We start from the raw sequence: 144,179 nt of genomic DNA on the forward strand, positions 1-144,179 counted from the left end.
AAAGATCGGAGAGAGGGAAGACACGTTGAGAGCACGTGGGAGGTCTATTGTGACTTCAGTAGTTTGTGTGGAAGCGTAGTGCCTGAAGGAACGCATGGATGAGGGTACAGGAAGTGTCGGAAGGACGGATCCGGAAGTGCCAGGAGAGCACGTAGTCAATGGTACCGGAAGTACCAAAAAGAGAAACAAGACGCGGGCAGATCAGTAACAGAGACCACACTGAAGGGAAACACTCTCATTTAAGATAGTATAATGAAACTGTAAGTGGCAACTGTGAATAGGTCATTGACTGTATTTGTTCGAAGAAATTGTGATTGAGAAATTTGACGATGAAATTGATGATTTGATATATTTTATTCAGTTCTTTTATCTTTCACCTTGAGTTATGTAGACCGTTGGCATTGCTGACTGGGGACTAGGAGCCATTGAAATTGTAATTGCCCACCTTCTCCGTTGTTAAAAATAAAACCAAAGAAGGCACGTGACAACTTGTGAATAACGCATAAATTGGTATATCATAACAGGGAAAATAGCAAAATCGTTTTCACTGGGTATGTGAACCTGCTGATTTATTATATCACTGAAAGCATTGATTTATCTAAGCTGATTAAAAATTACAATGAAGTTTGTCGGAGGCACTGATCACTGTTGCATGCGAAAGGGTAAACTGGTAACATCCGGGGTATGGTACTGCTTGCTACTGAGAGATCAAGGGGTACGCTTGAACAACCGACTGAGACGACTACATTTGTAGGCACTGTCCTTCTATAGTCATAAATTACATCACAGAGGAAATGAAAAGAGCTAATATTAAAAAATAAAGTTAATTCCAACAACATAAAGAAATAAACTTGAGCATAAATTACACTGAACAAGACTACAAGCTGGTCTACAAGATTTTGAACAAAATAAAAGTGACGAAGAACTATCAAGGTTGATGCGATCAAGAAGCCATTGGAACTGCTTTCAATGTCATTCAAAGACGGTTGGCAGCGCAAATCATACAAATACTGAATCAACTGTGAATAATACGTCCTAGACAATTTTTACAATAGGCTAATCCATAAAGTCTTTAGTCATCAATAAGTAGCTTAATATAATCCAAATTAAGTTGTTATGGGATTAATTGTACACCATTTAGATAAAGTGAAAAGCAGTATATCTTTCCTCCACCATTAATACTGGCCGCCATGTATAGCCTATTTTGTGCTGAAACATGGCGTTAAACACTACAACAACAAGTATATCTTTGATAGTGTACAATTATGAATACTCAGTTTTCACAGAACTATCATTTAATGTAAGCCACTGAAATAAATGATACAATCGTCTTTGTCTGAGACGTAAATTAAAGGAACAAGACTAATTCTGAAAAACTACAAATGTAGCAGAGAGAAATTGATATATAAAATCGAAAATGAAATACAAAATACCATGTTGTAAAAGAAACAAGATGCATGAAAAGTCAAATTCATATACAAATTATATTTGAATATTATTCGACACACCAGTTTCTTGACTTTAAATAATCGACTTTAGACTTTTATAAAAATCTAACCAGTACAACAACTCACCCAGTCTTGCAGATCAGTTTCATGGATACAGCTGCTTAATTTGCGATAATCTCTTTAACCCCTCAAACGAGCATTTTACGAGCTGGAACAATAGAAGGACAATGCATTATTGTCTGATATGAAAATAAGTTCCGCCAAAAATATTTTACTTGTCCCAATTAGCTTCTCTACGAAATAGTGTCCTCCAGACAAGCTTGGTAACAATGTTCTAAATCCACCAAACTATGTTGATCAGTTTGAATTTTTTTATTGTGGTTTAATAGGGTCCATAGCATGCAAATTTAAAATCTGTATAATTTATTAAACAATATTAGGTCATCCCAAACCTACCGTTTTCTTAAATCGCTAATATTTTAGTCATCAGATCACGGATACGATACAAATTGCGGTGCCTTACGAAAAGAAGGCGCAGGAGGTGGTTGGGTGAAAGGGGCTGACAAGTGAATTTAATCTTCTACGTTTTGATACAGGTTCGGTATATAAAAAAGGACACTACAATATATTTTAATTCGTGGTTTCGTCACTCATTAAAATATGACATTTTTCTGTACAACACTATGAAATATATATCCGGTATTGACATAGGGAAAGAAAATATCCTCTGTCTGTTCCTAAAACAAAGCTTTCATTACATGGATAATAATGAGCTAATTAATAGTGACTAACACCGATTCGCGACAGGTACATTATTTTGATCTTTTAAAAAAAAACCTCAGACATAGCTAGTGCTTTAAAGCCAATGTACTATCATAATCTACAGGAGTGGTTTAGCGGTTATGGTATTTTAGTTCACAACATAATATATTGACCCAATTATCATAATTATCAAAGTACGTGTACTAATTGACATGGCTAATTTGATGGATTCTTCTTATGGAAGGGGAAATGACAGACCAAAGACATGGGATCACTACAATGCCAGAAGCATCCGTAATGCTATAAAATATAGGGTGAAGTACTTGATTCCGTCAGACAAGGGCTACAAGATTAGGACTAAATCAAGAGCAAGAAACAAAACGTGTGTTTTAAGTATTTTAAACTGCATTCTGCCACACTGGTTCCTTGTACAAGAATGGTTGGAATCAAGGAAGGGTACAAAGAAAGATAACAGAAGAAATCAAAATTTAATAAATCTCAAAAACCCATTACCGTAAGAAGTGAACAGATTTGGACAATTTCTTCACATGTCATACACGCTCACCAGCACACCATGGTATGTCGATTTGGGGTGTTTTCTTCGCAATCTTTGTCGTCAACTGGCAGGATTCTGTGCTGACTGGAATCTATCTTGGTTAATGACAGAAATCTACCTTGGTTAATGGCTGAAATATGCCTTGGTTAATGACTGGTATCTATCTTGGTGATTGACTGGAATCTACTCTGGTTAATGACTGGAATCTATCTTGGTTAATGACTGGAATCTACCTTGGTTAATGAATGGAATCTACCTTGGTTAATGACTGGAATCTACCTTGGTGAATGACTGAAATCTACTTTGGTTAATGACTGGAATCTATCTTGGTTAATGACTGGAATCTATCTTGGTTAATGACTGCAATCTATTTTAGTTAATGACTGGAATCTACCTTGGTTAATGACTGCAATCTATCTTGGTTAATGACTGGAATCTATCTTGGTTAATGACTGGAATCTACCTTGGTTAATGACTGGAATCTACCTTGGTTAATGACTGGAATCTACCTTGGTTAATGACTGGAATCTATCTTGGTTAATGACTGGAATCTACCTCGGTTAATGACTGCAATCTATCTTGGTTAATGACTGAAATCTACCTTGGTTAATGACTGGAATCTACCTTGGTTAATGACTGGAATCTATCTTGGTTAATGACTGGAATCTACCAAAGTTAATGACTGGAATCTACCTTGGTTAATGACTGGAATCTACCTTGGTGAATGACTGAAATCTACTTTGGTTAATGACTGGAATCTATCTTGGTTAATGACTGGAATCTACCTTGGTTGATGACTGGAATCTACCTTGGTTAATGACTGGAATCTACCAAAGTTAATGACTGGAATCTACCTAGGTTAATGACTGGAATCTACCTAGGTTAATGACTGGGATCTGCCTTGGTTAAGATTTTCATAGTGTCTGAGGCTAAAGTAACATTTTTGAAAATGAAGTAAAGTCTAATCCTTTCTGTTCATAGAGGTTACTTTAAATACATTTACTCTCACCTGAATATCCAGTTTTATAACCGCTGTATAAAAAAAAACCTTGGCGAAAATGATAAATTCAAGACCATGTAATTTATCGAACCCTGTCAATATCTGTCTGTCTGTCTGTCATATACATCACTGAAATTAATAGACTTCGAAAAATATATAAAATGTTACCATTGCATTTTATTTACAGTGTACCAACTTATAATAGTTTCATGAAAGAATGGAAATTGAAATGTTGATGGTTCTGATTCGCTTTCTGTCGTGGTCGTAGGTCGAAAGAGAGGAGAAATAAAGGTGTCATTCTGACTTCCTACTCTGGCGATATAGGTGTTACATCGCTAATATGTGCGAAGAGGTACGGGATCGAACTGGAAAACAGGAATTCGTGGTCTAAGTGTACGGCAGCAAAATTTTTGTTATTTAAGCAAACTAAACTAGATATAAAAGACAAATTACACACAATCTATTTCAAATATATAAAAAAATGTTACATTTAATCAGAGCTAACCAATTTAACACAATTCTATAATTTCCGTATTTCAGAATTAAAAGCCAAATAAATTGCCAATGGTGCAAAAATACTCGAATAAAATATTACAGATCAATACCAAGGATATTTTCAATCAATGCATTTTTTAAAATCTCAATTCTAAACTAGAATTTTTTCCCCCTGTAATTTCGAAGGTATTTTATTTCTAAATAAATTATCTGTAGCATGAAGTTGATAGCAAACAATTTGTACAAAAACTAAGCTTAATATTCGAAATTAGCACAAATTCTAAATAAATTTAAACAGTCCAAGAAATACTATACTTAAAAATTCATATTGTATAGTAATAATACTATTAATAATAATAATAATAATAATATGTTACAAGCTTTCTAGAGGCGGATGAAATAATTTCTAAAGGTGTTTCATAGAAAGATCTTTAACAAAACTAATTACATTATTCTTACCTAGAAAGTAGGAAGTCGAGGTCTAAATGTACAGCAGCCGTGCAGACTTAGATTATATATAGTGATTTATATTCCGTGAGACGTCGGCTCTACCATAATAGGTCATGCCGTACAATCTCCAGCTTCACTTTACCCTTGGATCACGCATGACCCTCATGCTACAGTGATAACTGGCTTGGTCAGAGCCGTTCTATGTACACTCAGACCCTGGCTAGCTTTTGTTTACAATAATGTCTATGAGTTCGTAAAATGATAGCTTATAATGGATATAGTGTATTAGATACATCTATTGTCTTATAATATAGCTGGCGTAGAACCACAATATACAATGAATACACTTATTTTACAATACATAGCTGTAGTACTGATGGCTTTGTTTAACTCTCAATAAAAGAAACAGATAATACCAAAATTCTAACAATCATTTTCTTTCGTATATGAATTTAAAATACAATTCCAAAAATCATACTTTTATTAAAATTATATGAATTCAAATTACAACTAAAAAAATCATACATTCTAGAGATTTCTAAAATGACATCGTAACAATACTTACAGAAAGGAATATTTGAAGAGAAAAATGTCATCATCACTGCAGGTTACTGCTAACAGTAAAATTACTAATAGGCTATTAACATTTGATCTCTGTGGTGAGAAAGGATTTATTTCATGAATTTTGAAATGAACTAATGTTAACATACAAGAGTTAAACTGATTTGAACTAGATGAGACAAATGGAAAATGTGATTTAAACCGCCAGTTATGTTTTAAATGTTATCGTGTGTATCTTTCAGATGAACAATTACGAAGTATTGCCCCCAAAATATAGCGAATTGTTTATCAGTAATTGGGGTGCCCCAAGTGGCCTAAAGCACTCACCGTTCCGGATCACTGCCATCTCAGCTCTGTCTGCGTGGGTTCGAGTCCAAGGCTCGGCTAGCGTGGGTACGTGAGAAAGCCTGCCAGTAGCTTCTCGTGGGTCGGTGGTTCTTCCATGGGTTTTCCAGGGTTCTTCCTCCACCAGTTATACTGGCCGCCATCTATATAGCCTATCTTGTGCTGAAAAATGGCGTTAAACCCTAGAACAACAAGAACAACAGTAATTGGTGGTTTAATAGCTTGCTATTTCTGAGGCACGGTGCACTTCCGCGCTGACACACGTTGGGAGCTGGTGCCGTTGAACTCTCAGACGTTGAGTCGGACAACTTCACTGGAGGACACACGGTACTAAATGTATGGAAAAATGGGAACCAGTCTGGAAGTGGGTGATATAAAATAGAGTATATATGAGTTTGGCTGGCCAGGATTGGTTAATAATGTAAGTTATGTTTTAGGAAAAAGAATCTTTTGAGGGCTTATCCTCGTCGTAACTGAACAAAATAGAGACATTGTTTTATTGATGGAATTTCAGTCTTTCAACAGTCTTGAGTTTGGAACACTCATTACTTAAATTAGCACCTGACGCTTTGGTGCGGAACTGAAAGCACATGTTTCAAACACATGTCGGTCCAGATAATGCCACGGCCGATATATTTTTCTCTACACATAAATTGACATCCATGTTCGTTCATACTGATAAATATCGGTTTGAACATGAGCACTCAGAAATGTAAAGTTACTGAATTTTGAATATTTTGGTGTTTGCATAAGTTTACTATGTGAACTGAATTACTACCGTGGGTCCTGGAGCACCAACTTTACCGGAGTCAAGTAAAAAGAAACACAACTGTACAGCATAATACATCAACTAGGAAATACAGTGTGTTTTAGAACGAACACCACAATTCCTGTTATGCATGCATTTACAGGAAAAGACCCGAATAAACACTAAAACACGTCAACATTAAGAACAACTGTAAGGAATTATATGGCGACCAAGTCTATTAATTAATCTGTGAACAACAAAAATAATCAGACGTATTGTAAAAAGTTCGAATGCCTTTCCTCTTTTGCTATGTACAAGATTATACATTATTACAACACAGCTTGTCAACAAAGATAAAAACACATCTGTAATCCGGAACAGATAATAATCAATACGATAGACTTGTGTTACTTAAATATATCTGACCTAATGTATATTTATTATAATTTCTGAAACAGTTAACATAAACTACAATATTGATCACAAAAAATGCCTAAAATTAGTATATACCTGTACTGATGAAAGATAGATATCACGAAGAAGACAGTTTCCGGAAAAGCATCCATTTTGTGTAACTATGCAGACAATTTAGCACTCTTTATAAGCTACAGACGAAAAACGCGAGCGAACTGAATTCATACTGCCGATACACTGTTCACTCTGCATTCAGTCAGTCGACCAAGCGAGTCAAACCAACTCTGTCGCAATAGTTCGACAAAACCAAAACAAACATACGCCATGGGCAATTTTGAAAACATACACCATCGACAATTCTGTAAGATGTAAACATACACAGTGGGTTGTTCTGTAAACATACGCCATGAATAATTATGTAAGCTGTATAATTGAACCATGGGAAGTTCTGTAAGCGGAAAAGGGGACCATACTTTACTTACATTAAAATAAAACAATGGCAGTTTTGTGCAACAATTCCATGTATGTATGACTGACTGACTGACTGTATGTATGTATGCATGCATGCATGCATGTATGTATGTATGTATGTATCAAAGATCTTAAAATTGCATAGGATCTATAAATAGATGCATACGTACGTGTTGACAGTTACTAATAATTAAATTAATACCAAATATGTTGACGAGTTTCGGGCTTTTTTTCCACTGGACAGGTCGTTCAGGTGGTATGTTAGAAGAATTAAGTTGATTCACATTGGATGGGTTAATTCATGCGAGTCTTCTACGATGCCGGATATTTACGATTTGTCAAGTAGTATTAGCGACAATATGCGTGTTTTAGCCTTTTCGCATGTACATAAATTCCTCGGACTGGTCAGTTTTATTATTCTTATTTCTTGTTTTCTTGTTGTAACATCAAGTCTGCAAACGTATTTTATGTTGTATTTTGATAATATTTGACAGGAAAGATATTCGTATGGATTATTCAGTGGAAATAAAAAGTGCTCATTGGAAAAAAATATTTTTTTGGGACTATTTAGAATTATTCAAAGGAGTTCTGGACAACGCCATTTACACACGTTAGGACCTTTGCGGACCAGTATCTTCGTGGATCTAAAACTTATATGGAACGTTTCACTCTTTTGGACTTTAATATAACTTTTTCGGGATTATTTTGTATTCAGCTTATAATACTGTAAGTTCCTCTTAAATTTTCATTTTCTAACATTAACATTAATTGTTAAATTGTTTATTGAGTTTTACAAAACTCTATGCTTTTGCTTCTTTCTGTTGTTGTTGTTGTTGAGTTTAATTATAGTAGCGTTCGCACAATTGTGCATGTGCCACTTTTTTTCTGACTGCACCGCAGCCTGCTAGTTGTTCCTGGGGAAGGGGATGGTGCCACCTCCCCCAGGCTTTTATGGATTCAAGGAACCCTGATAGCTTGGCCTCAATCTGTGGGTCCATAAAGGTCCCTGCAGTTGAATGGTTGGCTGTCATTAGTGGGAAGGAGAGCTCGGGAACGGTCCTGCTTGCTTTACATCGCTGGTTTCTTGTTGCATTTGCCTGGTGTTTTATTTTTTTTTGGTTTTTTTTCGAGATTTTTTTTTTTGTTTTTTTTTTCTAGACTTTTTTTTTTCTTCAAAATGTTTTAAAAGGAGGGGGGATGTTCTATGCTGTTTATAGAGGTTTATAGTAGATATCATGTATGAAGAGAGATTTTCAAGGTTATTATGGTATTACTAGTCGAGGTGTTTAGGGTGTGTTTCCTACGTTATGTTATTTATAAGTTTTTAGATATTGCCTCTTTAAGTTATTTATTAATTGATGTTTTTAGAGATTGAATGTTATTTATACTTTATTTAGCAAGAGACCGGGGTCCTAGCCGATTACACGGTTCGTTAAGGACATCTAGGACAGGAATCCTAGCTGATTACTTGGTTCGTTAAGGACATCTAGGACATCCGATTTTGCGGTTTCCTTAGTTTTTTATAGGTGCTTCGTAAGTGAATTATTTATTAATACTTTTATAAAATTGAATGATTTGTTATGGTTTTTTATGTGGTGGCTTCTAAATTTATTTAGCTAGTTACTGGGTCTTTTGGTTTTGTAGGGATAGTAATTATATTTTGTTCCTAAGTCCTGCTGAGGCTATGAATTGATTTATATTTTTGTATGCTGATTGTTTATTTGTATTAGAGTCCATAAGTAACTCTGGGTATGTGTGTGGTAATCCAATCTCTTTTTGGTTTTTGATAAATATTTTCCGAGCGGGTTGATATTTTGGGCATATATTGAATACGTGGTGTAGATCTTCGGTGGTGTGGCAGTTAAAGCAGTTAATGGTTGCTGGTTTGGGTCCTATAAACCTTCCAAAACTGCTTGCTAGTTTATTTTTTTCCAGTTATTATCCTGTTTATGGTTTTCTGTTCTAAATAGGTACCCTTAGGTAGCTGTATGTTCCTATCTACGTTTTTTTGGGTTTCATGGTGATTTTTCCCTTTTGTGGAGGAGTTCCAAAAATCTTGCCATGTTTGGTCTATATATGTTTGTGCGAAGCTTATTGCTTCTGTAGAGCTATAGTTAAGCTTGATAGAGTTTTGATCTCCTAGTTTGGTTTGTGCAACTTTGTCTGCTGTTTCGTTGCCAGAGATTCCAATGTGCGACGGTATCCACATGAGCTCGACTAATTGATGTGCTGTGGTGATATCGTCGATTAATTGGCATGCTCTGTCGAGGAATTGTTCCCTAGAGTGTGTATTGCGATTTTGGATCGATTTGATAACGCTTAGGGAATCGCTTATGATGACTGCTTTAGGTATTTGGTTGTCTTTGATCCATTGTAGTGATTCAAGTATAGCCCAGAATTCAGTGGTGTAAATGGAGCAATAGTCCGGTAATCTGGATCCCGTTTGTATATTGAATTCAGGGATGACTATTGCTGCTGCTGTTCTTGGTGGGTTGTTTGTTTTTGATCCATCGGTATATATTTTAACATAGTCCGGATATTTTTGGTTGATTTCGTTTACCAGTACAGGTTTTAGTAAGTTTTCTTGTCCTTCTTTATTGCCTAATTTGGTAGCTTCAATGTTAATCCTTGGTGGTTTTTGTAACCATGGTGATTTGTTCTGGTCTGTATTGTTTGTTACCTGTTTTTTTAGTAGAGGTATCTTTTCTCTTAGTTCAAGGATTACTTTGCCACTTGGTGTGATAGGTATGATTTTGGGTTTGAAGACAACTTTACACTTATTTATAGCTATTTTGGTGGGATGGTTGTCTGGGTGGGTATCTAATCGAATTCTTTCTGTTAGTTAGTTTATGACCATAGAGTCGTAACATAAATTGGGGGCTCGTCAGGGATATGAATTTTAGACCATTTCAGAGAAATTAAATTTGTTTTGAAATTTAAATTCATTTTTATTTCGGACATTTCTTTGTCCCTGTTCTGTTTATTTTCTTAGTGAACACCAGCAAGCTTTCACAGTGTCGTCTAGAGTGAGAGTGTTGTTTCCATCAGACCCAGGAGGGGTTTGAATGTTTAAGGAAAGATGAGGTGCTGGAGCTTTCCAGCCTCTGTTCTCTTTCGGAATTAAAATCGTCTTTGTTAAAACAGGAAATTTAAAATATTTTGGTCAAGTACTTCGGTTGAAAAGGAAATCTTTTGATGCAAATGCTTTATGATTAATTAGCAGGACTCTATCTAGCTTTGAAATTAAATTTAAAATATCTAAATTGAAGCACCAGACGAAAGTAGAGCTAAGCAAACTTCAATTGCAAATGCAAAAAAAAAAAAAAAAAAGGGAGAAAGGGAAAGAGAAATTCAAATTAAGAAGGAAGAAAGAGTCAGGGAAGAGCGGCAAATGCAAACGCAGACACAAAAGGAAGAAAGAGAGATGTAAATTAACTTACAAATATAAAAAGAGGAAAAAGAGATGGAGATGCAATTAAAATTTTAAGAATTGGAACTGTCAAAAATGTTTTGGTGTTACAATAATATTAGATTAGCACACATTTTTAAAGAAAAGCTGTTAAGAAATATTTTTCTCATTTTGAGAAAAATAGCTGAGAATTTAAAATGGCCAAGGGAGTGCAAGATTTTGTTATTTTTAGAGTACTTGTGGTAAAGCTCGAGAAGTTTAAGCTTCATTGTCAGTAGAAGCAAGTGCTGATTATGGTTTGGTCAAGGAATTTATCTTGAAGGCTTGTGAGTTGGTACCTAAGGCATATCGACAGAGGTTTCGGAATTGCAAATAAGAAAATAGTCTAACCCATGTCAAATTTTCTTTGGAAAAAGAAAAACTATTTGATATTTGGTGTAGTCTAAAAAGATTGACAAAGATTATGACAAACTAGACAACTTATATTAAACGAAGAGTTCAATTAGTGCATGCATAGTGACGTCAAGACGTACCTTGATGAGTACCATGTAGACACATTGGAAAACACAGTTCGTAAAGCTGATGAATATTCCTTGACTTGCAGACCTTCATATATCATTAAGTTTTCCTCCCAGCAGGTTCTTAGTAAGAAACTGATTCAGTCTCAAGCGAGTACTTACAAATTTCAATCTGGCATAACTTATAAGAATCAAACGTTTGATAAGACTGATACGAAATCTTCATCCCTTCCTATTCACACTTATTGGAATAGGGCACATTACTTTTTATTGTATTTTGCCTTTGTCTGAGAGGTCTTCTTGTTCTGAAAGTAGTCTTGTTCAGGGAGTAGAGTACGGCTTTATTCAAAATTCCACTTCACACTGCTTGCTTTCAAAACCGCCTCGCGCAACATCTGAGTCTTATAGATGCTGCATAAATAACGTTGATATAACTCCTTGTGCAATACACACAGAATGAATACAGATTAGAATTTACAAATGTTAATACTTTTAGATCTAGTATCCTTCGATATCAAGCCAGGGCTACACCACGAGAGGGCAATAAAGAACATATTCCAAAAAAGTCCGTCATTTTGAAATCGGCATGCTAACATTAACAATTGTCTAGTTGGTGCACTAAGTTATACGCAGCATTATAAACGTACGCACGCATGCACTGACGAATAATCAGTAGGTTAAATAACATGATGATATGATTGCATCGCTAAAATCGCAAGATCTGACCTAGATTACATTATCGCACGCGCTACATTTGCATTTTTATTAGACATTGTATATTGTAATTGTACGTGAGCTAATATATAGGACATATACTTAGAGATGTAAATATGTAGTATAAGTACCTGTAGAAATAACTTCTACCGTCCGTAGACATACACAGTGTGGCAGTCTGCCTACCGAACAATACCCATTCTTAAAGAAGTCGGTGAAGAGAATTCAGACGTGGGACGTGAATTCTGTCATAAAATGGATGACATCAGGATAATGTGTTTCTTCTTCGTTTTAGTAACAGGTGAGTTAAAATTTAAACTTTCGCGTTACTTTTCTATACTCTGTTCTTTAGCCCCTTCCTCGCCCTTTATGGTGTGACAAATCAAAAATTAGATTGCTGGAGTCTATCCTATTTCCTTACTGACGCCCTATTTGGTGTGACAAATTAAATATTAGACTCCAAGAGTCTAAACTACTGAGAAAAATTAACAATATACTCCAGAAGTATATTCTGATGTAACAAATTATACATTAGACTCTTAGGGTCTACACTAATGGCGTCTTTATAAGTGTGACAGATTAGACTCCAAGAGTACACACCAAAGACCTAACTGTCCCAAGAGTTTTTGGTGCCCTAGTAGAACAATGACTATAGCGCCCGCTTCCTCTTTGAGCATGACTAATTCACTACCGTCTAATTTGGTGCGCATTGTAGCCATGCGCCCTTGGTGACCGCCAAGTTCACCTATATGGTCGGGTAGGCCCTGCTAATGACGAACGTTTAACACAAATAATATCAAAGGTCGTAGCCATCTAATTTGTTAAATTATTGTTTAAAACAGAAACTGCATCCAGGTGACCTTTTTGTATTGAAACAGAAATGAAGTATAAAAAAGACACCCCACCAAAAAAAAAAAAAAAAAATACCCACAAAAAACAACAACATAAAGCGTAAAACAAAACCAACAAAAGAATCAAACCTAACAACTTGAAATGACAAACAATAAAAGAATCAAACCGAACAACTTGAAACGATAAAAAAAATAAAAGAATCAAACCGAACAATTTGAAACGAAAAAAATAAAAGAATCAAACCGAACAACTTGAAACGACAAACAATAAAAGAATCAAACCGAACAACCGGCAACGAAAAACCAGTCATTCGTTATACTAATTTCTGATTCACTGAATAGAGAACAATAATGTCACTGTTTAAACGAACTTATTTTCTTCTGTGGTACTATTTCGACTTCAAAAGCGAATCTTAAATCATTCTTAAATGACGAGAGAGAGAGAGAGAGAGAGAGAGAGAGAACAAGTTTTGTCGGCGTGTCGTGGCCTCTAAAGTGATACTAAAAATCGTATGTGCTCTACCGTTATCTTAGGTTTGCTTCGTGATCGGAGAACATAGTTTACAAAATGTCAGATGTTTAATTCATTGTAATAGATTAGGTCATCTCAACCCTGCCTTTTTCTTAAACCGCTGATATTTTTAGATCAGCCGAACGATGCGATTAAAATTTAGGCGAACTTAAGAAAGAGGTGTGTGTGTGTGTGTGTGTGTGTGTGTGTGGAGGTGCTTAATAGTGAGTTAAAGAAGAGTGCTGAAGAGTTAATTTAATCTTCTAAGCTTCGATTCAGGAGCAAATCTGATCTAAAAATTCTATTCTTACGTAAATATCGGTAATATTTCGTCATCGCCATAAGTTATAATATTACGCAAGTACATTATTGTTACCACACGATGAAATATAGCGTGCATTATCGCAGGTAAATAAAATATCTCCCATTTCTAAAACAAAACTTTGACTATATATGATGAGGTAATTAGGCATGGCCACGTCTCTGGTGTGACTACAATTTTATGGCTAGTAATTTTAATTATTTACAGATTGCAACGTCTTTCAAGTTATTGACTATCACAAATTATTGGAATGGTTAGAAAATCATGGTGTGTTGTTCACAATATTATCTATTGACCCAAATATCTACAATAAACATGTACGTGCACAGATCTGGTTAACATAACTAAACCGACCAATATACTGGGGGTTACTGACAGTCTGATAAAGAATAACAACAAAAAGGCATTCCAAATTGTGAAAGACCTCACCAGACAGAAACAACCAAGAGTCAGTACCATTCAAGACAAAAATGGAAAATGCCTCACAGAAGCGAGTGACATTGCAGAAAGATGGACTGAATATTGCAAAGAACTCTACAACCATCAGTCGACAGGAGACCCAGAGGTGCTTGAAGTTCCAAACTTCTCAAATGATGATCACTTCCCCATTCTCAAAGAAGAGGTGGAGTCAGCAATAAGAGCACTGAAGAATGGGAAGGCAGCTGGAGTAGACAACATCTCAGCTGAACTTATCAAGAATGGGGGGGGGATCAGTGAAAGAGCTACTAACAAAAATCTACAACAAGATCTGGCAGACAGGTGAATGGCCAACACAATGGACCCAATCACTGATTATAACACTCCCCCATAAAGGCAATCTCCAGCTGTGGAAAAATTATAGAACTATCAGTTTGATCAGCCATGCTGGTAAGGTAATGCTGAAGATCATCTTGAACAGACTGAAACCACAAGCAGAAGAAATAATCGCTGAAGAACAGGCTGGGTTCCGGAGTGGAAGAAGCACAACAGAACAAATATTCATGGTTCTGTATGAAAAGTACTCGCAACACCAACAAGACATCTATCATGTGTTCATAGATTTCAAAAAAGCCTTTGACAGAGTGTGGCATGAGGCATTGTGGGCCACAATGAAGAAGCATAACATGGGTAAAAAGTTAACCAATACCATCAAGCAGCTGTACGCCAAGGCTACCAGTACAGTAATTACCCAAGGTTCTGTGGGGGACTAGTTCCAGACAATAGTGGGAGTTGGTCAAGGCTGTCTCCTGTCACCCACGCTTTTCAACATCTACTTAGAGTGCATCATGAGCGAAGCCCTGGAAAACCACTGTGGGACAGTCAGCATTGGAGGGCGTAACATCACCAACCTCCCCTTTGCAGACGACATTGATGGGCTGGCAGGCAGTGAAGACGAGCTTGCCACCTTAGTGAAGAACCTGGATGAAACATCTTCCAGATTTGACATGGAGATAAGCGCTGAGAAGACAAAGCTGATGACAAATAGTGGCAAACAAATCTCAACCAAGATTAAAGTCAGACGACATGAACTGGAAACAGTGAGCCAGTTCAAATATCTTGGTTTCATAATCACCGAAGAGGGATCAAGAGCAGAAATTTTGTCAAGAGCAGCACCAACAATGGCAGCTCTGTCAAAGCTAAGACCCATCTGGAGAGACAAGAATATCTGTCTGAAAACTAAAATCAGACTATTGCGAGCTCTAGTCATCTCAATTTTTTGTACTCATGTGAGGCCTGGACCCTCACAGCAGAATTACAACGAAGAATCCAGTCACTTGAAATGAGATGCTACAGAACCATCCTTGGCATCTTTTCCATGGACCACATCACAAATGAATAAGTGCGTATCACCATCAGGCGCAAAGTAGGCCAATATGATGACCTCCTCACCACCGTCAAAAAGAGAATGCTGAAATGGTATGGCCATGTCACTAGAGCCAACAGTCTATCCACAACAGTCCTGCAGGGCAGCGTCCAGGGTGGCAGAAGGAGAGGTAGACAGAGAAAAAAGTGGACTGACAACATCACAGAATGGACCAGGAAAAGTTTTGCGGAGACACAGGCTTTGGCACATGATAGAGACAAGTGGAGGGAACTGGTCAGATGTTCAGCAGCACAGTGCCTCGACGACCACACTCGGTCATGTGACTGATGATGATCATGATGACTGACAGACTAAACAACATTACCGTTCGTCTATTATTGATTGTCATTGGTCAACACAAGCCATTCCAGAAATATCCATAACGTGGTGCAATCTAGGTTTAAGTACGTTATTCAGTCAGGCTCTGTTGCGTAAACAACGACTAAAAGGCTGGTACAAAGAAACAAGAAAACAGTGAATTTTACAGTTTTCAGTGTGTATTACCCAAGCTGTGATTGAAAAAGAACAAGAAAGAAAAAAGCATGAAATACGGGAGAAAAGAAAAATAAAAGGAAATAATTTTATCAAGTCTCCTAACGGTCCAGGACAGTAGAATGTGGACATATTTATATGCCATAATATTATTATACGAGGAAAATGAGTTTATTAGAAGGTTACAAGATGAGTATGAAGCATCGTAATAATTGTTGGGACCAATGTAAATTCAGATTTAAAGGCACGGGGCTGATTGACTACGTCAGTCAATTCATGGAATGGTCACATATTACAGCGTCTTACTGCTTATTCGGACCAATGGCTGCAATGACTCGGGGCTGGCTGACTACAGCAGCAAAGTCACAGGAAACGTTCAAGCTGGTTGGAGATGTGTAACGAAAAACAGGTTTGTTTTGCAGACTTTCAAAATGTGATGGCTTGTCAACACTTTTTTGGGTGTTGTTTGTTCAAGACTGAACGTCATTTCATACCGTCAACATAAATTCTTCACATGCACATTTTATCATTACACAAGCAATGTTTAGTCCAAGATTGGTCCTAAATGTTTTTTTTCAAATATCTATTTGAAAAAGGTAATGAAAGAATACTAAATTTGTTTCTAACATTTCGGTTGATAGTTCCTCCTATCCCACCCCAACATGTGGATTTGGCATACGTTACTCTCAACATTTCTGTAAAACCTACGTGGCTGTGTTCTGACCGAAATCTATCTCGATTAAGGTTTCAAGTAATATACCTGACAATGGAGGGCTATATAATCCTCTTTTATAACTGAGTAACTAATATTTTCATCATATGTTGCGTATTGTAACCTGAGTGTAATAAAGAATTTGTCTTGTCTTGTCTTGTTTATAAATGGTTATCTAATCCTTTCTGTTTATAGTTGACTTTCTAATCCTTAAGATCTTTAGAGGGCTATTTAATCTGTTCTGTTTATAGCGGACTATATAATCCTTAACATTTTTAGAGGGCTATCTAATCATTTCTGTTTATAGCAGATTTTCTAATCCTTATTATTTTTAGAGGGCTATCCAAACCTCTCTGTTTGTAGCAGGTTTACTGAAATATACAGACACTGATATGAACCTCCGTAGTTTTATAATGGTTTATTTACAGTCTTTTGGCAGGATTTTATAATATGGCGAAGCCGTAAATTAATCACAGAAGTAAGACACATTGACTCCCGCTAAACACAGGGGCGTCAGCAATTTTTTTTTTTTTTTGGGGGGGGGGGGAGAAAGCTGGTTGCCAACATGCAGTGGTCAGCTAATAAGTTTTACAGATGAAGGCTAAAACAGGTTTAGAGGTAAAATCGAGGGTGTGTCTTACCCCTATGTGTGGGCCCTCATGGGTAGATAATAATTGGGTGTGGGTAAACGAAACTGCTGATAGCTCTTACGATTGGGGCAACTTCGGCTACTGACGCGATGTAATGTCTGTCTCTTCACTGGCCAGCAAAATTCACATATGGGCCTGGTGTCGACAAACCTTTGGCAGAGGCTACAGCACTAGCCCAGTGATGATGAATTGTGAAAAAAGAAAACAATGATTACAATAAAGACGACTTAAATGGTGATGACGATGATGACGGCAACAAAGATAATGATATAAATTCTTATCGTCCCAGAATGGACACTATGTTGGCAATGTATCATTTTAACACATCGACACTTTCCTGGCTGGCAATATGTCTATGCCACGAAAAAAAAAACCAATGTAATAACACATCTAGAGAGCTTCTAAATTACGACCCACGTGAAAAACCGACTGGTTCATTAGGTTGTATCAAGGTGCGAACTAAGACTTTAATTCAGGCCATCAGTACGTACGTACGTCTGTGTGGTGATGATAGCTATATTGATAGCTCAGCGGCAAGGCAGTCACCTTGTACCTTTGCAACCTCCGCTGGATACTCTTTCTTGACCGCCTATGTAAAAGTAGTGGCTTCCTCTAGGCATTCCCAGTCTCAAAACAACCTCTCATAACATTCGAGTCTTGAAGAGCAGACTGCATAGGTTGATGAGACTCCTTGTTTTATCGACAGAAAATAAATGCAGATCATGACATCAATTTAAACGTACGCACGCATGCACGTACATATACTCAGTAGGCTGTATAACACAAACTCATCTTTTCACTCTGACCTAGATAACACAACCGCACACGCTTCTTTTGCATTTTCATTGGATACTCTATGTCCTAATCGTACGCTGGCTTATACAGTTTATACTTACAGATACATAGATGTTGTACGATTATCTATCTGTACAGACAACTGTTTTGATTCATTTACATTACAAGGCGTGACTACCTTCTCACCAATAAACATTAGTCGGTGATGATGAACAGTATAGCGGTATACACCAAGAAGTGAATTCTGACGTGAGACTCGTATTCTGCTCTAGAATGGATAACGTGGATAGGATAGTATGTTTGTTCTGCTTCACTATAGTAACTGGTGAGTAAGATTCGAAATGTTCTCTCTCTCTCTCTCTCTCTCTCTCCGTCTTGTATGGCGTAACATATCAAACAATATAAGCCCCCCCCCCCCGTAGTCTACACTAATGACGAACATGTATCACAAATAATATGTAAGGTCCTGTCCATGAAATTTTGTTTAATTATTGTTTGTAACACAAGTTGCAAGTTGGAAACTTACAGACAATTAAACTGAAACGACGAAAAAAACAATAAAACAATTCAACTTAGCAACCAAAGCTGACAAACCAATCAGTCATTACATTAATCAATAATTGTTTCAATTTCAACAGCGCATTTTACACCAGTGTTAAAGAGAGAGAGAGAGAGAGAGAGAGAGAGAGAGGCTTTTAAATCATATACTCTTATTGTCTCATATAGAAGTCAGTAATGTTAACGAGAATCAAATTTTACTATTCCTCACATAAAATTGTGCAAAAGGAATAAAGCATCATTACATAAATAATTTGCTGAAAAATAGCTTGAGGCATCGAAAGATCCGTGTTTGTTGGTCGTTGAGGTCAAGTTCTTCCCTGTTGTGGATCTTTAAGAAATTACAGAATGAAACGTATCAAATGAATTATAGTTTAAATAATAATAATAATAATAATAATAATAATAACTACAAAAGCAACAGCAACAACAAAAATCTTTATTTAGCGAGGATAACACATTTGCTAATGAAAGACCCATTTGCCATGTAGTCCTCCATTTTTGTAAAAGGTTATGTTATAAATTTATTTAAAAAAGTAACTTGCACACACTGAAGTATGCTCGCATATGTATTCACGCAGATTAAAAATGTATCAATATATGTAACTATAGTAGTCAACAGATACACATATGAAAAATATATACTACACAGATGTGTGTATTTCAACATGTCAGATGTCATACATAAATGCGTGAAATAAAACACATATCATTTCCGAATATATACATGCATGTATGCACGCAAAGGTAAAATATAACAGCTCAGAAGAGCCAGCAATCTGTACACTAAAACCTCAGAACGTCTAGAAATGTACAGAAATTATGAGATGCTGTACGGTGTTTGGTATAAACAATCTGTACACCGTGCTAAAATTATGCTATGCTGTAAGGTTTTTAGTATACAAAATCTGAACACCGTGCTGAAATTATGCTATGCTGTAAGGTTTTTAGTATACAAAGTCTGAACACCGTGCAGAAATTATGCTATACTGTATGGTGTTTAGTATACACAATCTGTACACCGTGCTGAAATTATGCTATGCTGTAATGTGTTTAGTATACGCGATCTATACACCAACAACTCAGGACGTCTATAAAGTTATGAGTAGTAAGACCAATGCCAGTTTTGACGTTTGGAAATGTCGTGTGGTAATTTGGACATCACGTCTGTGTGCATTGTAAGATCTTCGTAAGAAGAAGTTAGAGTAACCGTTCATTACTTCATTTGCACTGGATTAGGTTGCAATACACAGTTTCGTATGATTGGTGATGTGGTTACATTTTTTTAAAAATGTTTTTACTCCATGTTTCTTTTTCTTCATTTACTAATACATTTCTTTTTCATTTTGTCGAGTTCAAGATTAAGTTTTGGACTAAAATGTGCATGAGCGGCAGCCCATTTATGTTTTCCTAGTTCTGTTTGTATTCGTTTATAGCAATTTTACTTCTATCTTCATTAAAGTTAAATCTGGGACGCAATCATTTTCAACATCTAATATATGAAAAATACCTCAGATTTTGTTAAGTATTAGTTTCTTATAGGGTTGAAAATAGCGAGTATAAACGTTTTTATTCTTTTTTGCGTTGCGGTGAAAGGGTTGGATGGTATGATTCTAAAAGGGTAATCAAAAAAGAACAGTTTTGCCTAACCAAACTTTTACTTATTAAGTTTCTCAATTCGCTTACGAGTTTGAAAATATATACATGTTGATGGTCATTGAAAGGCGAGTATATATTAGGACAGAATTTTTCAGTACAAGTAACAAGATTGGAAATTCCTCTAAATTGTGTTAAGAGTAAGTTTTGATTAAATTGTATTAGAAGTAAATTGATAAATCATACTGAAAGTAATCTTCTACTAAAATATATTGAGATTGAATCCATTTATTTCGGTATTGCAATTATATACTATTTAATACAGATTGCGCTCTTATGATCAAGTACGAACTGTCTATACATACATTTCCCTTGTATCCTAAAGTCGGCACACAAAGAAAAAAAAAAATACATGTAAGCACCGCATTGCGGAAACCTAGAAAAATCATAAGCTATTACTAATCGCGCTGACGTTGTAGAATTATCTGTCTAATGACATACATAGATCCAGACGATAGCCTGTAAGAGACTACGAAGCTTCACTTGAGGTTCTGGCCATGGCAAAGAGCTAGGAGCGCGCCATATTTGGCGTTGTCTTCAGAAACTGGTATAAAAACCCCAGCTGCGGGTCGACACCAGTTTTGCTGGTCAGAAGCTCAAATAGACTTTTGTCTTTACAGCTCGATCCCTAGTACCTTCAATTCCCCAAGAATGTAGTCACGTCTTCATCATCATCGAGTGACACTACATCAAATGACTTGAACTTCCTTCCTTTCTTCTCTCTCTCTCTCTCTCGGAATGAGAAACGGATTAACTTAGAAATTACGAAATAAAACTCTTCGTAAAAGCTGGTGGAGAAAGAACAAATTCATTCGTAAAATATACATCTTCGAACAGTTATTTTAAAAACTGCATAGTGTTACGTTATTGTTTTGCCAGAAGCCCTTCCGTCAAATATAAAGCAAGTTTAAGGGAAAGAAAAGTATTATGGTGTTTTACAATGTATTTAAGTTTATACATAAAAAATAATTTTTATTTTATTTCACGCGCATCTGGTTCAGTGATTTCCAGATATCGTTGTATTAATGATCAATGAGCAAACTTACTTTGACATTAAATACATCTATGCATTTTCACATCCTTTGCAACTTAAATGGCGTTTGTATCTTTAGAAGTTAAACCAAGAACAAGCACGATTCACGAAATATGTACCATAAACGAACCTCTGTTGTTCACTTCGAGCTCCCATTGGGGAACAATTACATTTTGCTGAGAAATATACTTTACTGCCCTGTATATGTAAGTTACCTGTGAAATGTACATCAAAAACCTTACAAGATGCTCTTGTTGCATAACTCTGAGACTAACAGTCATGTGTATACGCACTACCGGCATATTTTCATGCAAAGTTTAATGATTTATTCTTTCTTTATGTGGGAATAGAAACTTGCAATCTTTCCGTTTATAACAGTAAAAATATTGTTCTCAGAGCTGAAAGCTCGGTAATTTTTGCGTTATAAATAATGTTTAAACGGATCCTAAAGTTCATTCTTGAAGTTATGCCAACATTTTTACTTCGATATGCTCCGTAAAAATAAGTCTTGTATAACAGATAAAAAGCATACTTTAAAAAAAAAAGAAAGAAAATAAAAAATAAATCGTGCCCAGAAGGTAAGAACTGGTACGTGTGTGTGTCTGTGTGTGTGTGTGTGTGTGTGAGAGAGAGAGAGAGAGAGAGAGAGAGAGAGAGAGAGAAATAGGACAAAAAGAATACACTCTGAAGCCAGAGTCCTTCCACACTCTCCTTAACACGCGATATAATAATATTCTTTCTCCATATATGATTTCACTTCATATTATCAAACAACCTTCTGCAGGAACCCACGATAACAACTTCCGCACTCTGTGATGTATATTTGTACTGAGTAACTTCTATATGCACTGATCTGGATGACTGCATTTAAACGCCAGTTAATTAATGAGCACGTCTGCTGCTCACAAATAACTTTATCTGTAGGTAAGGTCTGCCCTCTTTTTGGCGCTAAATCGAGAGGGTACATGATCACCCACACATAGGGGCGCCCGTAAGTACAGTATGGGTCGAATTATAATCGCTGTAACCTGTATGATAACGTTCTTTCTTAATATTTAATTTCGCTAAATATTATCACGAATCCTATATATCACCATTCATTATAATTTAACAGGTCAGAGAGTTATAAATTCTTCTATGAATCGAAGCCAAGAAGCGAGTAACGACAGTTATAGTAATTATAGTCGTACTGTCATGACAGTGCCCTATCCCAAAAAGCCATGTGCTCATCCCTAGCGTGGGTTTGAGTGTGGCGTGGTTAGAATTAAAATTATCTCAGCTGTCAGATTATATTGGTGTCATTAATTCAAGATCATGTCATAGAACCAGGTTAACTAACTGGATGATTGGAAAGGCGCTTTCTACTGTATGTATGTATGTATGTGTGTATATATATATATATATATATATATATATATATATATATATATATATATATATATATATATATATATATATATATATATATATATATATATATATATTAGTTTAGAGGACATCCCTTTTATATTCAATTACATTCGCAGTCTATATTTTGTGATATTTTGTATATCTATGTTTAAAATAACTATAAAATATAGAATTTTCAATATTCTATTTTACTATTCGTTGTATTGTTGTATTAGTGCCTAATGTGATTTTCTTGTTTTTTTAACTAATGGACGATTAGATCACAAAGAGTTTATGCTCCTATTTAATTCAAGTCGCATAGATGAGAGAGAGAGAGAGAGAGAGAGAGAGAGAGAGAGAGAGAGAGAGAGAGAAAGAGTTATTATTATTATTATTATTACAAAAGCAATCCTCACTCACACACACAGAGCGAAAAACATATGATTGCCAATGATCTCGCTCAACAGCATCAGCATACGATTATGGTGTTGCAAAGTATAACAATTGAAAATAAGAACACTCTATGATTTTGCTGGAAATTGTATGGAAAAGATTTACAGCTGAATCTAATGGCGCTGTGTTTTACTGCGTTGGTCTTAATAAGGCTGCAACCATTCGAAGAACCGTTTTTTCCATCACGATTGACATGTGATAAGGAATTAATTTTCCTACACGCTTGAAGGAATGCCACGTGCCTTGCCTGTCAAATGTGCATTATCGTTACGGTATATGATGATTAATAAATATATAAAAAAGTAGTACTAATATTAGTAGCCTTACTCGTACCTCGTGGACAGGGTACTAACATGAGCATATACGTGTTAATGGAGCAAGCCGGGTGTGATTCACACCCGGCGCTCTTTGAGCCTAATAATGACACTTTAAACATATTCCTTGCATATAATCCAATAAATTGAGTAGTCCTCTTATTTAATACTGGAAGTATCGAAAATCATTGTAGAAATAGTTGTAAAATCTCGTTTACCTTTTTTAGCCGATATTTTCGTTTAGATCGTCCGCCATATTATTTCAAATAATGATTACTTCCGTTCTCAGCCTCGTTTGTTTGTGTGCCATATAAAGACATTGACGCCTTATTTGGAAATGTAAACAAATCGTAGTAAAAATTTGGCGCCGTTTGGGTCAGAAATTCTGCGCATTAAAAGTAAATACGGTTTATCGGCAACTTTGAAATTCACCAAGAAGCGATTATTCGCACTTGATTGATAATAATATAGCGTAGAATATCGAAAATATGGTCTGACAAGCCTTACGTAGAAAAGGGGTCACGGCGAGAGTCTCGCGTTATCTGTCATGGCGGACAGTATAAGGTTAGAATAACCATGCCAATTTATTTTATCGCATAAGGGCTTAATAAATTCAAAATAAGCCAAACTTCTTTCACAAGATGATTATACTTATGTAGTTGATTTCTGCACTGTTTGTTTTTCTGACTTTAGTGATGATATTTTTTGCTCCATTACATGATATGGGATCAGTTCGTAGTCTCAACCACAACAATATCAAGTTGAGGCTACGACATTGTAGCTAATAAAAAAGGTTGTCTCGCTTTGTTCCCTTGGAATACTGTTGAATGTCCGTTTCTAGTGTGAGAAATATTGTGTTACATAAACGGAACGTGGTATTCGTCTAATATCATTATAATAAAAAAGGCCTCGTGTATCATCTTCTTGTATACTTGAGATGCAGGGCCATACTACACGGGAGTAAGTCCCTTTGTACTATTATCTGGGTACGTCCCTCCCAGGTGAATCTTTATAAGCCTGGCGGTACATCACCCGTTATCTTGTAAATTAATTGGGGTACTTGTTGTGGACAATAGCTTTGTTTCTTAGTATATTAATAGATTTATAATTGGTGATGTCGTAGTTTTATTTCGAAGTACTATCAAGAATGGCATTCAAAATAACTCCAACAGAAAAAACAACAACAATAACCCCCCTCCCCCCACAAGCAACTCCCAAAACCTTCACTTATTAATTTTCTAGAATTAGTTGTCTACATTAAATCATTATTTAAACTGTCAGCCACTGAACTGCACGACCTCTTGCTGTATGTCACCAGCACGGTATTGTATACCTGTAATAATCAACACCAAACGGTACACATTTTGAAGATAGATACCAGTGACAAGTGTGTGTGTTGTGTGATAACGTCGTTTTTTCAGTCATATCGCTACGATGTCTGCAGTGTGTCAGTTTATAGTGATGTCTAGCACTGGGACATCATGCCTCAGACATGTAGCATGATGTCCCACCCAGTCACATTATCCTGACACCAAGCCGACCTGGCACGGCAAGGCAGCTGTTAGTACTATTTTTTAAAGTCTTTGGTATAACTCGACCGGGCTTTGAACCCACGACCTCCCGCTTCTGAGGCGGACGCTCAAACCACTAGGCCACCGGAGCGGTATTACCAGTGACAAAATAACTGTAATGCGAGTTAACATTGCTACTTTATTTTGTACCAGCGACAAAATAACGTAGCAATGTTAACTAGCAATTCAGTCGTATTTGAAAATGATTGATACGTGTAAATCGAGCGCAGACCAGTGTTGATTGCAACCAGAAATTAAGCGACAGTCGAAAAGTGGAAGCCGCGTCTGGTACCGAACTAGACTGCACGCTTGCCTAGGTCACATGCAAATTCCCGTTTGAAAACATAATAAAGAAAGAACATCCTTGCAAGTTAATTTACAATCATTAAAATCTTTTCTTTTTCTTTTAATGATGTTACTCTCTGAAATCTGTTAGAAATAACCACTTACCGATATTTCCACATTACCCCACCCCAGCAGTATCAATCCGTGCGTGAAATGTGTCAACAAAACTAAAATCATTATAAAGTGAAGGAACTTTTTTTTATCAACATACAATAAAAAGAAAATCCACGTTTCTGAGTTGATATACAAAATTATTTCACCCACGAATGAAAAACATTTCGTATTTTCACGAGTGGCGTGATCACTCTTGACACTCCGATGTTTTCACTTAACTTAAAAACGTAGATATCCTCTATATTTTCATATCGACTTAAAACCTTAGACATCACAAAATCCTTACAGCCGCTAAAAAACGTGGATATCTTCAATATATAATGAGGATATTCAGTGTTCTGCTTTATGGCGAAGTGATAGCTATCTTTTAATATACCGTACACGTTTCAGCCATTGGCTGCTTCATGACACGTGCATAATTTAACAATTGCCCTGGTCAGCAATAACAATTCATTGTAGCCTTAGCGACGGGAGATGGGGGCCTCGAGTGGCCGAGCGGTCTAAAGCGCTCTCCGTTACGGATCACTGCCATCTCACATCTGTCTGCGTGGGTTCGAGTCTCGGATTCGGCTAATGTGGGTATGTGAGAACGGGGCCGGCGCCAGACCCGGCCAGACTATCTGGCGTCCTAGGCAAGGTTAGATTCTGGCACCCCTCCCCCCCGAAAATATCAATTTCAAGATTTATAAACAATATATTTTTTTTAAAAAATGCACCCCCCTGAAATCAGCGCCCTAGGCGGCTGCCTAGTTTGCCTATATGGTAGCGCCGGCCGTGTGTGAGAAAGCTTGCCAGTAGCTTCTCGTGGGTCGGTGGTTCTTTCCGGGGTTTTTCCAGGTTCTGTAATGTACACATTGATTAAGATTTTGTGGGATTGTACGTCTACCCCAACCCCGCCCATGGATTCGGTTACTTCAAGGACTTAAAGAAAGGGGGAGAATGTCCAAATATAACCGCTTGGATATTGCTAGAAAGCATACCAAGAGGCGTTTTCCCTGATGAAAGGAATGTATATATGTGTTTTTCTAGCAACGCTAATATTTAAATACCCGTGACACCTTGTTTAGTGATAAAAAAAAAACAGAAAAAAAATACAAACTCTACAAGCTGTTACTAGCTAGGATCTGAGTCCTCCTGTTCATATTTACATTTCTACCTTCCAATTGCTTAAACAAGTTTTAGATTCAATTTTGCTAAATGTTAAACACCTGCCATTTTTAGCCTCAAATTCGATATGCTTCTAATCATATATGTGCATGAAATCCCTGTCTGGAAGTAGCTAACGTAACAGGATTAAGTAAGTGTATGCTTTATATTTTCTGAAAAGTCGCAAAATTAAAAAACAAAACTATCGGCCTCAACAACAATAGAACAAGATCTTGCAGAAAATTACCCACAATGACATGTAACGGAAGTTCCGAGTTATTCCTCATCTGATTTAATCATTCTTCTTCTAAACTAAATTTAAATTCACGAACCTGAGCAAAATAGGCAGGTTATCGCGTGATCAAACTGATGGTTTTAATATTTAATTTTTTTCTTTTCTTTTCTTCTTATCAACTTGAAGCATTTACCTCCTCGATCCTGTTGAACTTGAGTTTATCAGGCTAATATCGACAGTTTTTCATTGGTGTTTTCTTATTTATTGGCCACCGTTTTGAAAACAATCGATGATTTCTGATGATGTCATGATATACTCACTTGTTGCATTTCAATTTATTTCCCCAAAAGTTTTGTCTATTTTGAATCTAATATTTAACATATATACTGAGAAAACAAAGCATTAAAGAAATCCGTTTTCTGAGAATATGTTGTCTTATGGATGGGAAATTATTTCAGTTGGGATTAGAGGTGTCAGGAGTCGTAATTGCGAGTGTCAGTAAAATACTTTTTTAAAAATTTTTATATCAACGCTCAGACGGAACAAAGTTTTATCAAAGTGTCCTGATTCACTCAGCTTGAGATGAAACACTTTTATAGTTCATGTGACGGATATAAACGTAAATAATCACCAAAAAAAACCCCAAAACCCACAAACAAAACAAAACAAAACAAAAACAAACACATTTTTTTTAAAGAAATGGGTTTCGTGCCTTTGACTGGAGAAGGATACTAGAAACAAATCACATTTATTACAATACCGACTTTTATACAGGATATTCATTTTTCATTTTACAGGACCCAAGGATATGAATAGATATAATGTTGAAAAACGCATCCGTTTTATCTAATAATTTTCTTCTTTTGTTCACCACCTAATAGCATTTTTACTGACATGAAATTTTATCCCGTTTTTACCCCATTAGAAGCATGTCTACATTATGTCTGAAGAAGTTGCTCCGTACCTATATATTACTAACACTTGATGTTTATCATAAATAATCCGGTTCTTTGAAGACATGGATCAATAGCGGAGTGAAATACGGTCTCTTGATATCTTTGTGAAAAATATCCCTGAAGGATACAATAAATCAGTAAAATCCATTCTGTATATCAAAAGTTAGTTGTTCATGTCTTAACATGTGTCTTTATTAAGGCAGATTTGTTCGCTAGATAAAGCTTACCTCGAAACAAATTAAAAAATTTAAAATTTATTTTTAGCAAAAAATGCTTCCAGTCCAAGAATATCTACCAACTCCTTAATATATACAGACCAACTGCATACCAGTTGCAATATACGTCTATTACTACGCAGACCTATTACCTTCTATTATCAAATGTTCCCTTGATATCATTTTCGAAAGAAACGACAATGGCAATGAACCAGATGTTTTCATAGCTTATCGACCGTCTTTTCCCATGCAAGAATTTGCACATGCCTATAGGATGAATTTTGAGGCCTATTGCAAAACTTCATACAAAAGATATATATACGTGACAGGCAAATTAATATTGAAGGATAGGCACATATATACCTAGTTTTATTAGATATATTATACGATGACTAATGAATTGTATGGATCTTTCATTTATTTATGCATATATTTTATTTATTTACTTGTTTGCAAGCATTTATTTATTCATTGTAAGACTTATTTTCCCAAAAGATTCATTTTCTACGTCCTTCTGTTCGTCCGTTCATCAGTATATATTATGACTGAAGGTTTTTGTTTGCATTTTAAATAATTTGTTTCCAGTTTATAAAAGAATTCGGATGTACCGATATGATTTTTTTCTCTGTCCCTTGAGCTTCGTTATATCTGGAGTTTACTGTACTATTTCACCTATTCTGAGATGAAGATATCACGCACACCAAAACCTTGTAGATGTGACCTCATTTTCATATGTCTTTGAACACGGTATAACATTAATGAATGGATCTCATTTATTTATTCCTTTTCATCTATCGTTGCCAAACTCAGAATAATGACAATGTTCTGAAAGGGTAATTAAAACTGCGTAAATTGTGTGGGCGTGCACTAAGTTCTTTATCTTTTACCTATTACCAGTAAACTTGCACATATGATCATTTTTAGATGAAGATATATCTCGCATAGAAAATGGGTAGTCGCTACTTACTTTCCAGGGTTAAACGAACAAAGTTTAAAATACTAATACCACAAACGTTTTCCTCATTATGACTCTAGAGTATTTATTTATTCATTTATTTTGGTTTTCTCGTTTCAGCTCTCGCCGTTGAGATTCCAACACTGCGTGAGTATAAAACATGTAGTTTAGCAACTCATTGTTTATAGGACTGAACTAATAATTTCATAATGTCAACGTGTATCTACAACTATAATATTGTTGATGAATACATTGCTTTTCTGCGATCACTCTATGTAGTTCAGCCTCTTATTTATAACGATAATATTACAGTCTCTTGCATCGTTTATGGAATTTCTGTACGTATGAGGGACGTTTCGAAGAACTCGCAGACCGTTTCTTCATATCGATTCATGCTCAGCCTGTTTGATTGTTTAAATCTCAACAGTGATTGATAGGGTACGAGTCTGAATATAGTTGTTTATATATTTTATTGTTTATATATTTTATGATGTGTACTTTAAACAAGAATTGATGATTTCCCAGAAGAACCACACAACAAGGAAACAGGAGCTTAAACCAGCGCTTGTCACAAGTAAACTTTATGAATAGAGTTTACCTTTTTGTACAGTTGGGGATATGCTTAAAGATCTATAATTGGTTATCATAGCGTATCAATTATCTATTTAATGATCAGTTTTGGAATATTTGTATATCTGCGTAATGGACAATGTTTTTCATATACTTGGTAATAATAAATTTGTTTTTATCCTTTAAGATCGGACGGTTTACCGTCATATTTGCTACCTGCCATGTTTTTATGAATGAATCTCCTAAACAACAGTCGACTTTATTAACCTGAATATACTATTGACATGTTTGATTTTTCCTGAAATATTGCTCTCAAAACGTCAAACAGTGCAAAAGAAAGCGAAGACTTTAACTTTAATAGTTTCTAATCGATTAATGGAAATTATAATCGAACATTTGGTTTCTGACTTTTTCGACTAAACGTGGGTTATCTTGACTATAATATTCACACCGCTAATCTTTCTGCAAACCTTCGAGTTAAGTTTTTTAAAATTATTCAAATAGTTTTAATCATTTATTTTTAATAAGTTATCGGAGTCTATTTATTAGAGGTTATTCTGCAAACACGGACGTAAACTAGTTCTATAAAATTGCTGTGAAGTAAAATAGGACGCCATGACCATTACACGTTGCCTAATATGCCGTCATACCATAGCGAACTATTTTTATCAGTGTGTATACTGAAAATAAACCCCAACAGAAACTGAAATGATTTTATTAGCCTAATTTAGCGCGAATGATAAATTAGGTTGGGTGGGCATCCAATAAAAATGAACCATACATGTTACTACTTATTTTAAAAGATCGTCCAAACTCTCTCTCTCTCTCTCTCTCTCTCTCATGTTTGAAAGCAACGAGTAGAAATTGGATTTATTCTGCAACTGAATTTATTTACGAGGTTAATAAAAAATAAACGCTGATCTTTGAATATCTTAAAACTGTACTAATGTTACGACACTAAATGTATGTTTGCACCCCTTTTTTGTATTAGATGAACGGACAAAGAGATCGACGAGTTATAGCACCACACTGGAACCAGGGAACTGGGAAAGTTGCAAGGTAAGTTCATACATATAAACAAACGCTGGACCTGCAGCTGATCAGCCATATCTTGATTTTTGTCATCCTCATGTATATTTTACATAATTATACCAAACCACGTTGGTATGAAAAACTAAAAAGAATGTTGTTATGTGTCTGCAGGTTCTAGGGACGATATTAAATAATGTACCCAGAACAATTACAATTATGTCAACATCCAAACATTTAAGAGTATTTGATACACGTGACCAGGTTAAATCGGGAATAAGAGGATTAAAGGATTTTCATGTGTCTTATATTTCACTAAAGTACTATTTGCTTTGTTAAGCCATGCTGTGTTTAGAATGTTCACAAAATAGTATTCAACCTTGATGTCAATTTCTACATGACTTACATTATTTTATATATACTTAGAATCTCCGTGCGTTGGGCACTTGTACTCGTTATACTTAATAATCATGTATATCCTTACGTACCGTGGTCATGGTAATATTTGTTTTACGTGAACCTAATATGAGAGTTCTACGATATAATGTATCTGTCTGCCATAAATTAAACTTGAAGTGCGTGTGGCAAGCTTTATGACTTACAAAGTGTGATTACTTACCATAACACTCTGGCATGCAATGTCACTCTCATACCGTAAATTATCTGCTGAAGATGACACAAGTCAGTGAATTGCCGTGCAGAATGAATCACCGGTACATGTATGAACAAGGTTCAAGGGTCACCTTGTTAATATACAAACGAAACATAGAATAAATAGAGAAGATTCGGTTACAAGAAAAGAACATTATGGTGGAAGCTATTTTTCTGTGAAAATGACCAAGTGTGGCGTTCTCGCGAATTGGGGTGGGGTTCTCCCAATATAATTTAATTAAATTAAATTGAAAGTTCCACCCTGGCTCGTTAGGTTAGAAAGTTAAATTAGTGATGATGTAGATTTACAGCTCTGAGCCCCCAGTCAGCAATGCCGACGGTTAAATTATAGAGAACACGAAGATGAAATTCAATCAAATAACAATTTAATAAATGTGATAATTTAAAAACGATAACTTCCAAACACTCGTCTTTCCCTCGACCAAGTGACAGCCTAATTCATCCCGTGATTTACAGTGTGAGTTCGATTTTCCCCCTGTCCTTGCATCTACTCATCTATTCCCGCTGATTCTTCCTTCTTTCCGTTCCTCTAACTCCTCCTTTGTCTCTGTTTCCCTCTCTACTATCTCCTCCTCCAACTTCGCTCCCAGACTTCAACTTCTCCTTTCCCTCTCTATTATCTCCTCCTCCAATTCCGCTCCCAGACTTCAACTCCACCCTCTTCTCCTTCCTTTCCTCCGTCTCTCTATCCGAGACAACGGGACCAAACTTTAACTGGTCTGTCCCTCAAAGCTTCCTGTGAAAAACCACAAGGCGTTAACAAATGTTTTATCGAACTTCACCTCACACTATAACGACAATTAACCATCAGATAGCTGTCACTGTTTCGGCCACGCATGCATACACATCGAAATTCCCACACACTTCTTGCAGGGTAAACAATGGCGTAATAACACAGTATCAGCGAATTGTTATACAGACATCAATACATTGCGTCACGTCAGTATATACACATATATATTTAATCTCATCGTACTACAATCTGACAAAATCAGACGCATGTCTGTACATTACAAATGTTCAACAATGGCAAAATCTATAATCATATGAACATATGTTTTAGTCTACTATAAAATACCCACATAGTAAATTACAATATTAACTCTTACGACGGCTAGCAAGCTATATAATTCTTTACAAATATCAACTCATTTCTTCAAAATATGCAAACATATTAACAAAACAAAGTAATTCTTCGTACTACGATTCTAGTAATAATAAAGTATACATACGACCTACAATTAAAATGCAGTCGCGTTCCACAAAGACCGAACAAATATCTACTGACCTTTTGAAGCTTTCTGTACTTAGACCTTCCCGCTCTAAGATTTTCCCGCCAATAACGAATGGCTATTCGGAGTTACGCTAACCTCTTCTCTGGGTAATTTCTCTCAGCGAACTAACTTTTGCCGGAAAACGCAGGGATATCATTCTACCCAAATCAAGGTCTCCCCCCATCTCGATTCTGATTGGGTGGCGCTGTGCCCCTGTCCAATCGTCTTAGCGGCCAGTTCAACCTGTCTGTCTGTTTGCAGGGGAAAGAAGTTAGGACACTCCCACTTCTTCAGGCAATTTCTTTTGATCTTGGAAACATTTCGACACCTAGGTGATAATTGGCTGTCTGTGACTTTGCAACCCCAATGTCCGGTCCTTCGATTCTAGCCACAACAATCTTATGTAACGGATTAGTGCTAGCCTTCGGCAATGTTCGACATCAAACAATGACCCGTCAGAATTACCTTGATTATACATGTTTCAAACTGGGCTACTTTGGGTCGGGGTAAACATGACACCAAGGCCATGCACTTTTAAAGGTGAAAATTACTTAAGGCCAGACCCCCTTGAAGGTGCATTGCCTTATACTTATAGCCAGTCCTTCTTCAAGCTGTTAAGGCCAATCCCTCTTCAAAATGCTTTGCCTTATACTTAAGGCCAGTCCTTCTTCAAGGTGTTAAGGCCAATCCTTCTTCAAGGTGCTTTGGCTTATACTTAAGGCCAGTCCTTCTTCAAGGTGTTTTATCTTATACTTAAGGCAAGTCCTTCTTCAAGGTGCTTTGCCTTATACATAAGTCCAGTCCTTATTCGAGGTGCCTTATATCGTCAGTAGCATGCAATATTACAATACATAGTTATAACATTATTTATGTTTTGTCCGCATTTCACCCCACCCCCAATCCAACACACACTTAAAAACAGTCTGTAACCAAAAGTACCAATACTCTGAACGCAATAATTGTGAGTCTGAAAAATAATGCTCGAGAAGGGCGAATTTTATTACAAGATCACGAATTGCCAGTGCTGTTATTAAGGTTTACTTTCTTGCAAGGCCGTTAGATGTTCAAATCGTCACAAGTATGTATGCTTTATTTGTTCAAGACGTTGTAAAAATAACAAATGGTTGTGTTATTTAGGTAAATATACCACAATAATCCTTCTATATGTAACGTAACGGTGGGCTAGGTAGACTTCGATCTATCAGAGCATCATGGATGAGTATATCCGGGTGTACTCTGGGCTAGGTAGACTTCGATCTATCAGAACATTAGGAAAGAGTAGATCCGGGAGTACTCTGGGTCAGGTAGACTTCGATCTATCAGAGCATTATGAAAGAGTAGATCCGGGTGTACTCAAGACTACCTAGACTTCGATCTATCAGAACATTATGAAAGAGTAGATCCGGGTGTACTCTAGACTACCTAGACTTCGATCTATCAGAGCATTATGAAAGAGTAGATCCGGGTGCACGGTGGGCTAGGTAGACTTCGATCTATCAGAGCATTATGAAAGAGTAGATCCGGGTGTACTCTGGGCTAGGTAGACTTCGATCTATCAGAACATTATGAAAGAGTAGATCCGGGTGTACTCTGGGCTTGGTAGACTTCGATCTATCAGAACATTATGAAAGAGCAGATCGTTTTGTTGACAATGTTTATATTTTAATACTTTGTCATATATGATAAATCAGTTTCCCATACAAACAAAATCTAAAGAACACAACCTTTGGTTTTGATTGATCTCCACAGTCGTAAGTAAAAATCGACATGTAATCTAAATAAGACATTTTTTTTTATTATCGAGGAGGCTATTTTGTAAACTGAAAGATTTAACAGGTCTATGTTACGGAAGTGACCGCTCTCGTTTGACAAATGCTGATATTTATTTACTAGAAGATTTTAACCAATGAATGTTACTGAATTGACCGCTCCTTTGACCAGTACTGCCATTTACAGTCATACACAGGCCGAGTTATAGTGTTGTTGCTCCAAAGTTACCTCCATTTAAGAGAAATATTGCATTCATGGATGCAGAGGAAGTGAAAGAAATAAAGACGAAATAAAGAAAATGGTCATTAAATAACATTATCCTGGAATGACCTTAGATAACAGTTGGAAAAGTCTAGACCGGTTAATTCTACATATACCATGATTAAGATTTGATGAATAGACAGGCACATTATTATATCGTATCCTATCCCATAATGCTCTTTGTCACAGAATGGAACAACGCCGACGACGCGAGTGAATACGAGTGAGAGAGTACGAAGTCTGAGGAATCTATTTGCTGGGGAACAGATTCAAGCTTATATCATCCCATCGGAAGATGCGCATCAGGTGTGTACGAAATTCTTCCTTCTCTTTATAGTTCATTCCCTAATTGGTTTTTGAAATACTAGTCTAATTAATAAATTTTTTAAATATCAATTAGATAAATTACATGTTCAATTTAAAGTTAACCAGGTTAAGTCAGGGTAATCCAGGTTTCAAGGAAAAAAGCTAAATCTAGGACATTTCATTGCATTGGAAAGTGAGATAACAAATTAGTTGTATTTATACTTAAGCTTGCAAAGTTTGTGAACCTTATTCGAAATAAAAGGAGGAGTATTTTCAGCATCTGCCATATCTTATTGGCGAGGAATTAGGTTACGCATATTTGAACACCTCATGAATCATATATAGACATACCATAGAAAAATATGACGTCTTCGTAGCCAAATGACGTCATATGAATACATTTCTAACGTCGTAGCATTATGCATTGAAACTATTGCAGCTTTGTTAATATTCGTGATCGTTGCATGAATTAAATTGCATTATGTTTAGGAAGGATTGCTATTTTAAATACGCATTAATTAAAATGTGTCAACGTTGTGCCTGAAGTGATATTTCCTCGGGTGGGAGCTGATATAATTGAAAAATTTAAGATTGTTGAGAAATTTTAAAGATGATGAAGATGTGGCGGTCATAGCAAATGGTAGAGAAGATCGTGATTAATAACTTAGTCGCCGTTCGCTGCAAAGGGAATGAAATCCACCAAATCGGTACAACTGCATCTACAAAGGACAGAAATACGCATTTTGTGCAATTTACAGCTGATTACCATCGAATTAATCATTGGTCCGCTAACATGGAGTAGACTTGGGACACTCTTCACGTGCAACCGTAAAGTACCAAGGGAGAAACAAACCAAACAAAGTAAAGTACCAAGGGAGAAACAAACCAAACAAAGTAAAGTACCAAGAGAGAAACAAACCAAACAATTTCCATTGAGCTTAGGGTTCCGTAATCATGCATAATGTACGTTTATTTAACATTCCTATTGAGATTAATGAAGAATTTTTCATTTAAATTCAGAGCGAATATCCGTCCGATTACGATAAGAGGAGACAATACATATCTGGGTTTTCGGGATCGGCAGGTGAGTTGAAGCAGCAGCATGTATGCGTACCGGATGAGATTTGCTTATATATGGTTTTTAGTTGTCGTAAACTTCGTAGAGAGTTTACCTTTAAAGACGAAAGTTTAAAGTCTTTTAGGCCGATGTTTATTCATTTTTTTAAACCGCGTAATTTGATTAATCCTCAAATTCGAGATAGCTACACATTCCAATTAACACAACCTGTTTTTCTTTAATTAATAGATTTCTTGCAGAAATAGGCATTGCTTTATCAGAGAGTAGTTTTTATTTTATAATGAAAATGCTACAGAAACTGAGTGAAAGATTAGAACTGATCATTGATTCAAGGTGTGTATGTTATAAAGTGACATTGGCCAGGTGTCAAAATCACAGAATAAAAGCTTGAGAGTACGTACAGGCCGTCGGAATTTTGGAGCAAATGGTTATTGGCTGACAGCTGGTGGCAGGTGTAGGGTAGTGGAACTTAAATATTCGTTTGATTAAGAATATAAAGCTCATCCAAGATGGGGCGCCAAAAAATACTGTTCGTTAACCAAGCTAAAGCTTTAGTCCGATTAACTGGAGCAATATCTTCTATTGATGTAATAACAGTCCACGATCCCTAAGCATCTGTTATGTCTCAGTAGCTGATCATCATCCTATCCACTAGACGCCGATCACAGAACTCCTACATCATATTAGCTCATGGTCATGTACAGAAAGCGATGACCACAAGAACGAGTGACCATCAAATCCTCTTAATGCTTTTGGTATTCAAGACGAGATGTTTCTTGTTTTAAAAATTTATTTTTGTTTAATGCTGTGCAGAATATGCCACAGGACCACGTGAGACATAAGCTGGCATATTATTATGTGATACGGTAAGGTATATGCAAATAATCTGTGTAACATAAAACTGGCATATGATTATATGATACGGTAAATGATATGTAAACAACATCAATAACGGCATAAAATCATTCAAAGGTATACTTGGGTTAGTTCATTGTTTGAGCAAGTCTTCTTTTTGTAACAATAAGAAATTTAAGAAAGAGATCTGTTTATGCTAGTTAATTTTTAAAATATCACATCAAGATAAATTATACAGAACATTTTCGTAAAAGAGTTTAATTTGTATTAAAAGACTAAATATATATTTAAAAAAGTTTTTGACATAAGCATATATACCACATGGACATTTTAGGAAATGTGTATTATGGTATAAAGAAGCAAGCTTAAATAAGTGAATATTTGCTATTGTGTAATGGCCGAAAATGACTATAACACTATTTGTAATTTTGATGTCCAAAAATGATGATAAAATATAATAATTTAGTTATGTTGCTAGTTCATATTATTATCCAAGAAAATCATTTCTTCTGTTCATGTTGAAAATTTAAAATAATGAAACTGATTTGCAACGAGATATTAAAGTTTTGTTGTTTTTTTTTTTTGGGGGGGGGGCGTTGGGGGTTGGGAGGGGTGAAGTGGCGTGTGGATTTAAAAAAAATGTATTGAGTTTCCAACTTTATTTTATTTTTAGGCATGGCCATTGTTACAAACAATCTATCAGCTTTGTGGACCGACGGACGGTATTTCCTTCAGGCCGAAGCTGAGTTGGACTGTAATTGGATTCTTATGAGACAGGGTACGGTTAATGAATTTCTCCTTATTTTCCTTTTGTTTGCAAAACTTGACCTGATCTTGATTACCAGTATCTTTAAAAAAAGACAGAATTAACATAAATTCCTCCTTCTGTAACTATAAGGTTTCGTTGTCGAATGTTTGGTATGATTACTTGCATCCATCGTTGCTCTTGTTGTTATTCGTGTGTGTGTGTGTGTGTGTGTGTGTGTGTGTGTGTGTGTGTGTGTTGGAAGCCTCGTTTCACTACTATTTAAGAACTACTTTACAACCAACATTTAGACCGCTCCGGTGGCGTAGTGGTTAGAGCGTCCACCTCTGATGCGGGAGGTCGTGGGTTCGATCCCCGGCCGTGTCATACCAAAGAATTATGAAAATGGTGCCAGGATAATGTGGGATCTGATGCTACATATCTGCGGCATGATGCCCCAGTGCTAGACATCAATATAAACAGCCACATATGAAGCGATATGACTGAAAAATTGTTAACGCTACGTTAAAAATCGAAATCTCTCTCTCTCTCTCTTACACACACACACCATTTATTTCCGGAAAATAAAACATAAAAAGTAATGGATTCGAGAACAATTGCAACTACTGGCGAAGTATTACATTGCTTTTTGTTTGTTTTGTTTTAGCTATTTGAATCGATCCTGTTCTTTTATCCAATATTGACATCACAAAATGTATGCAATCATGTGAAGAGAATGCACCAGATGCTGATGATTTTAATCAGGTCAATTAATTATTCCGCCAAAAGTGCAATGGAGGAACTCGTGTCTAATATACTTACCTAAACTTTAGACTATACAATATAATAATTATTACATGTCATATACTACTACTGCTACTACTACTAGTACTACTACTACTAATAATAATAATGAGGACTTTGTATAGCGCCTAATCTTTAGAAGCTCTAAGCGCTTTACAACATTAGACAACACCTAAAAGATAAATATTCATATATAATAATATTATTACAAATAGCAAACACCATGAACTTAGAAAACATAAAAACCATGCTGAAAATATTTAAGGTAGGAAATATTATTAGGTCTTTAAGTTTGTTCTTGCAGTCGAAATAAGTGAGTTTTAAGAGCACTCTTGAATGGGATCACTGTCTTTGTGTCTAAATTCAGTGGGCAATTCATTCCACATTGCTGGGCCCTGGTATGCAAAATAATGTTGTCCATATGATTTCGTTTTCATAGTGGGAATAATGAGTATACAATTGTCAGAAGAGAAGCGTAAGTATCTTGCTGGTGTGTACACATGGGTGAGGTCAGATAGGTATGTTGGACTGGAATCCGTCAGTGAAACGTAGCACATAGAACAAATTTTGTGTTTGATTCTGGATCAAATGGATAGCCAGTGTAGGGCACAGAGCAGCGGTGTGTGTGTGTGTGTGTGTGTGTGTGTGTGTGTGTGTGTGTGTTCTGATCGTGGTAATCTAAGTATGATGCGTGCAGCTGTGTTTTGAACGTTTGGAAGGTTTTGAAGTAGATATTGAGATGAACCAGACATAATTGAGTTGCAATAGTCCAGTCTTGAAAGTACTAATGAACACACAAGTGTTTTTTTTAGTGACATCAACTGAAAGCTATTTGTAAATGGAGCTTATGCGTCTCAGCTCAAGATATGCAGCCTTACATATGTTCATGACATGTTGGTGCAATATGAAATTAATGTCCAGAGTGACACCTAGGTTTGGTACTGACTGTGCGAAATTAATGTTGGTGTTGCTGATATTTATTGTCTGAGGTAAAGGATGTGACTGAGAAAGTCTTTGTGTTATGATCGGTATGGCCTCAGTTTTATCATCATTCATCTGCAGCTTGTTACATGTCATTCATGATTTCACATCAGAAATGCACCTCTCTACACCTTGGATGGTAGCATCAAATTCAGTTGGGTGGCTATATTTTTATATTTGGGTGTCGTCAGCGTACAATTGGCGAGACACTGGATGATGATCTATGACACTTGAGAGCGGCTGAGTGTATAGAATGAAGAGAACAGGTCCAAGATCAGACCCCTGTGGACCACCACAAGATAGATTAACGGGGCTGGAGTGTATTCCATTTGCAGACACAATTTGCGTCCTGTTGACCAAGTAGGACTTGAACCACAGTAAGGCTGTATCATGAATGCCAAATACATGCTGAAGACGGTGAAGCAATATATCATGGTCTATTGTGTCAAATGCTGCAGACAAATCAAGGAGGGTGAGGACTGTAGTCTTTCCGCTATCCAAAGCAGAGATAATATCATTAACTACTTTTAGAAGAGTAGTTTCAGTACTGTGGCAAGGGCTATATGCAGATTATACATTGCTAAAAAGATAGAAACAACCTTTTCTAAGATTTTTATATGAATTGGAGATTAGAAATTGGGCGGTAGTTCTTTAAATCGTTATGGTAGAGTGTTGGTTTCTTCAGCAGAGGCTTTACAATGGCAGTTTTGAAAAATGATAGGAATTCCACGGATGAGAGAGAGGTATTAATAACATAAGCTAGTGAATGAAATACTGGATCTAAGCACTCAAGCAGCAGTGATGTTGGAGCTGGATCAAGTTCACATGACTTTGGTGCAAACTTCATCACGATTGTACGTACTAAATCCATAGAGATAGGTTCAAGTGCTGCTAATGGTTGCCGCTGAAATTCTGTATACCAAATGTATGGTGACGACGAGTCTATTGAAATTGCGTTGTCAAGCTTATCTCTAATGGTTTGTACTTTGTCACGGAAGAAATTTGCAAACATGTCCGGAAGGTCGACTGGAGAGAAGGTAGTTGGAAGTGGTGTAGATTTTTTCCGTGACATTAGCTTGTTAGTAATCTCGAAGAGCTCTTTGCAGCTGGAACTTTAAATGATCTTAGTAATGTAGTAGGCTGATTTCGCTGCATGGACTATGTTTGTGACGTTCTTCTTTAGCGGCTTCATAGATTTGTTTATGAATAGTGAGTCTGGTGGAAAGCCAAGCCAAAGCCTCTCAGCTTTACGGCGGTCTCTTTTAGCATTGCGAAGCTGGTCCCTAACACTGCTACATCATGGGGAACACTTTTGAATTGATACTCTGCGCTTGGTGGCTGGGGCATGTTTGTCGAGCAATGAACGCAGGCAGTTATCGAGTTGTTCTGCTGTAGGAGGTAAGTAAGTTGTTAGGTTTGTTTGGATGTAATGCATTAGTTTAGTTCTATTTATCATATGGAGGTTTCTCTTAGTAGCAAATAAAGGTGGAGGGTTAGGGACTGATACGTCAAGATGGCATATAATGCAGAAGTGATCTGATGCAAGTTCGTGAGATACCAGGGAGGACCGTAGAATATTATCATCAGGTCTATGAAGAATCCAGTCTAAAATGTGACCATGTGTATGGGTGGGATGGCTAACTGAATGTTTGAGGTTGAAAACATTAATGGAATCTATGAGTTTTGATGTGTTTGGGTTTCCGGGACAGTCAAACTGAAAGCTGAAATCTCGGAAACTGCTCCAAAAAGAGAGATTCAGTCAACTTGTTGTTTTTCTAGGAGGAGGGCGGTATAGGCAGAAAAAATGGACTGACCTTTGCTCCAGTGTGAGCGTGGTTTGGACTAGTTCAAACGATGTGTGGTAGAAATTGAAACTTGTGGTGTGTTTAAGACGTTTGATCATGGGGTTCTTTGTGATGACAGCAATTCCAACTCTGCGAGAGTGGCGGGGGAACGACTTGATAGAGTAACCGGTGGGTGTTAGATCCGCACACATGGGCTCATCGCCTGATGTTTTTAGCCATGTTTCTGTCAGGAAAAAGACATCGAATTTCTGATTGTTGATAAAATTAACTATTTCTGTGCGCTTTTCCGGTGGTCCTAGCGATTTGGCATTTTATAGGTATCTCTTCGATAGTTGACACAAAGGTTGACGATTTAATACTGATTTGAATTAGGTTATCTAAATTAACGGTCGAAGTTTTAAATTGTTGAGCCGGAAAAGGCATAAGGGAGATAACTGGAATTCCTCTTCCTGTTCTACGCCGGCCAGCTTTGAAACAACGTTTCTATTTCGCTTCTGTTTACATCTAAGTAATGATGAATGTAGTCCCAGTTCTTTTAGTCTAGAGCACAATGTAGTGTGGAGAGCCAAGGAGTGGTCATTTAAAGCAATTAATGAGGGTCCATCATAGCATAAACGGGTTGACTGGCGAGTATCACGTGATGGCGGTTTGATAAATAACAAAGGAAGTTGTAGCAGTGGAGCAAGACAGCTGAGAAAAAGCCTAATTATTCTCGTTTTCAAAAAGGGAGATGACGAAACATATACGAACTGAATAGCCAATGCATGATGAACACAATAACGTAGCCGAAGACAGACAACAAGCACATATAACATGAAAAACGGCACAAAAACGGAACAGCTGCTTTAAGCCGGTTAAGCGATTGCGGCCATCTTGACAAAATAATTTCAGAATACAGACATGTATGTATGTATGTATATATGTATGTATGTATGTATGTATGTATGTATGTATGTATGTATGTATGTATGTATGTATGTTTCTTGTGTATCGTATTTATTTTTTATGTGTGTTGTAGGTACGTATGATTTTGAGTATTGTATGTACTTATTTATGTAAGTATTCTATATGTATATTATTATATGTGTATTAATGTCTATATAAATCTTTGTTTTCAATATGTATTTATGTTGTGACTTGTATACCATTTTATGTGTATGATGTTCCAATGTATAAAATGATCTTAAACTGAATGACACCTATCTGTATATTCTGTAAAATCAGGGGACTTTTAGGGTACTCTGACTGACGTCAAATCAGGGGACTTTTAGGGTACTCTGACTGACGTCAAGGCCGACTTGGATAAGGAATGGAAATATAATCCTCTACCATGTCCTTCAATTTGAAGATGGTTTCGTTGTTTTAAAGATGGTCACGAATCCATGGAAGATAGCCTACATTGGTGTTGAAACCGCCAAACAGCCATTCCAAAATATTGAAAAGAGTGAAAAGGATACATTTGAATAAGATGTCTCAGGTTTTGATTCACGGTTTTATTTTCTGAACACGACTCGAGAGAAAACAATAAAGTCTCTATCTGAAAAAACGAGAGGAAACTACAAATCAATCAACATAGTTGTACTGTACAAATCAATCAACATAGTTGTACTGTACAAATCAATCAACATAGTTGTACTGTACAAATCAATCAACATAGCTGTACTGTACAATCAATCAACACAGCTGTACTGTACAGATCAATCAACATAGTTGTACTGTACAAATCAATCAACATAGTTGTACTGTACAAATCAATCAACATATTTGCACTGTACAAATCAGTCAACATTTTTATACTGTACAAATCAATCAACATATTTGTACTGCCAAGAGAGTTTTATGGGCATTATTTTCCGATGCAAAAGACACGGTCGTCTAGTTTGTACCAATAGAGTGTTGCAAGAAAGTCGTGGAACACTGCCAAAAAGGTGAATACGAAATGGAGTTTAATAATTGGATAATCTAAGAAAGTTCGTAGAGGTGCACGGGGAGTACTTGATGGGATGTACTGAGGTACTATTCACTATTAAAGAGCTTTGTTGTACCATACAGTGTATTCGCTAGGGGTGAGAGACTGAGAGTCGAACATCCCCCTGGTGTCAGTATTGGGGGTCAGACTGAGTAAAGAAACAAACTTTGATATAAAAACTGGGGGTCAAATAAAATATTTGGGGGTTCCTGAAGCACAAATAAGGTTAAAGGGAAACACAGCGCCATACACACACACATACACACACACAGACACACACACACATAGACATACATACATACATACATACATACATACATACGTACGTACATACATACATACATACATTAATTTAAAGATTTTGTTTCAATATCAATCCTGAGCTTTACTTTCAGACTCACTTTATAAATAATCCTGCTGTATTCCTATCATAATATGTCAATCGGTCGCCAACGAGCATTGACCAAAATACCCCAGTGAGATTTAATCGACATTCTAGCTCTTTAACAATGTCATTGCTGTATTTCATCAACATATTTTAATTTAAAGATGTAATTCATTATCTTAGGTGAGAATGGTGTGCCAACTACTACAGCGTGGCTGCGAACCGTTCTGCCTGCCAATTCCAAAGTGGGCGTCAGTCCTTTCCTCATTAGTAGTTGTAAGTAAACAACTACCACCACTATTGATACTACTACTACTACTACTATACCACCTCCACTGATAATACTACTATCACCAACACAACTACTTCAATTACTAATATTACAACCATTTCTATTACAATTGTCAGTACAACTACAACCATCACCACCACCATCTAAAGACGCCTCCTCCTTCTGATACTACACTACTACCACAACTACAACCATCACCACCACCACTAGCATCACTACCACCATTATTGATACATACCTATACAAGATACGTCCTGATCAGCCTTTAAGGAACACTATTTATTTCTATGAATATTTTCAAAGTATTTACAATGAAGAAGGAAAATCTCAAGGTTCATCAACAGGTTTCCAGATTTTCTTAGGTTTCTATACAGATGTTACAGCCACTGGCATAGACAAGGAAATTTTCTTTTATTTAATCCTCAAATGTATCGGCTAGTAAGAAGTACTGTATAACAGATTGACGTTATCGCGTGATGTCCGCGGTTTACCGTTTATGTTCGGCTGTGTTAATTGGTTATTCACATAGAACATATAAACAGTTACAAAATTCTCCTCAATTAAAAGTAACAAGAATACATTTGGTCTCTCTCTTTCGGATTTGAATTTGAGTCGTTTAGTTCCGGAAGTACTCATATTAGTCACTTGGCCACGTGACCATCCAGTAATAATTTCGTGGCTATTTTGTTATCAACGCGGTGGTTAGATTATTTCTCGTAATTCACTCCAATGAATTATCATAATTATTTTACTTGAAAACTGCAGTAATTCACGGCTTAGCGTAAAATAAAAGGAGTTAATACAGATTTATTTGTCAGTAGTAAAAAAATATATTCTAAATGCCTTTCTATTCATGTGTTGTTGCAATTAAAATTCTAGATAGTTGTCACAAGGCTGTTTTCACTTTAAAGCAAAAACATATTTGTTCAATCAAACTCTGTAACTTTAGACATTTGGTGCAGGCCACTGGAATGCATATTAGGTACGTGCATCAACATCATCCCGACTGTACCAATAATTACACAAAAAGAGTACAGTATATTAGTAGTTTAATCCAGTCTTCTTTCAATTCATCCGTCCCAAATGTACACATTTACATAAAAATTATCTCACCATTACGTTCCTAAAAGTTGTTTTATCATTATATATGTTACCTCACCATTACGTTCCTAAATGCTGTCTTGTCATTATATATATGTTACCTCACCAATACGTTATTAAAAGCTGTTTTGTCATTATATATGTTACCTCACCATTACGTTATTAAAAGCTGTGTTGTCATTATATATGTTACCTCACCATTACGTTCCTAAAAGCCGTCTTGTTATTATATATGTTACCTCACCATTACGTTCATAAAAGCTGTCTTGTCATTATATATGTTACCTCACCAATACATTATTAAAAGCTGTTTTGTTATTATATATGTTACCTCACCATTACGTTATTAAAAGCTGTTTTGTCATTAGATATGTTACCTCACCAATACGTTATTAAAAGCTGTTTTGTCATTATATATGTTACCTCACCAATACGTTATTAAAAGCTGTCTTGTCGTTATAGATAAGTTATCTCACCATTACGTTCCTAAAAGCTGCCTTTTCATTTATTAAGCCCAATGGAAATCCTACTCAGACGATATACAGAAATCCAACATCTCTCTTTCGAAGGTGAGTTCCGAGCTTATTGATCAGATCTGGACTACAGGGAGGTCTGCGATGCCCAGTACCGTTATTAATGCCTTGCCTATGCAGTTTGCAGGTATGTATGTATGTATGTATGTATGTATGTATGTATGTATGTATGTATGTATGTATGTATGTAAAGAACATACAATAATAAACATTTACTTAAAAAACACCCTTCCTTCAAAAATAAAATGCAAATTCTTAATTCTGTCCAAAAATCCACCATTAATTTTAAAATAAAAAAATACACAGTTGTAAGATATAATCTATGAATATTGTTAACAAGTCAGGGGTCTTTGCTTGACCGAGCGGTGTCAAACATCTGGCGCGATTCCCGCTAGAAGTCATAAGTTTACCCCAAATTTCCAAAGACTTCCATACAACTTCAGTTGTAAATTAGAAAGCCCGACGTGTCCGTTCTATGCATAAATTTTACTTTAATCAATGCAAGACATAGGATCTCACAACCTGCCAAATATATATCTATCGTACATCTGTATGGTTTCTCTTCGTTAAGTTTCCGTACCGATAACAGTTCATGCCGTAGAAACTATACAACTGTCCCATAACACAGTGAACTCTTTTAACTACGCCACCTTAGAAGAGCAAAACCATGGTTTCCAGGCACATTTCGCCAGTACAACTGCATCACATTTGCCACCATGGCGACATAAACGATATCTTCCGAGTCCCCTCGTATTGATTCCTTTGTGTAATTTACCGGTTTCCTACCGTAAATACTGCCACTGCAGTCACACAACCAATGTACACCACTAGATTTTAGTAGGGACTTTGTTTTTTCAGGGACACTCGTTCGGTTTTGACCTGAATTCACTACAGTGAACCATGGCATCATGGAAACTCACTAACACTTTACTCCGTGACTGTTGCTCCTAGTAACTGGCTAATTATTTCGGGCTAAGGAATATTTCCAATGCACCGAATTCCAATAATCAGACAAGTAAAAAAAATAATCTTAGAATTCCTTAAAACGGGGCGCTATAACCTAATGCGCTTACTCCAATTTTATTACAATATCAGTGCAAAGCAATATAAGAATGTTGCAATGAGCCGCCCCGAAGCTGAGGTCCGAAGAGGGCAGAGTCGTTGCATTCGGGTTAAACAATAATTCAAATAATCAACGTGCGAATAATAAAAACTCAAATAAAAACACACAAATGTATCAATATAGAACTGAAAAAATACAAAGGTATTTACATAAATTTATATTGATGAAAACGTTGAAATACATTAATATCTTAACAAAAATACACAATAAAGATAGAAACGAAAACAATCTGTATTAATGTATTAAAACGAAAATATACAAATGCAATAATTAACACATACACAAAGAAAAGTTATAAATATGAAGTGTCTAGTGTCGTTGTTCTAATCCAGCACCTGATATTCCAGATAAACACGCATAATTTATGAGCTTTAAATAAAATACAATTAGATTATATAATTTGTAAAGATCAATTTTCATACCATTTTCTTAATTTTTTAAAACTTTTTTGTAGTGAAGCAAACTAGGCCTGACTTACACAATTAGCATAAAAAATAAAACCTCTAAAATTAAGAGTGAAGAAGTTATTTTAAGATATACAGATATACTGCACATAAATAAGTCATTTTTCATAAAAGTTGTTGTGCATCTTTTTGGACAAATACGTTTTAAATTTGGCAATGCTGATTTAACTACATGCAGTGCACATTTATATGTTCAATTTTGACAATGTTGATTTATCTATACATGCAGTGCACATTCTTATATTAAACTTTGGCAATATAAAATAAGCTTGGCAGTGTGGATAACGTCAGGTGTGTAGAGAATAGCATATTGGTATTTGTCGGCAGACTGAGACCACTTACCAATAAATTATTCATTATGATGTTTTTTTATCTTAAAATTTTGACTCCATCCGATCCACGGTTAGCGAGATATTTAAGTTTAAATGTACATCTCAAATATTTGCCCAGGCCATATATATATTTAGCAGGTTACGTGATTCTTGAATCCGTGTGACGCCACAGTAGGAACCCACGTATAGCAAATCATTTCTGCACTGCCGTTGTCAAGTTTAAGGAGAGGGAACAATACAAATTTGTGTCAGGAACTATCAACTGATGGAGTTTGTGTCCGTGATGATGATTCCATCGCAAATGGCTTTGCTAGATACTATGAGGACATTCACACGCCGAATTTAAACCATAGTTTTGACGGAAACTTTTATGAATTTATAGAGAGAGAATTAAATCGGGGTCTACAGGACGAAGTAAGCCATATCGAGGCCTTACAGACCAGTATCAGTTTAAATGAAGTAAGAGAAATCATTAAAGGTCTAAAGAAATCAAAAGCATCGGGCCATGATCAAATTTGCAATGAACATTTGATCTATGGCAGCGACTACCTCATCGAGTGTATGACAATTTTATTTACTCGGATGATTGATCAATCTTACATACCTGTAGATTGCAAAAAAGGGTTAGTAATACCACTGTACAAAGGTAACAGAAAATCAAAGAACTCCCTCGAAAGTTACAGGCCTGTTACTTTACTGCCTGTTATCTACAAAACCTTTGAGAAAATTATTCATGAACGTTTGGTAACTTGGCTCAAAGATACTAATTCTAGTATACCCAGTTCACAACAACATGGTTACCAAAAAGGTTTAGGCTGCACAACAGCGAGTTTTGTGCTGTTGCAATCAGTACAATATAATGTAAACATGGGTTCACGGGTTTTTGCTGCTTTTCTTGATACAAAAAAGGCATTTGATACCGTGTGGCACGAAGGACTGCTTTTTAAATTATTCACGTTGGGAATTACGGGTAAATCCCTTTTGATATTTTTTAACATGTATACAAATTTACAGAGTAAAGTTCTTGTAAATGGGCAATTTTCAGATTGGTTCTCAATTGGCCAAGGAGTGAGACAAGGGGGTGTTTTGTCAACCTTGATGTACACAATATTTATAAATGACTTGCTGCTACAGTTAGAAAATAGTGGATTTGGAGCAAAGACTGGATCCTTAGCTGTGGGAAATCCAACCCTAGCTGATGATATTTCACTTTTGGCTATATATCCTAGCAATCTACAAAAGCTGTTAGATATAGCATACGACTACAGTAATAAGTGGCGATTCGAGCTTAGTGTTACAAAGTCATACATTATCATTTTCGGACCCCAATACAAGAATTTTATCAATATGAAATGGTATCTTGGCCCGTCATGTTTGCCGGTCACCGATTCGGCAACACACCTGGGTCACCGGATTAACTCAAAGCTGACGTCGCATGACGCAATACTCGATGCATGCAAGAAAGGGAAAAAATCTTTTCACGGTCTGTTTGGTATTGGCATTAAACCGAATGGTTTAAATCCTTTGGTTGCTGCAAATGTAATTAAAAAGGTAATTTTCCCTTCAATGTTTTATGGAAGTGAATTATGGTGTAACATTTCAAAAAGTGACCTCGCTTTATTGGATAAAACTCTGAGGTATTTTGCCAAACATTTACAAGGTTTTCCAATACATACAAGATCAGACATTGCCCTGGGAATGCTAGGATGGACATCAGCGCAGTCCGAAATTGATAGAAGAAAATTGATGTTTTTACACAGATTGTGTTTGATGCCTAACAATGTACATACTAAACGTGTGTTTAACGTTGCGTTATTTCACTTCATTCTGAGCGGATGCATGTCAAGCTGCGGGTTAATTTCAAATTTATATTATACCTCAAAGAAGTTTGACTTGCTCGGGTATCTAACTGATTATTTACATCATTCTGAAATTCCAGATAAACATAATTGGAAAGAAATTGTAAGGTCAAAAATTGTTGGTCTTGAAAATAGCCTCTGGAGAGTTCGTATGTCTAATCAAGCAGATTTTGATAGATTCTCTTCGATACACGAATACTTACGACCTGCCTCAGTGTGGCAGTCGGCTAAAACTAGACAACACACTAAGGTATTTACATATGTAGCTAAACTATGGGCTGCTGTTCCACAAACACAGCTTGATATGTGTATTAGATGTGGGAATGTTTATACAGACTTGATACTTCATTGTTGTGTTAGTTGTCCTTATATGTCGAACTTTCGAAATTCTTTCTGGGATTTCCTTACTGATAAATTTCCCCTGAGCCTGCACATTACGTTATTTAATGCAGAAGATGAGCTGCAACTACAATATCTTTTAGGTAAAAGGTTACCATCAGGAGTAATCGACAAAGAAAACTCCAAGCTATTCGTCCTGTATGCAGCATACTTTGTCATGCAGTGTGCAGCTATCTTCTGTAAATAAGGTACTGAAACTTGCAACTTATGAGTTGACGAACACTTTGTTGATTGATATTGTGTAAGAATTTGTATTCCAATATAGAATTTTTTTTTTTTTTTTTTTTTTTTTTTTTTTTTTTTTTTTATATTTATTGATTGTATTCAGATGATTTATTCTTATATCATGTAATCTTCCATGGAAGGAAATAAAGATGATGATGATGATGATGAAGTTTAACGTTTCTCTGGATTGTTTTTATCAGTTACTGCATTTGTATTGGAAAATGTAAATAAGTTGTTTCTGAGTACTACTGTACGACATTGGGAACGAAGTATTAGTCTTAAAAAAGCAAGCTCATATTTTCCCATGCAAATGCAGTAACGTTTTTATGATATACTCGTTTAATTTTCCCACCTAAGGCGTAATAATGAAGGAAGACACAAGTCGAAATAAAGAAATTGAATGTATGCTTTAATGTCAAAATAAATACACAACCGTAGATTCTTGAAGAATCAGTAACAATATTAATGCGCACGTAGCATCATTGAACGTTTTGTCGCGCGCTAGACATCAGTTTAAAAATAAAGTTCTCGTTTGAGTCTACTTAAAATTGAAATTTAGAGTCATATTTTGAATGAACGAGCATTGAAAAAAGAAACCTTTCCAGTTGGTCTGGAATGGATGGATTTTGTTTTGCTGTTCATCCAATTAAAGTCGGCTTTTCTGCTTATGACTTACTGGATTTATTGGGTCAGCTCAGTGCAGTAAGAATATCGTGATTTCGTTTGGAAATGTAGTCGAAATTACAGTACATTTTCGGTGTGTATAAGGTTTTCCATGATATGGATCATGTTATTCGGATTTGTAGAACTAAGAAAGTACATATTGAGGAAATTCAATATGCATCAATGTAAGTATATTTATTACCATTTTCATCAACGGCTCAAGAAGACATATGTTCATGCCCTGTCGCTTGCATGCTCTTGCAGTCTATTATTTCTATCGCTAGCCAAACATTGTATCAGAACAGTAAACGGGGAAAATTGCAAAGCAGCTGTTGTGTGACAGTCCATTTAACCAGCAGAAATAATACTTTTTCTCGTCTTCGCTTATTGGCTCTGAAACTCTTAGTATCCTACAAAAATCTTTAGTTGCATTTTTTCTCTAATTTAGTATGTTGATTCACTTGTAAAGTGGTACGTCCCCGATATATATATATATATATATATATATATATATATATATATATATATATATATATATATATATATGAGATAGCCCCTGGCCACAGTATGCTTTTGTATGCAATTGTTATAGACCCTAGAGAGCAATGTTCATAGTCTGAACCAATGTATTTGCAAAAAGTTACGAACATTTCTTCTAAATACTGTTTATATGATCAGGATTGTATTTTTAATTAATGTGTGTCTCACCTTTGTAGTTGATATTGCGAAAATCACGTCCATTTGTTTGCTTGTTTGAAAGTTAAATTTTTTGACTCACGGAACTAGTCCACATCGTTAACTTTATCATATTTACTTTCAAATGGATGAAAGCGCTTGCTTATTTCATCCATAAATAAATCTAATAATCCAAAAGCTGAAGCGTGTACTAAATGAGTGTACGTTGTAGTTCCTATTACACTATACTACTTTTAGATACACGTGTCGTGCAATAGGAAACTGTGTGGTATGGAACAATACTGTACGATTAAGACAATGAAAAGATAACGGGGAAAAATAAGCATATACTAATTCTGAATACCATTACCTGATGATCATGGTTTTACACCCACCCACCTCAGTAATATAGACTAAAATTAATTTAACATAATCCGTAGTAAATCTTATATTTCACCAAATCATGACTGGAAATATATTAATGGAAAAAATATCTTTTGAAGAACCTAGTCCGATAATCCAGCCTCCTAAACCCGTGTGGATAGCTATGGGCGATTTGAGGGTATTATGTCACCTATTAATATAATCGAGGAATATTTACAGGCAGATCTGTCCGCAGTTTACATTTTAGATATTTATCAACATTTTTCGCATCTTTTGAGCTACCGCCGGTTGAAGGATTGTTATGGCGATATGTACAGAATATTTTCGGATCAGATTTTGTTTTGGACGACTTCTTGGTGTTGGTATTGTAGGGTGTACTATACTATATATGGAGGTCAATATTAATAGTGGAGGAAGAACCTCGGAAATCACCGATCATCGAGTAGCTACTGGGAAGCTTTCTCACATAACCACATTGGCCGAATCCGAGACTCGAACCCACGCAGACAGAGGTGAGATGGCAATGATCCGTAACTGAGAGCGCTTTAGACCACTCGGCCACTCGGGACCCCTGGACGACTTGTAAATGCTCGTGAAATAGCATAACCCTATGCCCTGTGGCCGTTTTGAGTTTTATGGCAACACGTGGCTGTTATCAGATTTGTATTTTAGTTTCTCAAATACAAAATATGACATACATTATGTTCTTTCCGCTGCTTAAAACAGCGCAGAAAGTTGTTTGAAATATTAATTTAGGGTGAAAAAGGCTGTACCCCATGTGAACTTTACAATAAAATGTCAGTATGGGGATGAAAACCGGAAGCATTATTAGTACAACAATACTTTAAAAAGAACCCAGCAGGTTCATTGATCAAATAAAAGTATTACTATAAATACCCATGTGGGAAAACATTATATTATTAACACGGATACGAAATTTGCAAATATGTGTCAAAAGATAAACAAAGAAATTAAAAAATGTAGGTAGTATTTATATACACAAGAAAGACGAAAGCGAAGAGTCTCGTGATCACAACTTTTTTAAAAGACCTGATCGCGAGATAAATATACAGAGGTTTTTATTATGTCTGTGGTTTAATGGGTTGGCAAAATTTAATTTTTGAAATGGGCTACAACTATGATAACGTTATTGCTCTTTTGCTTTGTATTTTTCTTTGTGATGACAGATATAAACAAAATGTTAACATTAGTTTACTACTGCAAACAACAAGGTTATTAATACTGGAAGAAGCACAAGGATGTGACCAGCCAATACAGAAACAAATTATCCGCCTGATTTTTAAAGCCAGCTTACGCTTCAGATAACATCAGACAATGTTGTTGCTGCTGCTTTTTATATCTAATAAAGACAGGTGGCAATATTTTTAATTCCTTGTTTAACTTAATCAGCGAATGACTTCATGATACTGTCTGCTCTAACTCATCCTCCACTGGTTCCTTCGCCATCTACTTTTAAACTTTTACGGATTTCATACGACGTGATCACGATTTTTAAATATCATACATATAGATGTAAAGTTTTAGAATTTGCCACAGATTTCGGTTCGGCAATTTTAATTAATTGTAACTTTTCTTTTTCTAGAGGCTTGGTTCATTGACATTTTCTTTAAAGCTATTTTCAATTTATGCTCATTTACTTTTATTGGATTGGAATATATATTTCCAATGAGTTATTTTGGCTGCATCTGTTTCTTTTTTAATGTTTTTTGTCCCCTATTGTTGTCAAAGCATTCAACATCTAATTTCATTGATTCTGTTTGTTTTCACCATTTGAGGAGCATTATAATCCGCAATACGGTGGTAGATCTTTTCTGTAGGTATAATCTGCTATTTACTTAGCTTCTTTTAATCGCTGGTCAAATGTTTCGTTTGATGCAGCTGTTAACAATGTGATTTCAGCTTGAATCTGTAAGGACTGTCTGATTGTTCTAGTGGCTGTTGTAAATCTGTAGTTTTACTATTTGTTGGCTTTCAGTTCTATTAGTCTTTGTGCCGAACGTAAACATTAAAGGAAGATACTCTCAACTGTTTGTATAGGTGGAGAGTTAGGTCATGGCATAGTATTTTGTTATTCCTTGAAATAATTTTGTGTTATGTCTTTATTTCTTGGGACAATGATAATTCAGACTTAACTGTAATTGTTTTATCTTTGTGTAAATCTTGTTTGATATCACTTTTTGTAAGTATCTGTTAATTTTGTTTGGAGAGTATGTCGACGTTGGAGAGTTTCAAATTCATTATTTGATCAGTTATAAGAAGGAGGATGCACAGGGGTACACAATGAAGCAAAGGACTTCCAAACATTCTTATGTCAGAGACGTATAAAACACATGATAACACTTCTGTTATATATGTCTCTGCTTATACACAATGAATATACAATTAATCAACATTAAAAGCCTTACCGAACGGGTATACAATGAATCAACAGTTTACAGAAGCAAAGATATTTTTTTTTTCGAAGCCTAAGTACCAAAATTGACACTAGTATTATGAATAATTTGATACAGATCGCTATTACTTATGGTTAGATACAAGAAGAACACGTGATAATAGATCACATGGTACAGTACATATATTAGCTGATGTTCAACATTAAATACACATGAACATAAATAAGAAGACAAATGGAGGAAGCTCATAAAATCCATATTTATGTTGTGTCAGATGCTGATGTCAGTATTCAAAGCAGCCACATTAAATCTAAAATGGTTCCTAGCCAATAATTTAGATAAATAGATAAATCTCAAATATTAGGTATGACGCTTCGAAAGTGTGCCTGAAGTAACAAGAATGTTGCATTTTATCAAAAAGGTTGTGTTATATGTAGTTTTGAAATAGAGAAGAAAAAACCCTCATAAAGGAACAAATATTCAGAACTAATGAATTTACTGTTAAAATGTAATGCGACTGCTGCAAATTAAGCTATATTCTGATGAAATAATCAATTATTATTTGAACATTTTATAAGATATCTTTAACATATAACATCTGTATACCAGACACTGAACAAAACAATCTGAAATACAATGATTAGATATAAAGTTGGTTTTGTTGATGGAGGTATTTAGGTTATTTTTCAGTTATGTAGAAACGAAATACGATGAGCAGAATTATTAAATATTCATTAATAATCTTCACATTTATTGTACATCAAGAAAAATATTCGTCCATGTTTCAGAACGTAAGGATAGTTGTATTTAAATTTGTATGAGCATGACGCTGAAATTTCGATCTATGCTGTTGAGAGCGAAAACATGCTTCAAAAATCAAATGAATCTTACATTTAGTTTCTATCTAATATGAATATATTTCAGATTCATTTTTATGCTGTCGAACTACCCGAGCATCAAGACGTTTTAACCACCGCCCAACTTATAAATAGTGACTCAACATAAAAAAATGTTGACTTTTCAAACAATACAGTTAGAATTATAGTGCTGGAAACCAGTTTATTAAAATCAATGGGAGAAAAAGATTAATGTTCAATTTACAGGACACATTTTAATTTGCCTTTGAGAACTAAGAAAACAACGAAACGTTTTACGTGTGATTGGAATAACAGAAAGTCGTGTTGGCCTGCTGTTATCACCTCAAAACGAATTGTCAGAGACTAAATATTAACATATTTATCGCATGTATTATCTATGAATTAATTTATTTATTTCAGCCATTTTTATGAGCTTTGAAACTTTTACCTGAGACCTAAGGTTACGTCAGTTTTTAATTGATGTAGTCATAAACATCGCTGATTAATAACGTGACGGTATATTTTGGACCTCTAATTCTATTCTTTTGTTTTACCTTGAACCTTGTTCACCTGTTACTTCTTTTGTCTTAGACATTCAATGAAGCAAAAATAGCGACCCTGTGGTAGATGGATTAGAACGTACATTTTCATCATATTAATTATAGAACCTTAGTTCCTAAGATCTTCACAAAATCTTAAAAATAAGCTTTTGTTAGGTCAGTTAGACCTAGTAAATACATGAATGTTATAATTAAAATATAATTTCGCCATAAATTGATATAATTTAATCAACTCAATTAAAAATTGTAAGAAATTAGTTTTTATTATTATAATGCTATAAGCAGTGTCATTCGCTACAATTGCTCTGATCACTGCCTATGATAAACGTCCGTGTGCATAGTGAATTTATCTGGTTTCAGTGTCTGGTTCCCGGTTAACTTGTATTGGTTTAGTTAGCATAAGAGTTACTTCCTTACCTGTACAAATAACTGTCTTGTCGGCTCGTCTAACAATTCCGTATTTATTTTATATGCGCTCTTGAATGTTATAAATTTGAAAATATAAAATAATGGCTGGTAGACATTCATCTTTCGTGCTAGCATTTAGATCAGAACCTTGGACTTATTAGAATAAAAGAGCGACATGTCATATGAGTTAGGAGATACAGGTCGCATACTGTTTATTTATATCAACCAAGCGTGGACTTGTCCCGATACAGCTAGGTTGTTTGCTGGCATATCTTCTAACCATCACCACGGACGATGTTAAGATGAACATCTAAATAGTGATCAGACCCACGAAGATGTTACAGAGTGCGAACATCTCCAAATGGAGCTGTATTGTACATAAATGAGATCTTCTGCACACATTTTGTCTGTAACCCGTGTCTTCTGTTGATTTAAACTTAGGCTCAGTATGGTATAGTGCGGCATTATATCTGTGCAATGCTATAAAAAGCCATAAACATTATATTATCAGACAACAACAAAAGATATACTGCTACATTGCAAACATATATTTCCGTATTTAAGAAAATAATTATAAGTAATCAATATACAGAAATACCGAAACGTACAATGACTCAGCTTGATCTTGACCGGGTAATAAGGCAGTGTTAGGGACAAGCAATATTATCTTTACACGAGATTCGAACTTGAAACCTCTGGCATACATATCGAGCAAAGTTTACCGAGCAAACATGATTATATGGTTCGTTTTAGTAACAATATCTATGTCTATAAGCATTATCGGCTTGTAAGTCTTATTTTAAAAGCTGATGAAAAGAATATTTTAGTGAATAAAGTAGCCATAATATATAATTAAAATGACATCGTTTTGTTAAAAGAAATTTGGATCAGAATTTACACAGGTACTTCTTATCCCTCTAGGGTAATATTCTTTTTAACATTCAATTACAAAATAATACAAAATATCTTTGCAATTATTTTATTACTTGAAGAAAAAAAAACAGTACATTCATGTAGAAGCATTTTGAACCATTTTAGAGTTGATTTCTTCAAAATAGATAAAAACTATTTTGTCCTGTCGAAATTTAATTTTGTGGTTGACAGTATGAAAGAAAAAAAAATTGACATCGTCTTTTAAAATTAACAGTGCATACCTAATCCTGTTTTCTTTGTTTTCCATCATTACTCGTTCGATAATAGGACAAAAAATAAACATGAAATTACACCGAAGAATTCCAGCCAAAACGTTCTTTTACGGCAAATTCTTTTAGTTTCCATCTTTGCTAACCTTGTTACCTGTACCCATGACAGGACGAAGCTGGCAGGACAAAATCAACGACATGCACACAGAGATGGCAAAAAAAGACATAGACCTGATGGTTATTACAGGACTAGATGAAACTGCATGTAAATATTCGCAGCTTTTTTATACTTGTTTATTAGAAGTTTTATGAAACATATGAAAAAAGTTTTAATAATTATTTCCGCCAGTTCAGAGAAAGAAGGGCATGAATTATGTGATCCTGGATGCTCTAACGTGCATGAGTTTTATTGTCACACAATTCCTCTTATACAATTTTAAGATAGATACCTGAAACCTTCGGGTATGACAATATACGGTCTTTACAAAAACACAGCGTTTATTAACATCGATCAATCCCCTGGGGACAGAGTGTGAGTGTGTGGAAACTGAGTAAATCTATGTTGCAAAATACTACTTGTAGTTTCAAGGGCACACTGGTCAACATTTGCTCTTCATTGTTGGCGCATGTATTGACAATTCATCGCCTTGGAAGCGTAATCAGTATTGACGGTTTCTTTGTGGACAGTTAAATGAGAAGCATGCTAAAATTTAGATAATATTAGTTTGAAGTTGTTGGCGCCTGGTAAAGTGTATATTTCTTTGTCTCTTCATATTATAATTTCAAGTTTGAAATAATAATGTGTTTGTTTAGATCATAATTTCTTATTATTTTGTATTCCAATGTCACGAGTATTACAAATTACCCTTTTACCTTTGTTCAGGTAACGTAAAGCAAATTTAGCATTTCGTGAATATAAGTCAGATGTCTTTACTTTCTCTCATTTTATATTTTATTCTCAGCGTGTTTATACTTAAGTAAGTTCTGAAGCAAAGGAATTTATTAATTTTAATCTTTTTGCTTTTGTCTTCAAGCTTATCCAGAAATGGTGTTACTTATGTTTCCGTAAACGTTCATATTTGTATCACTTCATGTTTGTAAAGGCTCATATTTTCATCATCATGTTCGTAAACGTTCATAGTTTCTTCACTTCACGAGAATCACAAATGAATCAGTTGAATTAATTCTTATGATTTCAGGGTTATTCAACCTCAGGGCGTCTGACATAGCATATAATCCATTCTTTATGTCATATGCCATTCTTGACCGGACCTCAAAGATGACAAGGTAATATAGTCAGTCTTAAAACCAATATTCACGGTTAAAGCTGTACATGTCAAGGCCATTCATTAACTTACTACCAACGTTTATTGATGAAAACACTTGATATTGTTCTGTAATACAAACACTGATTCCTTACCAATCCAAGTCTAAAAACATACCATATATTCTTAATGTAACGACTGGGGAAAGGTGTGGTTTAGGCTGCTTGCAATTACGTCTCCATTTAAAAATCAATGAGATATTTGTGATTTGATTATAAAATGTTTTGTGTTGAGAAATGTTTCTCAAACTGAGTGATCTGTTAATCTCCAGGTATCTGTCGTGATACTATGTTATCATCATAGGATTCGACCATACCATATAACAATTGGAATAATTTAAGTGAGATAATTGTCTGTTGATCACTAGATCACCATTTTGGAAGATGTGTTGATCCCCGTGCCAAAGAGGCCCATGTTTGACAGAATGGGTTGCTTTGCGCTTAGTTGGATCTGGCAACAGCAAACAGTTGGTGTTATGAGAACACTGATAATGATTCACAAGTTCTTCAGCAAACATCAAGAGATAGCATTAAATACCGGAGAAAATAGGGCGTTGGAACGTAGCATTATGATCGACCTGTCAAGTGTACTGAAGTGATAACGGCTGAAAGCACATAGGTTAGATTACTAGACTTCTATGCAAGAATACCTGGCTAGATTCAAACACCAAGCCAGACAAATTCTTTTAAGCGGGTTTAGTCCAACCAAACAACATATATTATTGCATCTTATATGTAAATCTAAATAGCGTGCACATCTCTAAATAGCGTGTCAGGGCTGTGGGCGTGAAGACTCCAGTATAAATTTTTTATAAAGTGAATTACAGACTATACCAGTGAACATCCGGAGTGACATTGAATAACAGAGAAACACGTTTGGCATTTCGTTAAAGTGTTTGCTGGGTGAAATCAGAACGCATTCTCAGTGAATCATGATCACAGAGAGACATTTTGGGAGATAGATAATAATGACTTTCCCAGTATACTGTTAGAGGAAGCTCTTTAGATTGTTAATTTTGTTTCAGTAGCACTGGCTCACAGCCAGCTTTAAATCAGTCATTCCTTAGTGATGGTTAGGCTTGTGACATACCACGATTCTGGTCGACTCAGATGATGTCTGCATGCCATATGAATTACTCAAACCACCCAGCGAAGGTGTACTAATAGTTTGATTTCATATATATATATATATATATATATATATATATATATATATATATATATATATATATATATATATATATATTCATTAAGAGCGACCCTGTATTTTTCCACCATTTCATTGCGCTGCAGATGGTAGGGAAATTATATAGTTCATGAAAGACAACGCTTTCAAGTTGCCGGCCTTGGCCAAAAAAATAAAAAATAACTTGGAAGGTACACGAAATGTACAGATGGAATTCTCAAGCAATACTGATGCAACCGTGGTGACTTCATTTTTAGTCAAAAGCACCGATTCTATTCACCTAGTAAAATTATATCCAGTCAGGAAAATGCAGGGGTTTCTTTGTCCTATGATAGACCGCACCGGTGGCCTAGTGGCTAGACCGTCCGCCTCGGATGCGGGAGGTTGTGGGTTCGATTTCCGACCGCGTGACACCAAAGGCTTATAAAAATGGTACTAACGACTGCCTCGCTTAGCGCTGAGCGTTAAGAGGTTATTGTTAGGACTGGCCGGCCTGGTGTGAGGATAATGTGCCTGCTTGGGACATCGTGCTACATGTCTGCAGCATGATGCCCCAGTGCTAGACATCACTATAAACAGCCACACTGCATATATCGTTGCGATATGACTGAATTTTGTTATAAAGCTACGTTAAAAAACGAAAACACACACACACACACACACACACACACACACACACAATATTTGTTAAGACCCCAGCTGGTAACAATAATATCGATATAATTAATTTTATGTATTCAAATCATCTCAAACCCATGTTTCTTCTATTTTTTCTCCATTTTTATACATGACAAAATCTTTACATCCCCATATCCTCGAAAAGAAAAAAAAAAGGAACAAAATAAAATTGGCATCGTGATAAGTGGCTCGAAACAGAAGGGAACCAATATTGTCTAACAACACATTAATATATAATAATTAAAAGAGTTAAAATTCAAACTTATATTCATTTCTATGGAAACTTATATTTTGCAGTTTATATATTATTGATAAGGATACAAAACTGACGCAAAACCCGAACGACATGGCAACAAATATTACAGTTCATGCACATCTGAACACTGGTCCAAACGGAAGTTGTACAGGATCTACTGGAGTGTGTACTGAGGTTTGTAAATTATGTGTACTATTTAGTTTGGCATCATAGGTTTAAGGAATTTAAAAAAAAATGATATTTTCAGTGAATTGTTCATGAAAATGGAAGTCATGGTTGTCCTTATGTGGATTGCTTAGCCTCATACACGATTTATAATAAGCAAATGACCAATTAGGCACGTTTTAATTTCATATATATTGTAACTATAGCAGAAATATTTAAAGGCAATATATCAGTATAAATTCATCGTGTTACCTCATATGTTTAGAAGCAAATTTTGTACTTCCAGAAGTAGAACGTAATGTAAAACAAATGTTATTGACTCCTCAGGTGAAAGAGTACAACAACACTGGCATAGAGAACGACGTCAAGACAGCAGCAAATATAAGAAATAAGGTGTGGGTATCTCTAAGTTGCAACTACGCCATCTTCTCACTGATTCCAGAGGTACTGCATACATTTTCTGAATTCAGAAAGTTACAGCCAATTCATGCAGATTTAAAATATTATAAAATGATCAAACGGATATGTATCATGAAATGTGTAACTTTAAGTTTAGTTTCTAACACAGTGTAACGATAATAAAGCGATTAGGAGTCCTCAGAATGAGATTGCTGAAACGAAATCCACTCAAAACTTGTAACCTTATTTATTAAATAAATTTCTAAGATCTGCAGTAGGTAAAATAATGTTTTGTAACATTTTAGAATACCCCACTTTGGCCTAAAAGGTTGAATTTAAAGACTGCAAAATTTACCCACTAAACTGTCTTTCACAAACAAGAAATCTCTTTGATATGAGAAATTAACTTATGTGATATTGTTTTGATGGAAATGTATGCAAGAATTTTAGCACTTTATTATGCATGCAACAATATCTAGAAACGTTTTTTGGGGCGATAATTGCACACATTTATACGACCTGTAGAAAGAATTTGAAGTTATTATCTATACAAATATATACGTTTAATATCCACCAAAAATGAATTAACCAACAGTACAAATGTTTTTATTTTTGTTTAACAAAGCCTAAAACGGTTAATGTGGATTTGTATGATACGTAACATTCCTGACACATTATGCTTTTATGTTGATTAGACAAAAGTCTACCAGGCCAATACTCCTGCAGCTCTGATGAAAGCAAAGAAAAATAAATATGAAGTTGATGGAATGAAAAGAGCACATGTGAGTTTTTAAGTGGGATTTTTTTGCTGGCTTTTATGTGAACGAATGGATGACGAAATTTGTCTTTCACACCATTCTTGTGTTTACAGAAGATTATATATATTAAATTCATATTTCCCAATTTAGTTTTCTTAAAAAAGAAATAGGACCGTAAATTCGTTTATTAATGTTCTGTTTACGTGATAAAAATAACATGAAGACAATAGAGACTCTAATATTTGGATATATCTCTTTTGATAAATTAAAATCAGTACGTATACTATATGACATTTCACTTTTATGGTAATTCACTCTAAATCATTACAAAGGACAGTTAGTTTTCATTCTCTTTCCGATTATCGGAATTGTTTTGTCTTTTGTTGAACCGAATCTCGATCTGTCTATAATTAAAGTCACATTTTGTAATTCAGTTTACTTCTATTCCTCCCATACAACCCTTGTATGCCATCAATGAAACTACATGGCCATGTTTATCGTATTTATCTCGTTTATACTATTCTCACTGACCAATAACATTTTTGTAACTGAACAACATATTCTGATTTACCTTGCACATATTTTAACTGACCAAAAACTATTCTGACTGACCAACAACTATCGCGACTGACCAACAACTATTCTACCTAATCAACAAATATTTGTTTAACCAATACCTCTTCCAATTATTTTGCAAGACCAATATCTATTGTGCATGGCCAACGTCTATTGTGATTCACTAGTAATGTTCTGACTTATTTGACTGCATATTGCCAATTTATAACTTTCCAGTACTTATTCACTTTTGATTGACCAATACCTATTATGACTGACCAGCGCTTATTATTCATGGTCAATGCTTTTATGACTAACCAACACATACTCTATCTTTACTAACATACATTCTATCTGACCAACACCTATTTTGACTAACCAGTACCTGTTCAGACTGTCAAGCACTTTTTTTGATTGACCAACACCTTCTTATTACTTTACAGCAATGTAATTGGGATTTTGACATATAGAACATGAACGACTAGCATCTGAAAAAGTGCATAGTTATTTCCATGAACACTGTCAAATTGCGTTGGTCAGGCAAAATAGATGTTGACCAGTTTATATGCATGTTGGTAGCGTTAGTATTGGCTACTCACATCAGTCAAAATTGATATATTTCAGTCATAAGAGCTAATAGTCATGCGAAATAAGTGTTAGTAAAATATGTATTGCCCATTAAAAGGTACTGGTAACTCAGAACATATGTTAGTTACCTAAAATTAGCAGAATATGTGTCGACCAATTAGAATAGGTACTTGTGAGTTAAAGTAGGTGTTAAATTACAATTCGTATTTTTCACTCAAAACAGATATTTGTCAGTCACGGTCAGACCAGCTGTATTAGGCATGCTAGACTCACTGTTCAAACGGCCGTATTTCCTGTTAATTATAAACTATCGAATCCTCACAAGAATGCGTACATAAAGTCAATGAATCCTCGTGATACTAATTACATAAATCAACAAGTCCGCATGATACTAATTACATTAATCAATGAATCCGCATGAGACTGATTACATAATTTAAATGTTAAACATTGAATGCTAAAAATTGTTTATAGCTTCAAGAGCTCAGGAAGGTTATAAGAAAAACTTGGCATCATCTTTACTGATAAAACATTTTGAGGTTCGTTTAGGATACTGAAGTTTCCATTACCGAATGCTTTTGTTGTTTGGATTTAATTATCTTGTGCCATCCATGTAACATCGTTGTTCTGTACAAAACGATTCAGTTTATTTTACAGCTACGAGTCTCAAAACCGGCTAAGAATGAAATTATGAAGATATCACACCCATAATTAAACTAGATTGGTAACATGACAATATTAAGAAAATCTCTGGCAATATATTTATCGATATTTGGAAGATAGAGACAGGATTGTTAGCCGCTGATTAATTTATTTTTTTTTTCAGGTTCGGGATGCTGTAGCTTTGATTTCATTTTTGGCGAAGCTGGAGAAAGGGGTAATCGTACAAACATTAATATGCATATCACTGGGTCAACTTTTGATTCAGATTGTATTAAACAATTATATGACTGACAAAATGTCTGGCTTGTTAATTATAAAACATCCAAAACAGAGTGGATTCTTGTCACCAAATGGAAACTTGAATACATAACAGACGTTGCATTTTCAAGTGAAAACACCAAAACGTCCAATAGTTCTTGGAACATCCATCTCGATTCTATAATTCACTCTGTATCTATGCGTATAGGAAAACTGTAAAGTTTAAATAAATGCTATATAAATAACCCGAATAAAAAGTATTTCTCTGACATTCTCGTAATTGTTAGAATTAGCATGGGACATATGGTCTTCCTGTCTTGAATCAGATTCTGACAACCGTAAAAATTAAAGTTTGAAGCACTCATTATTGGCTTTGAACCTCTACCATGTTATCAGATGAACACTAGTTTGAAACGGGATTGCCTACTCTCATAGAAAGGCGAAATATACAAATCTCTGCAGCTTTTATAAAATTATCGACAATTAGTGTCCGAATTGCGCAACAATTTTACTTCATTTGACAAGTTCATTTAATATCGATCTAGAACCTCATACATGCCAACATTTACCGACTCATGGAACGATCTGCCACAATCCACGTGGAACTATTAAACTTTATTAAACTTTAAAAAGGAATTTACCGCACATACTATCTGCTCCCAGTTATTAAGCATTTGGAAATAGGCGAGTGCTTGTGCTATTAAACCGATTAAAATGTAAATGCAGTTCGCTCAATTATGACTTATTTAGACTTAATCTTTATCATTGATTCTACTCATTCTTACGGATTTCCAGTAGAATACCACCATCATTTTCATTTTCAATGCAGAGGACATAATTCAGCAGGACATGATATTGTTTTTTCAGTAATGAGTAATGACTGTAATTTTCTTTTATCTGGCAATGAACTTTAATACAGCAGAAGAAAGTGCTACAAATGGAAATTCAGAAATTTCTAATGAACATAAAACGACTCATGAACATATGATGACTATATATATATATATATATATATATATATATATATATATATATATATATATATATATATAAAGTCATCATATATACATAGTCATCACACACACACACACACACACACACACACATATATATATATATATATATATATATATATATATATATATATATATATATATATATATATATATATATATATATATATATACAGAACTCTTGCCTACATACTCATTAATTAATTAATTAATGGATTAATTCAGTTTTGGAATGTAGATATAACTTGAAAGTTTAAAACTGTATCATCCATCGTTTTGCCCTGTACACTTATCTGGGATCTTCTTGGTAACAAAATATATCGAAACTAAACTAATTTAGAATTAGAGTCGATACAGGTCTGGTGACTTTCCATGGTAAAATTAGTGCATATTATGGTTTACTGTAAGAGTGAAAATTTATGACATACGTGAGCAGAGGTTTATTTAATGGTAAAATGTATGAGTGAAAATTTAAGCAGACATTGGGGGGGGGGGGGGACTTTGTTTGCACACGTTTACAAGTACAGGTGTATAAAAAAGTACCGGTACAGTGTTACGACTCTAGGACTGAAAATAACAGAAATAAAAGTAAACCATCAACTTAAGTAAAATCAACAAGCAATTTATATCTCTAGAATACAAAATGAAAATTCTAGAGTCAGTTACATTATTGTAAAGTAAATACCCCCAAAAGCCTAAATGTCTTATCACAAATGAATTTTTTTAGAATCTTCTGGATTAATTCTAATAGTCTTGAATGTCTTGAGGTATCACAATAATGCAGTCTAGTATGTTTTTTAGTTTTAGTTCTTGAAAATTCCAAATTAATGTATTAATATACAGTCAATAAGCACTTACTAATTACAATGAGTAATTAAAATAAATAATTCGTCCCGAAATTGTATCTGAGCACAACTGTAAATTCTGATCAAAAGGAGTTCGAAGACTGACCTAAAAATGGAACCAATTATTTGTTTATCAAGTCCCTTTTTAAACAGATTTTTACTTGACCTTGATATGAGTCATTCCAATAGAAAATTCCAATAAAATTATAAACAAGTCTGTGTCGAGAATGTCCTAAACTCAAATACTATGTACACAACCTATTTATATCCTAAACTCACGGACAAAAAAGTATTAATTTACATTTCCTGTTTACATTATATTAGTTACAATCATTTATAAAGGTTAAGCATAAAAATTTAAACATACGTAACAATATGAGCGCAAATTTAAGCAGAGTTTGCGTTCTTTAATAAATAGGTGTTTCTATGCCTCCATGTCAGAAAAATTAATCGAACCCATTTTGATATGCCTGCTACTGGAGTTTATCGAATTCAAGTCGAGTTTTCGTCTTTCCTTTTTTACTATTTATACTCGGCAAACATTTATGAGTTAGATACTTGTAATTTGGCAATATATTCTTGAATATTTGCGTATTTTATATTTGATGTTAAGTTTTCATCTATTTATAGCAAAAGTAATTAAGATGAATGTTTATGCATATATCCTTTACCGTAATGCTTAAAGTCTTGTAACAATTGTACCGTAGGTGAAACAAGGTGAGTCTTGGACAGAGCTTTCAGCTGCTGAAGAACTGGAAAGATACAGAAGGTAAGCATGATTTTGCATCACCATTGCTGACCAAATTGAAGAAAATGCTTTGAAATCTGTGTCACACTGTCTTTAAAATGAAACAGAACTATGTCCGAAAAAAGGTATTTTCACAAATTAATTGGGTTCCTAAACATTATATACTACCTCAGACTACATATCTTCAAAACTTACATTTACATAATGGATTAATAATTCTACTATAGAATTCATCGGTACCATTAACCTGCCAGAAGCTGGCTTTTTCCTTTCTGTGATTTATTAAGTAGTCATGCCTGTAACCAAGAAACAACGGTTTCTTTTCTATTTGGTGTGGACATCGAGCTATGAAAAGCGTCATTATGTATTTTAAATAGTCCAGAAATAGTCATACTGAGGTATTAATACAGAAAACAAGATAAAGGCACCTTCGGCACTTCTGTTTTAAAAAAATACATTATGTTCAGTTGATGGATTTCAACTTACTATTGCCATACTACGACTAATGTGCCTGTGACACAAACACGAAAGTGTATTCGATATTGCTAAACTTGAGGAGGTGGTTGCTAATTGGTGACAAGTCGGCAAATCAAGCTCCAGTATTTCCAGCAGGAAATGACAGAGCATGATTCGCCGACTTGGCACCGCTCAGAAACCGCCAGTTCAAGTTCACCCTGTTGCTATTGTTAGCCACTTAGTACAAGTTTCAAAATCACCCCTGGAGAAACAGCACCCGCGTTAAGTACTCCAGAGGCATTTATAACAACAGAGCTCAAAATGGTGCTATGCAACATCAAATCAGCCAAAGCAGCAGGATATGACAATGTTCTGTCTGAGTTTCTGAAGCATCTTGGCCTGAAGGCCACTTTATACACCCAGGTTGTCAGGAAAAAGTGAATGCCGACTTTGTGGAACATGGCAAAGATTATTGCGATCCTAAAGTCTGGCAAAGATCCCCATAATGTAGCGAGCTATCGGCCCATCCCCTTGCTTTCTGTTTTATTTTTCAAGGTACTGGATCGCCTGATTCTCCAAAGAATCGGTCCGCACTTGGAGAACATCATAACACTTTGAGCAGGCAGGCTTCAGGTATGGCCGCAGCACTTGCGATCAAGTCCATACCATGACTACGTTACTTGAAAACGGTTGTCAGAGGAACCTTAAAACTGGAGTTGTTTTCCTTGATCCAACAGCGGCATATGACACGGTGTGGCATTCAGAGCTGTTGTTGAAAATTGTCAAAATAGTTTAGACTATCAAACAATTCCTTCGCGACAGGCACGTTACAATGCACATCCGAGAGAGTTGCAGCTCGTGGAGTCGTCAGACTAATGGACTCCACAGGGGTCTGTTCTTTCGCCGAGTTTGTTCAATGTTAATATCAATGATTTGCCTGAAACACAGTCGCGCAAGTTCATGTATGCAGACAAAATTGCTCTCGGGATCTAAAGCCGCTCGTTTACTGAGCTTGAGGTGGTACTGAACAAAGACCCGGAGAAAATGACAGACTTCTTCAAGTAATGGCGCATACAGCCAAGCACAATAAAGACAGCCTCTAGCGTCTTCCACCGTAATAATGTGAACAGTGAGTTTTGCATCCTCCTCAATGGCTGGCGTACAAAACACTACCCGACACCAACATTCCTTGGTGTGACTCTGAACAGATCACTGACTTTTTATAACCACCTAAAGAGAAAACTTCAGCAAACTAAGCACTCGAAACAACCTACTCCGCAAACTGGCTGGCTCAACCTGGGCCACTAGTACACAGACAATCAAGACAGCACTGGTACTCTGTTATTCAACAGCTGAGTATTGCGCTCCTGTGTGGGTGCGATCGTCCTATACCAAGCTAACTGACGTCTAGCTCAACAGAACAATGCGCATAATCCCTGGAACACTACGTTCTACTCCTTGACCATGGCTGCCGGTACTCAGCAACATTCCTCCTCCAGATCTCCGTCTCCAGGAAGCAACCACAAAACTGCTGGCTAAGGTTTATGCCAATGAGAAACTGCCACTGTACATGGACATCACCACACATCAAGCAGTCCGCTTGGCTTCGAGACATCCAAACTGGTTAGATCCGTTGCCGGAGGATTTGATAGCCATTTTCGGCATGGAGTGATGTGTGGTCTTCAAAGAATGTTGTAAACCACTTCCACGTAGCTGAGCCATCTGTCTGCCCTCCTGGCTTCAACTTTCCACGACATCTGTGGACCAAACTGAACCGTTTCCGGACAGGTCAGGATCAGTCAGCCTTAACCGATGGGGCCAGGTAACTGACTCTTCCTGTAGATTTGGTGCTCTACACACCACGTCACATACTTGTGAACAACTGTCCACTGACAAAATTCCACGGTAAACTGATAGTTTTACATCTTGCAGATAATGAAGATGTTAAATGGCTAGGAATGCACAGCATACGATAAATAAATAAATCTTGCCAAACTGTTCATACAGTGGCAGAGAGGCGAAGGTCTACTTTATTTTGTCAAACTATGTGCAATGTGCAATGTGGCACAGAAGATACATCCTGATTTATCTTGCCAAACTGTGCCTGCTGTGGCAGAGGACATTCTACTTATCTTGACAAACTGTGTAATGTGATAGAGGAAAAATTCTACTGTACCTTGCCAAACTATGTGTAATGTGAAAGAGAGGAGAAATTCTACTGTATCTTGTTAGACTCTGTGTAATGTGGCATAGGGGAGAAATCTATTTATGCTGCGAAACTCATGTTATGTGAGAGAGAGGAGAAAGTATACCGTATCTTGCAAAACTCTATATAATGAGGCAGAGTGGAAAAAGTCTACTGTATATTGCCAAACTGCAATGTGAGAGAGAGGAGAAAGTCCACTTTATCTTGCCAAACTATGCAATGAAAGAGAGGGGAGAAATACACTGTATCTTGCCAAACTCAGTATAACGTGGCAGAGTGGAAAACGTCTACTGTATCTTGCCAAACTTGGCCTATGGTGGCAGATGAAAGAAAAATTACTTTATTTTCCATTTTATGCATAATGTGGCAGAGTGGGGAAAGTCTACATTATGTCGCCAAACTCTGACCAACATCGCAGAGGGTCAAAACTTTATTTTATCTTGTCAGACTGTTATCAACGTTATCAACGGGATAGGGAGGAGAATCTAGTGATAACAGGTAAATCGATTTAACCCATGAACAAAAAAAAGAGATATGTGCAGGCTATATTGAGAAGAGGAAACTTTCAGCTATGATATAGACCAACTTTGTTTATCATTTTTTTTGTTGGTTTCATCCCATCGCCAGCAGCTTTAGTAATTTTCCAGACCTTTCTTGATCGGCTAAATTTCAGGCTCACGCTAAACAGTATCTGGTCTGGACGGTATAAAACTTCAAGATAGAATCTGAGATTGACTTTCCATTATATCAGAAAGAACTTTTCAAATGTAATATGAAGACATTAATATTCTTAAATTACTATGTAATTTTTCTTATAATGGTAAAATCTTATCAGATATATCAATTTATTATTATTATTATTATTATTATTATTATTATTATTTAATAGCTATGTACTTTTTCTGATAATTGTAAGATAAGTTTTAGAAACTGAATAAAATTCAGAATATAATTATTTTCGAAGATTTATGACCGAAAGTAGCTTATGAATTATGACACGAATAGAATGCACTTGGTACCAGTAGGTAATGATGTTTTGTTTTTAAAAAAAGTGTGCAGCAAAATCCATACGTTGAATTTGATTGCAGACAACAGGACAACAACCGTGGATTAAGTTTTGATTCTATATCTGGAAGTGGATCCAATGGGGCGATAATTCATTATTCAGTGACTAATGCAACAAACAAAGCAATCACAACCAAAGAAATGTACTTACTTGACTCTGGAGGCCAGTATTTGTAAGTTCAAGGAATAGTCATGTTTAAAAGTAGAAATTAGTTATAGATATAATGAACCTATACAAGTTCTAGAGGCCAAACAGGAAAACAATATTTTGCTGAGAACTTCACAGAAGCTCTTAAAAGCCGTGATTATTATTGTTAGATGAGCGTACTTTTTACTGACCTGGACGTTATCAGCCTGGTTTTTAAATGCAGCTAATTCTTTGCTATTGATTCAAATGAATACACGTTCCTAATTTCAACTACTGTTTTGCTGTTGATTCAAATGATTTCACATTTCTAAATTCAACTACTTCGTTGCTTTTGATTCAAATGAATTCACTTTCCTAAATTCAACTACATCTATGCTTTTGATTCAAATGAATACAAATCCCTAAATTCAACCACTTCGTTGCTATTGATTCAAATAAATACACTTTCCGAAATTCAGCTACTTTTTTGCTATTGGTTCAAATGAATACACAGTCCTAAATTCAACTACTTTTTGACCGCTCCGATGGCCTAGTGGTTAGAGCGTCTGCCTTTGATGCGGGAGGTCGTGGGTTCGATCCCCGACAGAGTCATACCAAAGACTCACAGAAATGGTACTTACAGCTGCCTCGCTTGACGCTCAGCATTTAGAGGTTAGTGTTAGGACTGGTCGGCCTGGTGTCAGGATAATGTGACTATGTGGGACATCATGCTACATGTCTGCGGCGTGATGCAATAATGCTTGACATCACTATAAACTGCCACACTGCAGACATCATAGCGATATGACTGAAAAAATGTTAAAGCTACGTTAAAAATCCAAATCACACACACACACACACACACACACACACACACACACAGAGACACAGACACAACTACTTGGCTGTTGATTCAAACGAATACACATTCCTAAACTAAACTACTTCTTTGCTATTGATTCGAATGAATACACGTGCTTAAATTTAACTACTTCTATGTTATTGATTCGAATGAATACACGTTCCTAAATTCCACTACTTCTTTGCTATTGATTCAAATTAACAGAACATCCTTAATGAACAGTGTCCAGAATTTAATGACTTCTTTGCTATTGATTCGAATAAATACATGTTCCTAAAATTTAATGACTTCTTTGCTATTGATTGGAATAAATACATGTTTAACTACTTCTTTGCTATTGATTCAAATGAACACAGCGTCCTCAATTTAATGAATTCGTTGCTATTGATTCGAATGAATACATTTTCCTAAGTTCAACTGCTTTCTTCATATTGATTCTAATGAGCACATCCTAAAATCAACGACTTCCTTGCCATTGATTCGAATGAATAAACTGTCCTAATGTTTTTGTTTTTATATAAAAGTTATTGTTTTACTTAGGTGCCCATAATTATCATTTAACAACAAACCAATTCTAATGAAGAACATTCAGTGGAAAATCAGGCTCATAAACATAGATTCAGCAAATATTATTGTTGAACAATTGAAGACAATATTATCAAAAGTTTCATAATATATATGCTCTTATTAAACTTATTAAATAATCTGATAATCTCTCAATTTACATGCATATCTGCTGACATTGCAAAATCTAACGGAATGCAAACAAAATATAGTTTTCTAAACTGGCTTCTGGAATTAGGTCTCTGAATCACGAAACTTGGGCTTTTATTCAAAAGATTTATTAAGTCATTTGATTCCTAGAATTCAGCAGCTTGTATTAAAAATAATATTTGAGACGACTTTGTGATGTGACGTAAGTTACGTGATTCTGGTATAATTTAATAGTATAAAATTTGCCTCTTAGGGTTTAGAGGTATATTCAGTATGGAAGTTCATTTAAATGCCATGAATTTTCAGACTACAGGACTACAATCGAGGTTTGAGTTTCGCAACTATTGCTGGAAGTGGACCGAACGGGGCAATAATTCATTACCGACCAAGTAGTGACACAGATAAACGAATAACCACTTCATCGATGTTTGTTTTAGATTCAGGAGGGCAGTATTTGTAAGTCTGGCTCCAGTTGTACTAAACACCTTTAATATTCTTCCTAAGTTGAGATTGAAAAATATCTTTCATATTGCTTATTGGAAAGAATTAGTTGCGGTTCGCTGAATTTTCAGCAGGGATTTAAAAAGTCCGCGCACCCCCAAATACAGTTAAAATATCTTGAATTATTATGGAAAAAGCCCTGTATTATATTTGAGAAAAAAATAATTCTATCAACTCTGAGCAATTTTTTCATATATTTTATGTACGATTTCTTAAGAGTGATTTTTCATTCTGGTATTCGATTTCAAATGCTGGCAAAAACTTTAATGTTTCCATAAGGACAATAATATCAAGATTTCAGCTTCAGGAAGAACATAAAGGAAAGTGTAACGGAAGCCTAAAAGCAGAATTACATGTTCCTCTTACGAGCTTTTCATGTGGGACCACGGTTGCTTCCATAACATTCTTGTATTTGCATGCGTCTGTATTCTGATTTTTTGGGATATATGGATACGTAATTCCTGAGCTGGCCTAACCTTTTTGTTTTGATAACATGGTACCATGTTGTTGCTCAACCCTTGGGAGAGAAAGAAAGAGGAGAGAAAACTATATATATATATATATATATATATATATATATATATATATATATATATATATATATATATATATATATATATATATATAAAGAGAGAGAGACTTAAGGGAGATTATATTTTTTGAGTAACCTTCTTTTAATAAAACTTTATTATTATTATTATTATTATTATTATTATTATTTCTACTAACAGCATGCTATATATCGTACGTTTTCCACTACAAAATAGCACCGTATAGTCTACGATCTTAAGTGTTTTATGAAAAGATACATTAACTCAATTACACCAACATGAATCTTATATAGAATCTATGTTGGGATTTGGACCGAGGCAAGGAAATCCCAATCAAGGGGTTACATTATTTGTTTCCTCATGAGGTTTGCCGAGTGGGAAGACATATAATGTAACCCCGAGACTGAGATTTTCCTGTCTCGGTCCAAACGCCAACGTAGATTACTTTTCTCACCCAATATTTTCCTTTAAAGTAAAAAGAACTCTTCACTAGTGTAACATAGTTCACGTCCAAATGTTTACATGTGGCTCATTAATACAACTATGTTAATGAGGGCTGTGGTGTGACCGTTGCATCCGAAGTACACAGCTTATACGTGTGAGAAAAGAAAAATAAAACATAAAACATCGCATAGTAATGAGGTATTATCACATTTAATAAATGGATGTTATATGAAATTAACAATAAATAATATTTATTACAAGAAAATGTTTCATTTCATCAGTTCCAATTCTAAAATGTTATATTGTAAATAATGAAACGATACTGAGTACACAACTCTACTGTAGTTATACTTAGTACAAGCTGTAACGAAGAGTAATATGTTGCATTAGATTATTTATGGGCAATTAGAGATCTGTGTCACTATTGTATTTAACATTCCTTTTCTTTGGAGGAGGTGAAAGTGTTTTGTGACATACTTGTGTTGCAATTAATATTGATTGCAAATTACCCGTGTGTATGAAAGACCATCCAAATACGGACCCTAGGAAATAACAATGTGATTATCTTTCAAGTTCACAGTTTCTTTGAAAATTACTTTTTCTGTTTTGGAAATATGGCAAGTGCTACCATGAAATTTGCTTACGGATTAACGTCTGTACGGATAAATGATTCCTTCTTGCTGGTAAGTGCATTATTTGTCATTAAAGATTGTAGGTATATGTTTGATTCCACTGGGACACAATTTCAGATGCTTAACAAAAAAGAAAGCATGTTTGGCTTAACACATTTCTGGCTGTTTCTAAGTTTTCTGTAGTTGTTGAGAGAGTTGAGATTGTTGTGGCCGGTAATATTTATAGCCTGTGTGTTCTTTGATTAATATAATAATCTTTGTTGGGATTTCGGACCAAGACAAGGAAATTCCAGTTTACGGGTTATATTATTTGTCTCTCCACGATGCTATAAAGTGTGTAGGCATAGCCTATGTGCATGGATCAGTGTTTTCTATCATAGTTCATTCCACACATCATTGAGAATTTTATCCTATCTGTAGCACAGTCAATTTTCAGGTCAGCATCATTAAATGTAGCTAACAGTATATAATTTGTTTCACACGAAGTATTTAAAACTAATTAGGTAACTTTAGCTACATTTACAGACGCTGACCTGAAAATGTACTGATTTACGCCTGCATATAGGATAAAATTGATCATGCTGTGTAAAACTAACTAGCAAAAATACCAAATAGCTCGACATAGTATGCGTGTGTGTCTCTCTCGAAAAATTTTGTATGGTGTTTTCTCAAAAATGGATTGACCTTAAGTTACTGTGTTTTTTGATAGATAGATCCTAGATTTAAATTCAAATCTTGATCTCAGAAACCTTAGATGTGAGTTACACTCACTTTGAATTACCCTCAAAAGGTTGTTATTACAAATTTAAAACTTTTGATCGACTCCACAATGACGGTCGCGTTAGCTCTAGTTTCAGGTTATTAAAAGCCAAGGTATTCTTAAATTTATTTCAGAAATACAGTGCTAAATGACAATGAAGATAGAAATACAATATTAAATTACCATGAAGATAGAAATACAGTACTAAATGACATTAGTACAGAAATACAGTGCTAAATGACCATGAAGACAGTAATATAATGCCAAATGACCATGAACAAAGAAATGCAGTGCTAAATGAACATTAAAACAGAAATACAGTGTTAAATGACCATGAAGACAGTAAAACAATGCTAAATGACTTTGAAGACAGAATTACAGTTCTAAATGACCTCAAGTACATAAATACAGTACTAAATGGCCATGAAGACAGTAATACCATGCTACATGACCATGATGAAGACATAAATACAGCGCTAAGTGACCACGAGGACAGAAATATGGTGCTAAATGACATCGAGCACAGAAATTCAGTGCTAAATGATCAGGGGTACAGAAATAGAGTGCTAAATGACCTCGAGTACAGAAGTAAAGTGCTAAATGACCATGATTACAGAAATACGGTGCTAAATTACCATGAAAACAGAGGTACATTGCTGACTGACCAGTACAAAAATACAGTGCTAAATGACCATTAAGACAGAAATATAATGCTAAATGACAATGAAGACAGTAACACAGGGAACTGACCATGATTACAGAAATACAGACCTAAATGAATATGAATACAGAAATTCAGTGCTAACTGACCATGATTACAGAAATACAGTGATAAATTACCATGAAAACAGAAGTATAGTGCTAACTGACCATGAGTACAGAAATACAGTGCTAAATGACGATAAAGACAGAAATGCAGCGTTAAATGACCATGAAGACAGTAATACAATGCTAAATGACCATTAAGAAAGAAATACAGATCTAAATGACCTCGAGTACAGAAATACAGTACTAAATGACCATGAAAACAGTAATACAATGCTAAATGATCATAAAGACAGAAATGCAGTGCTAAATTTCTATGAGTACAGAAATACAGATCTAAATGACTATATTTACAGAAATTCAGCGTTAAGTGACAATGAAGACAGAAATACAGTGCTAAACAACCATGAGTACAGAAATACAGTGCTAATTGACCATTGAGACAGAAATACAGTGCTAATTGACCATGAAGAGAGAAATACAGTGCTAAATGAGCATGAAGACAGAAATACAGTGTTAAATGACCATGAAGACAGAAATACAGTGCTAACTGACCATTGAGACAGAAATACAGTGCTAAAGGACCATGAAGACAGAAATACAGTGTTAAATGACCATGAAGACAGAAATACAGTGCTAACTGACCATTGAGACAGAAATACAGTGTTAACTGACCATGAGTACAGAATGTGCTAAGTGACCATGAAGAAAGGAATACAGTGCTAAATGACCATGAAGACAAATACAGTGCTAAATGACCATGAACAGTGATACAGTACTAACTGACCATTGAGATAGAAATACAGATCTAAATGACTATGAGTACAGAAATACAGTGCTAAATGACCATTAAGACAGAAATGCAGTGCTAAATGACCTCGAGTAAGAAATATATTACTTAAAGACAATGAAGACAAAAATACAGATCTAAATGACCATGAGTATAGAAGTACAGTACTAACTGACCATGAGTACAGAAATGTAGTGCTAAATGACCATTGAGACGGAAATGCAGTGTTAAATGACCATGAAGACAGTAATGTAGTGCTAACTGACCATTGAGACAGAAATACAGTGCTAAATGACCATTATTACAGAAATAAACAGTGTTAAATGACCATTAAGAAAGAAATAAAGTGTTAAATGACCATGTATATCGTTTAAGATCAATGGAAGATCAATATGTGCGCAACTTCAATAAGAGTCATGGAATATCTGCGTTTGAAATGGCAAACCTCGGTATGACCTCGGTATGACCATGTGACAAATCAATGGCAGGCAATTAATCTAAGAATATTTTGTTTTACAACTAATGAGTCGCCATTGTAAATATACTGGTAGTATGACATTAATCTATTAAGGCCGGACCAATGTTAGTCAACCCAAAGCCAAAAAAGACCCAGCAATGCTATTAAATGCCATTGCTTGACCAACGTGTGTATACTATCTGGAACTATTATCTTACAATTCTTAGATTTCAGGAGACATCAATAACTTACATTATAAGCAATCGTCGATGGAATTGATTGTAATTTACCTCTTATATTCAGCAATCGGTTACCTTTTCGGAGAGTTCTAAGGTGAAGTCGCTAATATTAAATCTGAATTTTGAAAGATCACAAGATTTGTAGACTGAGAAAATTTCCCAAATTGTTTTGTAAATAACTTAGGATATGAGACTCCGAATATACAGTTTATACTAAGGATGCAGAAATCGAATTTTCTGAGAATTTTCAGCCCTAATTCTCGAGTTTCAATTGGTCGTTTAGTTTTCAATGTTTTACACACTTAATCCTTTTTTGTATGTAATATATTATTAACTTACAAATCTAATTATATATTCATCTTTATTATTTTTTAAAGTGGGTTGATCTGTATTCCAATATACTGATATGTTCCTGATTTCATTTAGTTATTAAATCTTCTTGCTGGCATTGAACTGACAATTCCAGATTCCCCTTAATGAACATATATTTATAAAAAGACTGGCATTGCTATCCACAAATTGTCAAAATAATGTAATTTAGCAAAAATTCAACTACTGATCCCTTTCATGTGTCACTCGAAATGTAACATATCATTTTCTTATTTTGTCTTAGTCAAGAAACGGAGCTAATATCAATCTTTGCTGAAAAGATAGTTTAACAGTTTTCATAAATTTAATTAAACACTTTAATTGCAAATAAACGTACAAAATAATTATTATAATTTTTGTATTCTAATTCTCATTTGAATCTAACTTGAACAGTAACCATTAAAAATGAATGTGAACTAAATGTGTAAGAACTAAAGCAAAAACAGATCACAATATCTGCTAAATAAATTGCAATATTCTTTATTCAGAGATGGTACAACAGATGTAACAAGAACATTCCATTTTGGAACTCCAACGGAATATGAAAAGGTATCACGATAATCTCATCATCTGTTATTTTCATATTCAACACCTTAAGATATTTAATCTCTGTACAGTCTATGTGATAAAAAATTGGAAAGATTTGCTTTTTGTATAGACTATTTGACAACACTTACAAAGATTTCTTTTAGGTAAAGTTTATTTGATAACAACTGACATGACTTGCTGTCTGTATAGTCTATTTGATACAAATTGGAAAAATTTAATCTTCATATAGTCTACTTGATAACACTTAAAACATTTATAAATATTTATTGTATGGCACAACTGGCATGATTTACTGTCTGTACAGTCTATTTGATAACACTAGAAAGATTACATTCTAATAATTTCAATTGTTATGAATCGACCAAATTTTCTGCAATCTGATTGGATATAAATGGTCACTTGAAACTGATCATTGATTTTAAAAAAAATATATATCGGCAACTTCTACAGACTATTTTTAAGTCCCGGTTTCCATGTAATTTTATGTGATGCTTTATATATATCAACGTCTTACACGATAATAATAAAAACATACCCCACACGCCCACTTGCGTGATTTCCGGCCAAAATTTGCAACCTCGTGATTAAAATCGCCCATCAGATGATAAAACAATATAATCGTATATTCATTCCTGCACTCCAACACTCATCTCTTGTGCCAAAAAAGCATATGGCAGGCTTTACAAGCTCAGTCTTTAAAATTTATTGCATTTTGCTTCGACAATATATTCCACAAGCTGTTATTAAAGGTCAGGGCTATATGACGAGGAAGGAATCTCATTAAAAATTGACATGATTTTGACTTTGAAAGATCCAAGTGCGTAGAAAGCAAGAACAAGGTATGCTTAACAACACGTGCCACACGCAAGCGTAATGTTAAAAAAGGAATAGCCTTGTTTAAACAACAGCAGCTAATGCTTTTATTAAAAGAAAACGATAAACACAGGCTCCTTAGATCACTGGCATGACCCGTTCTAACACTCTGGTCTATATTGCTATATAATGAATTGACGATTTCTGGCCAGCGAAAATGGGGCTATGTCACAGTCATGAGGCCAATGAAAGAAAACTTCGAGCTAACTAAAAATAAATGCGTTGTTCATGAAATCTGCTGATATGATGACAGAAGGGAAGTAAATTGGAATTATTAGCATTAATTAATCATGGTTAGCATTTATCAATGTGTGACCTGTTACCTAATCCCTCACAAAGTTAACATAAAATCCTTCGGACTTTATTTACTTTGTAAGTGATTAAGTGTGTGTGTGTGTGTGTTTCTTTTGATTTTTACGTAGCTTTAACAATTTTGCAGTCATATCGCTACTGTCTCTGCAGTGTTGCAGTTTATAGTGATGTTTAGCACTGGGGCATCATGTTGCAGACATAAAGCATCATGTCCCACTCAGTCACATTGTTCTGACACCAGGCCGACCAGTCCTAATACTAACCTCTTAATGCTGAACGCCAAGTGAGAAAGCTGCAAAGCCAATTTTATGTCTTTGGTACGACTCAGCCAGGTTTCAAACCCGCGACCTCCTGCATCTAACCATTTAGGCCGCCGGAACTGTAAACTTTGCACATCGTTAAGGTCCCAACCATGATCATTTAATCCTATAATATAATCTATTTGATGACATTTGGATAAAAAATATAAAAATAATGTGTAATCTATTTGATAATCGTAGAGAAAGTTCTCTCTGCGGAATCTATTTGAATGTAGGTGTCAGTGTAGTGTCATTGTTGTTCTAATGGGCAGTATCATCAAATACTCATTTGGGTTAACTGCATGGTTTTGCTTCTGTCGGTAAGAAAATCCTCAACTAAGTCAATTTTGTATTTCTTGGACAAATGCTAATGTTGTTAGAACAGACTCCTTGCGCCCTCCACCATAAAAAATAAAAATAAAACGCAGAATAACAAAAGAAAACAACACTAGAAATATAATAAAGGTAAGGTACTTAATATAATAATGAGTCAACTGGAAGACATCTCTCTCTCTCTCTCTCTCTCTCTCTCTCTCTATATATATATATATATATATGAGTCTGATCCAGTTTTCCTTTACTATTTTCATGTGATCAAGGAATGCTACACGAGGGTTCTGATGGGTCACATTAATCTCTTCCTCGCCAAATGGCCGAAAGGACTATATGGTATTTGTTACGAAATAATAATAATAATAATAATAATAATAATAATGATCCTGATGCTGATGGTGATGGATGTGATGATGGTGTATTAGACATCCCCAACTAACTGGTAATTGACTTCTTTCTTATTTATATACTTTTAGAAGGGTTTCCGTCAGTACAAGTACTTGACTTCAATTGGTAATATTTGTTCCGTCCAAATTAGGTCACTGTTTAATATCATAGTAGTGAAGTTGGTGATCTATTTGCAAAATAATTTGCTTGTTTATCCGTAAATATTTTAACAAAATTAGGCATGTAAAGCTGGTTCAATGCGTTGTAAAAACATAATGTTATTTCTAAGAAAGAAAATGATTATTTGTACATATTTCGATAAAATAGTCATCCCATATTAGAATCAGATGGCTTTCCCATGTCTGATAAGTGTTCACAAATTCCATTGAATTATCGAGTACAGACTGCAATGCCTTTGCGACGCAAGTCACAGAACTTAATTGCTACTTGGAAAATATTAGGTCTTATTTGTTAAACATGACATAGATATATTGGTTACCAGTAAAGAGCACGACAAAAATTCAAAAAAAAAAATCTGATTTTTGTGCAGGACGAGAAATAGATGCATTTGCCAGAGGACCGCTTTGGGATGTTGGTTTGGTATACAGGCACGGAACCGGACATGGTATTGGAATGTATCTCAGCGTGCATGAAGGTCGGTATTAAAATACTGCCAACTGCGCTTATCGAGACATCGCTTGTAAAACTATATAAGATGCACATGACACATTACGTTTCGGTTCCACAAACAATGCTGTGTATGCATAATTTGTTTCAGTGCTATTTGCAAAAAGATGTAATGTTACGATTCCAACGGACATCATTATATTCGCAATTTATTATATGCTCATTTTTGTCTCCATTAACTTTACATCGTCAGAATCATGCTGTATTTGTAAACAAGCCACGTATACTCGTATGGAAGATGCTTTAGGTTTTGGTTGATTAAATTTGATTGTGATTGAACTAAAGCAGCTGAAACAGCAAATGAATGAACTTGATATTCTCAATGTCAACAACAAACTTGAGAGACGCTGCAATTGAAAATACCGTTCTGATCGTTGAAATGGTTATTTAGGAGAATATTCACATCTTTTTGCAAATAGAATGGTTACGACTATGACGAGTGTTATCATGGGTCTGAAAATATAGCACAAACAAGCAAACCGAGGCCAAGGAATATCGCATATATATCAGAAACGTACCATTTTACAAGTCTGTCAAAATACTAGATTCGAGAAAAAAATGCAACTGAAGGTTTTGGTATGAAACTAGGAGCCTCGGAGCCAATAATCAAAGATGACGAAAAATTATTATTTCCTTTGGTTAAATGGAGTGTCACACACCAGCTGCTTTTTAATTTTATGCATATAACTATTCTGATAAAATGTTAGGCTGGCGATAGACACACTGTATGATACAGATCATAGCTGGGTCCCTCCAACAACAAGATGCAAGTGACAGGGCATATGCATGTTTCTTTAACTGGTAATAAGAATGTTAATAAACATACTTACATTTATGTATCTTGAATTTCCTCATATTGTACTTACTTAGTTATTTCTTCAAATCCGACCGATATGTCTTGAAAAATGTGATACAAACAGAAGCTGTACTGGAATTTCGAGTTGCCTACATTTCCAGCTGCAAGCCATTCACCTTATTTCACTGAATTAACCCAATTATCCAGCCCCTCTTAATAAGAAAAGCAGAACTGAGTTGCATGAACATAGAAACAAAATCCATGCGCATTCATTCATAATATAACTCTAAATTTCGATTTTTATTAGACCAAAATGACAATTTTCTTTGAAACTGACGTAGAGCTTGTGGCGAAGTTAAAAGGTCGCTCGGTGGAGCTAAGTGCGCATGAATACTGTTATTGTGAATTGATGAATCTAAGGTTGTGAATTTATTTTGGAAAAAAAGCATAAATTCAATTACATTGTTTCTTGTAATGTCTTTTATTAATAAGCCTTAGTTAGTTAAACAAAATGAGCATATAATAAAAAGGTTGCTGCATTTGTATGGGAAATATGAACTCGTTTTTTCCCCTGCAAAATACTTCACTCCGCAAGGTCATGCAGTATTTTGCAGAAAAATCATTCATATTTACCCATATAAATGCAGTAACCTGTAATTAATGTTTCCTTCGTATCCTATATGGTTCAATTATGTTATACTCAATTTAAAAAATATTGTTATACCTTGAAATTTAGCATACAAAGAACAGTAAGTCAGAAAAGGAGTGAGTGGCAAATCGGTACATAAATAAATGAGTGACAGATGGGTACATACATTAGTGACAAATGGGTACATACACGATTGATTTAGTGAAAATGGGTACATAAATGAGTGAGTGACAGATGGATACTTAAATTGGTGAGTGACAGATGGGTACATACATGAGTGAGTGAGTAACAGATGGGTACATAAATGAGTGAGTGAGTGAAAGATGGGTACATAAATGAGTGAGTAAACGACAGATTGGTACATAATGAGTGAGTAACAGATGGGTACATAAATGAATGAGTGACAGATGGGTACATGATGAGTGAGTAACACAAATGGGTACATAAATGAGTACGACTTTAAACTTAATCCAAACTGTTTCTTTTTATCATATTGATAACAATAGTTCTGCAATCATTTGCAAGTTTTTGAGACATTCATATTGAAACACAATATAAAACATTGTAATTTTGTTAGCTCTTATATTACCTTTGATCTGTATTTTCCTTATCAAAATCCGATACATAGACGATATGACTCGAGTACCCAAATTCGAATAAAATTTATGAAACCTGTTGAATCTTGTTAGTTTTGCGAGCTTTGAGGAGGAGAAAACTGAGACTATTCAATGAGCGATTCATACTTTTCATTTTAAGTGAGTAAATACACCCCCATATATATATATTCAAGGGACAGCAATATCGTTATTATTAAAAAATTTGCATGAAAAGGTTACTAAAATGACATTGCAGTGTAATCGGTTTCCTCGAAGATTACACACTTATGTTAAGCGATGCCATGAGGTCATTTGCGACACGAAAGGATGTTTTAATTGTGCAACATGAAAAGAATACGATTATATGTATCACATAACAAAAATACTGATATATTTTGGTTAAATCACGCAAGAAGGTTACTGAAATGACTTTGAAGTGGATTCGGATGCCTTCTACACCACACATTATTTCACATAACACTGATATTCATTTGTGACACCAAAGGGTGTTTGCAAGTATGTACTTTAAAAAAATACAAGATGTGTTCATTAATTTAAATAATACGCAAGTCATTTGGAACATGTTTCTATAAAATATATGTTTCACACTTTCTCTTGCCTAAATGTAGGGATCATGTAAGTGCTCGGTCCTCGACAATCCTGGAGTCATCAAACTTAAAAGAAAAACTATGGTGATAAGTATCCACTGAAATATTTCAGGTCCAATGCGAATCTCTTTGTCGCACAGTGCATTCTCTGGCGATGAACCACTTGACGAATTCCAGTTTTTCTCTGATGGTAAGAATGGGGAGATTATTAAAAAAAAGTTAATCGATGTAGATATAAATGTGACATAATTCTGAATCGAAGTTTATAGCCCAGTATGTTTCACCCTATACCATTTCATATATTCGGTACTACATGGTGTGACATCACATCATAAGATTTAAAAAAAATGCAAAGAGTAAATTGGTGACGTTGGGATGTAATTCATGTTATACCACTGTAATGTATGAGAAATATATTGAACCATAGACGTTCATGTTAGATATCTCTCTGGCCGAACAGAAAAATGGCGTAATTTATCACATGAAGGACAGAACTGTACGTATTGCTCATCGCATTGCAATTTTTTAAAATTTATTTTTAAAAAAACAAACACTTTTTGAATTATTTCAATGTGTAGCCTTGCCGTGATGGACATATATGGTACATATGTGACTCTTCTAATAACATTCCCAGGAAATCATTGTCGCAAGCACACTGCCATCTCACCTCTGTCTGTGTGGGTTCGAGTCTCAGATTCGGCCTATGTGGGTATGTGAGAAAGCTTGCCAGTAGCTTCTCGTGGGTCGGTGGTTCTTTCCGGAGTTTTTCCTGGTTCTTCCTCCACCATTAATACTGGCTGCCATGTATAGCCTATCTTGTGCTGGAAAATGGCATTAAACCCAACAACAATAACAACATCAATTGTCGCAAGCCACAGGTGACAATCCAATATGCTCCATTATCACCAGTGGCTGCTTGTGCCGAGATTTCATCGTTCCTATGAATATGCATAAACCTGGTTAACCAGTCACTGTCACTGCTGGTAAATATTTCTCGCCATTGTGACCCACAACGGCTTTTCACGCTATGTCAATAAATCAAAGTTTCTCTTCCAAATATAGACACTTATTGGTTGAGAAAACGGACATTTTCATTGATGTGTAAGAAATTGTTGAATTGTGTTTTTGGTTACGTATTTTTTAAATTTATTTATGTGTTCTTAAGAACGAGGAAATCTGAGCATATGCAGTGATGGATGGTATGTAATGAGCATTCATGTAGTACCATAAATTGATGATATTATATTAAATGAGTTGCAAAGACAGACATGCCAAAATGTATACTTGTATCAAACGCCCCTCTCTCATTGTGATACGTCAGAAATATCCGTTCTAATGGACAAGTAAATGTTTCGTTTCCATTCTAGATCTTCCGCACTAAACTGAAACGTTCCTCTCACGGTTTTCTCATCAAAGAAATATTGTGATGCATGAGAGAAGTCGGTGGCCATGTAACGCGTAGTGTTCTTCTTCTTGAAAGATATAGCAGCATTAGAAAATTTTCAGTGGATAGCTACAATCTATTCCATCAATGATAGGCACTATAAAAGGTTACGATTACTTCGTTTTAAAATATTAAATCCAGGAGATAAAGATCAGATTTGATGCATATCAAGCACAGTGAGGATATTAAACACTGATCCACGCCAGGATGAACAGTCTACAATGTACAATTGTTGCAAAAATCCATAAACAGCTACAAACACACACAGATATATATATATATATATATATATATATATATATATATATATATATATATATATATGTAAGCTCTTATCACAGTTATTTATATAAAGCTAAATTCAAATATAGAGTATAGTCTGAATTTGTCTAATAACAATATAATTTTCAGTAAATAGAAAATAAAAAAATATTCGCTCTACTAACGTCCAAGAAGAAATCACGATTATCTTATTTCTCATCGAAGACACTGATTGTCCCCCCACCCGCTAAAACCCATCATTAAAGGTGATGCCGTCCATGAGATGGTTATAATTTATTATTATTATTATTATTATTATTGTTATTGTTATTATTATTATTATTATTATTAACTTCTACAACCTTTAATGGTATCTCAAGCTAATCATTTCTCCTAAATCTGGGTCTTTTTCCGTGGCCTTAGCTCTCATGAAACTTCCGCAGTATTTTGCTCTTCCAAGGAGTGAATTTATAAACGTCAGGCTTTTGATAATTAGGCTCACGCCTTCTACTTAAAAAATTAGGGGTGGGGATGGAGTCAAAGTAAGAAACTATCCATTGAGACCTGAGTGCTTCTTGATGTAGTATTGCCTCTTGTTTCCTAGGCAGATTATAGGAGCACCGTCATGCCGATGTCAATACCAGTTTTTGTTCAAGCGATTGCCTTAATTTTACTCCTCTGCCTTTTACTTCACATTTGTTGTTATCTATCTATCTATGTAAATAAATACATACAAATCTCTCTCTCTCTCTCTCTCTCTCTCTCTCTCTCTCTATATATATATATATATATATATATATATATATATATATATATATATATATGTGTGTGTGTGTGTGTGTGTGTGTGCAATAAGCTGACAACGAACAGTGCGAAACTAGTATCTCACTATATATATATATATAATTTTATTTGTTTTGATTGTAGAGCCTGGATATTATGAACCAAACAAGTTTGGAATTCGAATTGAAAATATAGTCATGGTGACGAGTGTAAACACTAAGGTGAGCAAAGATTGAATAGCATTTAGGCAATTTGTGCCCATTTATGTGTCTTGCTTGGATTCTTACTTTTGCCATAATTTTACTCGATTAAGGGGAGAATCGATATTGCATTTTATTTAATAATATTTTATTTATAATACATGAACAAGAACGTATATTTTTATTAGTATTTCTATGAGAGTAGTGAAAGGGGTCACTTTACGGACAATGGGAATTAGCATTACAGGGACCCCTGGGTCACTTTACGGACAATGGAAATTTAACATGGCGAAAAATCGTGGGTCACTTTACGGACAAGGGGAATTTAACATGGGAATAAATCGTGGGTCACTCTACGGACAAGGGGAATTTAACATGGGGAATAGAGTTTGGGCTTGTTTAGGGACAAAGGGAATGGAACATGGGATTTTTTTTTTTAAAAAAAAATTTTTTTAAAAAAGGGGTAGGCAATGGAAAGGCTATCTCTTTTCGAGAAATATGGCTGGCCCTGAAAAGGGCCTTTGGGTTTTCTTCTTCTTCTAATTTCTTCTTTTTCTCCACCAAGTTCTTATTTTATCTCCTACACTCTTCTTCCCTTTCTTTTTTTCTTCTCCTCCTCTTCTTTCTTCCTCTTCTCATTTTCTTCTTCTTTTTCAATTTTTTCGTTCCATTTTGTGACGATCGTGGATAAATACCTATGTATCTATAATCAGCTGAAATTCCTATGAAATCCCACTATCTATTTATAGCTCCAACTTGTGGGTTTTTCCTTTGGAAAATCCCACTATCTTTTTATAGCCTCAGCTTGAGTGACGTTCCTGTTTATGAATTCTAGTATATATGTATAGCTACAAAATGTGGAAATCCCCAAGTCGATATTTATAGTCTCGAAATTTCCAGCGTCAGTGACGTCACTGTACTGAACACTAGGGATAAATATCAACAGTGTTGCAAGTGGCTGACCTGAATACGCGCTACTGTAGGTAGGTAGGTAGAGTGTATCTGATAGGGATAAAGTGAGTTTTATACGGACAAACAGAGACCAATAGACACACACAACGTACGCGCGCAGACACACACACACACACACACACAAACACACAAACACACACACAACGTACGCGCGCCGACATACTCACACACACACACACACACACACACACATACTCACACACACACACACACAGAAACACACAACGTACGCGCGCAGACATACTCACACACACACACACATAAACACACACACTATAAAATAGATAAAATTAGTAACTACTTACAATATCAACTTCTGTGACGATCGTGGATAAATACCTATGTATCTATAATCAGCTGAAATTCCTATGAAATCCCACTATCTATTTATAGCTCCAACTTGTGGGTTTTTCCTTTGGAAAATCCCACTGTCTTTTTATAGCCTCAGCTTGAGTGACGTTCCTGTTTATGAATTCTAGTATATATGTATAGCTACAAAATGTGGAAATCCCCAAGTCGATATTTATAGTCTCGAAATTTCCAGCGTCAGTGACGTCACTGTACTGAACACTAGGGATAAATATCAACAGTGTTGCAAGTGGCTGACCTGAATGCGCGCTACTGTAGGTAGGTAGGTAGAGTGTATCTGATAGGGATAAAGTGAGTTTTATACGGACAAACAGAGACCAATACACACACCCACACAACGTACGCGCGCAGACATACGCACACACACACACACACACGCACACACACACATACACACATACACATACAGAGGGAAGAGGAAAAAACAAACCCCAAATATACTATCAACACAGAAGGGAGATGATACAAACCCCAAATAAACTATCCACACAAACGTACGCGAACGCATACAAACCCCAAATATACTATCAACACAGAAGGGAGATGATACAAACCCCAAATAAACTATCCACACAAACGTACGCGAACGCATACAAACTCCAAATATACTATCAACACAGAGTGAAGAAGTAAAAGTTTTTTGAAAGCACCTAAGCCCTCACCTGCAATGACCAACTCTGCCAAACACCTACACCCCACCCACCCCCACTCCCAACACTACAAAACCCATTGAACCCGTTATTTTATGGCATCAGTGTGTGATTTAGGAAACATCAAGACACAAAATAATGGAGGAATAGACTGACTATTGTTTACCGACTTGCATGCCTAAAGAGCGTGCGTGAAGGAAAACATCCTTCCATTTCAATTCTAACTAAAACATGATCCAGAGGGATAGAGATAGGTGAAAGGGCACAATTTCATAAAGTGTGAGTAGAAAACAAAACACGCCATCCTTATTATACAATGTCAAGACCAAGAGACACTTACGTGTTCTTTCTGGTCTATTCTCTTTTAGAAGGTAGTATGAAATTTCACATCAGGGCCAACGCATCGGCTCACATTGTCAATTTTTCCATTTCCATGTCTTTACTGGCACAAGTTCTTCATCATCTTCAATTTCTTCTTCTTCTGAATCCCTCTTCTCTGTTTCGTCTTGTTTTTGTTTATTCTCTTTTCTCGTAGGGCACTCTGAATTCCAGTGTCCTTTCTCCTGACAACGATATTAGGTATCTTGACTTTTGTCTCTCTTTCTTAGACGAAGCAGGTATTCTGGAGACAAATACCCATTTACCTTTACAGATATAGCAAACTTCATTAGCACTTACACACTTTCGTATGACTCTTATCAAATCAACGACCAAAAGAGTAAGTTTTGTTGCCACTTTCGCATGTGAATTATGTTTTCGTATGACTTTTAGCAAATATTTGACCAGCAGGTCGATCTGTGCTGACTCTTCCATCTTTGATCGTTTGAGAGCGAAATGAATACTCTGACGCTAAGACACTCTCCTTATATACAGAGACCTGCTGCGTATGAAACCTAGTCAAATGTAATTTTGCAATAAGATGAAACGATTTCATTGAGGAAGTAAAAGGCAATGATGTACCGTATCGCCTCACACAAAACCTGAAGTGTTAGTTCAAATCCGTGTCAGCGATTTCGAAGACGACATAACTGGGCTTTAATCAATGCTCTCCATTTCTGCCACAAAACCACGAGTCCTGATTCACGCCAAAAGAAATTTCGTTCGGTCCATAAAAAATAGTATCACATCCGAGAAACGCAAAAACGAACTTCCAGAAAACTGAGAACGACGGCTTACACCTACAACGTGAAATGTATGAGTTCAAGTAGTGCGTAAAACTTAGTCAAATTAAATTTTTATAGTCAAGACGAAACGATCTCTTTTCGAAGAAGAAAGCAGACACCAAGCGACAATGGCGATCCGTGTCACACAACACTTTTCAAAATGTATATGATCAGAGGTTTGTTCTAGCGATCTGCACGGTTAAATTAAATGTTGATGTATTTTGCAATAAGACGGACAATGGTCGCCCATGGAACCATTGTTCGTGCATTAGTTTAAATTTTTAAAATATTTTTTTTATATAAATCGCCTATAGGATAGACCCAGTAAAGCATGGCCATTCTCGTCACTGTGTGAATAGCTGCTCAAGTCAATTCGAAGTGAACGCGGTAAGAAAATAAGTATAGCCAATGAAATGGCTTACAACGGGTGATGCATTGTTTTGTTCTAGGACTGTGTGGCATAATAATCCCTATGTTCTTGCGTTGTTACCATTACAGTGCAGACAGACTGAAATGTGAACTTACAAGCCCTCTTTGTGTGTGTGTGTGTTGTACCATTTCTTCTTACCACATCAAAAGACTGAGCGTCACAGTATTGGTTCGCGTTTTCAAGCTGACCATTTTTTTAAAATCTCACTTAAACATTTTAACATAAACACTCACACTCACATCGGTAGAGTCAGAACAGACGTGTTACAGTACTGAGGGGCATGTTATCTTTTTTTTTCAAACTGATAAATTTGGGGTTTGTATGAAGTAAAGAACCGAAAGTACAGTGAAACTCAAGGATGATGACCCAATCTGTCTGTCTATTGATGCGTGTATTTACTTAAGAAGAAATATGACCTCTAAAACACAAAGAGATACGGCAAGCATGATTAGAATGAACATAACGATGTTTTCCTTCACGTCCGTGTAATTTAGAGTTTCAATCCTCTTTGAAAACAAACTTGGTCTCCTTTTGTAGGGCTTGAAATAATAAAAAACCTGAAAAAATCTTAAGCACTTTGCTATAGATAATTTCATCAACAGACTAAACAACATAAATGCCGTTACAACACTAGAAAGCCTTAAATCTTCTATCAAAAAGAAATGTATCAAAAAATTAAAGATTAACGATAACTAACCAATGAAACCGAATTTAACAAAGGCAGTGACATGTGAAGAAATGTCTCTCACTTTGGAAAGGTAGGCGAATGTACTCTGTCATGCACCATCAACTTGAAAAAAAATTATAAACAGAGAGAAACCTGAATTCAAAATTCAGTTGTTTTTTTTCTTCAAAATTGTTTCGTTTCTTTTTTCTTTTTTTGGAACAAATCTAAGCACTAATATAGAGTGGAAAAGGGAAAATGCACATACAAGCTTTGATATTTCTGAAAAAATGAGGGGATATTCCTAACGTTCATAACCACCTATGGACTTGGACTTGTCTGTGACTTATCCACAAAACAAGATGTACATATTTCTGGTCAAGCTGCAAGTGTGTGCGTGTTTTTGAAAATGGTAAAAATGCGATATACAATTTTCTCGTGATACTTATAAAGTGAAGAGTCTGTGCAAGTGTCAAAAGCCAAAGTCATATAAGTTTTGTATTTTGTACGGCTTGTAAAGATTTCCACTTTAGAAAATGTGAAGTATCACAAGTTATTATCACAAACAGAAGTGGAACATAGGGGCTTGCAAGAAAGAAAATAACCCAGACAGTTGGTGTCATCAAGAGTGCTAGAGACGGTACCCGAACTTGCTTGCTTGCTTACTTGAATTAAAGTGATTTTCGCCCTAATGGAGCATATATCACTGGTTTAATAACGCATCGCGTGATTTTTAATTACTCCTAGGGAAGGAAAGAGAGCCTCATCTCCCAGGCTTTTATGTACTCACAGACTACTTTTAAATTTAGCCACTCAGGTGTAGGACTAACTAGTCCTTAACAACCTGACTGAAAGGCTTTAAACATGAGTGGGAATAGTCTCACCACACACTCATATTTCTGTCCGAGCGTGGTAAAGGAGGAGAAAGGTGCTCAAAAAGACAGCCATGGGTGTTAAGTACTCAACAAAACGCTAGCCCGTACTTATTTCAAATCAAGTCGTGTCACCAAAAAAGACGACGTGTACGACATCAAAGGCATTGTCAAACGCAGAAACCGTAAAGTGGGCAAACGACGTGTCAAAGAAGTCAAAGTACGTTGGAAAGGATATCCACCCAGTTTTCATTCTTGCATCGACGCTTCGCACTATAAAAAGAAGTGACCGTCATGCCCTTTCACACAGATTCAGCTACTGCGATCACTCCTTCACCCAATTCTTCTCTGCAAGATTTACAAACACAACCCTTGTGGGTGTGGTATGGAAAACGTGTGCTTAAAACGCAAATCGTCTTTTTCTGCCAAACCTTCGTGGTGTATTGTGTCATCGGTGCAGCCATTGCCAATTTGAGTTTGCAACAAGGAGACAAACAATTGTGGACCATTTTATTGAGCAGTTGCATCGGTTACCTGCTTCCCAATCCCTCCCTGAAATTCTCCTCGAACGGGAACCACGGGAACCTTGTGTCCAGTGCCAGTGCCAGTCACCACTCCAACAACCACAACCAGAACCCCATTTTGGGCGGAGACACGCCTCTGACATCCAGTAATATCCCCTCAGACAGCCACAGAACTCTAGAATTATGAGCAATAAGAACCAATTTTACTTAACCTTACCCAGTGACAGTTCCATGGAGGTGTTTCCCAACAACACGTTGTGCTGTTACACGGCCAAATTACCTCAGACCATCCAGTTAGATCACGAAGCCCATTGGGAAGTGGCTTTAGTGGAAATCATTCACCCAACACAAATCAAAAACATCACCGAAAAGCAAGACACTTTCGAGGTGGAAATCCTGAATGCCCAATTGGAGGAAGAAATCAACAAAATAGGGTTTTTAGGGGACACAAGACCAGCCAGCAATCCAGCCTTCATTATCTACACCTTGAAAATTCCTTCAGGTTATTATTTTAGTGGTGAACATTTGGTGGACACTATTGCGGACAGGTTCAACTTAGCCTTTGGCAAAGCACTGAACAGAGCCAAAAAAAGTGTGGAGATTGAGTACAATAAAGTGGCTCATCGTCTCGTGATCAAATTTCAAGATACGGACACATTGTCCCTCAGGTTCAATGGTAGTTTGTTTGAAATTTTGGGCGGACATGCAGAAATGGTCGCAAACAATATGAGCCCCAAGATCAAAAGTAATATGGATTTTTACAGAGCTTTTGGAAACCCGGTAGAACTGAACCAAGGACTTAATTTGATCTTTGTGTATTCCGATGTGGTGGAGTACAACGTGGTGGGACACACCTCTGTTCCGTTACTGCGTGTCATTCCTTTCAAAGTGGATAGTACCACAAACAATGACCAGGAAGGTGCAAACACCTATCACGTACACCGTGAATTTGTACATCCTCACTATTTGCCCGTCAGTAAGTCGTATTTAGACACTGTCAACATTGCTATAAAAGAAGATCTGGGACAAAATATTCCATTTTCCAAAGGGAAAGTTACAGTGAAACTCCATTTTCGAAAACGGTTCTCTAACGAATTGTAAGTCAAGACAGCGAGGAGGGACATTTCCACCCTATAAAATCCGGCCAGATGCGTGTGGAATTTCAGTTTGCAGAAAATCTACGCGCAGATAATACGGTGAACGTCATCCTGTATGCTGAATTGGACAATACGATATAAACCAACAGTTTGAGAGAAGTCATTCTAGACTATTAGAAGTCATGGAGGATTTTTATCAATGTTTGTATAGTAGGGATTCTTTGGACATGGAATGTGAAGATCCCTGAGGAAGGAGAATCCCAAGACAAAGACGAAGAAGTCATCATGATGAAGTCTAGATGGCCAGAACAAGAACCACATTTAGTTTCCTGTTATGCTATAGTCTTGACAGAAAAAAATTAAGGAATTGATCAAGAAAAATTGTTATGGATGTCAAAACGATCATCCCAGTCAAATTCAACACGATAAATGCCTGATGTTAAGTCAAGAAGAAAAATTGGACGAGTATCTGGACGAAGCTTGGAGTCTTATCTCGAACAAAGACGTGTTGCACCAGTGGTATAAAGACTTGCGTGAACATTCTTGTCCACCATTAACCACACAAGAGATCCATCGCATCGAAGCTCTCCTGAATCAGAGTGAGGAAACAGAACGAATAACCGTTTATTCGTCAGACATTTTCAAACAAAAAGTCAGGATCGAATTGACCACTTATCATTACCTGAGAAGAAGAGAAAAAAAACAAAAAATGGATACCTGAGAACTTTATTACCTTTTGAACCACAGTTTGTACACTGCTTCTTGGAATCCTGTCGTCTGTGCTAAAGATGAACTCCCTCATTGCACACCTCAAAACCATCAAGCTTATGTGATCAACACGGACGACAGTCATCTCCCAGGAACCCACTGGGTAGCCGTCTACTTTCCTCAAGAAGGATGTGTGGAATACTTTGATTCCTATGGACTGCCCCCTTTGGAAGACGATATCATTGACTTTATGAGAAGAAATGCATAGACCACACGATTCAATAATGTGAAATAACAAGGCACATATTCCTTGGTGTGTGAACAGTACTGTGTGTGTTTTTTCTGCATGATTGCAGCCTGGGCTATTCTTTAGAACATTTAGTGACTCATTTTGATGCTCGTCATTCTTCTAGAAACGATGTGAAAGTACATCGATGGTTTTGTGACCAGTATGCTTATCTTTTGTCTCTAACTAGAAAACGTAGTGTTCATCAATGGCCTAATGACTTCCGACAGTGGAAATCACAATTTCATTCACAACGTTGTCAGCCCTGTTTAAAGTAGAGTGTGAATTGAAAAAAAATGTTTGGTATTTGAAAAAATGTTTGATGTTATAGTGTTGGATTATTGTTAAAAAAATGTTAGAGTTGTTTGTTAGTATGAATAAAAAATGTTGTGTTTTGAAGAAAAAAATGCCTTTGTGGTTTATTTGGCTATAGGAATCTTGATTCATGCTCTTTGACTTCTCTCTATCCCTCCCATAACACTATTTGAACGTTCCGGCTAGAAAACCGTGTAGTAATGTTTTCCTTCACGTCCGCGCTTTGACTTTAAGAACCGGGGAAGTTTCCAGTCTGCCCATCCATTGTTAACTCATCCTCCTACGAAGATGTGCTCCAAACTAGCTAAGCTAAACGAAGCCTACGTGAATTTACATAGGGTCAGACACAGTCTGATACCGAAGCCAGAAGAGATAGAAAATGTGAGAATGCTAAAAGTCACTGAAGACCTGAAAGAAGAGCTCTTCAAGGAGGAATTCAAGAAGGAGAAAGAAGAATGGATGGAGAAGTACAGACTTCATAAACAGCAGAGAGAGCAGCAACAGCAGCAGCATGAACCTAACAGAGGCTTTGTCAACAGTTGTATCGACACCAAAGAGTTCTTCTTCTCTTTTCCGAAGAAGCAGACCTTATCCTATGAGAAAGCCTCTCATCAGAGGAGGCCGCCATCTTATAACCTAAGCGATCGCCATAGCTTCAAGTTCCAAAAAAAAAATTTCAGGGCTACCCCATACTCTCGAAAAGAAATAACATTCCATTGCCTATGATATGTTAGTCAGTTAGAAGAAAAAATACAGAAGTGAGTCTATCAGCACATGATTTCTTTATCTTGGTTAGAAAGTGCGACTCTAAGTCCTTCGTTTCCGTCGCTTATCAAAATTTTAAAAATAGTAATGTTCTGTAAAAAAGTGAGTGAGTGTTTCTTTTAGGTTTGTGCGTTTTTGTTTTTTTTGTTGGTGATAATATGGATAATGTAAGTTCGGGTACAACGAAATTAAAAGAATTAGGCCCAGAACTCGGTGTGGAGGGAAGAAATATACGCAACAGTAGCGGGAGCAAGAAATGCAGACCTAGCCAGTTAGCACTCCACCCACCTCGAGAACACAAATAACGTCTAGTCAACAGCCGACTATACCTAACAAACAACCTGACCCGGAAAGAGTGGTGGCAAAACAAAGGGCCAATTATGTTAGACAAACGGTATGGCAAACGAAAATGTAATTATCGGAGGCACTACGTTCTTTTCTGGGGCCCAGAGTAGCCGAGTGGTCTAAAGCGCTCTCCGTTACGGATCACTGTCATCTCACCTTTGTCTGCGTGGGTTCGAGTCTCGGATTCGGCTAATGTGGGTATGTGAGAAAACTTGCCAGTAGCTTCTCGTGGGTCGGTGGTTCTTTCCGGGTTTTTCCCGGGTTCTTCCTCCACCATTAATGCTAGCCGCCATGTATAGCCTATCGCGTGCTGAAAAATGGCTTTAAACCCTACAACAACAACAACGTTCTTTTCTCACTCCGATACTACAGGCAATCTCAGCTGAAAGAACAACCACAACAACAATAACAGCGACAGACGCCATAGCAGCGGATTTAAAACTATCTACCTCAACTAAAGAATTAGTATCAGAACCAGAAGAGGAAATTGAGGCGGTTGAGGAGGAAGAGGGGGACGCTGACCCTCGTTGAGAAGTACACCGAAATGGGACTAGATCAAGCATTGTATGACGTCAACAAATCAGGGCAGTTTATTAGAGCCATACAATACGTTGCCGACAAATCTCTAGACACCTTTAAACCAAGACCTTCTCAATGGGGATTAGGGTCAGAGTTCTTCCCCAGTTCTACAGACAAACCTACACTGGATACCCCCTCAGTCAACTGGTAGAAGCCGCTGCTTACATTGCCGCCCATCATGGCTACGCATTTCCTGATATCAAGAATCATGAGACTAGGAGTGCAGGAAAGAACGTGAAAGCAAAAGAGAGACGTGTTACCTTCTAATAGAAAAAACAAACTTTTTTAGGGCTCCAAAAGATTGCTTTTTATTAAATAGGGAACCATATTTGGCTTGGTATCCCTCCTTGACTAAACTATTCTCGAAACAAACTTGACCCATTGGAACACCGCAACAAATTTAACTTTTTAAACCTAACAGTGACCAAACTGGTATATGTCTCTTAGACATAATAATTTAAATAAGATCAGTATGGCTATTTTTATGTACACTAAGTACTAATATTAGATAGATATGTTAGGAAGTAGGAAATTTAACAGACTCGTTAGATTTGAACTAATTGCACAAGTGGTTAACACATTATTGGTACTTTTTACTGTCCATTAGCAAAAACGGGACTTGATTTGAAATAAGTACGGGCTAGCGTTTTGTTGAGTACTTAACACCCATGGCTGTCTTTTTGAGCACCTTTTTCCTCCTTTACCACGCTCGGACAGAAATATGAGTGTGTGGTGAGACTATTCCCACTCATGTTTAAAGCCTTTCAGTCAGGTTGTTAAGGACTAGTTAGTCCTACACCTGAGTGGCTAAATTTAAAAGTAGTCTGTGAGTACATAAAAGCCTGGGAGATGAGGCTCTCTTTCCTTCCCTAGGAGTAATTAAAAATCACGCGGTGCGTTATTAAACCAGTGATATATGCTCCATTAGGGCGAAAATCACTTTAATTCAAGTAAGCAAGCAAGCAAGTTCGGGTACCGTCTCTAGCACTCTTGATGACACCAACTGTCTGGGTTATTTTCTTTCTTGCAAGCCCCTATGTTCCACTTCTGTTTGTGATAATAACTTGTGATACTTCACATTTTCTAAAGTGGAAATCTTTACAAGCCGTACAAAATACAAAACTTATATGACTTTGGCTTTTGACACTTGCACAGACTCTTCACTTTATAAGTATCACGAGAAAATTGTATATCGCATTTTTACCATTTTCAAAAACACGCACACACTTGCAGCTTGACCAGAAATATGTACATCTTGTTTTGTGGATAAGTCACAGACAAGTCCAAGTCCATAGGTGGTTATGAACGTTAGGAATATCCCCTCATTTTTTCAGAAATATCAAAGCTTGTATGTGCATTTTCCCTTTTCCACTCTATATTAGTGCTTAGATTTGTTCCAAAAAAAGAAAAAAGAAACGAAACAATTTTGAAGAAAAAAAACAACTGAATTTTGAATTCAGGTTTCTCTCTGTTTATAATTTTTTTTCAAGTTGATGGTGCATGACAGAGTACATTCGCCTACCTTTCCAAAGTGAGAGACATTTCTTCACATGTCACTGCCTTTGTTAAATTCGGTTTCACTGGTTAGTTATCGTTAATCTTTAATTTTTTGATACATTTCTTTTTGATAGAAGATTTAAGGCTTTCTAGTGTTGTAACGGCATTTATGTTGTTTAGTCTGTTGATGAAATTATCTATAGCAAAGTGCTTAAGATTTTTTCAGGTTTTTTATTATTTCAAGCCCTACAAAAGGAGACCAAGTTTGTTTTCAAAGAGGATTGAAACTCTAAATTACACGGACGTGAAGGAAAACATCGTTATGTTCATTCTAATCATGCTTGCCGTATCTCTTTGTGTTTTAGAGGTCATATTTCTTCTTAAGTAAATACACGCATCAATAGACAGACAGATTGGGTCATCATCCTTGAGTTTCACTGTACTTTCGGTTCTTTACTTCATACAAACCCCAAATTTATCAGTTTGAAAAAAAAAGATAACATGCCCCTCAGTACTGTAACACGTCTGTTCTGACTCTACCGATGTGAGTGTGAGTGTTTATGTTAAAATGTTTAAGTGAGATTTTAAAAAAATGGTCAGCTTGAAAACGCGAACCAATACTGTGACGCTCAGTCTTTTGATGTGGTAAGAAGAAATGGTACAACACACACACACACAAAGAGGGCTTGTAAGTTCACATTTCAGTCTGTCTGCACTGTAATGGTAACAACGCAAGAACATAGGGATTATTATGCCACACAGTCCTAGAACAAAACAATGCATCACCCGTTGTAAGCCATTTCATTGGCTATACTTATTTTCTTACCGCGTTCACTTCGAATTGACTTGAGCAGCTATTCACACAGTGACGAGAATGGCCATGCTTTACTGGGTCTATCCTATAGGCGATTTATATAAAAAAAATATTTTAAAAATTTAAACTAATGCACGAACAATGGTTCCATGGGCGACCATTGTCCGTCTTATTGCAAAATACATCAACATTTAATTTAACCGTGCAGATCGCTAGAACAAACCTCTGATCATATACATTTTGAAAAGTGTTGTGTGACACGGATCGCCATTGTCGCTTGGTGTCTGCTTTCTTCTTCGAAAAGAGATCGTTTCGTCTTGACTATAAAAATTTAATTTGACTAAGTTTTACGCACTACTTGAACTCATACATTTCACGTTGTAGGTGTAAGCCGTCGTTCTCAGTTTTCTGGAAGTTCGTTTTTGCGTTTCTCGGATGTGATACTATTTTTTATGGACCGAACGAAATTTCTTTTGGCGTGAATCAGGACTCGTGGTTTTGTGGCAGAAATGGAGAGCATTGATTAAAGCCCAGTTATGTCGTCTTCGAAATCGCTGACACGGATTTGAACTAACACTTCAGGTTTTGTGTGAGGCGATACGGTACATCATTGCCTTTTACTTCCTCAATGAAATCGTTTCATCTTATTGCAAAATTACATTTGACTAGGTTTCATACGCAGCAGGTCTCTGTATATAAGGAGAGTGTCTTAGCGTCAGAGTATTCATTTCGCTCTCAAACGATCAAAGATGGAAGAGTCAGCACAGATCGACCTGCTGGTCAAATATTTGCTAAAAGTCATACGAAAACATAATTCACATACGAAAGTGGCAACAAAACTTACTCTTTTGGTCGTTGATTTGATAAGAGTCATACGAAAGTGTGTAAGTGCTAATGAAGTTTGCTATATCTGTAAAGGTAAATGGGTATTTGTCTCCAGAATACCTGCTTCGTCTAAGAAAGAGAGACAAAAGTCAAGATACCTAATATCGTTGTCAGGAGAAAGGACACTGGAATTCAGAGTGCCCTACGAGAAAAGAGAATAAACAAAAACAAGACGAAACAGAGAAGAGGGATTCAGAAGAAGAAGAAATTGAAGATGATGAAGAACTTGTGCCAGTAAAGACATGGAAATGGAAAAATTGACAATGTGAGCCGATGCGTTGGCCCTGATGTGAAATTTCATACTACCTTCTAAAAGAGAATAGACCAGAAAGAACACGTAAGTGTCTCTTGGTCTTGACATTGTATAATAAGGATGGCGTGTTTTGTTTTCTACTCACACTTTATGAAATTGTGCCCTTTCACCTATCTCTATCCCTCTGGATCATGTTTTAGTTAGAATTGAAATGGAAGGATGTTTTCCTTCACGCACGCTCTTTAGGCATGCAAGTCGGTAAACAATAGTCAGTCTATTCCTCCATTATTTTGTGTCTTGATGTTTCCTAAATCACACACTGATGCCATAAAATAACGGGTTCAATGGGTTTTGTAGTGTTGGGAGTGGGGGTGGGTGGGGTGTAGGTGTTTGGCAGAGTTGGTCATTGCAGGTGAGGGCTTAGGTGCTTTCAAAAAACTTTTACTTCTTCACTCTGTGTTGATAGTATATTTGGAGTTTGTATGCGTTCGCGTACGTTTGTGTGGATAGTTTATTTGGGGTTTGTATCATCTCCCTTCTGTGTTGATAGTATATTTGGGGTTTGTATGCGTTCGCGTACGTTTGTGTGGATAGTTTATTTGGGGTTTGTATCATCTCCCTTCTGTGTTGATAGTATATTTGGGGTTTGTTTTTTCCTCTTCCCTCTGTATGTGTATGTGTGTATGTGTGTGTGTGCGTGTGTGTGTGTGTGTGTGCGTATGTCTGCGCGCGTACGTTGTGTGGGTGTGTGTATTGGTCTCTGTTTGTCCGTATAAAACTCACTTTATCCCTATCAGATACACTCTACCTACCTACCTACAGTAGCGCGCATTCAGGTCAGCCACTTGCAACACTGTTGATATTTATTACTAGTGTTCAGTACAGTGACGTCACTGACGCTGGAAATTTCGAGACTATAAATATCGACTTGGGGATTTCCACATTTTGTAGCTATACATATATACTAGAATTCATAAACAGGAACGTCACTCAAGCTGAGGCTATAAAAAGACAGTGGGATTTTCCAAAGGAAAAACCCACAAGTTGGAGCTATAAATAGATAGTGGGATTTCATAGGAATTTCAGCTGATTATAGATACATAGGTATTTATCCACGATCGTCACAGAAGTTGATATTGTAAGTAGTTACTAATTTTATCTATTTTATAGTGTGTGTGTTTATGTGTGTGTGTGTGTGAGTATGTCTGCGCGCGTACGTTGTGTGTTTCTGTGTGTGTGTGTGTGTGAGTATGTGTGTGTGTGTGTGTGTGTGTGAGTATGTCGGCGCGCGTACGTTGTGTGTGTGTTTGTGTGTTTGTGTGTGTGTGTGTGTGTGTCTGCGCGCGTACGTTGTGTGTGTCTATTGGTCTCTGTTTGTCCGTATAAAACTCACTTTATCCCTATCAGATACACTCTACCTACCTACCTACAGTAGCGCGTATTCAGGTCAGCCACTTGCAACACTGTTGATATTTATCCCTAGTGTTCAGTACAGTGACGTCACTGACGCTGGAAATTTCGAGACTATAAATATCGACTTGGGGATTTCCACATTTTGTAGCTATACATATATACTAGAATTCATAAACAGGAACGTCACTCAAGCTGAGGCTATAAAAAGATAGTGGGATTTTCCAAAGGAAAAACCCACAAGTTGGAGCTATAAATAGATAGTGGGATTTCATAGGAATTTCAGCTGATTATAGATACATAGGTATTTATCCACGATCGTCACAGAAGTTGATATTGTAAGTAGTTACTAATTTTATCTATTTTATAGTGTGTGTGTTTATGTGTGTGTGTGTGAGTATGTCTGCGCGCGTACGTTGTGTGTTTCTGTGTGTGTGTGTGTGTGAGTATGTGTGTGTGTGTGTGTGTATGTCGGCGCGCGTACGTTGTGTGTGTGTTTGTGTGTGTGTGTGTGTGTGTGTGTCTGCGCGCGTACGTTGTGTGTGTCTATTGGTCTCTGTTTGTCCGTATAAAACTCACTTTATCCCTATCAGATACACTCTACCTACCTACCTACAGTAGCGCGTATTCAGGTCAGCCACTTGCAACACTGTTGATATTTATCCCTAGTGTTCAGTACAGTGACGTCACTGACGCTGGAAATTTCGAGACTATAAATATCGACTTGGGGATTTCCACATTTTGTAGCTATACATATATACTAGAATTCATAAACAGGAACGTCACTCAAGCTGAGGCTATAAAAAGATAGTGGGATTTTCCAAAGGAAAAACCCACAAGTTGGAGCTATAAATAGATAGTGGGATTTCATAGGAATTTCAGCTGATTATAGATACATAGGTATTTATCCACGATCGTCACAGAAGTTGATATTGTAAGTAGTTACTAATTTTATCTATTTTATAGTGTGTGTGTTTATGTGTGTGTGTGTGTGAGTATGTCTGCGCGCGTACGTTGTGTGTTTCTCTGTGTGTGTGTGTGTGAGTATGTGTGTGTGTGTGTGTGAGTATGTCGGCGCGCGTACGTTGTGTGTGTGTGTTTGTGTGTGTGTGTGTGTGTGTGTGTGTGCGCGCGTACCTTGTGTGTGTCTATTGGTCTCTGTTTGTCCGTATAAAACTCACTTTATCCCTATCAGATACACTCTACCTACCTACCTACAGTAGCGCGTATTCAGGTCAGCCACTTGCAACACTGTTGATATTTATCCCTAGTGTTCAGTACAGTGACGTCACTGACGCTGGAAATTTCGAGACTATAAATATCGACTTGGGGATTTCCACATTTTGTAGCTATACATATATACTAGAATTCATAAACAGGAACGTCACTCAAGCTGAGGCTATAAAAAGATAGTGGGATTTTCCAAAGGAAAAACCCACAAGTTGGAGCTATAAATAGATAGTGGGATTTCATAGGAATTTCAGCTGATTATAGATACATAGGTATTTATCGACGATCGTCACAAAATGGAACGAAAAAATTGAAAAAGAAGAAGAAAATGAGAAGAGGAAGAAAGAAGAGGAGGAGAAGAAAAAAAGAAAGGGAAGAAGAGTGTAGGAGATAAAATAAGAACTTGGTGGAGAAAAAGAAGAAATTAGAAGAAGAAGAAAACCCAAAGGCCCTTTTCAGGGCCAGCCATATTTCTCGAAAAGAGATAGCCTTTCCATTGCCTACCCCTTTTTTAAAAAATTTTTTTTAAAAAAAAAAAAATCCCATGTTCCATTCCCTTTGTCCCTAAACAAGCCCAAACTCTATTCCCCATGTTAAATTCCCCTTGTCCGTAGAGTGACCCACGATTTATTCCCATGTTAAATTCCCCTTGTCCGTAAAGTGACCCACGATTTTTCGCCATGTTAAATTTCCATTGTCCGTAAAGTGACCCAGGGGTCCCTGTAATGCTAATTCCCATTGTCCGTAAAGTGACCCCTTTCACTACTTATGAGATACATGCTTACAAGTACCAATATAATTGTCAGCTGACATTACATACTGTTGTTTTTTTTTTAAATGGCTACCTGTACTATGCAGCCGACACTTGTGATTACAGTACTTTCATGCCGAACGATTTTGTTACCAGTTAGATGTTCCTGCAATCGAACCTACTCCTCTCATCGAGCTAAAGAGCATATTTCAATGGAATACTAGTATTACAGATGCATGTACAAATTTCAAATGGAATACTAGTATTACAGATATATGTACAAATTTCAATGGAATAGTAGTATTACAGATATATGTACACATTTCAAATGGAATACTTGTATTACAGATGCATGTACACATTTCAAATGGAATACTTGTATTACAGATGTATGGACAAATTTCAAATGGAATGCTAGTATTACAGATGTATGGACAAATTTCAAATGGAATCTAGTATTACAGCTATATGTACAAATTTCAACTGAGTAGTAGTATTACAGATATATGTACACATTTCAAATGGAATACTTGTATTACAGATGCATGTACACATTTCAAATGGAATACTTGTATTACAGATGTATGGACAAATTTCAAATGGAATGCTAGTATTACAGATGTATGTACAAATTTTAATGGAACAGTAGTATTACAGATGTATGTACAAATTTTAATGGAATAGTAGTATTATAAATGTAATTACACATTTCACTGGAATAGTAGTGTTACAGATTTATGTACAAAGTTCAAATAAATACTAGTATTACAGATGTATGTACAAATTTCTAATGGAATAGTAGTATTACATATGTATGTACAAAGTTCAATGGCATACTAGTATTACAGATGTATATACAAATTTGAAAAGAGGTAGCAGAGTTACAGATGTATGTACAAATTTCAAATGGAATACCATTATTACAGATGTATGTACAAAGTTCAGTGGCATACTAGTATTACAGATGTATGTACAAATTTCAAATGGAATACCATTATTACAGATGTATGTACAAAGTTCAGTGGCATACTAGTATTACAGATGTATGTACAAATTTCAATGGAGTAGTAGTATTACAGTTGTGTATACAAATTTCAAATGGAATACTAGTATTACAAATGCATGTACACATTTCAAATGGAATATTAGTATTACAGATGTATGTGCAAATTTCAAATTGAATACTAGTATTATAGATGTATGTACAGATTTCAGTGGAAATACTAGTATTACAGATGTATGTACAGATTTTAATGGAATAGTAGTATTATAGCTGTATGTACAAATTTTAAAGAAATAGTAATGTTACAGATGTATGTACAAAATTCAAATAAATACTAGTATTATAGATGTATGTACAAAGTTCAGTGGAATATTAGCATGACAGATGTATGCACATATTTCAATGGAATACCAGTATTACATATGTATGTGCATAATTGCAAATAGAATAGGAGTATTACATATGTATGTACAAATGTCAAATGGAATACTAGTATTACAGATGTATGTACAGATTTCAGTGGAAATACTAATATTACTGATGTATGTACAAATTTCAACTGGAATGCTAATATTATAAATATATGTACATATTTGAAATGGAATGCTAGTATTACAGATGTATGTACAAAGCTCAATGGAATACTAGTATTTCAGATGTATGTACAAAGTTCAGTGCATTACTAGTATTACAGATGTGTGTACGTATGTCAATGGAATACTAGTATTACAGCTGTATGGTCATATTTTAATGGAATACATGTATTAAAGCTGTATGTTCATACTTCAGTGGAATAGTAGTAAGACAGCTGTATGTTCATATTTCAATGGAATACTAGTAGTACAGCTGTATGTTCATATTTCAGTGGAATACTAGTAATACAGCTGTATGTTTATATTTGAATGGAATACTAGTATTATATATATATATATATATATATATATATATATATATATATATATATATATTTTTTTTTTTTTTCAAATGGAATAATAGTATTACAGATTTATGTACATATTTCAGTGGAATGCTAGTATTACAGATGTATGTACTATGTTCAATGCAGTAATAGTATTACAGATGTATGTACTATGTTCAATGCAGTACTAGTATTACATATGTATGTACATATTTCAATGGAATACTAATATTACAGTTGTATGGTTATATTTCAAACATCTTGACGAAAAAGTAAACAATGCAGAGTCTATTTGTCCATGAACTGTTTATTATTCTTTTAATTTTTCCACATACACGATTACCAAACATACACGTGTTCACACGAATTATGGTTTAACTTTTGTTTAAAAATAACATCAAGAAATAATTGAAAGCAAAACCATAAACAAAACCCAAAACAAATATGAGAAATGCATTAATGAACCTCTTCTCTTATTTTTAGTACAAAACGGATGGACAGACTTTTCTAGGGTTTGAACATATTACGTTGGTGCCTTATGAACCTAATCTGATTAAATTTTCCATGCTTTCAGACAAGCATGTAAGTATATGTTTTCTTATATTTCTCTGCTTATTTTATAACTGTCTTGAATACCTATTATTTCGAAAAAATAGAATGATGAATATGAAGTATCGTTCAACATGGGCGTTATGAATACACTAGTTACAGAAAGCGGAATATGCTGAATGGATCAACATGGGCGTTATGAATATAGTATTTATCATGTAAAGTCCACAGCAGATAAAAATATTTAGACGCCACCCGTGGCTTGCAGTGTACTAACTTTTCTGGGAGCATAAATAAAGGTTTTCAATTGCCATAGGGTACATAAGGCTATCGGTACAGTAACTTGATATAAATGCTTGAATCGCATCGTGTTTGATAGCTGGAGGACATCGGATCTTGCGCCCCAAAATGGGTTCGATCATCCTACACCAAGTTAATTGATGTCGAGCTCAACACAACAATACACATAATCTCTGGAACATTACATCCTACTCTTTTACCATGTCTGCCGGTGCTCAGCAACATTATTCTTACACATATGCGTCGCCAGGAAGCAACCACAAAAGTGTTGGCTAAGATCTATGCCAGTGAAAAACTTCCACTGGACGTGCCCATCACCGCACATCCAGCAGTGCGCTTGACGTCGAGAAGCACAATCTGGTAGGTTCGTTACCGGAAGATATGACAACTATTTCGGCATGGGGTGTCGAGTGGTCTTCAACAAATGTTGTAAATCACTTCCTCATAGCTGAGCCATCTGTCTGCCTTCCTGATTTCAACCTTTCACGTCATCTGTGGACCACGCTAAACTGCTTTTGGACAGGACAGGGTCATTATGCTGTCAACTTTGTCCGATGGGGCCAGGCCACTGACTCTTCCTGTTGCTGTGGAGCTCTACAGACCATGCTGCATATTGTGAACAACTGTCCACTGACAATGTTCCCCCGTGGACTGCAGGCTCTGGATCATTTTCATTTGGCTGCCAGGTCCCAGACACTGAGGTTTTCAGATGTGCAGGCATTCTTAGCCTCTACAATCTGCTAATGAAATCACAGTTAGGATGGATCGGCCATGTCATCAGGATGCCAGAAGAGAGACTACCAAAGAAAATCTTCTACGGCGACCTGAAGGAGAGAAAACGATATCAGATGGTCAGAAGAAATGCATCGAAACTTCCCTCAAGTAATCCCTGAAAAACTTTAACGACAACCGTGTGTTTGGGCTGATGCAGTTAGCTTTTCAATGTAGAGGCTTACAAAAGACAATAAAGTGTATAATAATCTGCCTTATCTCTTATAGGTTTATGAAGAAATTTTAATATTTATATTATCAATGGAAGGTTCTTCGATGATAAAAGGGGTCAGTCCACATGCATAACTCATAATGGTTGCAATGTAGCTGATTGTATGATATTTTTCTTCTGAACTATTTAGTTATGTCACCAACTAAGGAGTAGGGACTAACAATGAATCTACATATTTTCCTCTTAGACTGTGTCAGTGTGTGAGAAACGAAGGTAGAAAACAGTAAGTGTTAATGATTATCAAACTTTGTTTGGATGAAGAGAAAACTAGTATTGATAATTGTAACCTTACTAAATGACAATATTTTCGTCTTACTGAAGACAATATACGGTCATTTGTAAGAATGTTTAGCACAGACTATGAAGACACAAACAATGATCTTTCCAGATATCTTGAAATTGTTATTGACTTCTCCCTGTCACGTGTTTAGGCTCGAATGAACAGTAACACGAGAAAGAGTGAAAACAACAAGCTTTGAAAAATACAATAATTTATTTCCCTGGAAAAATTATGTAAAAATGAAAAAATATGAACTTACGGTTTTATAGAATCAAATCCAAAACTAATCCAAGAATAAAATTTTTGAAGTCCTAATAACAAAATGTTCTGCTGATTTCAATTTCGAATCCCGACGAAGAATGCAAGATGGAAGACGATGACGTGTGCTTTAATCTGTAGTATTGAATTCAACAGTTCTTTGTAGTAACAAGAATTATCATACCGGTTTTAGAAATTTGAATTAATTTGTATAAAAACTGTCCTTGTTCAACAATTTCACATGAGCACATGTATTTTCCAGAAAAATAACAGAATTAATCATTTTGAATCCAAATAATTTGAAATAACTCCCATCCAAGTAATCTGAAATAACTCCAAACAGCACGATATACAACTTCCAGTGTAACAGCCCAACTTCTACTGAGAAAATCTATCTAAAACAAAAGTTATATTGTCTTCTAAAACATAAAATGGGGGGTCACATGATCATGTTCTAAAAGCTCGAAGAAATTAGGTACTTGTTAAAGATCAAGTACACCCAGTGTGGCCCTGATAAAAACCAATCATTTTGCTCTAAGAAATAAAAAATAAAACAAATTGTTTACATCTTAAACACATAGATGTCCCATAATGATCTCGACAACAACCAATCATTTTAAAATGACCTCGACAACAACCAATCATTTTAAAATAAAAATAGAACTTATTTACGTGGTTGCTACTAATTTTGAATCAACGTCAGGATCTAGACCAATACCTGGTGTTTATAAAACGAACAGTCAAGGTCAAACTATTTTCTGGAAAACGTATCATCTCGAGTGGATAAATTTACATTACAACAGCATTTAATGAAATTTTGTTTTAAAAACTGATAAACAATTAAATTGAAATAAATATATGTTAAATCAGATATAATTAAATCAAATATACATTACATCCCTTAGAATATTAGCTCAATTATATCAGGATCGATTTTTCAGACGAGAGGCAAGGCACCTAATGTGATAACAGAACAATCACTTTGGTGGAATAAAGAATGCGATAAGGCAAATCATAATTAAAAAACCCTACTGTTTACGACACTTTAGATTCTCAGAGACTGAAACCGACCCTATGTTATATTGGGAGCATAAACCAGTTTTTAAATCAATAATCGCACTCAAGAGAAGATACAACAGAGTCCCAGATGAATATATTACCTCAAGTGAAGAGACATCATCGACAATCTTGGCATCGTTTGAAAGGGGAAACGCATTATTCTCAACATTAAGTGGAACGAATCTCATTTACAGGATGACGACTTAAATACTCCTATTACAAATGATGCGATTATGAGAAGGTTTACTTAAAACCAAAACCTTACACGTTTTTATCAGTGCACGAATGAAGCGATCTTACCATTCATTAACGCTCTATCTTCGAATCTGGCTGTTTTCTTAATCAGTGGGAGAAGAGCATTATCTGTCATATATATATATATATATATATATATATATATATATATATATATATATATATATATATATATATAAGTATCTCCCTTATTGGTACTCTGTGCAAAGCCTTAACATCTTTTCGTCCGTCCATCTACGGGAGACGATGATGTAGTTTCAGAGTAAGTTGTTGTTTCGCCTTCTTCCTGATTCTCTTTTCAGCATGCTTTTATGTTCCTGTCTCCCTCGGCTTTTTGAACGCCCTGTCTGACAGCTAGGCGCCAGGTGGAGCGGTCGTTAGTACAGCTCTCCCAGTCGTTGACGTTGATGTTGATCGTCTTCATGTCCTTCTTGCAGACGTTTTTGTAATGCAGACGTAGCCGTCCAGTCGGTCGTGTGCCTTCTGCAATCTCCCCGTATAGCAGGTCCTTGGGAATGCGGCTTGGGTCCATTCTCTTGACGTGGACGAGCCAGATAAGGCTCCTCTCGATGAGAATGGTGGGGAACATGCTGTTCATGTTGGCGCGTTCCAGAACCTTTGTGCTGCAGGTATCCCAGTTTGAAGCTGTTGAGTTTCCACTCGTGTCTCGCGTAGGTGGTATATGCCTCGCTGCTATAGAGGAGTGTGCTGAGCACACAGGCCTGATAGACGCGCAGTTTGGTCTTCTCAGTGAGGTTGGGGTTGTGTCAAACCCTCTGGTTTAGCCAGGCCATCACTGTTGATGCCTTGGCAATCCTGCCATTCATCTCAGAATCAATGGAGAGTGAGCTGGAGATGGTGGACCCAAGGTACGTGAAGTTCTCAACAACTTCCAAGTTGTACACATCGATGGTGATGGAGGGAGGGGAGTCTGCGTCCTGCACCTTGACCGTCGTATTTTTCAAACTGATGGCCAGTCCATACTCCTTACAGGCGTGAGAGAGGCAGCTGCTGCAGTCTATCTTCCGTGTGTGATGTCAAGGCTGCATTGTCGGCGAAGAGCAATTCACGGATGAGGATCTATGTGACTCTAGTCTTAGCACGGAGACGGGCAATATTGAACAGCTTGACATCAGCCCTGATATGGATGTACACTCCCTCGCTGAAGTCCTTGAAGGCATACTGGAGTAGCATGGAGAAGAAGATGGCGAAGAGCATCGGCGCAAGGACACAGCCTTGCTTCACTCCGCTGCTAACTGGTCTTATCTGATATATTGAATACTCGTATATACACGTGGGCGGAAGACAATGGTCTGATAGACGAAACACAAGCAGGATTTAGGAAAAATTACCCCGCATATGATAGCATGTGTGTTATTTAGACTTTAGCTCAAAATTATGTCGCAAAATGATAAGGTAGATTTTATTGGTTTTTGTGGTTGTTTTTAAAAGAGCTTCTAGTAAAGTACAGCATGATAAATTATGGTCGTCATTATTACGTAAATGTGTGAATGATAAAATAGTAAACAGTTTGAGAGATATGTACAGAAAAGCTGTGTCCCTATCATGTTTTCCCTTTCTATTGATGACGTGATTACACAGCTGAAGCTCGAATGCGATAGAGGTGTATTTATATCGGAAGATGTTGATAATATTTGTAATTCTTCATGCTGATGATACTGCGAATTGCGCAGATACGCAAACGCCTTAGTTAATAGTATGACTTATACATTATCAAAGTTCTTTCTCTCTCGCTAGTACCACATCAACAACCAGTTTCAGTTCAGTCCAATTTACATATTTCTATAAATCATATTTAGTTTGCTGTCTTTCTTCCTTTGTTTTTTTTATTTCTCGTTGCACCAGTCTTTCTATTCATTCACAGTTACTTTCATTTGGATGATATTTTTTCTTGAATGAGAACTACGCTAGATCTATTGTATATAAAAAAACATAATGAGACATCACCATTTTCAGAAAGTCAGTTCTCCGGTACTGTTGTCAGGTAGAAAAGTGTACTGTCCTTTGTACCCACTGGTGTGCGTCAGATTTATGAAAGATTAACGTGACGTTTCCGCGGTAACTTTCTATTTAGCCGTAACCAAGATTATTCTATCAAATGTGTGTACGTGTTCGCTGTATAGAGAAGTGGGGAATATGTTTTTACTTAAGAACTGTTAAGATCGCTGGATATTGACCTGTAGCAACAATGTTAAACTAATCTGACGGTTTATAAATTATATAATAACTTTAGTTATTGTGATATCACAGTTTTCTATCGCAACAATTACCTTGTGGATATAATTTTGTCATGTTGAAAGGAATTTAAAGAACTTTGATTTCATGTACTTTTATTGACTACAATGTAATTTAATTTTATGTTAATTAGATCGAGTATCTTAACAACTACCATAAGCTGATCCAGGAGCAAGTGGGTGCAGTGTTAAAGGAAAAATCGAAAGAGGCATATGATTGGATGATGCAGAAGACGGAGACCGTTAGTTCTTTTGTATCCTCTGGAAATCGACTGCCAGTCAACCATGCCATTATGATTCCTTTTTTGCTGCCTTTATTTTTCTTTTTTTAATTTTTTTTTAATAAAACATTGTTACTCATGATCTAAAGTGTGCCTCAATAGAAGGTTTTTTTAAAAAAATATGTAAGCTTGTAATTTTGATAAATACTTCTGTATGATAATTCACGTAGTTGACAATTAAGAAATAATGTTGTTTTTATATATTGCTATTAGCATTAATTACATAGTTTATTTCCAAGTCACTACCAATTTTACAGAACGGATATAAGAATCTAATCGATATGCTAAACTGGTCGATATGATCGTGTATTCTGTTGCTGCAACGTATTTGGTAGACTACCCTGTATGACGCCGATTGTTCACTTGTTCAATTCCATGCTGCAATTCTAGCAATCTGTGAGTAACATCTACTGTACACTGTGCTGTATGTCGGGTTGATATCCAAAGTACAATGGGCTGTACTATATGTTGAATCGATATTCACTGTAAACTGCGCAGCATTGTGCTGTACTGTATATTGAGTTGATATCCGATGCTCACTGTAGAGTAGGCTAAGCTGATATCTACCGTATACTGTATAATCTATTAAACTAATGATATTATCAACCGTTACAGCGATGACGGAATAATATTCTCGACTAATGTGTTACATATTATATATATATATATATATATATATATATATATATATATATATATATATATATATATATATATATATATATTCAAAAAATATTAATACAACAACCGTTCTGTCAGAGGAATGAAAGTAACCACATTTGATGGTACTCTACCATCTTGACAAAGATGCTCAAGAACGAAAAATTGTCGGTAGACTTGACAATCAACGCATAAGAATACACACACTGTATATACCGTTGTTATAATTTTTAGTGTCCAACAAATCTCACAATTTACACATTCCCTGTCATTTTACTTGTTAGTATCCTACAAATATCTTAATTTACACAATGCATATCATGATCATGTAATCATACTTGTCAGTGTCAAACAAACTGCACAATTGTTCTGACTTTGTTCTTAAAAAACAAAAAAGAGCGAAACCCATCAAATTTTGTAAAGTTGAATAATAATTTATTACCCTAATATACAAAGTGTACAAGTAAAATTAACTTACAGTAAGGTGAATGCAATGCTAAACATTCCTAAACAGTTATATCTATTTCAAAGTATCGAATAATCCAAATGAGTTCCAGTGGTATTCCGAGTGATATCTACTATTTTACTGGTACACCAATAGTAATGAATGAATCACATTGATATAATCCAAAATGTCTTTAAGCGAATTAACAGTTATTAAGTAATTCTTATACTTTCAAATAGTCTAAATATTTCGAGCACTTCTAACGCCAACGAATGACTGAAGTAAACAAACGAATCTTCTCAATTAGAAACAGCTGAATATTTTCTAAGTCTGGTGTTTACTTCGAAGAATTCCTAATTCCTCTAATTCATCTCTTATATAGAAAACTCTGACATGATTAAACTTAAAGACACATTCATTCCAGAATGATCTTAACTGATAAACAATGTCAGATGATTTACATTAGCTAAGCAGAAAGTAGGTTATCTTGGCCTTTCAAAAATACATGTCTCGATGTGAAGTCACATGATTTATACTTGTATAATATCATTACTCAGCCTTAGAACACATGAATTAATTTAATGCACTTATAAGAATGACTTCTTCCTTAGAGTGCAAATCTACGATCATATAAAAAATTAGTTTTTAACATATAATGAACTAATTGACCCTAAATAATTATTATAAAGAAATAATACACATAATATAGATATACATAACACAGTATGCACACTGTATATCATAACTTCATACTTTTCTGTGTCCAACAAAACTTTCAATATACACACTTTGTACGTTATATTATATATTTTCAATATTTAGCTATTTGATGCACAAATAATTATCCGGAACATTATTTGAATATCATATCAAGAGGTTCAATACAAGACTTGGTATGTCTTATTCACCCTTGGGTTTTAATATTTCTCTGCATTTTTTTTTATTGAAACGTATTTTTTTAAATATATGTTTACGGTGCATTTTGAATATCTACATTTTATGTGATTTATTGATTAAAATGATTTTCCAAGACTTTGTTTTGTTTCTAATTAAATAGTAATATTCAATTTAGGGGAAAAAACTAGATTACATCTGATAAGACTTTGAAATAACAATGAAAACTTATTGAGAATTTCTAATAGCTATTATGTGTAAATTAAGTGGAGGAAAGTATTACATATTAGCTCAAGCAATAGTTCTGTATCAGAAACGGCAGATGTGATGTCCGGGATTTAAGATATTCCTCTATCGATTAATTGGCACAGTTTTTTAATTTCTTTTCTATTTGAAAATAGAACTCCACTAATGGGCAGAAGACTCTAAGTATGTGGTAAAACCTTTCATGAAATAAGGCGAGAAATGTTAGAGTTATCAGGATTTAAAGTTGTACATATGATACGGTTCAGTTAGTGTATGTGGTCCACTAGGCTTGTGAACCAACTAACATCTGGAGATAAACTAATGAAAATGCAAACAAATCATTACATTGGTTGGGCGATCCCAAGAGCTCCATAGATATATAATTGTAGGTATAACAGACAAAATGGTTCATTAGAATAGTCAGGTCATCCAATGGGCTCCCGATCATCACTAGTGTAGAGAGAAAACATGTAGAAAAGCTCAAAGATGGGTGATGAGATTGGTCATGTGATCCAATGTGTCACTGGGCGACTGACCTTGTTCAGAAAAAAAAATGTTAGTAAAGCGCAATGATGGGCGATTAGATAGAGAACGTGATTCACTGGATTCCTGATGATCACCGGTGTGGAGACTCAACTGTTAAAAGTAGGCGAACATCATTGATTAAACTGGACAGGTGATTTCCAGAGCTCTGTCGAGACAAAACTGTTAGGTGTCACTAAAAAATGGGTGATTGATTGTTATGTGATTCACTGGGATCAATAGATCCACTGGGCTACCGATCATCTTGCGTTTGGGAGACCAAACGTTTAGGTAGAAGCGAAGATCGGTGATTAGATTGGTCATGTAATTCACTGTGCTTTCCACCAACTCGCATGCTTTTGACCATCTTGCGTATGGACACAATTCTGTTAGGATTAGATCGGTCATGTGATCCATTGTGTTCCCGATCGTCTCGCTGGTGGAGACCAACATTTTAGAGAAATGTATGGATGTGTGATAAGATTGGTCATGTGATCCACAGTGCCTTTGAGCAACTAGCGTGTGGAGACAAAATATTAGGGACCACTCCGGTGGCCTAGTGGTTAGAGCGTCCGCCTTGGATGCGGGAGGTCGCGGGTTCAAACCCCGACCAAGTCATACCAAAGACTTTGACAAATGGTACTACCATGTGCCTCGCTTGGCGCTCAGCATTAAAAGTTAGTGTTAGGATTGGTCGGCTTGGTGTCAGGACAATGTGACTGGGTGGGACATGATGCCACATGTCTGCAGCATAATGATCCAGTCCTAGGCATCACTATAAACTGCCACACTGTAGACATCGTAGCGATATGATTGAATTTATTTTAAGGCTACGTTAAAAATACACCCCCACACCACCACACCCCCCCCCCACACAAACACACACACACACACACTATTAGGTAAAGGCAATAATGTGCTATTCAGTGGAGAATGTGTTCCACTAGACTCCTGACCATCTCCCGTGTGGAAACAACTGTTAGGTAAAGGCAAAGCTGGATGATAAAAGTGGTCAGTGGTCTAATACAATCTTGGGACATGAAATAAATTCTAGACTTGCTCACCAAAGTACACCTAGTGCTGTTGAAGAGGAAGACGAAACGATGAGCCAGATAATAAATGCGAGGTCTTATTGTTGATAATTTAAAAAAAAACGAAGTAAAGTCTAACCCAGAAGATGAAAATATTTTATTGAAAGGAAAATGTAGAGTCTATTCATTTTCCGATGTTTCATGTAAACACTTTCAACAGATGCTGAGAAAATCTACAATAAATATAGTTCTATGTATATTACAAACCAAGGTACCTAACATTTTACTGGACATCAAATACAAATTGACATTAACAATGACAAACGAATTCAAAAACAATTTATTCTAGCAGAAAGAAGTGCACTAAAATGCTGGGGGCATTATGGGATATACGTATCTAGCATCCATAATATACTGTACTGTCTAAGATAACGGGTTATTTGGTGACAATAAAGCAATTTTCTGTCTGTATACGCATCAGTGTTGTTATTGTTGTTGTGGGGTTTAACGTCATTTTTCAGCATACGATAGGAGTAGTGAATGGGCCACCCTAGAGACAATGGGACTTTACCATGCAAAAACGGTCCATGCACTCTGGCGACAATGGGAATTTAACATGGGGACTTTTAACATGGATAGGACTGTACAGCGTAAAGGGGAATTGAACATGGATGGGCTTGTCTAGCGACAATGGGAATTTAACATGGATGGGCTTGTCTAGCGACAATGGGAATTGAACATGGATGGGCTTGTCTAACGACAATGGGAATTTAACATGGATAGGCCTGTATAGCGTCAAGGGAAATTGAACATGGGAGATGGATATAACACAGACAAGAGACAAGAGACAAATACTGATACAACATAAAGCAAAACTTTTTGAGGCAAAAAATTCATTTCTTTTTGAGACCAATGAGGGGCCCTGAAAAGGGCCTTTTGCTTATTCTTCTTCTATTTCCTCCACTTCTTCAGCCATCTCCTGACCTTGCCCACTATTCCTGTCGTTTTCTTCTTCGTTTGGGACTCTAGCATCCAGTCAGGGTGGCCCATGGCCTTAAACTTGTTCTGGACTTTGATGTACTTATGGTTCAGCCTCTCAAACTCTTCCTTTTTCTTTATATTTTCTCTTTCTTTTCTCTTCTTTCACCAACTTTCCTTGATCTTCTTCACGTCTACATCTATCACCTTTCTCATCTGTTCTTCCGCTTTCTTCAGTTGTTCTCGACCCCTTTTGACAAAGGGCCACTCTGACCATTGCTCTATCCCTTCCAAATAAAATCTTACTTCTATTACCTTATCCATAGCTTCTTTTATTGTCCCCACTCTGACATAGGGGGGATTAATTAATCCTCTCAACATCTTCACTTCTTCTATTATCCCCTCTATCATATCCCTGGCTAATTTCAGTTGGTTAACATAGTCAAGGCTCTTTGTTATCATCCATTCTTTTTCAATTCTTTGTACTGCATATTCACCATTCACCATCCAAAAGTAAATATTTCTTAAATCATTGAACAAAGCTGACACTGCCATCTTCTCAGCTTATTCCGTAGAATGGCGCGAACGACGAACGCTTTGAGCTTTTATATCTAAAGCACGGACGTGAAGGAAAACATCTCCTATTTTTCTCTTCTCATATAATTTACTATCTACACAGAGGTGAGGAGACAATAACTAACCACAATCTACTGTCCACACACGCGAAGAAGCCAGATCAAACCCCAAAATCTACCATCCACATCTGCCAAGAAGCTAAAAACATAACCACAATCTACTATCAACACACGAGAAGAAGAAAAATGAAACCCAAAATTTACTATCTACACACGAGAAGAAGCCGAAATCAAACTCAAAATCTACCATCCACACACGGGAGAAGCTAAAAACATAACCACAATCTACTATCCACACAAGGAGAAGCGGAAACATAACCATAATACGTTATCCACACATGGGAAGGTTAAAAAACCATGCTATATACACAAACGTACTTCAGCGCTTATAAAACCCAATAATCTACCATCCACACAAACGTACTTGAGTACTTGCAAACACATACACACACAAATACAATCACATCAGGAAAGGAGTAAGTGTTCATAATCACACTACTGACGTGTAGGAAAACATCCCCATCTACCCAAACTTACATTACCTATATGATTACCCCCCCCCCAAAAAAAAAACAAAAAAAAAAAACCACAAACGCGCAGACCTAAAAGAAACACTCATTCACTTTTTTCTACTTACTGACAATTAATTATTCAACATTTTTTGACTAGCGACGGAAACGAAGGACTTAGAGTCACGCTTTCTAACCAAGATAAAGAAATCATGTCCTTATAGACGCACTTCTATTTTTTCTAACTGACAAACATACCATTGGCAATGGAATGTCTATTTCTTTTCTAGAGAATGGGGTAGCCCTGAAAAGGACTGTTTTTTGTGTGAACGATGTGATGGCAATCTTTTAGGGTCTAAGATTGTGGCCTCGTCTGGTGACTGACTTTCTCACAGGACAAGGTCTGCTTCTTCGGAAAGAGAAGGAGAACTCTTTTGGTGTCGACACGGCAGTCGACAAAACCTCTGTTAGGTTCCTGTTGTTGCTGCTGTTGCTGCTGCTCTCTCCGTTCTCTCTGTTGTTTCTGAAGTCTGTACTTCTCCGTCCATTCTTCTTTCTCCCTGTTTATTTCCTCTCTGAAGAGCTCTTCTATCAGGTCTTCAGTGACTTTTAACATTCTGACATTCTCTATCTCTTCAGGCCTCCGTATCAGGCTTAGCCTGACACGATGCAAATTCACGTTGGCTTCGTTCAGCTTGGCTAATCTTAAGCACATCTTCGTAGGAGGATGAGTCGACAATGGATGGTCAGACTGGAGACTACCCCGTTTTTATGGTAAAAGCGAGGACACGAAGGAAAACATCCCTACATGGTTTCTAGTTGGAACGCTAAAATAGTTTGATGTGAGGGATAGAGAGAAGTCAAAGAGCATAGTTCGTGATACCCATAGCAAAACAAATAACTCACAACTAACAATTAACAAATTTTTAAAAATTAACCATTCAAACAACTAACAAATATGTTTTCAATAACTATCTATTCTGAACAAGGTTGACAACATTGTGAATGAAATTGAGATTTCCACTCTTGAAAGTCATTGGGTCATTGATGTACACGTTTCCTATCTAAAAGACAAAAGCTAACCATAATGACCTATGTAAAGAGGGATAACAGTCTTCCATGGTTTTTAATAGTCTAAAATGACTCCTCTCAAACTGTTGATTTCTAGGGTATTATCGAATTCGGCATATAGGAGGACGTTCGCCGTCTGGAGTAGAGGTTCTGCAAACTTAAGTTCCACACGCAGTTGACCAGATTTTATAGGGTAGATATGTTCCTCGTCACTGCCTTGGTCTGGAGTGAAATCAAAAGCCCACAAAGTATAGCCTCCTGCATACTCGTCGTACGAAATGCCGTGACTGGTGTTGGTCCCTAACTGTCCGGTGGCTTCGTACAGGGACAAGTACGATCTCAAGTAATTCTTGTCACCAAACTTAGGCTCAAAAGGTCGGGTACATAAGGCCTTGCCATCGCGACTGACTTCAATTTTGGAGACTCTGTAGTGCTTAAACTGGAATGGATTTTGATCGTGGACTCCGTTGAGTGCTGCATTGCTCACGATACCAAAGATTAAACGTTTGGGTAACTGTCCTTGGAACAGGTGATCTTCGATCTTGGATTGGAGTCCAGAGGCAATGGTGAAAGTTTTCAGTTCCACATGTCGTATCGGATACTTGGCGTTCGTTCTGCTCAAAGTGTGACTGATGTCGTTTCCCACTTTAGGTAACACTTCCACACGACGCACGTAGAGTCTGGCTTCTTGGATGATGGTTTTGTACTCGTTAGCATGGGCCATCAAATGGAATGCGGCACTGCTACGATTCTCAGGCGGATATCCACACCGTTCAGCAAATACTTCTCTTGCAACCACATGTCCAAATGCAAACGATCCATCAGTTCTAAACTTCGTCCTTGCATGATTTTCTTCCTATGGTCGTTAAAACCTACATTGTGAGGATCGTCATCTGCTGTCAGGGCTGTGTCTTTAAACGTGTTCTCCCCTGCTGTGTCAGCTTTCTATACCACGCAAGCATCCAGATTAGTGTTCTTACTCTCTTTTCCGTACGTCAAGATATTTTCCAGGTTCGCTCGGTAAGGGTAAGTATCCATGCTACTGCTGACCAGTTTGTTATTCAGATACTAATCCACTTCACTGAACAAGGAATGCATGAAATTGTTGACGGGAGCTACTCTAGCATCGGCTCCTGGAGCAGTGTCGTCCGTTTTGATCACTTTGACTTTCAGGTACAAGTAACTGCTATTCAGATTGATGTAATCTTCGGGTTGTCCTTTGATTTCAAACTCGATTGGAGCTGAATCCGTCAAAGAGGAAACAGCATGAAATTCGACCCATTGGTGTTCTTGCATCGTCATCATGGTGGGTGGCATTGACAAACAGATCCAGTTCCGACTTGGAACAGACGCAAGACTCTTGGTGCATCATTTCTGTTTCTAATAATCAAAAACGTATAAGTCTCGAACAGTTCTTATTTTCTTTGTCTTTCTATCTTTAGAAGTCTGAAGACTGGTGAAAGGGTGTTTTCTTCGTCGTCTCTTTCTGCCTTGTCCTTGCTGATTCGTCAGGGAAGCAGGAATGTCTGACTCGCTAGCGTTCAGGGTATTTATAGGAGTTTCTCGTCGGTCCAAAACCCGTTTGCAGCAAGACATTTTTGCCTGCCGTCAAGAATGCTTTTTTCGGGTTTTGTTTGTCAATGATGACATTTTGGAGAAATTATTTGCATTGTCTCAATGCCTCATCTTTCAAGGCATGCAATCCACGTGTTAACATCGGTTTCAACACCTGAGCCACTGAACGAAAGGCCGATTTTAACATAACTCCTAAACCATGTCCTCGCTGTCGAGCAACGCCTCGGTACACTGGATACATGACTTACAATTCGTTAGAGAATCGTTTCGAAAATGGAGTTTCACCGTGACTTTCCCTTTGGAGAATGGAATATTTTGTCCCAGATCTCCTTTTATAGCAATGTTGATAGTGTCAAAATGCGACTTACTGACGGGCAAATAGTGAGGATGTACAAATTCACGGTGTACGTGACATGTGTTTGCACCTTCCTGGTCGTTGGCCGTGGTACTATCCACTTTGAAGGAATGACACCCAGTAACGGCACGGAGGTGTGTCCCACAACGTTGTACTCCACCACATCGGAGTACACAAAGATCAAATTCAGTCCTTCGTTCAGTTCTACCGGGTTTCCAAAAGCCCTGTAAAAATCCATATTATTGTTGATCTTGGGGCTCAAATTGTTTGCGACCATTTGTGCATGCATGTCTACCCAAAGTTTCAAACAAACTACCATTAAACCTGACGGACAATGTGTCCGTATCCTGAAATTTGATCACGAGGCGATGAGCCACTTTATGGTACTCAATCTTCATGCTTCTTTTGGCTCTATAAAGGGCTTTGCCAGAGGCTAAGTCGAACCTGTCCACAATAGTGTCCACCAAATGTTCACCACTAAAATCAATGTGTAGATAATGAAGGATGGATTGCTGGCTGGTCTTGTGTCCCCTAAAAACCCGATTTTATTTATTTCTTCTTGCAACTGGGCATTCAGGATTTCCACCTGGAAAGTGTTTTGCTTCTCGGTGATGCTTTGGATTTGTGTCGGGTGAATGATTTCTACCAAATCACTTCCCAATGGGATTCGTGACCTACTTGGATGGCCTGAGGTAATTTGGCGGTGTAACAGCACAAAGTGTTGTTGGGAAACACCTCCATGGAACTGTCACTGGGTAAGGTTAAGTAAAATCGGTTGTTATTACTCATAATTCCAGAGTTCTGTGGCTGTCCGAGGTGTGACTGGAAGTCAGAGGCGTGTCGCCGCCAAAAATGGGGTTGGTATTGTTGTTGGAGTGGTGAATGACACTGGACGCAAGATTCCCGTTGTTACCGTTCGAGGAGAATTTCAGGGATGGATTGGGAAGCAGGTAACCGATGCAACTGCTCAATAAAATGGTCCACAATTGTTTGTCTCCTTGTTGCAAAGTCAAATTGACAATGACTGCACCTATGACACAATACACCGCAAAGATTTGGCAGAAAAGACGATTTGCGTTTTAGGCACACGTTCTCCACACCACACCTACAAGAATTGTTTCTGTAAATCTTGCAGAGAAGAACTGGGTGAAGAAGTGGTCGCTAAAGTGGTAGCGGTAACTGAGTCTGTGTGAAAGGGCATGATGGTCACTTCTTTTTATAGTCGATGACTTGCGAAGCGTTGATCCAATAATCAAAACTGCGTGGTTATCCTTTCCAACGTACTTTGACTTCTTTGACACGTCGTTTTCCCACTTGTCGGGTTCTGCGTTCGATAATGCTTTCGATGTCGTACACGTCGTCTTCTTTTTTGGTGACACGTTGTAACTCAGGCAAATAAAACGTTCCTTTTAACACTTCTACGTTCATGTCTTCCAATTTATAGACGACAGGATGCGACCATGCACTCGTCCAGTGACACGAAACAATTCGGTGGTCCACTTAGGTAAGTAACCTTTGTCGAAAGTGCGATTGGTTTTGCTAATGCGCACCCCATCTCCACAGCCAATACATCACCTTTCTTGGGGACAGCCACCGCCGGGGACGTACCAAACAGGCGATCAGAAACCAGCACTTCGTTGTCGGGAGTCACCTCTTGCAGGGAACGTCCAATGTTTCGATGTACTTGAGAGTGTGGTGATGCGCAAAATATTTCTTTCAAAGTGCGTTGAAAACGTTCCATGATGCTGGCTTTGGTTTCGGGATTCTCGGTGATGAAAAAATGAATGTCATGTTTCTTTAATTCTTTTTGGAAAGCTTGGGTCAGAAATTCGGTACCTTTGTCCGGTTGCCATCGAAGAGGGTGACGACCGCTTTGTTTCAACACCCGTTAAAGTGCTTGCACTACCTCGCTGATCGATTTGGAAGTCAATGGCACGACCCAGGCAAATTTGGAAAAGACGTAGATGACACAAAACAAATATTTGTGGCCCCGATTGTAGCTGGCCAAATGAGAGAAATAGGCTAAATCGGCTTGCCATTGATGATCGATGCCTTCCACTTGGGTGCGACTTCTGGAAAACTTGCGTCGAATGGGTTTGTGCAAAGTGTAGGTAGTTTATTCTTGTAACCATCGTTGCACTTGAGGTAAATTGAGACTTTTCAGTCGAGTTTTGGCAGCACGATACAATTTCTGAAATCCTCCGTAACCTGCAGGATGGGACGGGACGTAGTAAATGTTGGCTAACACCTTCTCCCTTTTTTTGTTTGTTAATAAGTCACCCACTCTTCGCTGATGCTACTGTGGACGGGGCCAAAGGGTGGCTTGGAAACGGATTTACGTGTCCGATGGGCCACGGGAGTAGAAGTCGAAGCTAGTGGTGGAGGTGGTAATGGAATGGTGTTGGGCTTCTTTTCTTTTTTTACTTCTGGTTTCCCTTCTTTCTGTCGAAGGAGGAGTGGACATCGTCTTTTTAACCCAGGCTTTCATTTCTTCTCTTTGGGGCGTGGGGAAGGGGTCAACAAGGACGCTTCAATCTTACTAGAAATGGGTAGAGCTGTTTCGTCTAAAGCTTTCTGGCGAAAGAGTTGCAGTAGTTGCAAGAGTTGACCGTACTTTTGTGATTTTTCTGTTTCGGAGAAATCGTTGAGATCCATCAACGACTGCAATTCGTGTTGTAACTGGCACATCTCGCTCAAATTGGGATTGGGAGGCAAATGCGGGGTTCGTTGCCGTTGCCAACGATGGTATTCCATCCATCGTTTGTAAGGCACTAAAGCTAGTTTTCGTCCTTCCATTCGATGTCAAGGGTCACGTCTGAGATCTTGGGACTCCAGAGGTTCTTTTTATCTTGCTCCCACGAGGACTCCCAACACTCCTTTCAGCAAAGGTCCGAACAATGGTGACGAAATTCCTCCACATTCGACCAACATCTTCTTCTTTTGGCGAATGGGGATTTTCTTTTGAACCATTTGGCGAAGAACGTGACGATGTTTGCCTAAGTATTGTTTCTGGTGTTTTGACAAAGGGATCGTGCCTTTTAAGACGTTCAAACAACATTCACACACGGTATGATGCCATACAAGGCACGAATCAGTTTGACGGGAAGATGAGACTGAAGGGACATCATGTTGATAATGTATGAGACAGACGAAAAGTGTCTGAGGTTTTTATAGATTTTTTTTTGGGTCAAGTCGAGGACGGAGACGTGTACAGGACAGGCCCTCCGTCTTGACACCAGTGGTGAAATAAATGGGCACGAAATCGCAAATATTCGGGGGTAGTGGGTTTCAATTCGATGAGTAAATATGCGTGTGGAGTTTGAGTGGCATCGTCGTACGCCTGAGTTAACCAAGGCGTTCCTAACTGTTGGGCTAAGACTTGCACTTGCGATTTATGTCGAGGGCTTTTAAACAAGACCACGTAATGAGCATTGAGACTGATGGTACGATGGGCTTTACTTTGTTGAAACAAATTTTGAGTGATGTAAATGACACTGGCATTTTACGATGATGCCCTTTGCGCGTAAACCACAGTTTAATTTCTTCTTCGTCTTCTCCTAGCATGTCGAAAATGACCAGATGGTTTTGACGGGGGTCAGATACGATTCCGTCGTCTTCGTTTGGAATGCCTTCCACAAACACGATGTAATCGCCTTGACTGTACTCCGATTGCCAGTCTTTGTAACACAACACGATTCGTTGAGGTGGACGATCGATCAAATGATGTTTATGCAAAATCAAACTTTTGACAAATTTGGTTTTGCCTGAACCGCTAGGTCCAACAATGAGCATGTTAAAGGGATGGCGAAGATACAAATCCTCTGAAGTGGCACGACCTAAGTGCTCATCGATGACTTTGAAAGTGGAGGAAGGGGGAGCAGAGACAGCAGAATTAGCCATAGTGTCAGGAATGTCACTTGTGACACGAAGACAAACAAGACAAGAGTTTATATACTTTTTCAGGACACGTTTATTGATGTTTCAAAAATAAACCACGAAACACTAAAATACATAAAAGCCAAATAGTTATGTACAACGATAAATGGACATCGAAACGATCAAAGTGGAATAGAAACAAGTCTCTGTACAACATGTGTTTGGTCACTAAGATGTCCTAGGGACAGGGTGTAATGTTCTTACAGGTTCTACATGGGGTCATGTCACACAAATGTCCTCCCGAAATGGTCTTTCAGGAATGACCATTACAGTCCTCTGAACTTCTTTTGTGCTTCTCTGAAAGAATTCATCTTGTTTGCTTGGCCTTGGTACTCACACTGATATATTGACCTTGGATACTGTTTTTTTTTTATATCCTGACCAATATCGTCGTGACCGTACGGCAAAGTGAAGTGATTGGGAAGCCGCACTCGCTTCTGGTACACGATTTGATAGACTTTTTCCAAGGGTCGACTGACGATTTGGTGAGTGGGTAAACGTACAATCCTGTTCGGTTGGTAGGTGGTCACTTTAAAGTTTCCATCCTCTCCAGACTGCAAGGCTTCTTTCAATACCCCAAACTTGACTGGTATGGTAATTCAAAGTCTCGAAATTTTCCACAGAAACGTCGTAAAATGTCCACGTCGGAACGACAATACTTTAAGATTTCTTCCTGAAAGTCGAAAGGGTCTGAAGCGTGAGCCTGGTAACAAGCGCAGAAAGCTTCTCTTTGTTCGGTGCGCATGTTGTCCGGGTCGTAGTCTTTAACTTCAGGCAAATGGGGTAGAACGGCATGTTGATTGGCTTCCGTATTGAAAAAGTGTGGAAAGTAGCCTTTGGCCATTTCTGTCATTCCAAACGTTTTAGGCATTCGACTCAAAGGCATGGCCAAGTAACTCATCGAATCTTTAAACTGTACTTGTCTCACTTGCATGGAAATAATTTTGACTCCGTTCAAAGTGACTTTAGGACGTTCGGTACCTTGTTCCGTAAAGTACCTCAAAAGAAACTGTTCATCGTATCCCGATAAATTGTGGGCCATGACTGTGGCATGGCGATGACAATCTCCGTAACGTTCGATGTCCTCTTGGCTCCACGTCTTGTCGATGGGGTCTAAGATCCATCGGGCAAAATCGGCCAGCGTGTTCGGTCCTCGAAAGATGTTTTCACGTCATCCAGGAATCTTACTGCAATAACTAAAGTTAGGCTCTTGGATGCACTTTTTACACGCTCGATGAGCCACGCAGAAATTAGGCATGTGAATGCCAGTCTCTTGCATGCATTCGAAATCGAAAAAGATGAAATTGCCTTTCTTTTTCTTGTGGTCATCTTCTTCTTGCTAGAGTTGGTATTTTTTAATGTAGCATTGATGTTCCAAGTCCACGATTTGGTGACAAATGTGACATTTTTTCTTTCCTGAACATAAGTGTGTTTTGGCACTGTTGGTACGTATGCCTTGTCTACACGTAGGGCACAATCTCAGGAGCTGACAAGCACATTTCTGCTGTGAACCTTGCGTCTTTAGATGTTGTTGGTAACAGGTAGGGCTGACAAAAGTGCGCTGACAAGCTGGACAATGCACTCGTTCTTGTCCTTCGTCCAGACAGGGTTGAGAGGCCAAACATCCTGAGCATTTCGATCCACAATGTTTGTGTTGCTCTCGATTGTTATAGCCATAGTCACATTTCTCAGAGTAATATCTGTATCCCAGGAATCCAGTGATACTGGTGATACTGGTGATGGCATCGAAATGTTCATGGTGATGATAGACGTGAATGTATTTTCCATCTTTAAAATCTTGACCTCGAAACAACAGAGGCCCGCGCACTTGTTGAGGGTGCACTTTCAAGGTGTAGCGTGGAGCTAGGACATCTTGCAAGTTTTGCATTTCAGGAATACTACCGGGTGAGTCTTTGGACAGGCCTGCTTGTTGTAACAGGAATTCTGCTTCACTTCGTTGTTTTGCTCTGTCCGATTTTTGAATAGCTTTCCAGGCTCTTTTCCATTCTGCCGTGTCGTTCTTGTTGGCACAGGTTTGTGCTAAACACATCTGGTCTTGAGGGTTGTTAATTCGGACGAGGACTGTTTTGGTGTTACGAAGGTCATCTACCAATAAGACCTTTTTGCGTCCAGTCTCGTGAGGAGGAGAGACGTGGGTCATAAGCAGTGTCGCTTTTCCATCGGTGACGTGAAATCGGTCATTGGATTATTGTACCTGTTGTATCTTGTCCATGACTTTGGAAGGTGTCAATTCTGCGGGGCTGCTAAACTCAATCCAAACAGGGGATTTCAAGCTGTCGTGATGTATAGAAAGTCTCAAGCGATCGTCTTCTTCGGCTTGACATTGTCGCTTCAGTGTGGTTAACAAAGAATCCCACACCTCGGTGATGAACCCTTCTGCTTTCTCTAACGGTACGTCGGACTTGAAATCTTTAAACTTCGCCCTGTAAGTGTAAGATGTGGTTCAAAAGGAGCACTTTTCCTTCTCTCGAATGTAATAGTACTTTTCAGGGTATGCTGGTGAACTTTGGCTAGGTGAAGACTCTCTGAGCTAGGATTCTGGTTCACTCAAGTCATCTTCAAAATCACTGGCATGAATTTGTGCCAAGACTTCAGCTATTGTACGAGGCGATACATCACGTTTCTGCCCCTTACTTTCTTGGATTCGATCGTTTCATCTTGACTGCAAAAAGTCAAATGGCTGCTTGTTAAACACAATGGGTCACTTTATATCCATGACAGCCCAGCGTATATAAAGGGTGTATGTCTTGCCCTTCCACTATTAATTTCACTCCCACACCGAGCAGAACAATGAAAGAGCCTGCCCAGATCGAACTTTTGATCAGAGCTTTGCGAGGGGTCATCAGAAAATTTTCTTCAGACAAACCAACGGACTACTCACCCTCCTTTCGAGATAAAAGTCAAGATACTGACCATATCTGTAAGAAGAAAGGACATTGGTCTTCAGTGTGTCCCGACCGTCAAAAAAGCAAAACAGGAGTTAGATGAGAAAAAAGTCAAGATACCTGTTATCATTGTCAAGAAAAAGGACATTGGTCTTCAGATTGCCCTAAGAAACAACTGAATCAAGAAGAAGAAGAAGAAGAGAGGAGTTATGGACATGAAGAAGAAGAGGTACTCTCCCCCAAGGAAGAACCGAGGCACATGCAGAAACATGAGAAGAAAAGAAGACATGAAGAAAGTGAGGAAAAAGTGGAGAAAACAACTGTGACAGTAAAGAAATTTAAAAAACAGAGACAGTGAAGAGAGACACAGAAGAAGCTTATGAACTTTTTAAAGTGATATGTTGCGAATTGGAATGTAAAATTTGGACCAGAATAGACCAGGCATAAAACGTAAGTGTCTCTTAGTTTTGATTTTAGAATATGAACCTACACTCACGCACTCATACATTCACTAATACCATAGAGGTAAAAAAGAGGGGTTTTTGAGTTTTAATTGACGTTGGCAATTGAAATACTCTCTCTTTTAGAGAGAAATGGGTGGTTCTGAAAAGGGCCTTTGGGTATTTATTGGTTTAAATCAACTTTAACTGCTTTAACCCTTTGCCACGGCCAAGGCCTACTTATGGTTTGCCTCCTGTCGATGATGACGGGGTAGAAATCACTGGGGTTGGTACAGCAGGCGTACTCACAGGGTTGGGATGTTTAGTTCGGGAAGGTCTTATTCTTTTCGGTCGTAATAAAGAAGTCTGATACATTTGTTTCAGACTTCTTAACTCTGCGAAAATGTCTAAAAGTAACGAGACCGTTTGACGTTCCCACCCTTGTTTCTTCGCTGCTTCTTCTTCCTGTCGTTTCCTTCTTGCCTCTTCTTCTCGCTGTTGCTGAAGAAGAAAAGCTTGTTCTGCTTCCTTTTGCTGCTGTAAAAATTTCTCCAATTCTTCTTTCTGTCTCTGTTTGAGATGATCAGCGAGTGGTAAAGGAGGAGAGGGTACTGGCAAAGGTCCTGGTACCGGCACAAATTCTTGAAGGTATGAAAATCCACAAAATCCCAATTGAAAGTAGCCTCTTCTGGAAGTAGGCCGGTGTTCACTTGGGTATTTGCTACTATTTCATCGCTTCTCGTCTCCAGGAGCGGTGCACCCCCATTCTTTGTCTTTTGAGTTTCCTTCATGATTGACTGTACACAAACGCTAGCGCCTCTATATAGGGGATGTGACGTCACAGACTGCTCTCTTCGGATTGGACGTGTGGTGACTGAATTTTCTAACGCGTGTTTGAATTGGTCAATCAGCTCAATCCGGTTCGATCCTCCCTTCCCCTATAAATAACCGCAGTTCACTGCATTACTTCACCTGTTCTCATCACCAACATGTGGTCCGACGTAGAGTCCTCTATTCTCGTATCGTCACTGCTGTTCCGTACGGACTTACCCATGTATGTCAGATCATCGTGTGGCATTGCCAGGAGGACGGATGCAAGCGTTTGGAAAAGAAGAATTTTTGTGCAGAGACAATGCTGTTTAAAAAAAGTTATGATCTACGGACCAAAAGTCAGACAAAGTTTGAGGAAAAGAAGAAGACCAATGCTATGTCCTCTATGTTAACGGAAGGATGTTAACATAAAGTCAAAGGCCCTTTTGAGGGCCCCTCATTGGTCTCGAAAAGAAACGACTTTCTTGGCTCAAAAATTGTTTTTTTCATGTTGTATCAGTGTTTGTCTCTTGTCTCTTGTCGGTGTTATATCCATATCCCATGTTCATTTTCCCTTGACGCTATACAGGCCTATCCATGTTAAATTCCCATTGTCGCTAGACAAACCCATCCATGTTCAATTCCAATTGTCGCTAGACAAGCCCATCCATGTTCAATCCTCATTGTCGCTAGACAAGCCCATCCATGTTAAATTCCCATTGTCGCTAGACAAGCCCATCCATGTTCAATTCCCCTTTACGCTATACAGTCCCATCCATGTTACAATTCTTCATGTCAAGTTCCCATTGTCGCCAGAGTGCATGGACCGTTTTTGCATGGTAAAGTCCCATTGTCTCAAGGGTGGTTTCATTCACTACTGATAGGCTATACATGGCGGCAGGGCCAGCGCCAGACTATCTGGCGCCGTAGACAAGGTTAGATCATGACGTTCCACCCCCCGGAAAATATCAATTTCAAAATTTATAAACAATATAATTTTAATTTTTTTCTCTCAACATTTGAAAGTTTCGTATACGTGCGATTTTCACTCATTTTTTTTGTTGTTCCGGTCAGCCTGGTGTTTCTGTCAGACTGAATCTACCCAACTATTTGTCCTGTATGAAATAAACCAGGATAAAAACGACCCTCAATAAAACTGAAATTTATTTATTTATTTTTCAAAACTGTTGTTGATTTGGAGAAATGCGCCCCCTGAAATCAGCACCCTAGGCGGCTGCCTAGTTTGCCTATATGGTAGCGCCGGCCCTGCATGGCGGCCAGTATAAATGGTGGAGGAAGAACCCCGGGAAAACCCCGGAAAGAACCACCGACCCACGAGAAGCTACTGGCAAGCTCTCTCACATACCCACATTGGCTGAATCCGAGACTCGAACCTCCGCAGACAGAGGTGAGATGGCAGTGATCCGTAACGAAGAGAACATTAGACCACTCGGCCAGTCGGGGCCCCCGCATCAGTGAAAGCTTTAGTCACAGTAATGCTCTGTGGAAAATACATGTAAATAAAACAATAAATTTGACGATTTGCTAGTTTTTCTGAATATTTAAGCATATATATATATATATATATATATATATATATATATATATATATATATATATATATATATATATATATATATATATATATATATATATATATATATATATATATATGAGACCAAGTGAAACTAAAGCTGGCTTCAAACGCAATCAAGAATGATAACAATTGCTGCTTGCTAAGGTGTATTAGTGCAAACAGCCAAGTAAATAGATGAAAAATTTATTTCATATGGGTTTCACTTATTTCATATAGTGTTTTCCTCTGCTATTTCAAACAATATGCACGTGATTCAACTCAAAACGTTATAGGCAATTTTAATTTGTCACCCAATATAAATTGTCATTACATACCATCATGATGTCATTGACCTTGAGCAATCACGTGCTATTGTCAACTGCATCGTAACTTACAATACAATTTTCTTAAAAATATTTGTTACAATAAATTTTTAAAGGCGAGTATTATATATATATATATATATATATATATATATATATATATATATATATATATATATATATATATATATATATATATATATATATATATATATATATATATATATATATATATATGGTGCATGTATAAACTAAATAATGTTTAAAACAAATTTCTGACGTAGTAAATAACCGGAAATAGCTGGAAAGTTGGGAAAATCTTTCTACAACAATGCGTCAGTTTGAATATTACAAGCGCATTGACCATTAGAGTAACGGTTGAATACACATTTTTGGTGTTAACGAAGGGAGAAATAGAATGGAATTAAGTATATGACGAACTTTATTTATTTTTTCCAAGAATTTATGTTTAGATGCAGCACCATATAATTATTCGCAAAAGGCATCACTTCCATTAATCAATCTTGATTTACTTGTCATGGCAATGTCAGTCAACCATTTCAGAGGTTTAAACCTTGATTTGACAACAGAACTTTGGATTCATTTGACCGTATCCGTGGTAACACCAAAACATCTTTTAGAATTTTGACTCGTACAGTATCAGTGCCATTCATTGCCGGAGATGACGTCAGTTCGACGGACTCGCACAAAGTAGTCTTAATACAATTACCAAGCTATATTCATAGCTATTTAGGATACAAGAATTAGCACGGCTGAGATTAACATCGTGTTGGCGGAAATGGAAAAATTACCGGTGACTCAGAGCACAGATACTGAGTCGGGAAGATCCAAAGCAGGTATTGGATTTCCACTCGGTAAAAGTTCAGTCCTTTCCTTTTTAAACAATGTATATGGAAGGTAGAATATTGCGGGAAAACAATGCTTGCACGGTTCCACACCTGTAAATGAAATCCATGATAAATAAAAATTTCTTCATTATTCAACATCGAATAGTGAATCCAAAGAAGATGTTGAAAATTGTGATGAATTTGTAACAGCTGTTACATTCAGCTTACAGTGTTGAATATCATTTGGCCATGTTTTTCATCGGGGGGGGGGGGACCTCAAATACCTTTCTGGTCTTCTTTTGACCCTTTGAGGGGGTTGGGTGGGGCAGCGTTCAGACAAGCCATCTGTTTTCAATTTAGAAAGTAGAATCTTAGTAGTAAATGGGGATACCCTACGTACAATGGGAATTAGCATTACAAACCACCCTGGGACACTCTACGTACAATGGGAATTTAACATGGCGAAAAATCGTGGGTCAGATTACGTACAATGGGAATTAACATGGGAATAAATCGTGGGTTACTTTACGTACAAGGGAAATTTAACATGGCGAAAAATCGTGGGTCACTCTACGTACAAGGGGAATTTAACATCGGGAATAGAGTTTGGGCTTGTTTAGGGACAAGGGGAATTGAATATGGGATTTTTTTTTTTAAAAAAAAATTTTTTTTAAAAAGGGGTAGGCAATGGAAAGGCTATCTCTTTTCGAGAAATATGGCTGGCCCTGAAAAGGGCCTTTGGGTTTATGTTAATGTTAATATTAACATAGATGGCATCTGTCACATCTTCTTCTTCTTCTTCTTAAACTCCTTCTAACTGTCGGTCCATACACAAGTACCCTCTTGAGACATCCTTGTCTTTCTATGTAAACTCTCCTCATCCATTGACTAGTATCTGTCCTATCAACAACAGTCCACTTGGACATGACATACATGAGCATGTCCGTCCTAAACATCATGGAAGACACAAGGATGGATGACTCAACTGTGGTCCACATCTTGAAGCGACGAGAATAGGTGAATCAATGCAGTGAACTGCGCTTATTTATAGGTACAGGAAGGATTGAAACGGATTGAATTCATTCACCAATCCGAACACGCATTACAAAATTCAGTCAGCTCGCATCCAATCCGAAGAGAGCAGTCTGTGACGTCACGTGGTCTATATAGATTCGTTAGCGCTTGTCTGCAGTCAATCTATGCGACAGTGATTCAACATGACGGAAACTCAGTAAACGATCCATTGGGTGCACCAGCAGGGGAGACTGCCCAAGGGAACCCGGACTTACTTTCAGAAGAGGTACATTGGGATTTTGTGGATTTTCTTACCTCGCAAGAATTTGTTCCAGAACCTTCGTTACCTTCTTCATTACCGCAAGTGGAGAATTTTAGACAGAGACAGAAAGAAGAATTGGAGAAATTTATGCAACGACAAAAGGAAGCGGAACAAGCTTTTCTCCTACAGCAACAGCAACAGCAACAAGAAGAGGTAAGAAAAAAACAACAGCAACAACAGCAAGAAGAAGTAGCAGCAAAGAAACAAGAGGGTGAAAATCAAACGGCTACGGTACTGTTGGACATTTTAGCGGAGTTAAGAAGTCTGAAACAAATGTATCAGACTTCTTTATCACGACCGAAGAGAATACGACCTTCCCGAGCTAAACACGCCAACCCTGTGACTAAGCCTGTCGTACCACCCTTAGTGATTTCAACCCAATCATCAGAAGTAGGCCTTGGCCGTGGCAAAGGCTTAAGGCAGTTAAAGTTGATTGGTTAAACTCACCCCTACACCAAAATAAAAAGGCCCTTTTCAGGGCCACCCACATTTCTCGAAAAGAAATACAATTTCAATAACTCAAAAATGAACCCCACCCATTTTACCCTTATAGTACGTGTCTGTGTATGAGTGCGTGAGCGTAGCTTCTTATTTTAAAATCAAAACTCAAAGACACTTACCTTATATCATTCATGTATTCTTTTATCCATTTTTTACAATCCAATTCACAATTCACCACAGAACACTTTAATTAAAAGTTCATTGACTTCTTCTTTCTCCTTGTTTAGTCTCTCTGTTTTTTGAATTTCTTCACCGTTTTTTCCTCATTTTCTTCCCTTCTTCTTTTCTTCTCCTGTTTCTTTGCTTCTTTTAAATAGAATTGTCTTCTTTCTTCCTCTTCTTCCTCTGAAGAATCCCTCTCTTCTTCCGAAGAATCCCTCTCTTCTTCTGAAGAATCCTTCTTTTCTTCTGACTCCTCTTTTTTCTTTTTTGGGCAATCTGGAGACCAATGTCCTTTTTCTTTACAATAATAACAGGTATCTTGACTTTTGTCTTTTTTAGCCCCTGTTTTTTTTCTTTTTTGACGGTCTGGACACTCTGAAGACCAATGCCCTTTCTTCTGACAGATATAGCAAGTATCCTGACTCTTATCTCGAAAGGAAGGAGAGTAGTCCGTCGGCTGGTCTGAAGAGAATTTTCTAATGACCCCTCGCAAAGCTCTGACGAAACGTTCCATCTGGGTAGTCTCTTCCATCGTTCTCCTCGGTTTGAGAGTGAAATGAATAGTGAAAGGACAAGACACACCCTTTTTATATACGCTGGTTTGCCATGACTATAAATTAGTCTATGGTGTTTGAACTTGAGTCACTTGACGTTTTGCACTCAAGATGAAACGATCCTATTCATTCGAGAAGAAAGAAGAAGAAGAAGAAAGTAAGAGGCAGAAACGTGATCTATCGCCTCGTACCAGGGCTGAAATCTTGGCACAAATTCATGCCAGTGATTTTGAAGAGGACATGAGTGAACCAGAATCTGAACCCTCTAAACCAAGTTCACCACCCTTAGTCAACCCTGAAAAATACTATTCCATTCGAGAGACGGAAAAGCGCTCCTCTAGAAAATTTAGAACCACGGCTTACACCTACACGGTGAAGTTTAAAGATTTCAAGACCGACGTACCCTTGGAGAAAGCAGAAGGGTTTATCACCGAGATGTGGGATTCTTTCCTCACCGCACTCAAGCGACAATGTCAACCCAAAGAAGACGATCGCTTGACACTATCCATAGATCACGACGGTTTGAAATCCCCTGTTTGGATCGAGTTTAGCAGACCCGCAGAACTAACCCCTTCCAAAATCATGGACAAGATTCAACACGTACAACAATCTAATGACCAGTTTGACATCACCGATGGTAAAGCCACACTGAAAATGGCCCACGTCTCTCTTCCTCAAGGGACAGGACGCAAAAAGATGTTATTGGTGGACGACCTTCTCAACACCAAAACAAGTCTCGTCCGAATTAACAACCCTCAAGACCAGATGTGTTTAGCTCGAGCCATCGTGGTGGGACGAACCTATGCCAACAAGAACGACACGTAGAATGGAAAAGAACCTGGAACACTATTCAACGTTCCTATCGAGCCAAACAACGAAACGAAGCAGAACTCCTGTTACAACAAGCCGGACTGTCCAAAGACACACCCTGTGGCATTCCTGAGATGCAAAAATTGCAAGATGCCCTAGCTCCACGCTACACCTTGAAAGTGCACCCTCAAGAAATGCGCGGGCCTCTGTTGTTTCGAGGCCAAGATTTTAAGGACGGAAAATAGATTCATGTCTATCATCACGATGACCATTTCGATACCATTACCAGTATCACTGGATTCCTGGGATACGGTTATTATTGTGAGAAATGTGACTATGGTTATAACAATCGAGAGCAACACAAGCATTGTGGAATGAAATGCCCAGGATGTTTGGCCTCTCTACCCTGTCTGAGCGAAGGACCAGTGCCTTGTTTCACTTGTTTGCGCACGTTTGTCAGTCCTACCTGTTACCAGCAACATCTGAAGACGCAAGGTTCACAGCAGAAATGTGCTTGTCAACTCTTGGGATTGTGCCCTACGTGTAGACAAGGCATACGTACCAATAGTACCAAGGCACACGTATATTCAGGAAAAAAAAATGTCACATTTGTCATCACATCGTGGACTTGGAACACCAATGCTACGTGCAAAAATACCAACCCCCACCAGAGAAAGAGGACGGTCACAAGAAGAAAGGCAATTTCATCTTTTTCGATTTCGAATGCATGCAAGAGACCGGCATTCACATTCCTAATTTCTGCGTGGCTCATCGAGCGTGCGAGAAGTGCATTCAAGAACCTATCTTCAGTCATTGCCCTCACTGCAGCAAGATTCCTGGAGGACGTGAAAAAATCTTTCGGGGACCAAACACGTTAGCCGATTTTGCCCAATGGGTCTTAGACCCCATCGACAAGACGTGGAGCCAAGAGGACATCGAACGTTACGGAGATTGTCATCGTCATGCCACGGTGATGGCTCACAATTTCTCCGGATACGATGGACAGTTTCTTCTCAGATACTATACGGAACAAGGCACCGAACGTCCTAAAGTGACTTTGAACGGAGCCAAAATCATTTTCATGCAAGTGGGACAAGTACAGTTTAAAGATTCGATGAGTTACTTGGCCATGCCTTTGAGCCGAATGCCTAAAACGTTTGGAATGACAGAAATGGCTAAAGGGTACTTTCCACACTTTTTCAATACGGAAGCCAATCAACATGCCGTTCTACCCCATTTGCCTGAGGCTCACTATTACGACCCCGACAACATGCATATCGAACAACGAGAAGATTTCTACGCTTGGTACCAGGCTCACGCCTCCGACCCCTTCGACTTTCAGGAAGAAATGTTAAAGTATTGTCGTTCCGACGTGGACATTTTACGACGTTGCTGTGGAAAATTTCGAGAACTGTTCATGGAACACGGAGGGGTCGATCCTTTGAAAGAAGCTTGCACCATTGCCAAAGCGTGTTCCTTAGTGTACCGCCAACGATTCATGCCTGAAAACACCGTGGCTGTCATCAGTCCTCAAACGACCCACTTTGTCAAACGTCAATACTCGGTCAAAGCCCTACGTTGGTTACATTACTTGTGCGACAAGGAAGACAAATGGATTCAGCATGCCCGCAACGGAGGAGGCGAAAAGACCATCGGAACGTATTCGGTCGATGGCTGGGACTTAGAAAACCCCAAGATCGTGTACGAGTTTAACGGTTGCTTATTTCACGGATGTCCCGTCTGCTACCCTGACCGTGACACTAAAAATCAGTTTTTACAACGGACCATGGAAGACCTGTACCAGGACACTTGTCAGCGACGCCTAAAGTTAGAACAGCAAGGATACCAAGTGGTGGAAATGTGGGAACACGAGTACGATCACCGTATGAAAACCGATCCCGAGTTTAAACGCCTCGTGGAAAGTTACCAGTTCATGGACCCGCTGAACCCGAGGGATAGTTTGTACGGAGGAAGGACCAATGCCACCTGTTTGCTGTACCAAGCCGACGAAGAGAAAGGAGAAGAAATCAAATACTTGGACGTGTGTTCGTTGTATCCCTACGTGTGCAAATATTGTCGCTTTCCTGTAGGGCACCCGCAATTGCTGACGGAACACATCGACCTGAAAAACATTCGACAATACGAAGGCTTGATCAAGTGCAAAGTTTTGCCTCCCACGAACCTATACCATCCCGTCTTACCTCACCATTGTCAAGGCAAACTGATGTTTCCCTTGTGCCGTACTTGTGCCGAAACGTGCAACCAGGACCAACCTTGCCATCACAGCCAGGAAGAACGGGCCTTGACGGGAACCTGGGTCAGCGTGGAATTGTTCAAAGCTCTGGACATGGGATACCAACTGTTAGAAGTGTACGAAATTTGCCACTTTCCCAAGACACAACAGTACCACAAGGGTGACCCTACTCAGAAAGGCATTTTCGCCGACTACGTGGATGCCTTTTTGAAACTGAAACAAGAAGCCAGCGGCTATCCTTCCTGGTGTCACACTCCCGAAGACCAAATACAATTCAAAGAGAAATACTACGAACAAGAAGGCATCTCTTTAGACCACATCGAAGAAAACGAAGGCAGGCGATCGTTTGCCAAAGTGATGTTAAATTGCTTGTGGGGTAAAATGGCACAACGACCGTGTTTACCCAAGACGAAATATTTGACAGAACCTTCCCGCTACTTCCAGATGATTCACGACAAAACCAAATACATGAAAGACGTGGACGTCGTTCGAGAGAATTTGATCTTGGTCAATTACGAAGAAGATCTGACTTTGTACAAGACGACCCTTTTGGAAATGTCATCATTGCGGCTTACGTGACAGCTCATGCTCGCTTAAAATTGTACGAAGCTTTAGAACTGTTAGAAGAACGCGTCCTGTACTTTGACACGGACAGTTGCATTTACATCCATCACCCGATTCAACAGCACCCTGACATCGAAGGAGACCGTTTAGGAGCCTGGACAGACGAGCATCCCGACGACAAGATTCTAAGTTTCGTCAGTGGCGGTCCCAAAAATTACGGCTACGAATACCGGGACAAACAAGGAGAAGTGCACACGACGTGCAAAGTGAAAGGACTGACTCTGAATCATCGTACCAGTCGAGTGGTCAACTTTGGGGTATTGAAAGAAGCCTTGAAATCGGGAGAGGATGGAAACTTTAAAGTGACCACTTATCAACCGAACAAGATTGTACGTTTACCCACTCACCACATCGTCAGTCGGCCCCTGGAAAAAATCTATCAAATCGTGTACCAGAAGCGAGTGAGACTTCCCAATCACTTTACGTTGCCGTACGGTCACATCGATATTGGTCAGCATATAAAAAGGGACAACGTCCAAGACCAATAGTTCATTGTTCATTGAAGTAACTTACCATGTCGTTGACGAAGAAGAAACCAGATTGGTTAGGAGTCAAATGTTGGACATCACCGAGACCAGGGTTTTGAGGTTTGGACACAAGAGGTGGCCCAGTATGCACGAGAGTTATTCAAGGAAAAAAGTTACTTTTTAACCTGTGTTAGTGACGGTGCCAGAAGAACCCGTCACCCAGGACAGGACTGTTGTGGACAGGCCTGAAAGACCCTTTCGGGAGGACACTTGTGTGACCTTACCCCCTACTATAGAACTGGTTAGAACTTTACCCAAAACATGTGGTTGTTGTACAGACACTTGTTTTTTATTCCACGTTCATGTGCCTTTTATTCTTGTACTTAAGCCTTTGGCTTTTATGTATTTTTGTCTTTCGTATTCATGTTTGAAAAAAACATTCAATAAACGTGTTCTGAAAAAGTATATAAACTCTTGTCTTGTTTGTTTTTTCGTGTCACAAGCGACATTCCTCACACCATGGCTACCTCTACTGTCTCTGCTCCCTCTTCCTCTACTGTCAAAGTCATCGACGAACACTTAGATCGTGCCATTTGGGAGGCTTTGTATCTTCGCCATCCCTTTAACATGCTCATTGCTGGACCTAGCGGTTCAGGCAAAACCGAATTCGTCAAACGTTTGATCGAACATAAACATCATTTGATCGATCGGCCCCCTCAGCGGATCGTGTGGTGTTACAAAGAGTGGCAATCGGCGTACAGCCTCTTGCGAGAAAGTCAAGGCGATTCCATCGTGTTTGTGGAAGGCATTCCTAAAGAAGACGACGGCATCGTCTCTGACTCCCGTCAAACCCATTTGGTCATTTCGACGACATGTTAGGAGAAGACGAAGAAGAAATTAAACTGTGGTTCACGCGCAAAGGGCATCACCGTAATGCCAGTGTCGTTTACATCACCCCAAATTTGTTTCAACAAAGTAAAGCCCATCGCACCATCAGTCTCAATGCGCATTACGTGGTCTTGTTTAAAAGCCCTCGAGATAAATCGCAAGTGCAAGTCTTAGCCAAACAGTTAGGAACGCCTTGGCTGACTCAGGCGTACGACGATGCCACTCAAACGCCACACGCCTATTTACTCGTCGATTTGAAACCTACGACTCCCGAGGATTTGCGATTTCGTACCCACTTGTTTCACCACTGGTGCCAAGACGGAGGGCCTGTCCTGTACACGTCTCCGTCCTCGACTTCATTTCACTCCCCATAAAAAAATCTATAAAAACCTCAGACCCTTTTTCGTCTGTCTCACACAGTGCGAACATGACGTCCCTTCAGTAGCATCTTCCTTGTCAAATTGATTCGTGCCTTGTATGGCATCAGTCGAGAAAAAAATCCACAAACACGAGCTCGTGGCTTAGAAGCTAGTCTCAAAGAAATCTTACGATGGTTCACGGTGACGGCACGTCAATTACTCCAAGGAATCGTTCAGATTCCTCATCAAACCAAACGCTTTTTTGATCGAAACAAAGTCGCTTTGGTCCAACTGGCCGATCCCCGCATCGACACTCAAACCAAAAAACAAATCATTTTGAAACCTGGAGGGAGCGGTACTCTAGGAGTGGTCATCATTCGCTCACTCTTAAGATGGGATCCTAATGCCCCCAAAGTTATACCCAAGACAAAAGTCCAACGAAGCCCCAAGAAGAAAAAGACCAGGTCCCCAAGGAGAACTTCTCCAGTGGCAGGACCCTCCTCTGACCAGACACCACCACCACCCCGGAAAAAGAAAAGAAGCCCCCAGAAAAAGAAAAGTCCACAGAAAACTAGTCGCAAGAGAGGCACTTCGGCCAGGACGCAACCTTACACTCGCAAACCACGACCTGCCACGGCGGTGACTGCGTCTCCGGCAGCTTCACGTTTGTCCACTTCTCCGTTAATGACACCCAGAACTGAAGAGTACTTGGAGACGTTGATCACACCAAGAACTTCTCCGTTGATGACCCCTAAAAGAACTTCCCCAGTGGCAGGACCTTCCAATTTAGTGGCAGTGGCTGTTGCTCACAAAGTACCTTCTCCCAAAATCAAAGTTCAAGAAAGATCGGGCATGTTACAAAGTTTACTGGATTTGTCCAAGCAAGAACTGGCTCGATTTAGTCCGTTACGTACCCCTGCACGACGTGTCATGCCTGTCCTCAAACTAATACGACGTAAAGACAATCAGTGGCGACGCGTTCCAGTATAAAAAAGGCCTGTGACCAAGTCGGGTATCAGTGTTTTTTGGTGCTCCTGAAGACTCAAAGATGTCACCCTCCAGAAAACCCCAAGGAAAGAAAAGGAAAGGACTGCCACCACGTTTAGCCAAACATGGGGACATGTTATCTGTCCTGTCCAAAGCTTCTCCACCCCTACGAAAAAAACTCATTCAAACAGCCTCCAAAGAGGTCATCGATACCGTGTGCGAATGTTGTTTGAACGTTTTCAAAGGCACTATCCCTTTGTCCAAACACCAGAAACAATGCTTAGGCAAACATCGTCACGTTCTTCGCCAAATGGTTCAAAAGAAAATTCCCATTCGTCAAAAAAAGAAGATGTTAGTGCAACGTGGAGGTATTTTACCTCTCTTGTTAGGCCCCATACTGAAAGGAGTCTTGGGAACCATGTTGGGAGGACTGGTGGGAGCAAGATAAAAAGGCCTCGGAAGTTCCAAGATCTCAGAATCGACCCCTGACAACCCCATGGAAGGACGAAAACTAGCTTTAGTGCCTTACAAACGATGGATGGAATACCATCGGTGGCAAGAACAACACACCCCGCATTTACCTCCCAATCCCCATTTGAGCGAGATGTCCCAGTTACAACACGAATTGCAGTCCTTGATGGATCGCCAAGATTTGTCCGAAACAGAAAAATCGCAAAAGTACGGTTAACTCTTGCAACGACTGCAACTCTTTCACCAGAAAGCTTTAGACGAAACAGCTCTACCCATTCTGAAAGATTTTAAGACCTTGATGAAAAGTCCAGCACCATCACCAGTACCAGTACCAGTACCAGTACCAGTACCACCAGTACCCGTGACCAAGAAAGAAAAAGGAGAAGAAGAGGAAGGGTTTCAAACTCCACCAGAAAAAGTACGCAAGTTAACAACACCACCTACCTCCAGAATTGGATGGATTAAAAAGATGATGGCCACCCCTTCTTCCTCACAAGAGAAAAAGAAAGCGAAGACAGAAGTGAAGACAGAAGTGAAACAAGAACCGATATCCCCCGCTCAGACATCCTTCTCCTCTTCGACACCTATTGCTGGCCGCACACGCAAAGCATTGCAATCCAAGAAAATACCCCAAGAGAAAAAGAGTAGCATCCTCCAAGAGTGGGTGTCTTATTAACACACCAACCAACACAAAAAAAAATGGAAAAAGTCTTAGCCAGCATTTACTACGATCCCTCCCATCCTGCAGGTTACGCAGGAGTTCAAAAATTGTATCGTGCTGCCAAAACGCGACTGAAAAGTCTCCGTTTACCTCAAGTACAACGATGGTTACAAGAACAAGCTACCTACACTTTACACAAACCCATTCGACGCAAGTTTGCCAGAAGTCGCACCCGAGTGGAAGGCATCGATCATCAATGGTAAGCCGATTTAGCCGATGTCTCTCATTTGGCCAGCTACAATCGTGGCAACAAATATTTGTTTTGTGTCATCGACGTCTTTTCCAAATTTGCCTGGGTCGTGCCCTTGACTTCCAAATCGAGCAGCGAGTTAGTGCGAGCCCTGCAACGGGTGTTGAAACAAAGCGGTCGTCACCCTCTTCGATGGCAAACGGACAAAGGCACCGAATTTCTGAACCAAGCTTTCCAAAAAGAATTAAAGAAACGTGACATTCATTTTTTTACCACCGAGAATCCCGAAACCAAAGCCAGCATCGTGGAACGTTTTCAACGCACTTTGAAAGAACGCATGTGGAAATATTTTACGCATCACCACACTCTGAAGTACATCGACATCTTACCGCACCTGGTGCAAGCGTACAACCAATCTTACCATCGAAGCATCGGACGTGCCCCGCAAGACGTGACTCCCGACAACGAAGTTTTGCTGTTTGAGCGCCTGTTTGGTACGTCCCCGACGAGGGCTGTCCCCAAGAAAAGTGGAGAGTTGGCCGTAGGAGATTGGGTGCGCATTGGCAAAACCAAACGCACTTTCGACAAAGGTTACTTACCTAACTGGACGACCGAATTGTTTCACGTCACTGGACGAGTGCATGGCCGTCATCCTGCCGTCTATAAATTGGAAGACATGAACGGAGAAGTGCTCAAAGGAACGTTTTATTTGCCCGAGTTACAACGTGTCACCAAAAAAGAAGACGACGTGTACGACATCGAAAGCATTCTCGAACGCAGAACCCGTAAAGTGGGCAAACGACGTGTCAAAGAAGTCAAAGTACGTTGGAAAGGATATCCACCCAGTTTTGATTCTTGGATCGACGCTTCGCAAGTCATCGACTATAAAAAGAAGTGACCATCATGCCCTTTCACACAGCAGACGCAGCTACGTCGACCACTCCTCCTTCACCTAGTTCTTCTGTGCAAGATTTACAAAAACAACCCTTGTGGGTGTGGTGTGGAGAACGTGTGCCTAAAACGCAAATCGTCTTTTTCTGCCAAATCTTCGTGGTGTATTGTGTCATCGGTGCAGCCATCGCCAATTTGAGTTTGCAACAAGGAGACAAACAATTGTGGACCATTTTATTGAGCAGTTGCATCGGTTACCTGCTTCCTAATCCCTCCCTGAAATTCACCTCGAACGGGAACCCCGGGAACCTTGTGTCCAGTGCCAGTGCCAGTCACCACTTCAATCACAACCAGAACCCCATTTTAGACGGAGACACGCCTCTGACGTCCAGTAACCCCTCGGACAGCCACAGAACTCTGGAATTATGAGTCACCAAAACCAATTTTACTTAACTTTACCCAATGACAGTTCCATGGAGGTGTTTCCCAAGAACACGTTGTGCTGTTACACGGCCAAATTACCTCAGGCCATCCAGTTAGATCACGAAGCCCATTGGGAAATGGCTTTAGTAGAAATGATTCACCCGACCCAAGTCCTCAATGTCCTTCCCAATCAAAATTTTTTTGATGTGGAAGTTCATGACGAGCAAATGCAACAGTGGATGGATAGCAATGTCAAATATGACAAGAAAACCCGTACACAAAAGTACACCACCTATCACTTGTTCATTCCCCCAGGCTATTATTTTAGTGGTCAACATTTGGTCAGCACCATAACCTCCAGGTTTAATGTCGTGTTTCTGAAAGCTTTGGAGCATGTCAACAAAAATGTCACCATGGAGTACCACAAAACAGCTCGTCGCTTCTTGATGAAATTTGAACGGAGTAAAATCCTGTCCATTTTATTTTGTCCTGAATTGTATGACATGTTGGGCGGAGACATGGACATGAGAAAGACCATGATCAAGAAAAACGAATTACCCATCGTTTACGACAACGAGTCTTTTAGCAAGTTATTTCGTGCCCCGGTAGAACTGAACCAAGGACTGAATTTGATGTTCGTGTATTCCGATGTGGTGGAGTACAACGTGGTGGGACACACCTCCGTACCGTTACTGCGTGTCATTCCTTTCAAAGTGGATTCTGCCACAGATGCTGACGAGGAAGGTGGAAACACTTGCCACGTCCACCGCGAATTTGTCCATCCTCACTATTTGCCGGTCAGCAAGTCGTATTTGGACACGGTCAACATTGCTATAAAAGGAGATCTGGGACAAAATATTCCATTCACCAAAGGAAAAGTCACGGTGAAACTCCATTTTCGAAAACGGTTCTCTCACGACTCGTAAGTAAGTCATGTATCCAGTGTACCGAGGGGTTGCTCGACAGCGAGGACACGGTTTAGGAGACATGTTAAAATCGGCCTTTCGTTCGGTGGCCCCAGTGTTGAAACCGATGGTGACACGCGGATTGCACGCCTTGAAAGATGCGGCACTGACGCAAGGCAAAGAATTTCTCCAAAATGTCATCATCGACAAACAAAACCCTACAGAAGCCTTCATGAGGGCAGGCAAAAATGTCTTGCTGCAAACGGGCAAAGACATTTTAGGCCAACGAGAAACACCTATAAATGCCCTGCACACTACCGAGTCAGGCATTCAGCAAGGACAAGGCAGAAAGAGACGACGAAGAAAACACCCTTTCACCAGACTTCAAGCGAGAAAGGCGAAGAAAAGAAGAACCGTTCGAGACTTAGACGTTTTCGATTATTGAGAAAAGAGACAAAAAAATGATGCACCGAGAATCTTGCGCTTGTTCCAAGACGGAACTGGATCTGTTTGCCATGCCCCCCACGATGATGACGATGCAAGAATCCCAGTGGGTGGAATTTCACCCCGTCTCCTCACTGACCGATTCCGCTCCCATCGAGTTTGAAATCAAAGGACAGCCCGAAGATTACATCGATCTGAATAGCAGTTACTTGTACCTGAAAGTCAAAATTCTAGATAAGACTGGAGGTGCTATAGACGATGAAGCAGTAGCTCCCGTCAACAATTTCATGCATTCCTTGTTCAGTGGAGTGGACTTGTACTTGAATAACAAACTGGTCAGTAGCAGCATGGATACTTACCCTTATCGTGCCTACCTGGAAAATCTCTTGACGTACGGAATAGATGCCAAGAACACTCATTTCAATGCCTGTGTGGTATGGGAAGCTGACGAACCTACCAAGTTTGAAATATTGGAAACTGATGAAAAGAAAGACAACAATGATGGATTTGTAGAACGAAGAAATAGAATCACGGGAGCCGACACAAGTTTAGAACTGATGGATCGTTTGCATTTGGACATGTGGTTGCAAGAAAAGTA

The 144,179-nt window shown here is 37.3% G+C and overlaps 1 protein-coding gene across 3 annotated transcripts; it reads left to right on the top strand.

Annotated features, from left to right (window-relative positions):
- Positions 1-12,008: 12,008 nt before the first annotated feature.
- LOC149792267 (xaa-Pro aminopeptidase 1-like) lies at positions 12,009-112,971 on the top strand. 3 transcript variants are annotated; one of them, XM_089970808.1, is made up of 23 exons: positions 12,009-12,192; positions 29,128-29,154; positions 30,569-30,636; positions 34,773-34,889; positions 35,910-35,973; positions 37,496-37,600; positions 43,695-43,787; positions 45,418-45,564; positions 57,112-57,207; positions 58,142-58,229; positions 60,428-60,560; positions 60,879-60,995; positions 61,646-61,732; positions 63,678-63,728; positions 66,338-66,399; positions 70,129-70,278; positions 77,805-77,865; positions 79,949-80,018; positions 80,620-80,724; positions 83,518-83,595; positions 86,038-86,114; positions 105,078-105,176; positions 110,688-112,971. In XM_089970808.1, exons 1-23 carry the CDS (start codon positions 12,147-12,149, stop codon positions 110,883-110,885), a joined length of 2,139 nt encoding a protein of 712 aa, XP_089826934.1. In that variant the 5' UTR covers positions 12,009-12,146; the 3' UTR covers positions 110,886-112,971. The 3 variants fall into 3 exon arrangements, with proteins under 3 accessions (XP_089826934.1, XP_089826932.1, XP_089826933.1); XM_089970806.1 differs by lacking the exon at positions 12,009-12,192 and adding an exon at positions 18,099-18,392; XM_089970807.1 differs by lacking the exons at positions 12,009-12,192; positions 70,129-70,278 and adding exons at positions 18,099-18,392; positions 72,115-72,264.
- The last annotated feature ends 31,208 nt before the right edge of the window (positions 112,972-144,179 follow it).

The sequence above is a fragment of the Sinohyriopsis cumingii genome, chromosome 9 (assembly GCF_028554795.1).
Source record: "Sinohyriopsis cumingii isolate HCF-2022 chromosome 9, ASM2855479v2, whole genome shotgun sequence".
NCBI classification, from domain to species: domain Eukaryota; kingdom Metazoa; phylum Mollusca; class Bivalvia; order Unionida; family Unionidae; genus Sinohyriopsis; species Sinohyriopsis cumingii.

Coding starts and splice junctions, on each gene's coding strand:
- LOC149792267 (XM_089970806.1), top strand. CDS start 18,341: ATGGATAACGTGGATAGGATAGTATGTTTGTTCTGCTTCACTATAGTA. Junction 77,866..79,948: donor CTCCAACGGAATATGAAAAG/GTATCACGATAA, acceptor CATGTGATCAAG/GAATGCTACACGAGGGTTCT. Junction 80,725..83,517: donor GTATCTCAGCGTGCATGAAG/GTCGGTATTAAA, acceptor GAAATATTTCAG/GTCCAATGCGAATCTCTTTG.